Here is a 126,332-nt window from a genome sequence, read left to right on the forward strand (position 1 = left end):
TCAACCCCCTTAGTCAATACATATTAGAATCACCTTTGTCAGTGATTACAGCTGTGAGTCTTTCTGGGTAAGTCTCTAAGAGCTTTCCACACCTGGATTATGCAACATTTACCTATGTATTATATTCTAAATTCTTCAGTCTCTGTCAAATTGGTATTCCCATAGATTTTCAAGTGTTTTAGGTTATTTTCCTGCTGAAAGAAATTAATCTCCCAGTGTCTGGTGGAAAGCAGACTGAACCAGGTTTTCCTCTAGGATTTGGCATCTGCTTAGCTCCATTCAGTTTCTTTTTTTTATGATGAAAAACTCCCAAGTCCTTTAATAATGATTAATATTGATTACAAGCATACCCATGATGCAGCCACCACTGTGCTTCAAAATATGGAGAGTAGTACTCAGTGTTGTTGCAAACAGGATGCATGTTTTGAAATATTTGTTCTGTACAGGCTTCCTTTTCACGCTTGTCAGTTAGGTTAGTGTTGTAGAGTAACTACAATGTTGTTGATCCATCCTCAGTTTTCTCCTTTCACAGCCATTAAACTCTTAACTGTTTAAGTCACCAATGGCCTCATGGTAAAATCCCTGAGGGGTTTCCTTCCTCTCCGGCAACTGAGTTAGGAAGGACGCCTGTATCTTTGTAGTGACTTGGTGTATTGATTCACCATCCAAAGTGTCATTAATAACTTCACCATGTTCAAAGGGATATTCAGTCTGCTTTTTTTAACATATCAATAATTTTTTACCTATCTATCAGTAGGTGCCTGTAACGGCTCTCTTCTATCTCCTCCTCTGACGAAGAGGTAGAACAAGGATCGGACCAAAATGCAGCGTGATGATGATTCATGATATATTTTAATGAAGGAAAACCTATACATACAGAAACTACAAAACTAACGAAGTGAAATAATGAAAACCGAAACGGCCTATCTGGTGAAATACAAAAACACTAAACAGGAACAATCACCCACAAACACACAGTGAAACCCAGGCTACCTAAATATGGTTCCCAATCAGAGACAACGAGAATCACCTGACTCTGATTGAGAACCTCAGGCAGCCATAGACTATGCTAGACACCCCTACTCAGCCACAATCCCAATACCTACTAAAACCCCCAATACCACAACACAACACAAAATAACCCCATGTCACACCCTGGCCTGACCAAATAATATATAAACACAAAATACTAAGACCAGGGCGTGACAGTGCCCTTCTTTGCAAGTTATTGGAAAAACTCCTTGGTCTTTGTGGTTGAATCCGTGTTTGAAATTCACTGCTCGACATAGGGACCTTACAGATAATTGTATGTGTGGAATACAGAGATGAGGTTGTCATTAAAAAAGCATGTTAAACACTATTATTGCACACAGAATGAGTCCATTCAACGTGTGACTTGTTAAGCAAATGTTTACCCCTGAAATTATTTAGGCTTACCATAACAGCGGGGTTGAATACTTATTGAGTCAAGTCATTCCAGCTTTTGATTTTTTATTTATAAAATAATTCAAAAAACATAATTCCACTTTGACATTTATTGTGTGTTGACCAGTGACAAAAATTAAGCTATAACACAACAAAATGTGGAAAGTCAAGGTGTGAATACTTTCGGAACATCTGGTGGTTATTGAAAACAATCCTTGTGGAATCTGAACTGATTTGTGATTGGTGGATGTGATGTTGGTGCACTGCACATATTGATGTGGTTGTCCTCTCCCAGGTCTCTCTCATGGAATACCTGACTGCTGTGGTGTGTCTTGGCTTTCCACTGCTAACCATCAATGGACCAAGAGGGGTAAGGAAATGTGCTCAAATGTTTCTTGCATTGTGGAGACATTTAGATATGATGCTTCGACTTGTCTTACACAGATCAACATAATTTTGACACATGTCTCTGGATCTTAGATGTGTATTGACTGTTTTTGTATTGTTGACTGGCAGGATGTGGACGACCCCTTGCTGGACATGAAGACACCAGTGCTGTTCGTGGTTGGTCAGAATGCTCTGCAGTGTGGCACAGAGGCCATGGAGGAGTTCCGAGAGAAACTCCGAGCCGACAACAGCATGGTGGTCGTGGGGGGAGCCGACGACAACCTCAGGTGGGTTTACTCTAGGACTGGGAATTGCCATACGATATTATCACGATACTTAGGTACCCATACGATATATCATTCAATTGTATATGAATCACGATTCTTTGTTTTGCAATTCCATGTTCCAAACATTTTGCTCACTATATGTATTTTTAAGACTGAAAGGTAGCAGCAGTTGAAAGCGTACAGTCACTGAATGTTTTCTTGTGAAGACAAAAGGCCTGAAGTTTTCACTGCTCGCTGTAATTTTCTGCAGGGCTATTAAATTGAAGAATTTGAGTGCATCAGAGTTTGTTTCTCATACATAATTAAATGTTTTTCTTCCTCAGAATCAACTCCACAAAGATGAAATCAGAGGGACTGACACAGACCATGGTGGATCGCTGCATTCAGGTTGGTCCATGTCGCTCTTGTCCTGTAAAGAAGCCATAGTGTTTTTATTCAAACAAATTTAGGTTAAGATTCTATGAAAACGTCAAAGGATTTTAAGGATTTAACCCTAGCCATCAAACTCCTCACATGGAGTTCCATTGAAATGCTTTTCATGCAGATATATGTCTGTCTCTCCTGTGTAGGATGAGATAGCAGACTTCCTGTCGGGGGTGCTGACGCGGGCGGAGAGCCACGGCCATGGCTCAGGAGAGCTGAGGGACCTTGACACGGAGAAGAAGAAGAAGCCTAGACGCGAGCTACCCTTTGACCTGGAAAGGGGCCGCCCCTCTTCCCCTGCCCTCAGAGTACCAATATCCCCCTCAGGCTCCGAGGTATGTCCTGCATCAGCTCAGGCACGCTCCGGGAGAATAATATATACATTGCTGATCATTTGACTGGCTTTCTTTTTATGGTTGTGTTCTCAGGACCTGTCCAGTGTGTGCAGTAGTCCCACCTCCAGCCCCAAGCCAAAGACGTCGGGACTGTCCCCAGCACAGAAGTCCAGTCTGATCACTGCCACACAACTCCTCAAGACCCATATGCAGCGGTCTGGGACTGTACTCACACACAAGCAGGCACAAGGTTTGTGTGCCAACTAGCATGTACGAAAACAGACGCAGACACACACCACAGCTTTCACATTTGACACATTTGTTTGTGTGCGCTTGTTTTAATGGGTCATTTAACTCTCTTGCCAATGGGTTTTTCAATAGCTCTATGGGCTTGGGAAGATGTGAATGCGATATTGAATGGTGAAAATGGTTTACTTGGACACATCTTGTTAGGGCAGTAACGACATCAGAAGGGCACAATGGAACGTGACTATCTTTTCATCCCTTCTCTACTCTCTTTCGACTATCCTTCTACTTTTCTTTTCAATTAATTTCAGCCCAGTTTGCTGCTTTTATGAAACAAAACATGCTTGTGAGGAAAAATCTTCCTCCTGGCACTCCCTCCTGTGTCTTTGGTGAGTATGTCTTTCTCCTTTCTTTTCTCTTCCTTCCTTTCTGTCTGCCATCTCCCTTTTACTGCCAGATCATTGATGTACATTGTTAACAGGGTCATATAACAATTTTAAGTGAGCATTATACATACACTGAACAAAATATAAACGCAACCATTTCAAAGATTTTACTGAGTTACAGTCCATATAAGGAAATCGGTCAATTGAAATAAATTAATTCCCTAATCTATGGATTTCACATGACTGGGAATACAGATATGCTTTTGGTCACAGATGCCTTGAATAAAAAAAGTGTAAACCTAATGTAGCGTGACACATCTCTTTCGCATAGAGTTGATCAGGCTTTTGATTGTGGAATGTTGTCCCACTCCTCTTTAATGCCTGTGCGAAGTTGCTGGATATTGGCGGGAACAGGAATACGCTGTCATACACATCGATACAGAGCATCCCAAACATGCTCAATGGGTGACATGTCTGGTGAGTATGCAGGCCATGGAAGAACTTCGACATTATCAGCTTCCAGGAATTGTGTACAGGTCTTTGTGACATGAGGCAGTGCATTATGCTGAAACATGATGTGATGGCAGTGGGTGAATGGCACGACAATGGACCTCAGGGTCTCATACGGTATCTCTGTGCATTCAAATTGCCATCGTTAAAATGCAATTGTGTTTATCTGTAGCTTATGCTTGCCCATACCATCACCCCACCACCACTATGGGGCATTCTGTTCAACTTTGGCATCAGCAAACCGCTCGCCCACTGCCTGGTACAGTTAACCAGGATTCATCTGTGAAGAGAACGCTTTTCCAGCGTGCCAGTGACCATCGAGGGTGAGCGTTTGCCCACTGAAGTCGGTTATGACACCAAACTGCAGTCAGGTCAAGACTGGTGAGGACGACAAGCACACAGATTAATTTCCCAGAGACGGTTTCTGACAGTTTGTGCAGAAATTCTTTGGTTGTGCAAACCCAGTTTCCACAGCTGTCCAGGTGGCTGGTCTCAGACAAAAGCTGCATGTGGAGATCCTGGCCTGACGTGGTTACACATGGTCTGTGGTTGTGAGGCCAATTGGACATACTACCAAATTACCTAAAATGAGGTGGCTTATTACATTCTTTGGCAAAAGTTCTGGTCTACATTCCTGCAGTCAGCATTCCAATCGCGCACACACTCAAAACATCTGTGGCATTGTGTGGTGTGACGACTGCACATTTTAGAGTGGCCTTTTATTGTCTCCAGCACAAAGTGCCTCTGTGTAACAGTCAGTCATGCTGTTTAATCAGCTTCTTGATATGCCACATCTGTCAGGTGGATGGGTTATCTTGGGAAAGGGGAAATGCTAACCGGGATGTAAAATTTCAGCTCATGAAACACTTTACATGTTGTGTATATATTTTTGTTCAGTATATTCCATTATACTTTGAGAAGTGAATTTGTGATCAGGATTGGAATGGTCTGGTCTGTTTATCCCAGTCAGTGATGTGCTGTGTCTGTGTTTCAGTTCCTGTATCCAGTGAGCAGACCGAGGGCCTGGAGAGAGACGAGCTGCGGGCCCATCTGAAGAGGAGGCAGACTCCCAGCCCCACTCCCACCAAAGCCTCCAAGAGAGCCAAGATTAAGGTGACCATTCTGCATGGAGAGACAGCAGGGGGTGCTGTCAGTTCTACAGCACAGGAAGGTAACTTGCTCAGATTTAACTATGAGCAGTTTTCTGAACCTCTAAGTGAATGATCCAGTAAAGAGAGATTGGAAGTTGTTGCCAAATGAATTGTAATATGTGTGGGGCTTTTATCTGAATGTTTATCAAATATTTTCTTATTTCCACTATTTCTAAAGTCATTAGAAACCATTTTCAATGTTATAGTGTGGTGTTGTCTGATCAGATTTGGCTTATTTTCTTAATTGTCTGTTCTAATGCAGGGGGTCCTTCTGGGATGCCCCTAGCTGTGACTGTGGGACAGACTGTGTCTGGAGCCAAGGAACTCTCTGGACTCCTCACATCCCAGCGGTAGGCCTGACACGCACACGGACACACAATGATCTCCAATTCCCCAGACCATCTCCTATTGGGCAGCTCTGTGTGCAGCAAACGGATTGAGTTTTGGACTCTGGTTGGAAGTTGTTGAATAGGAAAAAAACTATGGGGTGGGTAGCTACCACAGCTCTGGTTATGTGTGTTACTGCAGGTCTGGTAGTCTGACAGAGGTGTCTAGTGCCCTGAGCTCGGGGTCCAGCTCTTTCCACAACCTGCAGAGTTGCATGGTGTCAGGGTCCTCCTCACCAGTCCAGGCGCAAGCTCCTGCTTCTGCCCAAGGTATCTCCTACCTGCCTGCATGACTGTCCTAACTCGGCACAGCAGCGGATCTCAAAGATGACAGTCTAGACTCTAGACACTGAACTACAACCAAAAATGTTGTACAGTATATTTTCACTGATTTGTTAGTTGTGCAGAGGAACAGCAAATCCATCACACATTTAAAAGGGGGAGAGTTCTGTTTTATGTCCTGATTTTGAGCACTTCATGAGAACAACCGATCTGAGCAAACAATGTTATTGATTACTTAGTGTTACTTCTGCATGATCTATGGAAGCTTAACCGTTGGACTTTTCTACCAGAGGTTGTTTTGTCGATTGGACGAATAGGGGTGGATCTCAACTGTCGTCAGTAGTTGTGTTGTTGAGCCTTCGGTATTGACTGTGTGTAAATGTGAGCAGTGCTGATTCATTCTCGCTGTGTTTGTGTGCAGCACCTTCCGCCAGCAGCCTCCTCCAAGGCCTAAGTTTCAGTCTTCAGGAGATCGTGACCAAATCCCCTAGCCTGCCCACCACCACAGCTAGCATGGGCAGCATTCAGGTACACCCTGGACTTTCCTCATGAACCTGCAAAAAGTATACTCAGTAATGTGAGTTTGTCTGTGTGCTAACTCATTGTCTGACTGACTCCACCTCTCCTATCCCCCTCAGGCCTCTGGTGGGAAGCCCCAGGGTCAGGTCCTTAGCTCCATAGGTACTGGCAGCAGCACTCTGCTCCGGGCAGTGCCTGTGGTCTCCACTGGAGGGCTGTCCAAGACCACTGCCATCCACCAGCTACTCACCAATGGCGGGCTGGCCAAGCTGGCGAGCAGCCTCCCTAGCCTGGCACACATCTCCACCCAGAGTGCCGGTACGTCCCGAACTGCCAAACCACGGCGGCCACGCTGAATGCCCAGGGTTCTCCTTAACCCCCTGATTTTCGGAAAAGCTAGAATAGCAGGACGGGCCCTATCGCCAGGTCACCTTGGCCACACTACAGATAGCTGACTGAGATAGTGGACAGCATGATCAATAATGTGTATGCAGATAGTCATCCATGAGGATCCTAGGTGTGGTCAGTATCAGGAAAACCAGACTTGCAGCCATGTAACATCAAAGTGTACAGATTTGTATCTTAAGGGATGATGTGTTTTTGTACGAATGTTCATGTTTGGAAGAGCCATAAGGAAAACATCAATGAATACATGATCCAGGTGTATGTGACATTGGAATTAGCAGTTTGATGAAGTCATGTTTAATACATATTGTTTATGTATTAGTCTACACATTTCAAATGTAAATGCTTACATGAGAATCTTTGAATATGTTCATGTTTGCCCGTAGTTTCCTTGATACATGGAACTCATTGATACAAAATTGTTGTCACGATAATTGTGAATCAAGAGGGCCAAAAACAAATGGACATTCACGCATTTTGGCGTTTTGAATATCGCCTAAATGTCACATGACAACTGACAATGTCAATGGCCCTGTTCAGACTGCATTTGTTCACCAGATCTGTCCACTGGGTAGATGCCTCTTTATGTTTGTTTCATTTTGATTGCTTGGTCTTCATGTTACATTTTGTAAATCCATTAATTAAATCACCTGCAACAAGCAAGCAGCAGCCATGATTCCAGATGCACGCAAGGACCCACGGACTCACTGGACTTTGTAGAGAGGAAAGAGTATGAGGAGAAGTAGCAATAATATTCACATCCGGCATACCACCTGTTTCTATCATTGCAATAAAGACTGGAAAATAACCCATGTTTTCATTCCTCTTTTTTTGATCGAGAAATGGGTGTTGCTGTTGCGATATCCAAGTTGTCCACTCCTTTCCCAGGATTGCTGTTGTCTTTGATAGCTCCTTTTTTTTGTAATTCTGTACAAAGTTCAAACTTGGATTAATAATTATTTACGCTAAGAGTAAAACGGTACTCATCTCTCTCTAGTCTAAATCTCCTGACATGGACTATTCTTACCATTTAGAAAAGCAAGCCAGACATGACAATACAGGCAAAATGCTAAATAAGCCCTTGGGCACTGAGTTGTATTTTAAGAACTATTTAATTTGAAAAATTCCCTCATTGGATTAACACACACTGCTGGATTTGCTATTCAGGAATTTCAGTTGGAATGTTGTCCGCTTTGCTATGTCTGAGGGAAAATGCTGTCTGAACTAGGCTTGACACCCAGTTCTAGTATACATATCTGAGTAGATGTGTAACCCATACCATCACTTTGTTGGCAGCAGGGCTCAGAGCCCCCACCATTATAACTGTGATGCTGCGAGGACAGCCCAGCAGAATGACTACGCTGGGCCAGGCTGAGAGGCCACTGATGCTGTCCAAACCACCTGATATGAAGGTGGGTCTCCTCACAAGCAGCAATATGTTAACGTCTCCAACACATGTTCTAAAATGAAGATTTGTTTTCAAATCCAAATACTCTATTGCAGTGATGAACCCAAAGATCGCACGCATCATGCCAGATCTGATACTCATCCTGGAGGAGTGACTGGACTGGCTATGATCCGACTCCATAGAAAAGGAGTGTAGCCATGTACCCCCTGCCCTTATGTCTATTCTCTCCCCAATGCAACAGATGAACACTTGGCGAATGGTTCCTTCCCCATGGTGTGAATTGACTTGTGTAGTGGACCAGTCTCCACGCTGCAGGAAATGTCATCAGCCCAACATATATGTATGGTCACACTAATTTCAGTTAAGAGTTGAAGATGGTATAAAATATTGAAGGTATTTTATTTTTGTCACAAGGTCTCAGTTGACACTTTTTTGTAAGGCAATGGATAATGTAACAGCCATATGATAGTTGTATATGTGTAGAGGGGAAAATATTGTAATTGTTACCTGTTATGTTATTTTCTTGACCATTGGATCTTTAAATTAAGCCTGTCTTTTGAGATCATTACAACTGTTTTTTTCTATATGCTTTGTTCTGTAACTTTGAATTATGCTAGGTGGAATTTTACAGCTAATATTGTTTCATGTTTAATTAAAGCCTTTTGGCCTGGCAAGATGTTTCAAAAGCCGAACCATGGAATTGATTTCTCAGTTCATGTTCAGAAAAAATATTTTCTATGTAGCGTGACAATGATCATGTTTAAGTAGGTGGACTACTCTTGGGTTGAAAATGTGAATTTACAGATCTACATTTGTAAACCATTTTACTTTTAAATGGAACAAAAGTGCGGTTCTCTCTGGGAGTCCTTACCTTTCAGTAATATAATCAAGAGAAAGAAATCCATTGTCTTCACTGAACTTTAATTGTCAAAATGTGTTGGTCTAAATGATATGTTATATCCAAAGTTCTGCGGCTGGCGGATTGTAATGATAATGCTTGGCACCATCGTTTGGGGATTTTCATGTGAGTTTGAATAGCTCAATTGGATATTAGTGAAGAATTGAACATATATCTCCAAACCGTATTCCTATTCAGAATACAATGATTGAACCGTCTCCTGCGCACTGAATGAATTTAATTTGCATTAAATGATGTGAGTGCATAATCATTCTCACAGGCAGCTGCATTAATATAGACCTACTCATTTAGCAGACATCCTCTGCATCCTCTGTTTCTGCATTACACACATGGGTAACAGTCCGACAAGATAGAGGACAGTGTGTTTTAGGTTTTAGCTCTTATATAAGCCAGGCTTTGTCTATTATAAGCAGACGATACATATACCCGTCAGGAAGATAGTGAGAGACCTCTGTCAACTAACTGCCCCACAGTTCATGTCCATTCCTTCAGCGATCCATGATGAGAAATATCATATTCACACTCTAGTATGGGACGACTTCTGTAACACAACATGAGTGATCTACAGAGCATTCAGAAAGTATTCCGACCCCTTGACTTTTTCCACATTTTGTTACATTACAGCCTTATTCTAAAATGGATTCTGTTGTTTTTTCCCCCCCATCAATCTACACACAATACCCCATAATGATAAAGCAAAAACAGGTTAAGAAATGTCTGCAAATGTATCCAAAAAAAGCACCAAAAAAACTGAATTAACACATTTACACAAGTATTCAGATCCTTTACTCTGTACTTTTTTGAAGCACCTTTGGCAGCAATTACAGCCTCAAGTCGTCTTGGGTATGATGCTACAAGCTTGGAACACCTGCATTTGGGGAGTTTCTCCCATTCTTCTCTGCAGATCCTCTCAAGATCTGACAGGTTGGATGGGGAGTGTTGCTGCACAGCTATTTTCAGGTCTCTCCAGAGCTGTTCAATCAGGTTCAAGTCCAGGCTCTGAATGGGCCACTCAAGGACATTCAGAGACTTGTTCCGAAGACACTCCTGTGTTGTCTTGGCTGTTTGCTTCGGGTCGTTGTCCTGTTGGAAGGTGAACTTTCATCCCAATCAGAGGTCCTGAGCGTTCTGGAGTAGGTTTTCATCAAGGATCTCTCTGTACTTTGTTCCATTCATCTTGCCCTCGATTCTGAATAGTCTCCAAGTCCCTGCCGCTGAAAAACATCCCCACAGCATGATGCTTCATCGTAAGGATGGTGCCAGGTTTCCTCCAGACGTGACGCTTGGCATTCAGGCCAAAGACTTCAATGTTAGTTTCATCCGACCACAGAATCTTGTTTCTCATGGTCTGAGTCCTTTAGCTGCCTTTTGGCAAACTCCAAGTGGGCTGTCATGTGCCTTTTACTGAGGAGTGGCTTCCGTCTGGCCACTCTACCATAAAGGCCTGATTGGTGGAGTGCTGCAGAGATGGTTGTCCTTCTGGAAGGTACTCCCATCTCCACAGAGGAACTCTGGAGCTCTGTCACACCTCCCTGACCAAGGCCCTTCTCACCCGATTGCTCAGTTTGGCTGGGCAGCTAGCTCTAGGAAGAGTCTTGGTGGTTCCAAACTTCTTCCATTTAAGAACGATGGAGGCCAGTGTCTTCTTGGGGACCTTCAATGCTGCAGGCATTTTTTGGTGCCCTTCCCCAGATCTGTGCCTTGACACAATCCTATCTTAGATCTCCACAGACAATTCCTTTGACCTCATGCCTTGGTTTTTACTCTGACATGCACTGTAAACTGTGGGACCTTCTATAGACAGGTGTGTGCCTTTCCAAATCATGTTCAATCAATTGAATTTACCACAGGTGGACTCCAATCAAGTTGTAGAAACATCTCAAGAATGATCAATGGAAATTTCGATTTTTTTCAACTCGAAATCTCAATTTCGAGTCTCATAGCAAAGGGTCTGAATACTTACATAAATATGGTATTTCTGTTTTTTTTTTTTATACATTTGCAAAAAATTCTGAAAACCTGTTTTCATTTGTCATTATGTGGTATTGTGTGTAGATTGATGTAGAGTCATCCATTTTAGAATAAGGCTGTAATGTAACAAAATGTTGAAAAAGTCAAGGTGTCTGAATACTTTCGGAATGCACTGTATATTGCCTCAAACACACTGAAATGGCAGATTTTGTTTCACACAACTCAGAAGTCACCTTTCAGTGTAAATGAAAGCTTTTCCTGTCTGTTCTAAATTATTTGAAATGTCAAAAACAGCCAAATTTGCTCTCCTTGGTTGCTTTGCAGTTTAAAAAAATTTAATCAGACTGCAATTTCATCATGATCTTTGTGTCAAAAGGACACTTTTATTTAGTCAACACAGCTCCATCCTGTTCACTCCCCAAGCAATGGGCTGAGACACATGACAAATCACATGCTTACTCAGCTTATCTCAACTCATCTCTACTTTCAGTGTAAAAATCAGTACACTAAAAGCTACCTAATCTATGTGTTTTTGCAAAGTTTGAGTAATGTAGTAGGCCTATGATTACACAAAGAATGAGGGTTGGGAAAGCTTTCCCTGGAACTTGACATTGAAGCTGACCTTTTAGCAGTGATGCCACTTAATCAACAAGATACAGTGGGCAGCTGAGCCAGCATTAGACCAATAATGCTGGGGAGTTGGGTGGGTAGTTAGTTAGGAAATGATCCGTCTGCAGCATTGTGTTTCATTAATCCTCTATTGAATATTTGGTGAAAGGTTTTTATAATATATGTGATAGAAATGAAAATAATCTAATAATCGGATTAAGTTACTATTTTTGAGTAATCCATTGCTGTACCTTATTTGTCATGCCCTCCTTTTGGGTTTCTTCACAATCACATACACATTAAAATAGTTTCATCATTCTTCATGTTTATTTTTAGATAACAAAATGAGTGATCAGGTTTTTCTCTGCAGGTAAAATATTTCCATAACTGTAGTGTAAAATATGATAATTTTATGTGTTGGCAACAGGTGGAGCTTAACTCAATAAAAACCATTGCCTATATTTAAAACGATACAGTACGAATTATAACTCCCTTTTTTATTTAACATTGTATTTATTTTTCTCCAATTGTAGTTGGATATCTAATGAAGTGATGATAATGTTCAATAGGCTGTGATAATGGTCACTGTCGCTTACAGAAGATCTACCTTGTGTCTGTTTTAAGGGAACCCTCTCTGACAATGTCACCCAGGAATAAAAGTGTATGTGTGTGTGCGTGCACGTGTGTTTTGACTATAAGAGCAGAGAGAGGGGCCTGATGATACACAAAATGTCACTTTGGTGATTTGTAGCTTTGGAATGATGATAGATTTGAGATTTTACTGACTCTCACATCACATTAAAAAAAACATACACATTGACCTGGAGGTATCATAAGAATGATGCTCTTAATTTTCCAGAATATTGTCCATGCACGCATATTTCGAGATCTTTTGCTGTGTTGAAATTAAATGTTTTGGTAAAATGTTATATATTTTTTCAAAAATTGTAAAAATTGAAAGGTTTTCCAGAAGGTGTACAAAAAAAAATTAAGTTTAAGGGTTATCATTTTATATAGGCTAATATAAAGTATTTTCCTATAGCTGTGGCCCCTCTCCAGACCGAGGTAAAGACAGTTTCACGTTGGATATTCGACGGATATTGGCGCTTTCTAACCTCAATAGCTTTTAAACCACTTGAGCCACAGACTCCAAATAAGTGTCATGATGTTGGAAAAATTGCGCACAACATTGCACAGGTCTTATTTTCACAATTTGGACATTAATTCGCTTTCAAAAGCTAATAAACCTGTGTAAATGTGAGAAGCATTTTGTATTCCAAGTTGAATGAGTTAGGGAGCGTAGAAAAAGTACAAACTATTTTTACAAAGTTCAGAATGTCCACTCAGTGGGCCTACACATTGCACACCCTTTAGTTTGTCCATTTTCATCTCACATGGTTTTACATGAATTTTTCAAATGTAACATTTCAATAGCTCCTTGGTCATGTGACCTCGTGACTTCAAACAAGGTTCAGAATATCCACTCAGTGGGTCTACACATTGCACACCATTTAGTTTGTCAATTTTTTATCTCACATGGTTTTACATGAATTTTTCAAAATTAAGAATTTCAATAGCTCCTTGTGGCCTACTGACCTCAAACAAGGTTCAGAATGTCCACTGACTATGCCTTCATATTGCACACTCTGATGCTTGTCTACTTTCATCTCATGCTATTAGACTTAAATCTGTAAGCTTTGCAGGCCTTCATTTCACATTAATTTCACAAAATTAAGTCAACAAATGTTACATCCTCGCAATAACTATCTTTCACATGGACACTGAAAAGATCCGCAATTGGCTGTATGTGGTATGGATCAAGGACAGGAGAGGTGTTCGAACAGAGGTGCTTAAAGGAAGGTGCACAGGTAGGCTTCATGAAAAACAATGTTTCATATGCTCTTTTTAATCACAGTAATAGGCAGTGATTTGTCAGTCACGGTGAGCTTGATAACGTGAAATAATTATTTTCATAGCATCACTTTCTTATACTATACATTGAGACAAATCCTTCTATGTTGAGTATTAGAATGCAGTTTACATTACCTGATAATGACTTGATATTTGAGTGCATTCACAACAAGCCACCTGCACATAACTTACAAAATGCAATAGTGCATTTGAGGGTTCGTTTTTCTGATGAAAATAGTTATTTGATGCATGGCCTACTATTTCTACCTGGGAAAATAAATTCCTACGTCTTTTGTGAGTAAAATCCTTTTTCCAAAATTGATTTAGGTACATTTTTGTGAAGAGGTATGAGGGTTGTGATATGGGTCATTTAATAGTAAAATAATTTAAGGGATCAATACATTTCTATATTGCTTCCCCAGTATCTGCATGAACCATCAGGCCAAGTGTTTTTGGTTGACCCTGCTGGACAGAAAGAGAAGGAGGAATCAGAACAAGCTGCATTCAAATGCAGGACTTAGTTATTCCATTGTACTGGATCTAATACATATTAGCATTTTACATACATTCATTAAGTGTAATAGTTTTTCATGACATACTGTGAAAAACTCTCTTGGCTGCTAGCTCTGTCACTTTCAGACATACGCAGAGCAGACAAGAACCACAGGGGTTCTCTGTGAAGAGAGAGTAATCCAAAAGGCACAGACACACCCCTTGACATTCAATTGGCACCGTTGACCTGTATGTATTCTCCCCTGATTGGCTCTGTGGTGCACAGTCTGGCAGTCTGACAAAAGTGCCAGAGGTATGAGGAGAGACATCCTCCTTTGTATTTATGGGAACAAATATTTCCTAACACTTTGGATCCTATTCTTGGACAGTTAGAAGACACAATGCATCAATGCAACAATAAAAATGTATTACTAATTACTGTCCATGAGTAACCTCAACCTTGTGGGTCTATGGGTGTTTGGGCCAATAAAGTGCCAACTCAATTCTACCACCGACTAGTCTCTCATGCCCCTATGAACAGGGACACAGGGCAATAGTTTTTAATCTAAACCAGACCTTTTTTACTGGAGTACACTAACCCCTAATTGGGGCTCTTTTCTTGACACATAGTAGCAGTTTACCAGGTAACAAGTCAAGAAGAACAAACAGTAGATTGTCGTAAGGGTGTATTACATCCTGTGCTGGCCCCATTGTCATATCCATTCTGGATTCTGAGTGGTAAAATCATAGCTGGAAAATGCCTTTATGTATGTGTATTCATTTTCCGCCAAGACAGAACTGCCAAAGGGGGTGGAGTTGCAATCTACTGTAGAGACAGCCTGCAGAGTTCTGTCATGCTATCCAGGTCTGTGCCCAAACAGTTCGAGCTTCTACTTTTAAAAATCCACCTTTCCAGAAATAAATCTCTCACTATTGCCGCTTGTTACAGACCCCCCCTCAGCCCCCAGCTGCGCACTGGACACCAAATGTGAATTAATTGCCCGTCATTTATCTTCAGTTAGTAATGTTAGGTGACCTAAACTGGGATATGCTTAACACCCCGGCTGTCCTACAATCTAAGCTAGATGCCCTCAATCTCACCCAAATTATCATGGAACCTACCAGGTACAACCCCAAATCCATAAACTCGGGCCCCCTCATAGATATCATCCTGACCAACCTGTCCTCTAAATACACATCTGCTGTCTTCAACCAGGATCTCAGCGATCACTGCCTCGTTACCTGCGTCAGTAATGGGTCCGCGGTCAAACGACCACCCCTCATCACAGTCAAACGCTCACTAAAACACTTCAGTGAGCAGGCCTTTCTAATCGACCTGGCCCGGGTATCCTGGAAAGATATTGACCTCATTCCGTCAGTAGAGGATGCCTGGTTATTCTTTAAAAGTGCTTTCCTCAACATCTTAAATAAGCATGCCCCATTCAAAAAATGTAGAACCAGGAACAGATATAGCCCTTGGTTCACTCCAGACCTGACTGCCCTTGACCAGCATAAAAACATCCTGTGGCGTACTGCATTAGCATCGAATAGCCCCCGTGATATAGTGGGGCAAAAAAAGTATTTAGTCAGCCACCAATTGTGCAAGTTCTCCCACTTAAAAAGATGAGAGATGCCTGTAATTTTCATCATAGGCACACTTCAACTATGACAGACAAATTTAGAAAAAAATCCAGAAAATCACATTGTAGGATTTTTAATGAATTTATTTGCAAATTATGGTGGAAAATAGGTATTTGGTCAATAACAAAAGTTTATCTCAATTCTTTGTTATATACCCTTTGTTGGCAATGACAGAGGTCAAACGTTTTCTGTAAGTGTTCACAAGGTTTTCACACACTATTGATGGTATTTTGGCCCATTCCTCCATGCATATCTCCTCTAGAGCAGTGATGTTTTGGGGCTGTTGCTGGGCAACACGGACTTTCAACTTCCTCCAAAGACTTTGCGGGGCGGCAGGGTAGCCTAGTGGTTAGAGCGTTGGACTAGTAACCGGAAGGTTGCAAGTTCAAACCCCCGAGCTGACAAAGGTACAAATCTGTCATTCTGCCCCTGAACAGGCAGTTAACCCACTGTTCCTAGGCCGTCATTGTAAATAAGAATTTGTTCTTAACTGACTTGCCTAGTAAAATAAAGGTAAAAAAAAAAATGAGGTTGAGATCTGGAGACTGGCTAGGCCACTCCAGGACCTTGAAATGCTTCTTACGAAGCCACTCCTTCATTGCCCGGGTGGTGTGTTTGGGAATCATTGTCATGCTGGAAGACCCAGCCACGTTTCATCTTCAATGCCCTTGCTGATGGCAGGAGGTTTTCACTCAAAATCTCACGATACATGGCCCCATTCATTCTTTCCTTTACACGGATCAGTCATCCTGGTCCCTTTGCAGAAAAACAGTCCCAAATGATGCATGATGTTTCCACCCCCATGCTTCACAGTAGGTATGGTGTTCTTTGGATGCAACTCAGCATTCTTTGTCCTCCAAACACGACGAGTTGAGTTTTTACCAAAAAGTTATATGTTGGTTTCCTCTGACCATATGACATTCTCCCAATCTTCTTCTGGATCATCCAAATGCTCTCTAGCAAACTTCAGACTGGCCTGGACATGTACTGGCTTAAGCAGGGGGACACGTCTGGCACTGCAGGATTTGAGTCCCTGGCGGCGTAGTGTGTTACTGCTTTGTTACTTTGGTCCCAGCTCTCTGCAGGTCATTCACTAGGTCCCCCCGTGTGGTTCTGGGATTCTTGTGATCATTGTGACCCCACAGGGTGAGATCTTGCGTGGAGCCCCAGATCGAGGGATATTATCAGTGGTCTTGTATGTCTTCCATTTCCTAATAATTACTCCCACAGTTGATTTCTTCAAACCAAGCTGCTTACCTATTGCAGATTCAGTCTTCCCAGCCTGGTGCAGGTCTACAATTTTGTTTCTGGTGTCCTTTGACAGCTCTTTGGTCTTGGCCATAGTGGAGTTTGGAGTGTGACTGTTTGAGGTTGTGGACAGGTGTCTTATATACTGATAACAAGTTCCAACAGGTGCCATTAATACAGGTAACGAGTGGAGGACAGAAAAGCCTCTTAAAGAAGAGGTCTGTGAGAGCCAGAAATCTTGCTTGTTTGTAGGTGACCAAATACTTATTTTCCACCATAATTTGCAAATTAATTAATTAAAAATCCTACAATGTGATTTTCTAGATTTTTTTTCTCATTTTGTCTGTCATAGTTGAAGTGTACCTATGATGAAAATTACAGGCCTCTCTCATCTTTTTAAGTGGGAGAACTTGCACAATTGTTGGCTGACTAAATACTTTTTTGCCCCACTGTATGGAACTTTTCAGAGAATGTAGGAACCAATATACACAGGCAGTAAGGAAAGCAAAGGCTAGCTTTTTCAACCATAAATTTACATCCTGTAGCACAAACTCCAAAAGGTTCTGGGACACTGTAAAGTCCATGGAGAATAACAGCACCTCCTCCCAGCTGCCCACTGCACTGAGGCTAGGAAACACTGTCACCACCGATAAATCTATGATTATTGAGAATTTCAATAAGTATTTTTCTAAGGCTGGGCTTCCTTTCCACCTGGCTACCCAAACCCCGGTTAACAGCTCTGCACCCCCCACAGCAACTGGCCCAAGCTTCCCCATTTCTCCTTCACCCAAATCCAGATAACTGATGTTATGAAAGAGCTGCAAAATCTGGACCCCTACAAATCAGCTGGGTTAGATAATCTGGACCCTCTCTTTCTAAAATTATCCGCCCCAATTGTTGCAACCCCTATTAATAGCATGTTCAACCTCTCTTTCGTATCGTCTGAGATCCCCAAAGATTGGTAAGCTGCCGCGGTCATCCCCCTCTTCAAAGGGGGAGACACGCTAGACCCAAACTGTTACAGACCTATATCTATCCTACCCTGCCTTTCTAAGGTCTGCAAAAGCCAAGTTAACAAACAGATCACCGACCATTTAGAATCCCACCGTACCTTCTCCGCTATGCAATCTGGTTTCCAAGCTGGTCATGAGTGCACCTCAGCCACGCTCAAGGTCCTAAACGATATCATAATCGCCATCGACAGAAGACAATATCCATCGACCTGGCCAAGGCTTTCGACACTGTCAATCACCACATTTTTATCGGCAGACTCAACAGCCTTGGTTTCTCAAATGACTGCCTCGCCTGGTTCACCAACTACTTCTCAGACAGAGTTCAGTGTGTCAAATCGGAGGGCCTGTTGTACGGACCTCTGACAGTCTCTATGGTGGTGCCATAGGTTTCAATTCTCGGGCCGACTCTTTTCTCTGTATACATCAATGATGTCGCTCTTGCGGCTGGTGAATCTCTGATCCACCTCTATGCAAACGACACCATTCGGTATACTTCTGGCCCTTCTTTGGACACTGTGTTAACTAACCTCCAGGTGAGCTTCAATGCCATACTACAACTCTCCTTCCGTGGCCTCCAACTGCTCTTAAATGCAAGTAAAACTAAATGCATGCTCTTCAACCGATCGCTGCCCGCATCTGCCCACCCGCCTAAAATCACTACTCTGAACGGATCTGACTTAGAATATGTGGACAACTACAAATACCTCGGTGTCTGGTTAGACTGAAAACTCTCCTTCCAGACTCATATTAAGCATCTCCAATCCAAAATGAAATCTAGAATTGTCTTCCTATTTCGCAACAAAGCATCCTTCACTCATGCTGCCAAACATACCCTGGTAAAACTGACTATTCTACTGATCCTTGACTTCGGCGATGTCATTTACAAAATAGCCTCCAACACTTTACACAGCAAATTGGATGCAGTCTATCACAGTGTCATCCGTTTCGTCACCAAAGCCCCATATACTACCCACCACTGCGACCTGTATGCTCCCGTTGGATGGCCCTCGCTTCATATTCGTCGCCAAACCCACTGGCTCCAGGTCATCTGTAAGTCCTTGCTAGGTAAAGCCCTGCCTTATCTCAGCTCACTGGTCACCATAGCAGCACCCACCCGTAGCACGCGCACCAGCAGGTATATTTCACTGGTCACCCCCTAAGCCAATTCCTCCTTTGGCCACCTTTCCTTCCAGTTCTCTGCTGCCAATAACTGGAACGAATTGCAAAAATCACTGAAGCTGGAGACTCATATCTCCCTCACTATCTTTAAGCATCAGCCATCAGAGCAGCTTACAGATCATTGCACCTGCACGTAACCCATCTGTAAATAGCCCATCCAACAACCTCATCCCCATATTGTTATTTATTTAATTTATATATATATTTTTTTTTGCTCCTTTGCACCACAGTATCTCTACTTGCACATTCATCTTCTGCACATCTCACTCCAGTGTTTATTTGCGAAATAGTAATTATTTCGCCACTACGGCCTATTTATTGCCTTACCTCCCTAATCTTACTTAATTTGCACACACTGTATATAGACTTTTGTATTGTGTTATTGACTGTACGTTTGTTTATTCCATGTGTAACTCTGTGTTGTTGTTTGTGTCACACTGCTTTGCTTTTTATTGGCCAGGTCGCAGCTGTAAATGAGAACTTGTTCTCAACTGGCTTACCTGGTTGAATAAAGGTGAAATAAAAAAATAAAAAATACTGTATGTGGGAATGTCTTATGTCCGTTCTACATGTAGTGTTTGTACATGGAATATTCCTCAACTGCATATTTCATAAATTGCTATTGCAAACAGAAGTATTATGTTCAACAACTGACATTTTCAGAAATTATTTTGACACAAACACTTTGGTGCTTACAATTAATTCTCTATTGTCATAGATTTGGTGGGCACTGTCATCTGTGATCTTTGTGATATGACTTTCTTTAAGCAAGTACTGATGAAACTGTCACTTCATGTTTTTTTTCTTAAAGTCTACAAACGCTCTACAGTCGTGGCCAGAAGTTTTGAGAATGACACAAATATTAATTTCCACAAAGTTTGCTGCTTCAGTGTCTTTAGATATTTTTGTCAGATGTTACTATGGAATACTGAAGTATAATTACAAGCATTTCATACGTGTCAAAGGTTTTTATTGAAAATTACATGAAGTTGATGCAAAGAGTCAATATTTGCAGTGTTGACTCTTCTTTTTCAAGACCTCTGCAATCTGCTCTGGCATGCTGTCAAATACCTTCTGGGCCACATCCTGACTGATGGCAGCCAATTCTTGCATAATCAATGCTTGGAGTTTGTTAGAATTTGTGAGGTTTTGTTTGTCCACCCGCCTCTTGAGGATTGACCACAAATTCTTAATGGGATTAAGGTCTGGGGAGTTTCCTGGCCATGGACCCAAAATATTGATGTTTTGTTCCCCGAGCCACTTAGTTATCACGTTTGCCTTATGGCAAGGTGCTCCATCATGCTGGAAAAGGCATTGTTCGTCACCAAACTGTTCCTGGATGGTTGGGAGAAGTTGCTCTCGGAGGATGTGTTGGTACCATTCTTTATTCATGGCTGTGTTCTTAGGCAAAATTGTGAGTGCGCCCATTCCCTTGGCTGAGAAGCAACCCCACACATTAATATTCTCAGGATGCTTTACTGTTGGCATGACACAGGACTGATGGTAGCACTCACCTTGTCTTCTCCAGACAAGATTTTTTCCGGATGACCCAAACAATCGGAAAGGGGATTCATCAGAGAAAATGACAGTAACCCGGTCCTCAGCAGTCCAATCCCTGTTCCTTTTGCAGAATATCAGTCTGTCCCTGATGTTTTTCCTGGAGAGAAGTGGCTTCTTTGCTGCCGTTTTTGACACCAGGACATCCTCCAAAAGTCTTCGCCTCACTGTGCTTGCAGATGCATTCACACCTGCCTGCTGCCATTTCTGAGCAAGCTCTGTACTGGTGGTGCCCGATCCCGCAGCTGAATCAACTTTAGGAGACGGTCCTGGCGCTTGCTGGACTTTCTTGGGCACCCTGAAGCCTTCTTCACAACAATTGAACCACTCTCCTTGAAGTTCTTGATGATCCGATAAATGGTTGATTTAGGTTCAATCTTACTGGCAGCAATAACCTTGCCTGTGAAGCCCCTTTTGTGCAACGCAATGATTAACTTTATTTAACATGTTTATAATGTAAGACAATTTATGATATAACACAATGGATGGCTAATTTGTCATTCGTCATACTGCATTGATATTTGATATTATTTATAACGTGTTACGCTTTGTTTTGTTTTAGATTGAATGTTTTGCATGCCAACGGTGGTTCCATGTGCTGTGCCAAGGAATGAAGACAAATGAGTTCAACAGAGTGAAGAACACAAACTGGAAGTGTGGTCTTTGTGGGTGAAAATGTATGCTATACCCCATCCACACTGAAGAGACTCTGAAATGTACATCAACCAGGGTTAATGTATGCTATACCCCATCCACACTGAAGAGACTCTGAAATGTACATCAACCAGGGATAAAGAGAAAGTTAACACTGTGAAATGTTTCATACTTCATTGAATTTAAGTTTCTGACATGTTGGAAAGATTAAAGGTCTACAATTGGTTTAATTTGTCAATATTACATTTTTATTAATTGATTTACTGGCCACCGTTACTGTGGTTACATGTTCAGTATATATATTGACCAGCAAACCCACTGCAGCCTACCTCACTAGCTCCCTCTCCATCCCTGCTTTGGACAATTAATAGCATGACTCTCATACTTTGCCCTTTTCCTTTATGGTTGATATTAATGACAGGGAAAATAAGTACTTAAAACTACCAATTATTGTCGATAAATATTTTAAAAAAGGATAAACACAACACTGGACTGAACCCCCTAATGGTCAAACTAATAATAATGTACTACAATATAGAAGATACATGACTAGGTTATGCAATATGGGTGTATAACCACTGCATGCTTCGTAGGTGTGTAATTGACATGCCCAAGGAGCTATTGCAAATTTGAAACTATGTACAATGTACTTTACACTGCCTGATTTTACAGTACACAAACAAGAGTGTGCAATATAGAAGGGTAATCAGTGGACATTAGGTCACATGACCAAGGAGCAATTGAAATTAAAAATGTTGAAAAATTCATGTAAAACCATGTGAGATGAAAATAGACCAACGTGTGCAATGTGTAGGCCTACTGAGTGGACATTCTGAACCTTGTTTGAAGTCACTAGGTCACATGACCAAGGAACTATTGAAATTCAAAATGTTGATAAATTCATGTAAAACCATGTGAGATGAAAATAGACCAACGTGTGCAATGTGTAGGCCTACTGAGTGGACATTCTGAACCTTGTTTGAAGTCACTAGGTCACATGACCAAGGAAATGTGTCATGTAAAACCATGTGAGATGAAAATAGACCAACGTGTGCAATGTGTAGGCCTACTGAGTGGACATTCTGAACCTTGTTTGAAGTCACTAGGTCACATGACCAAGGAACTATTGAAATTCAAAATGTTGATAAATTCATGTAAAACCATGTGAGATGAAATTTGACAAACTTAAGGGTGTGCAATGTGTAGGCCCACTGAGTGGATATTCTGAACCTTGTTTGAAGTCACTAGGTCACATGACCAAGCAGCTATTGAAATTCTACATTTTAAAAATTATTTTTAAATATTGTGAGATGAAAATGGACAAACTAAAGGGTGTGCAATGTGTAGGCCCACTGAGTGGACATTCTGAACCTTGTTTGAAGTCACTAAGTCACATGACCAAGGAGCTATTGAAATTCTACATTTTGAAAAATAATTTTAAAATCTTGTGAGATGAAAATGGACAAACTAAAGAGTGTGCAATGTGTGTCTATGCCATCGGGTACAACCAGTTTTGAAAGTGTTAGGAGTAATAGTTAAAGAGCTATTGAAATTTGAACATTTTGATTTGTCACTATGTTGACAGTCCCTAACTGCTGTTGGTGGACGTAAGGGAACTACAGGCGAATATCCGTCGAATATCCAACCTGAAACTGTCTTTACCTCGGTCCTCTCCAGACATACCAACGCGATGATGTGCCACGATCACCGAAGTTTGCTGGCAAATGCACTAGCCCGGAGCACGACTAGGGGAGCGAATCACTGCCCCAGAATCAAGACATTGTGGAGAGGCTGAGCTCTGATTTTAAACCCGCCCTCCGGAGAGATCTCATTTCCCCCAAAACCTCCCATTTTCTCTCTCTCTCTCTTTCTGTCCCTCTCGTTCCTCTTGTTCTTTACCTCTTATTTCTCGTCTTTTGCTGTACCGCTCACTCACGAATCATGGATCTCACAACGAGATGTTTGTTTCTTCTATCCTGCCTTTGCATGATATCGGCGATCGATTTAGAAGCAATAGAAACAAGCTACTATGTGGAGCCCACTGCCACCTCAGATGTGATCGACTATAAGGATCCCTGTAAAGCTGGTAAGCTTTTGGAATGTTTTTTTATCTAACATTTGTGTGGACCTAAAACATGCCACGAAATGCTTTTATGTGTTTGGAAGTGAGGGAAATTCATTTTGGAGATGACAGCGGGGAATCGAGTTTTAAAATGGATTTTTAATGATTCTTTATTTTTTACATATTGTCATAGTTTTGCTGATTTACACATGATTGAGAATAGTAACATACTGTTGGCATAACTCATGGTGGAAATATGGCACTCGTGGAAATAAACCGAGGACATCAATGTAATTTCTCAGGGTACATTTTTCAAAGCATGGAAAAAAAAGTTTGGAATTTTTACTGGAAGAACATAATGGAAAATGCTATTTGTTTTAAAGTTTCGCCATATCTTTATCTATAGTTAAGAGTATATTTAATGTATAATCTGTCTGTGTAGTTGTCAAAAATATGGCATTTTTAGAATAGCCTATTTAATCAAATGTATAGCCAAACTTGGAAGATTCATTTTGATAGCACTAAATCTTCACCCATTGAACTGTCGGTTGAAATGTTTCAAATCCTTGCCGATGTTACATTTACTTAAACTATACAGGCCTTGGTCGTGAAGAAAAACACTGCATTCTACTATGTTATTATGAGGCTCTTGTGTTCCCCAACTGGTTTTGTCATTGCGCAAAATGACGTGCATTTACTTCACCGGCTGTTCACGCGACCACTGAAAACAAGCGGCTGGAGATTGGGGTGTTGTATGCTACATATGGGGTGTATTCATTACGCCGTTTCTGTTGGAAAACATTTCACCGTTTACTCCACGCGAGAAACGTTTTGCCACGAATCAGAGAATTTCTATTGGACAAATTCAGGTAGGTCCCTCCCGTTTTCGTTCTGTTTGGCTCATAGTGAATACACCCCTGATCTATTTCATCCTCATGTATGAATGATCTCCACTTCTGACCCCATCTAAAAACCATTAGACCCATATTGTATGTGTTCTTCTAATTATATGTTGGCTGTTATCTGCAAGTTTCCTTGGACATTGCTCTCATCATCATGGGTCTTCTCCCATATCCAAGGTTGAAGGGGGTCTTTATTCATAATCCAGACAATAAGTGCAGCCTAATTAAACTAAATCAATACATTTGGATTCTGTTGAAGTATCGGATTGCACCATCCCCTGTCTAGCTGATGTCTCCAAATATAAAGTCAACATTCAAAACAGAATAGGCCTACATTTTGTATAGAAGAAGATATCCCAGTTGTCACTGCAATAAACACTGTGCTGTGAGTTCACTGTATCTCCTAGTGTCTTTGGGGAATTCTGAGAGATATTTTCCTCATCTGGGGAATACATTTGATACAGATAGAGACATGGCTCCTCTTAGAAATGACCCCTCTGGAAGTTCACCCTGGTACTTAAATGTTTTGGTGCTTGTATATGTCTCATTCTCGCTTGACAGCATCATGCAGGGGATGTGGACTATTCCATGGTAAACAGTGATGGCACAAACAGCACAAACCGTCATTATTTTACCAAACTTTGCATCTGCCCTGTTCTTCAGGTAAATGTGTTTTTGTAAAATGTTCAGCGGAAATTGTTAAAAGTAGTCCTCGTGCATAGAGTTGTATGGTTTGATTAACTTTTCAATCAGTGGTTTTTGTTTTACATACATTTTAAAGAGTCTCAGCATCATGCTGTTAGAGTGGAATTGACCATGTGTAAAGTCGCACTCTTATTCAGGTCCTTGTCAATTTAGTCCTCTGTCACTTCCTCTTCCTCTCTCATCAGTCCAGTGGCCTGGATTATTTGTCCTATTTTTGTAATGAGAAGAAGCTGGGTTGAGCATGACATAGAAGACCATATACCAGCCACTCTAAATTGCTCGAGAGGCAAATTATAATTCAAGTGTCAGATTATAATTCAAGTGGCATGTTGCAGTACAGAATGCATCACACTCACACTGCTCATATTTCATGTGGCTTGTTTATACTCCTCTTTTACATAGTAAGGAGTGATATGTTTTTTTTTTTTTTTGGGGGGGGTTCAAGAGGTTGCTTCCTCTCCTCTAATCTCAACTCCCTACATAGATCTGTTTAGAGGAGCAACCCTTATGTAAATCATCAGTATCCGTCATCTCAGTGGTCAGGACAAATTGTTATATGTCACTTGTAAATAGTAGGATAACTGACGCATGACTAGGGTTGCAAAATTCTGGCGACTTTCAATAAATTCCCTGGTTTTCCCAAAATCCCGGTTGGAGGTAACCCGGAATCAGGAGGGAATAAGCAGGAAAGCAGGAAATCCAGAATCTTACAACCAGGATTTTTGGGAAGCCAGGGAATTTATTGAAAGCCCTACACATGACTCCAGGTAAGGAGCCCCCCAAAAGCAGGGTCAATCGATCAGTACACGTGCTCCAAAGTGGTATTCCTAAATGTAAAAAATGATGTCTTCAAATAAGGATTATATGTTTTGGCTGGAATTGAGGATGCAACATGAACAAAGATGTAATTTGCAGTGTTTGCTATGGATCAAGGTCCATGGTGTCCATTTGTAGCTTGCCGCTTATCCCGTTGGCCTAACATGATGTCTTTCATTTGTCTAGAGAGCAAATGACCAAAACAAGCCAGCTCTGTTGTGTATTTAGGCAGGGACTCTAAGTCACGAGCTGTAGCAATCAAATGTCAAGAAATTATTACTTATTTTAGTAATGACGATATACCATTCCCATCATCATTATGAACAGTGTTATTATGTTCAGTGTTACCCCTGGGCATTGTTTAGGACAGGTGGTGGAGAGACAGTTGCAAGAATAACTCCCACCCACATCAAGCCTCTGAGCCCCTCTCCCCTCCTCAATCCCAGCTCTCCCAGCTCTTTCCACCTGCTCCTTCAGCATGCTCTACATTTGTTAAATAATCCAAGGGATGGCTGATGTTGACCCGGATCCAACTTTTGTACTCTTTTTCCCAAAGATATGCTGCACCTATGATTCAGCCCTATTTCATCTCACTCAAACATCTTCACTCAATGACTCGCTCACTGACTCACTCACTCTCTCACTCACTAGTTTACTTGTTCATAATGCTAGAGCGCAAAAGGTGACAACCACTGTCAGCAATCAAAACTGCTGTTGTGTTCCTTCACTCACTTGGCCTCGTGCCTGTATAGATTTCTACTCTTATTTCCCCTTAAGGACACCATTGCATTGAGTCAATTTGATAGCTGTCTGCTGCTCAAGGTTAGCTTTAGATCAATACAATGGACAGAGTGTGCTTTCCAGCTGACAAGATTAAACAATAAATTAAACAAATTATTTAACTTTAGGTTCACTTGAGCAAAATATAACTGCTAATATTCATTAAAAATGTATATGGGGAAAAGCCATTTAAAGCTGATAGTTAAATGATGGAAAATGCCAAGTTCACAGAGCTCCAACCTTGGTAGCATCCCTGAAACTAATTTAAGACTGTAAGAACCCATTGAGATTAGATCCACTCACTTTCTATATGAAAAATGGATGAGAGCAAGTCACGCTCAATGTCTTCTCTATTTAAATAATGATAGATCTTCAAGAGAGCAGAAACTGAGTTGACATTTGATTATGGATTATAAATGGGGTAGATGACTTAATCTACCAAGGAGCGTCTTGCAAGGGTTGAGTCTCCTGAATTTTAAATCGTATCCTAATTTGTATTCTGACATCAGTCTGCGGGATTGCCCTGTGTTTGAGCTCCTCTACTCTAAGCATTACCAAGAGACATCTGCTGTGTAGCCTATAGGGAGGGAGAGGAGGAGACCAGTCTCAAGCAACCCCCTGCCCTCACTTATGCAAGTGGTTTTCCGTCTCGCCCAGCCCCTCTCCTCTCCCCTCTGACTAGCTCTGGCAGTTCCCACAGACTGTAGGTCATTCACACCATGCCAGGGCAGAGCTGCTGGAAGGTGGAGGGCAGGCTGGGCAGACTGGCCACACCAGCGTAAGGTGAGTGCAGCCCATTCAGAGGGGCTTGGCAGCTTATCCCGGGGCTGTTTACTGGCCCTGAGAATTGCATGTGTGCATATAACCCAAGCCTTTAATCATTCCCGCCTTAACTTGTGCATTTGGCTATGAGCTAGTCTCTGACTTGATAATAAACACAGGATTATGGGGTGATGAGGGATGGTTCGAAGGCAGGCAGCCGTCTGATGCCTTTTATCATCTGACAAGTTTAGTTTGATAATTCCCTGATTTTATTTCAGGTGTCCTCAGTTGTTGAGAGTATGACCCAGAGGGAGCTTGTTGCTTGAGGCCCTGTTCTCTTGCCAGACATGGAGAGCTCACATGTCTGGGTTCAAATCCTGGATCTTTATATAACTCACAATGCAAAATGTGATCCTAGCATGTATAGGCATTCAAGAAACAGATAGTGAAGTGTGAATGGTTATTCTCAAACAGATGTAGTTACTAGTGCGATTGACAGTAAGAACCAGATGTTTGTCTTTGAAGGCGCCTCTGTGAGGGGTGATTCTATTAGTCAGCAAAAAAGCAGTAGGAATGTCAGTATTGTTGTAGAAATGTTTTACTCATAGTATGGCTTGATAATGGTTGTTAAATGGTTTGCTGATTTACTTCTAAACTTTACATCTCTATTTCATTATTTAGTTCATATTGCCCCTAGAAAGCCCATTATCATTACAAGGCAAATAGTTATCTAAAGGGTAAGCAGCCATGTATGGAAGATGAAATGTATACAAACCAGCCCACCCCACACACAATGTAGTTTACATCAGCAGGTTTGCTCCTGTAGTTTTCAGGTGATTAGGGTGCCATAATGTGTGTGCATTTGTGGGGAGTGGGACAATTTTGTTTGTTGTCAGCGCTAAGAAATAACAAATGCCGTAGGAGTGCTCATTTAAATGACTCAAAGCACGCCCAATTAAGCAACAATAATGATGCTAAACAAGCAAAATGGGGGCTTCTTTACAATTCATTCCCATTTGTCATTCAGTTTGACTATTCATTTGATCTTCATTACTGTTCATCTGGATATATTATTGTTTTCCCAACCTGTAGTTTCTTAGAAGTCTCTCTTGATTTTGAACATTATTTGTTATTCATGGAATATTTTAAGAGGGTTTGAAGTCTATTTGTGACTCCAATGCATCTGTAAGCATATCTCAGCTTGACTAATGAATTCAAGTCATATCTTAAGCAACTCTAATCTAATCTCAGATCTGTACCTTATGTAGCTAGCTATGTAGCTAGCTATGTAGCTAGCTATGTAGCTAGCTATGTAGCTAGCTATGTAGCTAGCTATGTAGCTAGCTATGTAGCTAGCTATGTAGCTAGCTATGTAGCTAGCGCTCTTGACAAGCAATGCATTGCCAAGATGTGCATTGCCACGATAACAGATGTAATGTGTTGCAATGGTTACATGATCATGGAACTCTATAATTATGATTATATTATTTAACAATGTTATGGACATACAGTTTGGAAGTTATTGGAGAACACTGTCAGTCCAACATTAAGCTTACATTTTAGACATGGATAAATATTGGGAAATTAGATCTAGCTAATGGGCCTGATGGAGTGTGAAATATGTAAATTGAGACAGGCGTTTAAACGTGTGGCTCTCCAGCTGAAGCTGTCTTCATGGTGTCAATAATAGGACTCAGTGGGGTGGCAGTAACTCTGGCCTGATCTCTGCTGTGGTGCCTGATGAGACTTCTAGGCTTTTATTGGAGTGTTATCCCCCCTTGAATTTGGGGCTTTAGCTTGAGGCTTCTCCGGAACCTCTCTCCTAATTACACCTTAGTTATCTCTGAAATGAGTATACAAGTTGAGTTTGTACTCCTGCCTTGGGCTGAAATTGCAGTGTGAGGAAATGTCAAGATAAGCATTTGTTTAAGATTAACAGCTGGAGTTGTTTTTACAGGAAAGGGGCATAATATTTACAATACTCCCACCCATAATTCCACCAACCAGCTCTTACTGGAGTTATAAGCTTTTCATAGATTGTAAGATGCTGTTGCCTCACTATTCATGATGCTTTCTTCGTTTTTTTTTCTCTCAGACATTTTAAAGATACAGCAACAGGAGGCACAACGAGGATACTGTATCTCTCTGTTGTCTCACTTTAGCCAGTATGTGTGGCGTCAGATAGGGTTTGCAGGCACAGAAAGAAACCTGAAAAGTGATACCTGTACTGACATCAGATGGTAATCTCAATACAGTATTGGCTTCCATTGAAATTCAAATGCAAAGTTTGTTAAAGAACACATTCACTGTGAAAGGCGTCGCCATGTCATTGTAATGCATTTCAAGTACACGTCAGCTGTTTTTTTTTTCCCTCCTCCACCTCATCTCAGGGTCTTCGATTGGGAAAATGCCATTTTTCTTCAGGGAAACTGAGTCCTACAGATGTCTTAGCCTCACGTTGCCTGCACTGTGGGCCCTACTGATCCAACTTTCCTTTGTGTGACAGTGGTGTTAATTTTTAGATGATGTAGCAGATGTGGTGCCCTGGAAGTCACACAGGGACAATTGCCGGTAAAGAGTGTCAGTCAGTCATGGTGTGTGTCTGACACTAAGGAGGCCATGTCCTGGGAATTCCCTGAATCAAGTGGTGTTTAATTTGATAGAGATCTTGTGCGTAATCTTACAGGACACAGATTGATGGGGGTGGTCTGAGATTAAAGGGATTATGATGGTTAAGATTATCTAAAGAGACATTCCTTCCAGCTATGGGGGAGGGGGCAGCCTGGTTAGACTAGACATAACATAGTAAACTTAAATCTGAGACACTGAAATTAGTGTAACATGTTCAATTTAGTATGGTTACATAAGTATGGTTACATGGTTACATAAGACAGAAGGTTACTTAATGGTGCACTATGCAGACATCGCTCTGCCATTTCCTGTTTGCTAAGATTCTAATACTTTGCCTAATTTCAGTTTGTGACAAAACAGAGAATCATTGTACGATCTTAACCAGTGTGAAATATATTTTCAATTACCAAAAATATTGTATTTTCAGCTTTTTGATGCGGGTGTTAAAAATCGAAAATAAAAGAAGCAAAAATGAAACTTAAGAATGGGAATCATAGAATTGGCACACAGAACAGATCTACTGCTTCTTAGACTTGCTTTCAATGAGATTGACAGATCTATAACTCATACTTCTTTGTGAGTTACATATTGCAGCTTTAAATCAAAAAAGAAAGGAGGGTGGTTGGTTGGGGTGGATGGGTCAACATATATAACGTGAACGTCTAGCAACCCAAACGTTGTGTGTTCGAATATCATCACGGACAACTTTTGCATACTCCTTGGAATGTTAGCTAACCCTAACCTTAACCCTTTAACCTGACTCTTAACCCTAACCTTAACCCTTTAACCTGACTCTTAACCCTAACCTTAACCCTTTAACCTGACTCTTAACCCTAACCGTTAGCCACAACAAATTGGAATTCGTAACATATCATACATATTGCAAATTCGTAACATATCATACATATTGCAAATTCGTAACATGTCATACATATTGCAAATTCGTAACATGTCATACATATTGCAAATTCGTAACATGTCATACATATTGCAAATTCGTAACATGTCATACATATTGCAAATTCGTAACATATCATACATATTGCAAATTCGTAACATGTCATACATATTGCAAATTCGTAACATGTCATACATATTGCAAATTCGTAACATGTCATACATATTGCAAATTCGTAACATGTCATACATATTGCAAATTCGTAACATGTCATACATATTGCAAATTCGTAACATGTCATACATATTGCAAATTCGTAACATGTCATACATATTGCAAATTCGTAACATGTCATACATATTGCAAATTCGTAACATGTCATACATATTGCAAATTCGTAACATGTCATACATATTGCAAATTCGTAACATGTCATACATATTGCAAATTCGTAACATGTCATACATATTGCAAATTCGTAACATGTCATACATATTGCAAATTCGTAACATGTCATACATATTGCAAATTTGTAACATGTCATACATATTGCAAATTCGTAACATGTCATACATATTGCAAATTCGTAACATGTCATACATATTGCAAATTCGTAACATGTCATGTGAATTGTAATACGTAACATGTCATACATATTGCAAATTCGTAACATGTCATGTGAATTGTAATACGTAACATATCATACATATTGCAAATTCGTAACATATCATGTGAATTGTAATACGTAACATATCATACAAAATGGATAATCGACATCCACAAATTAATACATACCATACAAATTGTAACATGTATATCATACTAAATGGAGGGAGACAGATTAGCATTTACTATGTTAAATCTACCCCTGAGTCCAGGTTGCAGCGGAGGGTCTAAGTGTAACACACACACAAAGTGCAATCAATCAAATGTTTCATCAAAGGCCGTTTTTATCTTCACATTATGTCCACATGAAAACCATATTTTTCCCAGCCACCGAGCGTGTCGCGCTGATGAAAAATGCCTGTTGTGTGTTTTCCTATCATAGATGTTTATGTTAGGACACTGAAAACCATATAATCTATCAACTGGAATGAAACTATTTATCAGAGCGGAAATGATCAAATTGTTCATCTTTTAAATTCCTGTTGATATTAATACCATGCCCGCAGCTGTTGTCATTTAGTTAATGAATGTTGCTGGAAAGGGAGAGAGAGTGGCAGCAGTGCTATGCTCTATAATGATCTGTTCCCATCTGCCACTCTCTCTCTCTGGGTTTGAATCTACACTACTAGTCTTTCTCTGCTTAGTCTGTTTTGACAGGGGTGCACATACAGTGGGGTTTCTCAGTTTAAAAAACAACTGCGCAGTGCAATGGCTGCCATCCTGTCCTCTGCCCGGTGCCCCATATTGAAGATTCCAGAGATTCAGTCTGTGTCCGTGGATAATTCAAGCCAGGAGACAATGGGATTAATTCTCAATCCCTGCGAGATTTTCCTTAACCTGCAGCTTCTCCACGACGACTGGGAAGCCTGGGGAAATGAGGCCTAATGACGCAGGGGCTGTGCATTTGCTCATTTCAATCTTCGCTGTTATCAGGGAACAATTATAGGCTGGATTAAGAGCTTGTCCCCAGAATGTTTTGTGGATGAGTGGGTGTCCACCATGGATGAAGAATACATTAGCCCTCTGTGTAGGGCAGTGGGGTGGGGGTAGGGGGACAATCCTGCACCTTGTTGTGTGGATAGTTCTAGCATTACGCCAGAAAATCACTGCTAATAACTAACTGAGTGCAGTATTACTGTAGCATTAAGAATTAGGTAAAGCAGGGTAACTCTTCAAATTGCAGCTGCATTTTCATCTTCCACTTTGTTAAAGGGAAGAGTACTTTGCAAATGATTTTGGACATACCTATCTTAGTGCTCACTGTCCTCTCTGTGACATCAGCCCCAAATTTATGTTGGTTTTGTCCAAGTGCTTGTCTGTTCTCTCATCCTTTAATGCTGTCAGTCAGTTTTAGGAATCAAAAGTAAGAAGTAAGACAGTTTGTATCCATTGCATACTGTATGGACAGCTGGTAGCTAGCAATGATCAGATATACTCTTGGCACAGAGTTTCTGTATTAGTGCTGATTAGGAATAGTCTGTTTAGTGTTTTGGTCACACACAGCAATTTAGCGTTTTTCTGAGTGCAAATTCAAGGATCCCTTTGACTTCTGGTATTTCAAACCTGCCCGCAGAGCTTTGAGCATGCCCTATCTTGCAGGCAGAGATCTACATATTTTCTTATTGCTGTCATTAGCCTGTAATCCTGCCTAGCCCCACCGCTCTACAACATGCCCTCTCTGACCCTCTCTGTTGCTTGTGGGAGACTGGCTGCATCTCAGCCAGCTACATACTGTTTCAATAATTCTCCTCTGAGGGACACAAGCCAAAACCCTTTTTTCTTTCTCTTCCTTTCTCTTTGAGATAGTGGTGTGTGTGATTATCTGACTATTATCAAGGGCTGGGCCAATGATAGCTCAGTTATAAAAGAGCTTTGTCTTAGATGCTTTTGTAGTGTTCTAATACAACTATACACTCTGAACATATGCTTTCACTTTGATTCCTAGACCACAGTTTGTCAGTTCCTAGTTGTCCATCTTTCTCTATTGCACTTGATTTTCAACAACTCTGGGTAATTCTTGGGGTAACCTACTTTCACGCTCAAATTGTGAACACACAGTAGTCGGTACCATATTCACTCCAGCCACAGCAGATGACTCCATTAGGTCTGACTTGATCTATCTCTTGCTACTCTGCCTCCTATCCCCAAGGAGTAGAACCCTCACACACAGTGAAAACATGTTTGCAAAGGATAATCTTTCTCCCTCCTCCTCACATTCTCCTCCCCACAGGGTTATGAGGTGGGCAGTGAGGCTTTGTGCCCTCCTCACATTCTCCCCCCCACAGGGTTATGAGGTGGGCAGTGAGGCTTTGTGCCCTCCTCACATTCTCCCCCACAGGGTTATGAGGTGGGCAGTGAGGCTTTGTGCCCTCCTCACATTCTCCCCCACAGGGTTATGAGGTGGGCAGTGAGGCTTTGTGCCCTCCTCACATTCTCCCCCACAGGGTTATGAGGTGGGCAGTGAGGCTTTGTGCCCTCCTCACATTCTCCTCCTCACAGGGTTATGAGGTGGGCAGTGAGGCTTTGTGCCCTCCTCACATTCTCCTCACAGGGTTATGAGGTGGGCAGTGAGGCTTTGTGCCCTCCTCACATTCTCCTCCTCACAGGGTTATGAGGTGGGCAGTGAGGCTTTGTGCCCTCCTCACATTCTCCTCCCCACAGGGTTGTGAGGTGGGCAGTGAGGCTTTATGCCCTCCTCACATTCTCCTCCCCACAGGGTTGTGAGGTGGGCAGTGAGGCTTTATGCCCTCCTCACATTCTCCCCCCCACAGGGTTATGAGGTGGGCAGTGAGGCTTTGTGCCCTCCTCACATTCTCCCCCCCACAGGGTTATGAGGTGGGCAGTGAGGCTTTGTGCCCTCCTCACATTCTCCTCCCCACAGGGTTATGAGGTGGGCAGTGAGGCTTTGTGCCCTCCTCACATTCTCCTCCCCACAGGGTTATGAGGTGGGCAGTGAGGCTTTGTGCCCTCCTCACATTCTCCTCCCCACAGGGTTATGAGGTGGGCAGTGAGGCTTTATGCCCTCCTCACATTCTCCTCCTCACAGGGTTATGAGGTGGGCAGTGAGGCTTTGTGCCCTCCTCACATTCTCCTCCCCACAGGGTTATGAGGTGGGCAGTGTGGCTTTGTGCCCTCCTCACATTCTCCTCCCCACAGGGTTATGAGGTGGGCAGTGAGGCTTTATGCCCTCCTCACATTCTCCCCCCCACAGGGTTATGAGGTGGGCAGTGAGGCTTTGTGCCCTCCTCACATTCTCCCCCCCACAGGGTTATGAGGTGGGCAGTGTGGCTTTGTGCCCTCCTCACATTCTCCTCCCCACAGGGTTATGAGGTGGGCAGTGAGGCTTTATGCCCTCCTCCTCCCCTCTTCCTCCTGCTCTCATCTTCCTGTTCAGACATGGATTACCCTGCCACCCCTTCTCTCTTCCGCCTTCCTTCCCTCCCTTCCTCCACCCCTTCACTCCACTCCTTCACAAAGAACAGGCTGTAAATCCAGCAAACGTGCTGGTGTTGAAAGCTTGTAAAACAGAGTGGCGTGTCTCTGTGGAGAGGACTCCTACCCGAACTGCTACAGAAATAGGGCATTTTAGAAAGGAATCCCATAAAGCATATTCCTCATAAAGGGTGACTTTGGTTATTTGTCCTTCTCCTTGGCCTCCATTTAAAAACCTATTACTTGTTCAAGGTGCCCCATATACCGTATCGAGGCAGCAACTCGCAGTATTAGGTCTGCTTGAGGACTAATTAACGGTACAAGAATATCAGGACATGACATTTTCCCTCAGTTCTCTTAGCGGCAACTGGATTGACCCAGCACATCTGGGGTATGCTGCTCTAAAAGCTTTTGAATGTAGCTCTTATTAATTGATTTCATATGTCCTTGAATGTCATACAGATATGTTCCCTCCCCTGATAATATGATTTATTTAGCTTGGAGCTTATAGAGCTCTGAGATTCAGACCACACTCTTCTCCTGTTATTCAAACATTCACATAACTGCTGTTTCACAACTCTGTGTTCTGTTTGAGAGCGAGGGAGAGGGGGCTAAAGAAAGGGGAGGGATTGTGTGTGGTTGTGCGCATGTGTATCAATGTCTAGCTTTTTCTCCCTTGGTTTGAATGGCTGTCTATGTGATCCACGTGGTTTGTCTGACTGCAGAGCAGGAAAACCTTGAGGCTAATGGACGGTGCAAAACGATGTCCAATATTGTGAAAACACCTTAAATATGTCTGACATACTTTCTCTCTCTGTGTCTGTTTCAGCTGCCTTTTGGGGAGACATTGCTCTGGATGAGGAGGACATGCGCATGTTTAAGGTGGACCGGGTTATAAACATGGTCCAGCGGACCGTCCAGACCTTCAATCAGACAACCACAGGTGAGCAAGAGCTGTGAGGCTGACCCAGTCATGGTCATTGAGACTATAGACTTCGGCCTAGTGCCATAGGCTTAAAGCTTGCATTTTCTTATAAATGTGCCTGCCATCAGTTCTAAAAGCCTGACTCCATTTGTGCATGTGCTATTATATAGTGCTGACTAAAATTTGTCTCATAGGAAAACTCCACCAGTATTTGTTTCATTAGTCCATTGTTGATATAGTCTCAAAATGTTTTGCTTGTCAGCAATCAAGTTGTCAAGATATGTACCAGAACTTTCAAAATAGTTTCAAAGTATGATGCATTCTGTATCACATGATGCTGCGTTTTGCATTATTCTGTATTTAGAAAGTTACATATTTTGACAACTTGATTGCTGACATGAAAAACATGTAGGTACTAAATCAACAATGGACTAATGAACCAAATACCAAATGATAGTTTTGGGGTGGAATTTTGATTTAGTGACACAATACAAACAATTCCAAGAAAAAAGCTTTAATACAGTGAAATAGTTTCCACATTTTCCCACCTCAAGGCCAATTATAAAAGGAGGCTTTGCAACTCTCTCCCAGTGCATCTGCCAGGAAGATGTGTACTATGCATGAACCACTCAGCACCACGTGATGGCTCGGCTCCAACACTTGGTTGGCCATGACACCTGTTTATAAACTAACAGCATGTTTATCACCAGCACTCTCAAAGTGTTTATGAAGGCGCTATAGAAAATGCTCAACAGGAGTTATAAAGCACGCTTCATTGTCGTTGTTATCTCTTTACCATTTAGGAACAGCTGAAAGTGGTAGTCTCAAATGTTTAAGTTTCTCATGGTTTGTATTTGATGGTCTGTGAACTGTCAATTCACATAACAGGTCACTTTCTGACTCCATAATATCTGTTACGGCCCATTCTAGATTCCACAAAAAGGTGGTTGTTTTTTTTACCATGTTCTCACCGGAGTTGAACTTTTTGATTATGATTATATTGTACAAACTTCATCTTTGGCTGGGTTTTGTGAATGACAGGGTCTTCTGCAAATGAGACCAGTCGAAACATAGTGGTGCCAAACCGGCAAGGATCACACCGCAGGAAAAGGGCGGCAACCTCCAGGCCTGAGAGGGTGTGGCCAGAAGGTGTCATTCCCTATGTCATCAGTGGGAACTTCAGTGGTAAGTCCCACATCATCACTGATGTTTACTTGCCCTATGGTTCTCATATGAGCCCTATAATATAGTTCCCTACTAAAAGGTGGCAGCTGGTGTCTGTTCAGCATACTTGCATTCACAGTACCTACATTAAAATGAATATCTTGGCAGCAATTCTACATAAAACATTTTATTAACTTGACTTGGGATGAATTTGGCAGTGGATCTAGAACTACGAGCAAGCTGTCAGCATTGGTACAGTGTTTTATCCTCCTTTTTACATGCGTCTTATGTTCGTCAGCCTCACTGATCTCCCTTCTTCCCTTCACATTCAGGCAGCCAGCGGGCGATATTCCGCCAGGCCATGCGTCACTGGGAGAAGCACACCTGTGTGACCTTTATGGAGAGGACAACAGAGGAGAGCTACATTGTGTTCACCTACCGGCCATGTGGGTGAGTCCACGGAGGTCTAGGCTTGCATCCCTCAGGAAGGAAGTCTAACTGGTCAGCCTGCTCACACTCACTCCTTTATCCACACAGCCATAATGAATTATCGCTTAAGTACTTTTCCTTACCTCTCCTCCATCGGCCTTTAGTGCTTGCTCATCCCCTCTGTCCGCAGTCTGTCTGCATGAATTGTGGTAATTGCAGCCCCCTGCAAGTACTGGGAAAGATGGCCATTCAGGCCCGAGGAATGCTTGCTGTGCCTCAGTCCTGATTCATCTTTCACTGAGCACATGTTTTTTTTTTTATGGCATCCAAGGGAGACCTCCTCAGCTTTATCATAAGCTTTATCATAACACGCCAGCTTTTATTCTGCGTGATATAGTTGGCCCTTTTCCCAGCTATGCATGTTTTTAAGTTCAAATGAGTTTACACAAAAACTGTAGCAGTGTTGGTTACATTCTGACTCTGTGCACACACAGTACATCAGTTAGCAAGAGGAGCATATTAAAGTGCGGATATGGAACATAAACTGCCCTTTTTCCACCCAGCTGTTGTTAGCCATTTTTTTCCTGGTAACTGGCCTCCAGAGTAACAGGGATGACATTATCCACGCAGGCGGCTGCGGTTAGCAGTGGGAATGCCTGAGCTCTGGGCTGGCCTGCTGCATATTCAGCAGGCTCCATCTGTCCTGTGCAAAGTTCAAGACCCATCTCAGGAGAGCCTGGCTGGGTTCATAGTAATTAGAGAGAGGCTGGTTGGCCCACAGGGGCGCGGTGTGTGCCCATGGACCGGGCTCCCACACTGAGCCTTTCATGTCAGGGAGGGAGAGAAAGAGCCCTGCAGTCTGCAGCCAGCCTTTACGGTCACACACTGTAACCCTCCATCTACAGTGAAACACGCATCAATGAATGTCACCACTGTATTCGACCCGGGCACTACCGGGAGACCCATGAGGCGGTGCGCAATTGGTCCAGCATCGTCCGGGTAGAGGAGGGTTTGGCCGGCTGGGATGTCTTTGTCCCATCACACTCTAGGGACTCCTTGTGACTGGCCGGGCGCATGCACGCTGACTTCGGTTGCCGGCTGAATGGTGTTTCCTCCGACACGATGCTGGACTTCCGTGTTAAGCGAGCAGTGTGTCAAGAAGCAGTGTGGTTGGGTTGGTTGGTTTGGTTGGGTCATGTTTCGGAGGATGCATGGCTCTCAACCTTCGACTCTCCAGAGTCCACACGGGAGTTGCATCGATGGGACAAGACTGTAACTACCAATTCGATATCATGAAATTGGGGAGAAAAAGTGGTAAGAAGTACAAAAAATTAGAGATGCCTGTTGAACCACAAACTGTTGCCGTCAGACCCTGCGTCTCTACAAACAGGGATTCCTTCCCTTGGCTTATTCGTTATTTGTTCACTGCCTCTGGTTTACACTTGCATGTTTGTGGAAGTAAAGCTCTATATCCGGTGTAACACGAAGTTCACAAAGTTCTTGTTACATGATTGATCTGTAGACATAAATGTAGCACTTAGATAGTACCATGGTAAGCAAGATGGCCCCTCTTGCGCTAACACTGTCATCTTTGTGTCTTTTATGTAGCCAGTTACCACAGTCTTGGGCACTAGCTTGCTACCCTGCCTGTTGACCTGTCCCTGATCTGTGTTCTGTGTGTTGGAACCTGCAGGTGCTGTTCCTATGTGGGCCGCAGGGGTGGCGGTCCACAGGCCATCTCCATTGGAAAGAACTGTGACAAGTTTGGAATAGTGGTTCATGAGCTTGGCCATGTGATTGGTTTCTGGCACGAGCACACCCGGCCCGACAGAGACGAACATGTCAGCATCATCAGGGACAACATCCAGCCAGGTAAGACAACTGTGTATGGAACAGCCCACTCATCTAACAGGGAGAGATGTCATATGAGATTAGCTTATTTTATGGTTCGATGATGAGACCATCACATGATTCTGTGATGAACATAGTTTTCCCTTTCTAGGTGATAGCCACTCACGTTTGCCATTCAGTTTGCTGGTACAGTATTTGAGGTAGGGGTAGGTTTCAGCTTCTGTTTTCTTGCTTCTATTCACAGGACAGGAGTATAACTTCTTGAAGATGGAGCCAGGGGAGGTGGACTCTATGGGAGAAGTGTATGACTTTGACAGCATCATGCACTATGCCAGGAATACATTCTCAAGGTAGGAACTGGGCTAAGTTCCACTTCATACACAGCAGAACAGACATAGAAACCAGTTGCAATCTAGGTCAGAGAGCAGATTCCCAGACTATGTAACTTTTGCTCTCTTAATGTTTCTCTCCATATCTGTTCTATGTTACTGCTGGAAGTTTGATCTCTTCATAGTTGGGGCTGTGGCGGTCAGGACATTTTGTAAGCCGGTTATTGTCATGCAAATGCACGCCTTTGGAACATCCACATTTTTTAAAGTCTAAATAAATCCCTTTATTATACACCATCATTATATATTTTAAGCAGGTCTAGAGAAACTATTTCAGAAGAACCAAATATTAGTCTGCCTATTGTATGTTATCTGGCTATGCTCCATGCCATTGGCTGTAGGCTTGTTCATTTAGCAGACAGGATATGCTTAAGTCCTGTGCCATTTTTTAAATTTTATATTATACGATTTTAGAAAGGATATTTCTACCATTCTGGAGCGTGTGCGCATATGAAGTGGCTATGTTGAGCTTAAAAGTTCGAATTTGAAATAGGTCCTATACGCTAGATTTAGAGTTGCACTAAAAGTATGTGGACACCCCTTCAATTAATGGATTTGGCTATTACATCCGTTGCTGACAAGTGTATAAAATCGAGCACACAGTCATGCAATCTTGGTAAACAAACATTGGCAGTAGAATGGCCTGTACTGAAGAGCTCAGTGACTTTCAACGTGGTACCGTCATAGGATGCCACCTTTCCAACAAGTCAGTTCGTCAAAGTTCTGCCTTGCTAGAGCTGCCCCGGTCAACCGTAAGTGCTGTTATTGTGAAGTGGAAACGTCTAGGAGCAACAATGGCTCAGCCGCGAAGTGGTAGGCCACACAATATCACAGAACGGGAATTCCGAGTGCTGAAGCGCGTAGCTGTCCTCGGTTGGAACACTCACTACCGAGTTCCAATCTGCCTCTAGAAGCAATGACATCACAAGAACTGTCCATTTCCATGGCCGAGCAGCCACACTCAAACCCAAGTTCACCATGCGCAATGCCAAGCAGTCCAACGGATGAATCTGGTTTTGGCGAGTGCCAGTAGTACACTACCTGTCCAAATACATACTGTAAAGTGTAAAGTTTGGTGGAGGAGGAATAATGGTCTGGGGCTGTTTTTTGTGGTTCGGACTAGGCCCGTTAGTTCCATTGAAGGGAAATCTTAACGCTGCAGCATACAGTGACATTCTAGATGATTTTGTGCTTCCAACTTTGTTGCAACAGTTTGGGGAAGGCCCTTTCAGCATGACAATGCCACCGTGCACAAAGCGAGGTCCATACAGAATGTCACGGTTCCTTCCGTAACTGTCATTAAGCACACCTGGTCCCCATTCCCATTGATAAGTAATCGTATAAGTGTGCCCTTTGTTCACCATTGTCCTGTCGATTTATTTTTACAATGACCGTAGGTCATGTGAGTATCTGTGTTGTTTTGGCTTTCCTGCCACTTGTATTGTGCAGATGATTACGGGTCTCGCCCCGTGTGGCATCACAAGTTGGGCAATAAGGCTCGGCTCACACTTGGCGTTCCAATTCATCCCAAAGGGGTTCGATGGGGTTGAGGTCAGGGCTCTACAGGCCAATGAAGTTCTTCCATACGGATCTCGACAAACCATTTCTGTCACATTGGTATAAAGGGATCGGGAGACAGGCGCAGGAATGTGTAATAGAGGTTTTTATTGAGGTATTGAACAGTACCATGTGAGATCATTTGTGTACCTCTGAAGGTACAGGTAACTGCCACAATAAAGGAAACACGAACATAAAGTGTCTTAATAGGGTGTTGGGCCACCACGAGCCAGAACAGCTTGAACAGCTTGTCATAGATTCTACAAGTGTCTGGAACTTTATTGGAGGGATGTGACAGCATTCTTCCATGAGAAATTCCATAATTTGGTGTTTTGTTTATGGTGGTGGAAAACGCTGTCTCAGGTGCCACTCCAGAATCTCCCGTAAGTGTTCAATTGGGTTAAACCTGGTGACTGAGACGGCCATGGCGTATGGTTTACATGTTTTCATACTCATCAAACCGTTCAGTGACCACTCCTTCCCTGTGGATGGGGGTATTGTCATCCTTTGCGGGCATAGCCATGGTAGACAAAATATTTGGCCAAAATAACGGCTTGCCCAGCATTTCTATACATGACCCTAAGCATGATGTGATGTTATTTGCTTAATTAACTCAGGAAGCACACCTGTGTGGAAGCACCTGCTTTCAATATACTTTGTAGCCCTCAATTACTGAAGTGTTTCCATTATTTTGATAGTTACCTGTACCCCAAGAAAGAATACTGTACCCTAACCATACCCTTTTTTTTGAAAGTGTACTATTAAATTATTGATCTTCTGAAATTCTTAGCTTGGGAGACAGAATCTGAAGAGTTTTAAGTACAGGGAAGCAGGACAAATGTCAATAAACAACACTTGATGGACTTCATGAATGTGTCAGTGCCTTGGCTTTAAGGAAGAACAGCTGCAGAATATATGACTTCTTGAGTGTCTTGACTTTCTCTCTTTCTTCCACAAGTTTATTTTGCCTTGGATCTTTTAACTCTCAACGGTCACCGCTTACATTTTAGCATGCAGTGAGATTCAGATAGGATTTTATTGCTGGTCCTTGTAATGGGATTTCAGAGGATAAAATAGTGTAATCTGGAGTAACATGTCAATAGAGTTGAAAGAGCGGAGTTACAGAGCTTTCCATTTCAATCATGGTACTGTTTCTGATTTACTACGTTTTCCTAGACAGCGCCAACTTTTCGATATTGTATAGCCTCATGTCCACCTTACCCAGTCACTCTGTACTCTGAGTAGAGCCTGCCTACCAACCCCCATGTAATACAATGCCTATCTGTTCTTCATAATGGGGTTGAGCATATATCATATTCATTTCTTCCAGGTAGCTTTTCAGATAGCTAAGTCTCTCAGTGAGGATGCTGTCCTGTGGCAGCTACAGTGCCTTGCGAAAGTATTCGGCCCCCTTGAACTTTGCGACCTTTTGCCACATTTCAGGCTTCAAACATAAAGATATAAAACTGTATTTTTTTGTGAAGAATCAACAACAAGTGGGACACAATCATGAAGTGGAACGACATTTATTGGATATTTCAAACTTTTTTAACAAATCAAAAACTGAAAAATTGGGTGTGCAAAATTATTCAGCCCCTTTACTTTCACTGCAGCAAACTCTCTCCAGAAGTTCAGTGAGGATCTCTGAATGATCCAATGTTGACCTAAATGACTAATGATGATAAATACAATCCACCTGTGTGTAATCAAGTCTCCATATAAATGCACCTGCACTGTGATAGTCTCAGAGGTCCGTTAAAAGCGCAGAGAGCATCATGAAGAACAAGGAACACACCAGGCAGGTCAAAGATACTGTTGTGAAGAAGCCGGATTTGGATACAAAAAGATTTCCCAAGCTTTAAACATCCCAAGGAGCACTGTGCAAGCGATAATATTGAAATGGAAGGAGTATCAGACCACTGCAAATCTACCAAGACCTGGCCGTCCCTCTAAACTTTCAGCTCATACAAGGAGAAGACTGATCAGAGATGCAGCCAAGAGGCCCATGATCACTCTGGATGAACTGCAGAGATCTACAGCTGAGGTGGGAGACTCTGTCCATAGGACAACAATCAGTTGTATATTGCACAAATCTGGCCTTTATGGAAGAGTGGCAAGAAGAAAGCCATTTGTTAAAGATATCCATAAAAAGTGTTGGTTAAAGTTTGCCACAAGCCACCTGGGAGACACACCAAACATGTGGAAGAAGGTGCTCTGGTCAGATGAAACCAAAATTGAACTTTTTGGCAACAATGCAAAACGTTATGTTTGGCGTAAAAGCAACACAGCTCATCACCCTGAACACACCATCCCCACTGTCAAACATGGTGGTGGCAGCATCGTGGTTTGGGCCTGCTTTTCTTCAGCAGGGACAGGGAAGATGGTTAAAATTGATGGGAAGATGGATGGAGCCAAATACAGGACCATTCTGGAAGAAAACCTGATGGAGTCTGCAAAAGACCTGAGACTGGGACGGAGATTTGTCTTCCAACAAGACAATGATCCAAAACATAAAGCAAAATCTACAATGGAATGGTTCAAAAATAAACATATCTAGGTGTTAGAATGGCCAAGTCAAAGTCCAGACCTGAATCCAATCGAGAATCTGTGGAAAGAACTGAAAACTGCTGTTCACAAATGCTCTCCATCCAACCTCACTGAGCTCGAGCTGTTTTGCAAGGAGGAATGGGAAAAAATGTCAGTCTCTCGATGTGCAAAACTGATAGAGACATACCCCAAGCGACTTACAGCTGTAATCGCAGCAAAAGGTGGCGCTACAAAGTATTAACTTAAGGGGGCTGAATAATTTTGCACGCCCAATTTTTCAGTTTTTGATTTGTTAAAAAAGTTTGAAATATCCAATAAATGTCGTTCCACTTCATGATTGTGTCCCACTTGTTGTTGATTCTTCACAAAAAAATACAGTTTTATATCTTTATGTTTGAAGCCTAAAATGTGGCAAAAGGTCGCAAAATTCATTGGGGCCAAATACTTTCGCAAGGCACTGTATGTATTAGAGGGGGGCATTTATGGATAAGGTTGGATTATGTCTACCTTTTGATGAGCTAGCTTTTACCCACAGCCACAGGTTGTTCCAATTATCCCTCCCCTGGTTGGCTCCTGCTGCTGGAGTGTAGCAGCAGCCCAGTAAACCTCCACATCCATCCCCAGTTTCAGGTTTAGGTAGAGCAGCTAGCACCAGTGGTCCTGCTGCATCAGTCTGCGTGTCACTTTCATACATCCTGTGAAGTTCCTTGTAAAAGCTCTCCTCTCATAGCGTGAACTGCCTCATTATGCCACAAATGGCCACTTTTGAAGAGGCTTTGATCGTCGTTAGCAACATGATCCCACATACCAGGCAGTTATATGGTTTTATTCCTGAGGTGTCTGCTGGCTAGCTTCATGGCTCCCAGGTGTTAGTGGGATTTAGGTCAAACACTTATGATCAGATGAACATGTTTAGGTATGGAGACATATGCGCCCTAATTTCCCCGACATTGACCTGACAAGCCAAATCTCAGAGTACAGAATCAAACTGATCCTGTTTCCAGGTGCGTTCTGACTGCAGGCTATAGATTTTTGCAATAAAATAGTTGATTTAATTGATCTATTGTGGCATTTGTAATCAAGGCGTCAAAGACGATTTGTGCAGTCTTTATGGCCACATAGATGGAATATGTTAAGAAAGCTTTTGTCTCATTATCTTACTTTTTCCTCTTATGATTTTTTTTCTGTAGAATGTATGTAAGGATTTAAGAAAAAAATACAGCAAGAAAACTGCTGTCCACTCCATCCAAACTCTCCTAGTGCTGTTGTAGTACATGCTGCTGCCATTTGACAAAAAAGTCTTCTTGGCCTTGAAGTAGGCTTGAAAAAGAGAGCAGTGAACGTGTCATAATCTTAATGATACTCCACCGTGCCAGTTTGTCCGTGGGTGCTAGCTGACCTCTTTCTTCCAGATTCCCTGTCTGACGTATCTGGAAATCTCTCCAGATGCTGTCCTTTCAGCCCCAGACCAAGACGGTGGTGTTATAGTGGCTGTTTGAGGTTTGGACCAGCCCACCCTCTGACTACTGCATGCTAATTTGGGTTGTGTCCACCCATTCTCTTTTTTTAGGCTGCAGTTCAGCACTGTTTCCATTGGATCAAAGCATGGCCAAACAAGTCCACTTGGGACTGAGTTGGAGACTGAGGTGTCATTGTAATTATATACTGAAAAATAAATATGAACACAACATTTAAAGTGTTGGTCCCATGTTTTCATGAGCTGAAATGAAATATAACGCACAAGAAGATAATTTCTCTCAAATTCTGTGTACACATTTGTACATCCCTATTAGTGAGCATTTCTCCTTTTCCAAGAGAATCCCTTCACCTGACATGTGGCATATCATGAAGATGTTTAAACAGCATAATCACTACACAGGTGCACCTTGTGCTGGGGACAATAAAAGTCCACTCTAAAATGTGCAGTTTTGTCACACAACACAATGCCACAGATGTCTCAAGTTTTGAGGGAGTGTGCAATTGGCATGTTGACTGCAGGAATGTCCACCAGAGCTGTTGCCAGAGAATTTAATGTTTATTTCTTTACCATAAGGCGCATCCATCATTGTTTTAGAGAATATGGAAGTACGTCCACCTGGCCTCACAACTGCAGACCACATGTAACCACGCCAGCCCAGGACTGCCACATCCGGCTTCTTCACCTGCGGGATTGTCTAAGAGCAGCCACCCAGACAGCTGATGAAACCACACACTGTCAGAAATCATCTCAGGGAAGCTCATCTGTGTGCTCGCTGTCCTCACCAGGGACTTAAACATGACTGCAGTTTGGCATCGTAACCGACGATGGAGAAGTGTGCTCTTCACGGATGACTCCCGGTTTCAATTGTACCAGGCAGACGACGGCGTCGTTTGGGCGAGCGGTTTGCTAACTCCAATGTTGTGAACAGAGTGCCCCGAGGTGGTGGGGTTATGGTATGAGCAGGCATTGCAATAGGTGCGTGTTGGTGGCAGGGAAGTCAGGCGCAGGAAAACAAACTTGGTATAAACGGAGTCGTTTAATAAGTGCTCATAAAACTCCAAAACCCAAAATATACAGAAAATAATGTACACTGCTCAAAAAAATAAAGGGAACACTAAAATAACACATCCTAGATCTGAATTATTGAAATATTCTTATTAAATAGTTTTTTCTTTACATAGTTGAATGTGCTGACAACAAAATCACACAAAATTATCAATGGAAATCAAATTTATCAACCCATGGAGGTCTGGATTTGGAGTCACACAAAATTAAAGTGGAAAACCACACTACAGGCTGATCCAACTTTGATGTAATGTCCTTAAAACAAGTCAAAATGAGGCTCAGTAGTGTGTGTGTGGCCTCCACGTGCCTGTATGACCTCCCTACAACGCCTGGGCATGCTCCTGATGAGGTTGCGGATGGTCTCCTGAGGGATCTCCTCCCAGACCTGGGCTAAAGCATCCGCCAACTCCTGGACAGTCTGTGGTGCAACGTGGATGGAGCGAAACATGATGTCCCAGATGTGCTCAATTGGATTCAAGTCTGGGGAACGGGCGGGCCAGTCCATAGCATCAATGCCTTCCTCTTGCAGGAACTGCTGACACACTCCAGCCACATGAGGTCTAGCATTGTCTTTCATTAGGAGGAACCCAGGGCCAACCGCACCAGCATATGGTCTCACAAGGGGTCTGAGGATCTCATCTCGGTACCTAATGGCATTCAGACTACCTCTGGCGAGCACATGGAGGGCTGTGCGGCCCCCCCCAAAGAAATGCCACCCCACACCATGACTGACCCATCGCCAAACCGGTCATGCTGGAGGATGTTGCAGGCAGCAGAACGTTCTCCACGGTGTCTCCAGACTGTCATGTCTGTCACATGTGCTCAGTGTGAACCTGCTTTCATCTGTGAAGAGCACAGGGCGCCAGTGGCGAATTTGCCAATCTTGGTGTTCTCTGGCAAATGCCAAACGTCCTGCACGGTGTTGGGCTGTAAGCACAACCCCCACCTGTGGACGTAGGGCCCTCATACCACCCTCATGGAGTCTGTTTCTGACAGTTTGAGCAGACACATGTACATTTGTGGCCCGCTGGAGGTCATTTTGCAGGGGTCTGGCAGTGCTCCTCCTGCTCCTCCTTGCACAAAGGCGGAGGTAGCGGTCCTGCTGCTGGGTTGTTGCCCTCCTACGGTCTCCTCCACGTCTCCTGATGTACTGGCCTGTCTCCTGGTAGCGCCTCCATGCTCTGGACACTACGCTGACAGACACAGCAAACCTTCTTGCCACAGCTCGCATTGATGTGCCATCCTGGATGAGCTGCACTACCTGAGCCACTTGTGTGGGTTGTAGACTCCGTCTCATGCTACCACTAGAGTGAAAGCACCGCCAGCATTCAAAAGTGACCAAAACATCAGCCAGGAAGCATAGGAACTGAGAAGTGGTCTGTGGTTATCACCTGCAGAACCACTCCTTTATTGGGGGAGGGGTCTTGCTAATTGCCTATAATTTCCACCTGTTGTCTATTCCATTTGCACAACAGCATGTGAAATTTATTGTCAATCAGTGTTGCTTCCTAAGTGGACAGTTGGATTTCACAGAAGTGTGATTGACTTGGAGTTACATTGTGTTTAAGTGTTCCCTTTATTTTTTTGAGCAGTGTAAGAGGGTTAAATACAATAAAACAATCTCCAACAAGGACATGAGGGTTAAATACACAACATGTAATTGATGGGATTGGAACCAGGTGTGAAGGAAGACAGACAAAACCAATGGAAAATGAAAAATGGATCAGTGATGGCTAGAAGGTCGGTGACGTCGACCGCCGAATACCGCCCAAACAAGGAGAGGGACCGACTTCGGCAGAAGTCGTGACAGGCATAAGCTACGGACAATGAACACAATTGCATTTGCTCAAGTTTCCGCTTGATAATGCACAGCCCCATGTTGCAAGGATCTGTACACAATTCCTAGAAGCTGAAAATGTCCCAGTTCTTCCATGGCCTGCATACTCACCAGACATGTCACCCATTTGAGCATGTTTGGGATGCTCTGGATCGACATGTACGAGAGCGTGTTTCAGTTCCAGCCTATATCCAGCAACTTCACACAGCCATTGAAGAGTGGAACAACATTCCAAAGGCCACAATCAACAGCCTGATCAACTCTATGCAAAGGAGATGTCACACTGCATCACGTGGTCACACCAGACACTGACTGATTTTCTGATCCACGCCCTTACCTGTTTTTTAAGGTATCTGTGACCAACAGATGAATATCTGTATTCTCAGTCATGTGAAATCCATAGATTAGGGCCTACTGAATTTCTTTCAATTGACACATTTTCTTATATGAACTGTAATTCAGTAAAATCTTTGAAATTGTTGCATGTTGCGTTTTTAGATTTTTGTTCAGTGTAGTTTTTATAGTTTGAGATGGATGAAGAAGTGATTGATAGAAAGGATATGGGAGTGTATGTTATTAAAAGTTTAGGGTCACTTGGGGTCCTTGTTTTTGAATGAAAAGCATTTTTTTTTTCATTTTTAAAATAACATCAAATTGATCAGAAATACAGTGTAGACATAGTTAATGTTGTAAATGACTATTGTAGCTGGAAACGGCATCATTTTTTAAATGGAATATCTACATAGTTGTACAGAGGCCCATTATCAGCAACCATCACTCCTGTGTTCCAAGATGCATCTGTTGGTCACAGATACATATCTGTATTCCCAGTCATGTGTAATCCATAGATTAGGGCCTGATGAATTTATTTAAATGGACTGATTTTCTTGTATGAACTGTAACTCAGTCAAATCTTTGAATTTGTTGCATTTTATATTTTTGTTCAGTGTATAATGCATACAAACCCAGCATAAAGGTTTCATATAATCTTTGTCAGGCAGTGGGCAGTCTATAGGAGATTGCGTGACAATGGAGGAGTATCCTGGCACTGAGTTTAACATACCAGTTACATGAGGTTCCCTCCCACAGCCGTGTGTGTGCGTGTGTGATTGGAATTTTGGTACCGTCTGTGCAATTCGACCTAAATTTTCCCAAACAATATGTGAAACTGTTTAGCGGTACAGACAGCGGTACCAGTGATTGTTATTCAAATGTAATGCCCCTTTCCCAATTGCAGGAAGAGATTTGATAGGCCCCAGCTCCCCAATGTGACTGTAACGTGAGTCTGGGCACACGCAAAGCGAGTGAAAGCTGGAGGAGAGGGAGGCCAGACCAGACCAGACCGTAATCATTACTACACAGCTCTCTGATATGAGAACCAGCTGTTGGCTGTCCTTTTGTTCTTATTTTTCTGCCCTCTTTTTCACTGAGCCTGGACCTATCCGCCTCCTCTTGCAGCCTCGCTGTCTGGACCTCGTCCCAAATAAACTGCCATGCGCTCGTGGCAACCAAATTTTGGGAAGCCGGGAGGCTGAGATTGGATACAAACACTGCCAGGCCACTGCACAGAATGGGCTGTCTGGCCCTTTATTTTCTAACTGTACAGACAGAATGAAGTAGGTTTATGATTGTTGATGCTCCCTGCTTTGTTGTCATTTCACCACTCTGAGCATTCCTATTTTCCCTGAATATAGCCGTATACTATTATTTTACTGTTTAGAGATACATTTTTTTCATTGTGGATTGTATCGAGAGTGTTTTTCAGAGATCCTTATTAGGAGACAAGGTGCTCCTGTTAGCTTTTCTCAAGTCACTGAGGTTTGTGATCCGGTTTACACTTCCCCTGCATGCTGATTGGCTGATGTACCTGTCCCAATGTCTCCCTTTGTTTCCCCATTATTAGCCTGTGTGTTTGCACAGCGTTTTTACTGTAAATCACCGTGGGAAACCAGGGCCTTTGCTGAGATTGTTGTTGGGAAGATTTCATGGGCAGCCCTCATGTTTTGAAGTGTCCTCCTGGGGACAAGTAAGGCAGCTCCCCATGCTTTTTGTCTGGGGCATGTTACCCGACCCTGGGCTTTATCCGCCCCCCTACGCTGGGGACATTTTTAAGGCCTGGTGCATGGAGCAGAGCCAACTCAAATAAAGACCTTCCAGTGTGCCCTTTGTCTACTCTGACAGCGGCTGCAGTGGCGTTGTTCACCGGCAGGCAGGCAGACAGACAGGCAGGCAGTGCTTCAACTGTTAGCTCAGGCTGTTCTGTTTGCACATGCCTGGCATTGATGGGCACGTCACCATGGGAACGGCCAGGGAGAAGGCCTTTTACTCGCCATTGCAGAGAGAGAAAAGGAGATGATAAACTAGCAAAGTGTCAAGTGAGAAAGTGGTGTGAAAACGTCTGTTTTTTCGGCATCAACTGTTCCTTTTCAAGGCAAACGCAAGCCACCATTGTAATCGTTCTTGTTTCTTTTGACTTTTAATCCTTATGCTAAATGTTGTTGTCCATACAACAAACCAATCCATTTTGAGACTTTCCCATAGAGATGTCAGAGGAGGGCTTTTGTTTGCAGTGTTGGACTTTTTGTTCTGTACAGCCTGTACAGATGGAAGTAGTACAGCACACATGATGAGGTCAGTGTGAGTTCAGTTCTGACACTCAGACCTGTCTGAACTACCTACGTCCTCTGATGAGGACATTCCTACAGCCTTAGAGGGGACAACTAACCAGGAACAGTCCATTACTTAGTTATTATATAATAATATTAGAAGTTAAGCACTTAGTTATTTTAGCTTTTTTTTGTATTTTACCCCCTTTTTCTCCCAATTTCAATTATGATCGTGTCTCATCACTGCAACTCCCCAATGGACTCGGGAGAGGTGAAGGTCGAGTCATGCGCCCTCTGAAACATGACCCGCCAAACCACGCTCATTAACACCCAGCTGCTTAACCCAGAAGCCAGCTGCACCAATGTGTCGGAGGAAACAATGTTCAACTGAAGACTGAAGTCAGCCTGCAGCCGCCCGGCCAGCCACAAGGAGTCGCTAGAGTGCGATGAACCAAGAAACCAAACCATAGTGAGGACACTGAGAACCAATCAGTGGGCAGCACGACTTGGCATCAGACTCTGTCCACTCTTAACTGGCAGAATGTTCCAGTGTGTATTTGGTGGTGTCTCGGCACCATATGCTCATATGTTCGTTCGTACATGTGTGAATTCAAAGGCTTATACATATCTTTATTATTATTTGAGTTGTTATTTCCACATCTTCACCTTTTTAAATGCATCCCTTTCTGGTCCAGAGAGAGTGAAACAGGGATTATATGGCCTACATACCCCTTGTCTGCCCCCATACAGTAGATCTCACTCCTTGGCTCAGGCCCTACTGTCAGGCCGCCAGACTCACACAGGCAAAGCTGTGGCCTGATGCTTCCATAAGTTTCAGCGTCCTCAGTAGATCCCTGAATAATGCCTACTGTCAGTGTTAATGGCAGCAGTTTAGCTGCTGGTCGATGGATCTTTAGGCTTCACCAGAGTCCTCTGAGTGAACATATTTTCTGTGTGTGCAGTGGTGGAAAAAGTACCCAATTGTCATTCTTGACTAAATGTAAAGATACCTTTTTAATAGAAAATGACCCAAGTGAAAGTCACCCAGTAAAATGCTACTTGAGTAAAAGTCTAAAAGTAGGGCCTCCCGAGTGGCCCAGTGGTCTAAGGCACTGCATCTCAGTGCCACTAGAGATTCTGGGTTCGAGTCCAGGCTCTGTCGCAGCCGGCCGAGACCGGGAGACCCATGGGGCGTCGTCCGGGTTGGGGAAGGGTTTGGCCGGCAGGAATGTCCTTGTCCCATCGCGCACTAAAGACTCTTGTGGCGGGCCGGAAGCAGTGCACGCTGACAGTCGCCAGGTGTATGGTGTTTCCTCTGACACATTGGTGTGGCTGGCTTCTGGGTTAAATGGGCATTGGGTCAAGAAGCAGTGTGGCTTGGTTGGGTTGTGTTTCGGAGGACGCATGGCTCTCGACCTTCGCCTCTCCCGAGTCCGTACGGTATTTGCAGCAATGAGACAAGACTGTAACTACCAATTGGATACCACGAAATTTGGGTGAAAATACAAAAAAATACTAATAAAAAAGCTAAAATAAAGTAAAAGTATAAATAATTTCACATTCCTTATATTAAGCAAACCAGAAAGCACACTTTTCTTGTTTTTTCATTTAAGGATAGCGAGTACTTTTGGGTGTCAGGGAAAATGTAGGGAGTAAAAAGTACATTATTCTTATTTAGGAATGTAGGAATATAGTAAGTAAATTACAGATACCCCAAAAAACTGCTTAAGTAGAACTTCAAAGTATTTATACTTAAGTACTTTACACCAATGTGTGTGCGCGCCAGTGTGTATGTGTGAGTGCCTTCTTGGTTTTGTTGTGTTTTGATCTAACCGCAGTCTCTTCTCCTGAAATGCAGAGGAATCTTCTTGGACACAATCCTGCCACGCTATGATGTCAATGGAGTGAGACCGCCGATTGGCCAGAGGACAAGGCTAAGCAAAGGGGATATCACACAGGCACGCAAACTCTACAAGTGTTCCAGTAAGAACAGCACAATATTTGTAAACAATATTTTGAATGAGTTCAACATACATGTTGGTGTAGAGTTGATACATACCATATGGTAGATATTAAACAATAGGCTTATGAAGTTGAGATAATATTGCATAATGGACATAATATAGTGCTTGCTGTTGCTTTAGCTTACTGCTGGGAGTGAGATTGTATTTTTTTCGTGTCTCATCACAGAGTGAATACTGAAAACACTTTGTTTTCTGAGGTCTTTTACTGTACATTGGATGGAAAAAGTTGAGCATTTAGCATTGATGTGGCGTGGTTCCCTGGCAGTGGAGGCTGCTGATGGGAGGACAGCTCATAATAATGGCTGGAATGGAGTTCATGGAATGGCATGAAAACATGGTTTTCATGGGTTTGATACCATTCCATTATACTCCATTCCAGCCATTATTATGAGCCGTTCTTCCCTCAGCAGCCTCCACTGTTCCCTGGCTATGGTTGCTGTGACTTCCCCGGGCCAGGAGAAGGAGTGTAAACAGTGCCCTGGGACAGGAAGTTTGTCATCACTCTTTCCCAGATAGACCCAGAAGAACAGCTGGTTTCAAGAGGACAATGACTAGAATGATGGCTAGGAATCAACACTCTGTTCTTAGGATCCAGAGATCACAACATTTACAATGTAAACTGAATACATACAGTTGAAGTCGGAAGTTTATAGACACTTTAGCCAAATATTTTTAAACTCAGTTTTTCACAATTCCTGACATTTAATACTAGTAAAAATTCCCTTTCTTAGGTCAGTTAGGATCACCACTTTATTTTAAGAACGTGAAATGTCAGAATAATAGTGGAGAATGATTTATTTCAGCTTTTATTTATTTATTTCATCACATTGCCAGTGGGTCAGAAGTTTACATACACTCAATTAGTATTTGGTAGCATTGCCTTTAAATTGTTTAACTTGGGTCAAACATTTTGGGTAGCCTTCCACAAGCTTCCCACAATAAGTTGGGTGAATTTTGGCCCATTTCTCCTGGCAGAGCTGGTGTAACTGAATCAGATTTGTAGGCCTCCTTGCTCACACAAGCTTTTTCAGTTCTGCCCACAAATCTTCTATATGATTGTGGTCAGGGCTTTGTGATGGCCACTCCAATACCTTGACTTTGTTGTCCTTAAGCCATTTTGCCACCACTTTGGAAGTATGCTTGGGGTCATTATCTATTTGGAAGACCCATTTGCGACCAAGCTTTAACTTCCTGGCTGTCTTGAGATGTTGCTTCAATATATCCATATAATTGTCCGCCTCATGCCATCTATTTTGTGAAGTGCACCAGTCCCTCCTGCAGAAAAGCACCCCCACGACATGATGCTGCCACCCCCGTGCTTCCCAGTTGGGATGGTGTTCTTCGGCTTGCAAGCATCCCCCTTTTTCCTCGAAACATAACGATGGTCATTATGGCCAAACAGTTATATTTTTGTTTCATCAGACCAGAGGATATTTCTCCAAAAAGTACGATCTTTGTCCTCATGTGCAGTTGCAAACCGTAGTCTGGCTTTTTTTATGGCGGTTTTGGAGCAGTGGCTTCTTCCTGGCTGAACGGCCTTTCAAGTTATGTCGATATAGGACTCGTTTTACTGTGGATATCTATACCTTTACCTGTTTCCTCCAGCATCTTCACAAGGTCCTTTGCTGTTGTTCTGGGATTGATTTGCACTTTTCGCACCAAAGTATGTTCAACTCTCCTTCCTGAGCGTTATGACGGCTGCATGGTCCCATGGTGTTTATACTTGCATACTATTGTTTTTACAAATTAACATGGTACCTTCAGGCATTTGGAAATTGCTCCCAGGGATGAACCAGACTTGTGGAGGTCTACACATTTTGTGCTGATTTCTTTTGATTTTCCCATGATGTCAAGCAGAGGCACTGAAAGTTGAAAGTAGGCCTTGAAATACATCCACATGTACACCTCCAATTGACTCAAATTATGTCAATTCGCCTATCAGAAGCTTCTAAAGCCATGACATAATTTTCTGCCATTTTCCAAGCTGTTTAGAGGCACAGTTGACTTAGTGTATGTAATCTTCTGATCCACTGGAATTGTGATACAGTGAATTATAAGTGAAATAATCTGTATGTAAACAATTGTTGGAAAAATGACTTGTGTCATGCACAAAGTAGATGTCTCAACCGACTTGCAAAACTATAGTTTGTTAACAAGAAATTTGTGGAGTGGTTGAAAAACAAGTGTTAATGACCCCAACCTAAGTTTATTTAAACTTCCGACTTCAACTGTACATGTAGGTGTTGGAAACTAAAACAAACCCTCCTGGCGCTTTACTAGTAGTTCCGTTGGTCTTTAGAAATCCTTTTTTGAAGGCTGAACGGACAAAAACATTCACAAGTTTGAAATAGTCATTAAAAAAATAAAGATGATGCCAGTGTGTTAATTGTGGCTCAGAGAGGGACAACGGGGTTTGTCAGAACCACATTAAAGCTAAGTGAATAAACAGCATACTGCTGACCAGAACTGGACCGCTGAATGTGGTTTTATTTGGGGCAATCATCCGTCTTGACCATAAATGGTTCAGAGGGGTGGGGCTGGTTGAATGGGTGTGTTATGTGTCTTTCCCAGTGATTAACTCCGTCTCAGTGGAACAGGAGAGAGTAGATGATGTGGCGCACAGCGCAGCACAGGGGATGCAGCTAGGAGGGAGTCTCTGTCTGTTTTCCTGGTGCGGTGGATCCTCATTCATACAGCATTCCTGGGAGCATTTGTCATATCCCAGTGTGCTTGTTAATGGTTTAGTATCAGCATACCTTATTAGACAGATCTCTCGCCTCCTCTTTATATGCTCACACAGGTTTGGAGGGAGTCAATGAACGGTAACTGTTGGGGGAGATATTTTTCTTTCTCCCACTGAAAGAAAAATAATCTAGGTTAGATTACTCGTTGGTTATTACTGCATTGTCGGAACTAGAAGCACAAGCATTTCGCTACACTAACATTAACATCTGCTAACCATGTGTATGTGACCAATAAAATGTGATTTGATTTGAAGCAGAGGAAGGTGAAGTGAGCAGGGAAGTAATATCTGAGGTTTGTGTCCTAGAGACAGTACTTATATGCTTTCATGCTTTTTCCTCTCCTCTGTTGATCAGTGAGTAGAAAGCTTCCAAGGTCTGTTCAGTTCCCCTAGAGCCAGTTTTTCACAAACATTTTATAGTCCTGTACCCCTTCAAACATTCAACCTCCAGCTGCGTACCCCCTCTCGCACCACGTTCAGCGCGCTCTCGAATGTTGTTTTTAGCCATCATTGTAAGCCTTCCACACACACATTATACGATACATTTGTTAAACATAAGAAAGAGTGTGAGTTTTTGTCACAACCTGGCTTGTGGGAAGTGACAAAGAGCTCTTATAGGACCAGGACACAAACAATAATATAATAATCAATAATTTTGCTCTTTATTTAACCATCTTACATATAAAACCTTATTTGTTCATTGAAAATTGTGAGTAACTCACCACAGGTTAATGAGAAGGGTGTGCTTGAAAGGACGCTCATAACTCTGCAATGTTGGGTTGTATTGGGAGAGAGTCTGTCTTAAATCATTTCCCACACACAGTCTGTGCCTGTATTTAGTTTTCATGCTAGTGAGGGCCGAGAATCCACTCTCACATAGACACGTAGTTGCAAAGGGCATCAGTGTCTTAACAGCACGATTTGCCAAGGCAGGATACTCTGAGCGCAGCCCAATCCATAAATCTGACAATAACTTCTGATTAAATTAAATTTTCACAGAAGCACTGTTGCAATTTCGATGAAGCTCTTTTGTTCAGATCTCGGTAAGTGGACTGGAGGGAGGACATGAAAAGGATAAAAAATCCAGTTTGTGTCGTCCGTTTCGGGAAAGTACCTGCGTAATTGCGCACCCAACTTATTCAGGTGCGTCGCTACAGTTGAAGTCGGAGGTTGACATACACTTAGGTTGGAGTCAATTAAACTTGTTTTTCAACCACTCCACAAATTTCTTGTTAACAAACTATAGTTTTGGCAAGTCGGTTAGAACATCTACTTTGTGCATGAAACAAGTCATTTTTCCAACAATTGTTTACAGACAGATTATTTAACATACACTAAGTTGACTGTGCCTTCTAAACAGCTTGGAAAATTCCAGAAAATGATGTCATGGCTTTAGAAGCTTCTGATAGGCTAATTGGCATAATTTGAGTCAATTGGAGGTGTACCTGTGGATGTATTTCAAGGCCTACCTTCAGATTCAGTGCCTCTTTGCTTGACATCATGGGAAAATCCAAAGAAATCAGCCAAGACCTTAGAAAAAACATTGTAGACCTCCACAAGTTTGGTTCATCCTTGGGAGCAATTTCCAAACGCCTGAAGGTACCATGTTCATCTGTACCAACAATAGTACGCAAGTATAAACACAATGGGACCACGCAGCCGCCATAACGCTCTGGAAGATGACACGTTCTGTCTCCTAGAGTTGAACGTACTTTCGTGTGAAAAGTGCAGATCAATCCCAGAACAACAGCAAAGGACCTTGTGAAGCTGCTGGAGGAAACCGGTATAAAAGTATATATCCACAGTAAAATGAGTCCTATATCGACATAACCTGAAAGGCCGCTCAGCCAGGAAGAAGCCACTGCTCCAAAACTGCCATTAAAAAAAGCCAGATTACGGTTTGCAACTGCACATGCGGACAAAGATGGTACTTTTTTGGAGAAATGTCCTCTGGTCTGATGAAAAAAAAAATAGAACTGTTTGGCCATAATGACCATCGTTATGTTTGGAGGAAAAAGGGGGAGGCTTGCAACCCGAAGAACACCATCCCAACCGTGAAGCACGAGGGTGGCAGCATCATGTTGTGGGGGTGCTTTTCTGCAGGAGGGACTGGTGCACTTCACAAAATAAATGGCATCATGAGGAGGAAAATGTATGTGGATATATTGAAGCAACATCTCAAGTCAGGAAGTTAAAGCTTGGTCGCAAATGGGTCTTCCAAATAGATAATGACCCCAAGCATACTTCCAAAGCTGTGGCAAAATGGCTTAAGGACAACCAAGTCCAGGTATTGGAGTGTTCATCACAAAGCCCCGCACCCCACCATAACCCTGTCTGTACATTATGTACTGATTCTATTCTTCCGCGCACAGAAATCTGCTCCTTTTAATCTCTGTCCCCAACGCACTAGACGACCAGTTTTAATAGCCTTTAGCCGTACCATCATCCTACTCCTCCTCTGTTCCTCAGGTGATGTGGAGGTTAACCCAGGCCCTGCATGTCCCCAGGCATTCTCATTTGTTGACTTCTGTAACCGAAAAAGCCTTGTTTTCATGCATGTTAACATCAGAAGCCTCCTCCCTAAGTTTGTTTTACTCACTGCTTTAGCACACTCCTCCAACCCTGATATCCTTGCCGTGTCTGAATCCTGGCTTCGGAATGCCACCAAAAATTCAGAGATTTCCATACCTAACTACAACATTGTCCGTCAAGATTGAACTGCCAAAGGGGGAGGAGTTGCAATCTACTCCAGAGATGGCCCGCAAAGTTCTGTCATACTTTCCAGGTCTATGCCCAAACAGTTTGAGCTTCTAATTTTCAAAATGAATTGCTCCAGAAATAAGTCTCTCACTGATATAGACCCCTCTCAGCTCCCAGCTGTGCTCTGGACACCATACCATCTTCAAAGGGGGTGACACTCTAGGCCCAAACTGTTATAGACCTATATCCATCCTGCCCTGCCTTTCTAAATTCTTCGACTTTAAACAGATCACTGACCATTTTGAATCCCACCGGACCTTCTCCGCTGTGCAATCCGGTTTTCGAGCCCGTCACGGGTGTACCTCGGCCATGCTCAAGGTACTAAACAATATCATAACCGCCATCGATAAGACAGTACTGTGCAGCCATCTTCATCGACCTGGCCAAGGCTTTCCACTCTGTCAATCACCGTATTCTTATCGCCAGACTCAACAGCCTTAGCTTCTCAACTGCCTCGCCTGGTTTACCAACTTCTCAGAGTTCAGTGTGTCAAATCAGAGGGCCTGTTGTCCGGACCTCTGGCAGTCTCTGTGAGGGTTGCATAGGGTTCAATTCTCGGGCCGACTCTTTTCTCTGTATATATCAACAATGTCGCTCTTGCTGTGGGTGATTCCCTGATCCACCTCTACTCATACGATACCATTCTGTATACATATGGCCCTTCTTTGGACACTGTGTTAACTAACCTCCAAACGAGCTTCAATGCTCTTAAACGCTAGTAAACCAAATGCATGATTTTCAACCATTCGCTGCCCGCACCCGCCCGCCCGACTAGCATCACTACTCTGGACGGTTCTGACTTTGAATATGTGGACAACTACAAATAACTAGGTGTCTGCCTAGACTGTAAACTCTCCTTCCAGACTCATATTAAACATCTCCAATCCAAAAGAAAATCTAGAATCGGCTTCCTATTTCGCAACAAAACCTCCTTCACTCACGCAGCCAAACATACCCTCGTAAAACTGACTACCCTACCGATTATCGACTTCGACGATGTCATTTACAAAATAGCTTCCAATACTCTACTCATTAAACTGGAAGGCAGTATATCACAGTGCCACCCGTTTTGTCACCAAAGCCCCTTATACCACCCACCACTGCGACCTGTATGCTCTAGTCGGCTGGCCCTCGCTACATATTCGTCGCCAGACCCACTGGCTCCAGGTCATCTTTAAGTTTATGCTAGGTAAAGCTCCACCTTATCTCAGCTCACTGGTCATGATAACAACACCTACCCGTAGCGCGCGCTCCAGCATGTATATCTCACTGATCATCTCCAAAGCCAACACCTCGTTTGGCCGCCTTTCCTTCCAGGTCACTGCTGCCAATGACTGGAAAGAATTGCAAAAATCGCTGAAGCTGGAGACTTATATTCCCCTCATTAACTTTATAGATCATCTATCTGAGCGGCTAACTGATCGCTGCAGCTGTACATAGCCCATCTGTAAATAGCCCACCCAATCTACATACCTCATCCCCGTATTGTTTTTATTTACTTTTCTGCTCTGTTGCACACCAGTATTTCTACTTGCACATCATCATCTGCTCATCTATCACTCCAGTGTTCATTTGCTAAATTGTAATTACTTCGCTACTATGGCCTATTTATTGTCTTACCACCTCACGCCATTTGCACACAATGTGTATATAGACTTTTAAAAATTGTGTTATTGACTGTACGCTTGTTTATTCCATGTGGAACTCTGTGTTGCTGTATGTGTCGCACTGCTTTGCTTTATCTTGGCCAGGTCACAGTTTTAAATGAGAACTTGTTCTCAACTAGCATACCTGGTTAAATAAAGGTGAAAAAATAACTCAATCCTATCGAAAATTTGTGGGCAGACCTGAAAAAGTATGTGCTAACAAGGAGGCCTACAAATCTGACTCAGTTTAACCAGCTCTGTCAGAAGGAATGGGCTGAAATTCACCCAACATATTGTGGGAAGCTTGTGGAAGGCTACCCAAAACGTTTGACGTTGACAAGTTTTAAACAATTTAAAGGCAATGCTACCAAATACTAAGTGTATGTAAACTTCTGACCCACTGGAAATGTGATGGAAAAAAATTTAAGCTGAAATAAATTATTCTTTCTGCTATTATTCTGACATTTCACCTTCTTAAAATAAAGTGGTGATCCTAATTTTTACTAGGATTAAATGTCAGGGATTGTGAAACACTTTAGCCAAATACATTTAAACTCAGTTTATGTAAACTTCCGACTTCAACTGTATATCACATTTGACATTGTCTGTAAGCTTGAGTTCATTTGCACACAAAACAATCATACAATGATGGCAAGACCTGCGTGTTGTCCTTGTTAATGCAGGAAGAGAAGAGCTCCAACTTCTTAATCATAGCATAAATTTTGTCCCTCACATCGAATATAGTTGCGGAGAGTCCCTGTAATCCTAGATTCAGTTCATTCAGGCGAGAAAAAACATCACCCAGATAGGCCAGTTGTGTGAGAAACTCGTCATCATGCAAGCGGTCAAACAACTGAAAATTATGGTCAGTAAAGAAAACTTTAAGCTTGTCTAACAATTCATAAAAACGTGCCGATACTTTGCCCCTTGATGACCAGCGCACTTCTGTATGTTGTAAAAGCATTACATGGTCGCTGCCCATATCATTGCATGGTGCAGAAAATATACGAGAGTTCAGGGGCCTTGCTTTAACAAAGTTAACCATTTTCACTGTCGTGTCCAAAAAGTATTTCAAGCTGTCAGGCATTCCCTTGTCATCAAGAGCCTCTCGGTGGATACTGCAGTGTACCCAAGTGGTGTCGGGAGCAACTGCTTGCACACGCGTTACCACTTGTGTCTCCCTGTCATGGATTTTGCAGATACCAACACATCTTGACCACCAAAGTCCATTTGATGTCACAAATCTGTTCAGTACTTTAAAAATATCCTCTCCTGTTGTCCTGGTTTCCAGTGATTTGCAGGAGAGGATGTCTTCCTTAATTGACCCCCCATAAACATAATGGACATATACCAGGAGGTATGCCTGGCCCGCCACGTCTGTTGACCCATCCTGCTGTAAGGCATATAATTCACTGGCTTGTATGTGAAGCAGTAATTGTTTCAAAACATCTCCTGTCATGTCACTGATGCGTCATGAAACAGTGTTGTTTGATGAAGGCATTGTCTGTATAGTTTCTTTGACCTTTTCCCAGTCCTATCTGCAACAGCAGGAAGAATCAAGTCTTCCACAATAGTATGGGGCTTGCCTGTCCTAGCCACTCGGTAGCACACCATATAAGACACTTCTAGCCCCTTCTTATTAATGTTATCTGTTGCTTTTATACATGTCATCTTATTTTTCAAATGGGCATGTTTTCTTTCTAAATGTCTGCACAAGACTGAAGGTTTCATCAAGTTGTTAGATAGTACTTTTGCACATATAACACATTGGCTGAGGAAAGGCACTACTCCCAATATAAGTGAACCCCAAATCAATGTTGTTCTCATCATATTTGCACCTCTTCGATGGTCCAACGTCCCTGTCTGTTGTTCGGTGCTTTCCCGGGTAAAGGGGCAGTAGCTCTTCGGCTGCATCAGAGCCACAACTGTCAGTGTCCATGCTATCTGGGCTAACAACAAATGTAGAATTACTGATGCTAGCATTAGATGTTCTCGTGGAAGCAGAACAACTTGTGTCATTGACAGCTGCAGGTGTAGTATGTGTCTCTATGGACACGGGCCTTACTAAATGGACTGTTTGAAAATGTGAAGAAATTACATTTTTAATATTTTATTGTATTTTTAAATGTGAATCACATTTTTAGTTGGCATAACCCCAATGGCATTGTGCGTACCCCAGTATGGGAATACTTGCCCTAGAGCACTGTCCCCCTAAGCCATGCGTGCTGGTTGGAATTAACCACTGTAGCACAGTTGGTTTAGCCAGTTGTCCATGGGGAGGCTTGACTACCAGAATGTACATTATGTATTACGTCTCCCAGAGGGTTGGGTTATTTATAGTAAGCCAGGTTTATTTTGAGACGATGTACAGAGGATGTGTCTCATACTGTTTTCTGCTATCGCTTCTCATCATCTGGAAGAGGTTGAATATCATCACGATCAGCAGATGTGCCTCTGAACATGAAAGAGTTGGCCTCCTCTTAAGATTCAGGATTATACAGTGCCTAAACAAAGTATTCATACCCCTTATTCCACATTTTGTTTTGTTACAGCCTGAATTCAAAATGGAGTAAAAATAATAATAATTCTCACCCTTCTACACACATTACCCCATAATGACAAAGTTAAAACATGTTTTTAGGAGGTTTTAGCAAATGTATTGAAAATTAAATACAGAAATATATAATTTGTATAAGTATTCACACAAAGGTGAATCTGCCTCCCAGTGTCTGCTGGAAAGCAGACTGAACCAGGTTTTCCTCTAGGATTTTGCCTGTGCTTGTAGCTGTATTCCATTTCCTTTTATTATGAAACACTCCCTATTCCTTGTCGATGACAAGCATACCCATAACATGATGTAGCCACCACCATGCTTGAAAATATGAAGTGTGGTAATCAGTTATGTGTTGTGTTGGATTTGCCCCAAACACAACGTTTTGTATTTGGGACAGAAAGTTAATTTCTAGGCCACATGTTTTGCAGTTTTACTTTAGTGTCTTATTGTAAACAGGATGCATGTTTTGGAATATTTTTATTCTGTACAGGCTTCTTTCTTTTCAATATGTCATCTAGGTTAATATTATGGTAGCTACAATGTTGATCCATCCTCACTTTCCTCCTTTCACAGCGATTAAACTCTGTAACTGTTTTAAAGTCACCAAACAAGAAACCACTCACCCAGAGGCGGCGCTCCCAGTGGCCGGAGACTTTAATGCAGGGAAACTTAAATCAGTTCTACCAAATTTCCATCAATATGTTAAATGTGCAACCAGAGGGAAATAAATTCAAAATCACTTGTACTCCACACACAGAGATGCGTACAAAGCTCTCCCTCGCCCTCCATTTGGTAAATCCGACCACAACTCCATCCTTCTGGTCCCTGCTTACAAGCAAAAATTAAAGCAGGAAGCACCGGTGACTCGGTCTATAAAAAAGTGGTCAGATGAAGCAGATGCTAAACTACAGGACTGTTTTGCTATCACACACTGGAACATGTTCCAGGATTCTTCCAATGGCATTGAGGAGTACACCACATCAGTCACTGGCTTTATCAATAAGTGCATTGAGGATGTCGTCCCCACAGTGACTGTATGTACATACCCCTCGTCTTATGTGACAGGGCTGGCAAACTATTACAGACTACAAAGGGAAGCACAGCTGCGAGCCACCCAGTGACACGAGCCTACCAGACGAGCTAAATCACTTCTATACTCACTTCGAGGCAAGAAACACCGAGGCATGCATGAGAGCATCAGCTGTTCCCGGACGACTGTGTGATCACACTCTCCATAGCCGACGTGAGTAAGACCTTTTAAAACAGGTCAACGTACACAAGGCTGCAGGGCCAGACAGATTACCAGGACGTGTGCTCCGGGCATAATGCTGACCAACCGGCAGGTGCCTTCACTGACATTTTCAACATGGCCCTGATTGAGTCTGTAATACCAACATGTTTCAAGCAGACCACAATAGTCCCTGTGCCCAAGAACACAAAGGCAACCTGCCTAAATGACACAGACCCAGAGCACTCACGTCTGTAGCCATAAAGTGCTTTGAAAGGTTGGTAATGGCTCACATCAACACTATTATCCCAGAAACCCTAGACCCACTCCAATTTGCATAACACACAAACAGATCCACAGATGATGCAATCTCTATTACACTCCACACTGCCATTTCCCACCTGGACAAAGGGAACACCTATGTGAGAATGCTGTTCATTGACTACAGCTCAGCGTTCAACACCATAGTACCCTCAAAGCTCATCACTAAGCTAAGGGGCGGCAGGGTAGCCTTGTGGTTAGAGTGTTGGACTAGTAACCGGAAGGCTGCAAGTTCAAACCCCCGAGCTGACAAGGTACAAATCTGTTGTTCGGCAAGTCAGTTAAGAACAAATTGTTATTTTTAATGACGGCCTGTTAACAGGCAGTTAACCCACTGTTCCTAGGCCGTCATTGAAAATAAGAATTTGTTCTTAACTGACTTGCCTGGTTAAATAAAGGTTAAATAAAAATAAAAATAAAAGGATCCTGGGACTAAACCACTCCCCTCTGCAACTGTATCCTGAACTTCCTGACCCGCCGCCCCCAGGTGGTGAAGGTAGGTAGCAACACATCTGCCACGCTGATCCTCAACACTGGAGCTCCCCAGGGATGCGAGCTCAGTCCCCTCCTGTACTCCCTGTTCACCCACGACTGCATGGCCAGGCATAACTCCAACACCATTAAGTTTGCAGACGACACAACAGTGGCCTGATCACCGACAAAGACGAGACCACCTATAGGGAGGGGATCAGAGACCTGGCTGGGTGGTGCCAGAATACCAACCTATCCCTCAACGTAAGGAGACTAAGGAGATGATTGTGGACTACAGGAAAAGGAGCACCGAGCACACCCCCCAAAGCCTATTCCCCCTCAGGAAACTAAAAATATTTGGCATGGGTCCTGAGATCCTCAAAAGGTTCTACAGCTGCAACATCAAGTGCATCCTGACTGGCTGCATCACTGCCTGGTACAGCAATTGCTTGGCCTCTGACCACAAGGCACTACAGAGGGTAGTGCGCACGGCCCAGTACATCACTGGGGCTAAGCTGCCTGCCATCCAGGACCTCTACACTAGGCGGTGTCAGAGGAAGGCCCTAAAAATTGTCAAATACCCCAGCCACCCCAGTCATAGACTGTTCTCTCTACTACCGCATGGCAAGCGATACTGGAGTGCCAAGTCTAGGACAAAAAGGCTTCTCAACTATTTTTACCGCTAAGCCATAAGACTCCTGAACAGGTAATCAAATGGCTACCCGGACTATTTGCATTGTGTCCCCCTAACCCCTCTTTTACTTTGCTGCTACTCTCTGTTTATCATATATGCATAGTCACTAACTATACATTCATGTACATACTACCTCAATTACTACCGCACGTTGGCTAAGCGGGCTATATGCATTGTGTGTATGCACTGTACCTGTTGTATTCGGCGCACGTGACAAATAAACTTTGATTTGATTTCACCATTGGCCTCATGGTGAAATCCCTGAGCGGTTTCCTTACTCTCGGGCAATTGAGTTGAGAAGGACGGCTGTATCTTTGTAGTGACTGGTGTGTATTGATACATCATCCAAAGTGTAGTTAATAACTTCACCTTGCTCAAAGGGATATTCAATATTTACCCATCTACAAATAAGTGTTCTTGTTTGCGAGGCATTGGAAAACCTCCCTGTTGTTTTTGGTTGAGCCTGTGTTTTAAATTCACTGCTTGACTGAGGGACATTACAATTATCTGGGGTACAGAGATGAGGTAGTCATTAAAAAAGCATGTTAAACACTATAATTGCACTCAGGGTGAGTTCATGCAACTTAATATGTGACTTGTTATGCACATTTACCCCTGAACTTATTTAAGCTTGCCATAACAGCAGGGTGGAATACTTATTGATAAGACATTTCAGCTTTTCATTTTTAATGAATTTGTAAGACATGAGTGACCCCAAGAATATAATTCCACTTTGACATGATGTGGTATTGTGTGTATGCCAGTGACACAACATCTCAATTTAATACATTTTAAATTCAGGCTGTAACACAACAACATGTGGAAAAAGTCCAGGGTTGTGAATACTTTCTGAAGACACTCTAATTGCTGCATCAAGCTGCTGTCTTCTGGAGCATCCTTTTAGTGGGACTCGGCTACTTCATTGCTGTTTCTCTATGCTACTGCTGGAGTCCATATGTCTTAGCCCATATCATTACAGAAACTAATTGCTATGTCCTCCACTGGTTGACGTGGTCCTCATGTTAATGTCTCTTTCTCTCTTGCGCACTCTCTTTCTCTCTCTTGCGCACTCTCTCTCTCTTGCGGACTCTTTCTCTCACGCACTCTCTCTTTCTCTCTGTCTCTCTCTGTCTGTCTGTTTCTCTGTCCATCTGTCTCGCGCTCTCTCTCTCTCTGTCCTTCTGTCTCTCTCTCTCTGTCCTTCTGTCTCTCTCTCTCTCTGTCCTTCTGTCTCTCTCTCTCTCTGTCCTTCTGTCTCTCTCTCTCTCTGTCCTTCTGTCTCTCTCTCTCTCTGTCCTTCTGTCTCTCTCTCTCTCTGTCCGTCTGTCTCTCTCTCTCTCTGTCCGTCTGTCTCTCTCTCTCTGTCCGTCTGTCTCTCTCTCTCTGTCCGTCTGTCTCTCTCTCTCTGTCCGTCTGTCTCTCTCTCTCTCTCTGTCCGTCTGTCTCTCTCTCTCTCTCTGTCCGTCTGTCTCTCTGTCCTTCTGTCTGTCCGTCTGTCTGTGTGGATAGGATGTGGAGACAGTCTGCAGGAAAGCAGTGGGAACTTCTCTTCTCCTGGCTTCCCCAACGGATACTCAGCCTACATGCACTGCATCTGGAGAATATCGGTCACGCCAGGGGAAAAGGTGGGAGGCATGATGAGGCCTTGGAAAACTGACTGACATAGAAACTTGGATCAGTCTTACGAGAAGTGCTTTGTTTATCACGACTTAGTAGTGATACCTCTGTTTTCCTTAGGATAATGTAATCTTAGATGATGATCTATATGATCCCTTTGAGTCAGCACTGGAGTTTTGTTCTTCTCATGTTGAAACTGTTTAGACTCGGGGGGGAAAAAAATGTATATAAATGCTGATGCTCCAGATACTCAACTAGTCTAAAGGCCAGTTTTTTTTTTATTGCTTCTTTAATCAGAACAACAGTTTTCAGCTGTGCTAACATAATTGCAAAAGGGTTTTCTAATGATCAATTAGCCTTTTTAAATGATGATAAACTTGTATTAGCTAACACAACGTGTTGTTGAAACACAGGTGTGATGGTTGCTGATAATGGGCCTCTGTACGCCTATGTAGACGTTCCATTAAAACCAGCCGTATCCAGCTACAATAGCCATTTTCAATATTAATTCAATATTATTTCCAATGTCTAGACTGTATTTCTGATCAATTTGATGTTATTTTAATGGACAAAAAAGTAGCTTTTCTTTCAAAAACAAGGACTTAAGTGACCCCAAACTTTTTAACGGTAGTGTGTGTATATGTATGTGTGTGTATTATATGTATTATAATCTCCACAATCACCCGACCTCAACCCAATTGAGATGGTTTGGGATGAGTTGGACCGCAGAGTGAAGGAAAAGCAGCCAACAAGTGCTCAGCATATGTGGGAACTCCTTCAAGACTGTTGGAAAAGCATTCCAGGTGATGCTAGTTGAGGGAATGCCAAGAGTGTTCAAAGCTGTCTTCAAGGCAAAGGGTGGCTGCTTTGAAGAATCTAAAATCAAAAATATACTTAGACAAATCAAACACTTTTTTGGTTACTACATTATTCCATATGTGTTATTTCATTGTTTTGATGTCTTCACTATTATTCTACAATGTAGAAAATAGTAAAAATAAAGACAAACCCTTGAATGACTAGGTGTGTCCAAACTTTTGAATGGTACTGTATTTATGTTTTATTGTCACATACGCTGGATAGATGCAGGAAAATAAGTTGTTTTACAGGTTCAGCTGTAGTAGTACCACGCCCCTGGAGCAAATTAGGGTTAAGTGTCTTGCTCAAGGGCACGTAGGAAGATTATTTTCACCTTGTCGGCTCAGTTATTCGAACCAGCAACCTTTCGATTACTGGCCTAACACTAACTGCTAGGCTACCTGCCGCACTGTACCAGGTCTGTAACCATGCTCTCTTGGTTTTTAAGATCATCCTGAACTTCACCTCCATGGATCTGTACAGGAGTCACCTGTGCTGGTACGACCATGTCGAGATCAGAGATGGATACTCCAGGAAAGCCCCTCTGAAAGGTCAGGATTTATTAGAAGAAAGATATAGTTCCATACGTGCATTACACTACGGTACAGTGATGCTGACAATAAACTTAATATAATAAGTTTGTCTGGACAAAAAAGTAGTTCTGGAGTCTGATAAGGTGGTCTGGTGTGTGTGTGTGTGTTCCAGGTCGTTTCTGTGGGGATAAGCTGCCTGAACCAATCATCTCCACTGACAGCCGGTTGTGGATCGAGTTCCGCAGTAGCAGTAACTGGGTGGGGAAGGGCTTCTCCGCTGTGTATGAAGGTAAGGCCAGAGCCGGAGCCCAATCCCCAGCAGACCCATAACAACACAGCTCAGCTGACTGACTGGGCACCTGGGTCACAGACTGAACAACGTGCCTGAAAACAGCTCAGTGATTCTGTCAAATCCCCACATCTGGCTGCCTCCATGCTAATGGGTAGAGCACGTTATTAATCAGATTTTGGTCCGAGGTGATTTTCAGCTCAACATTATATCCAGACTGTAGAGCATGATGTATTTAATATAGGAATCATTTTTAATAATCAACATTGTGATGAAACAAAACACAATACCCCTTGAGAGAAATGTGGTAATGATGATGAGGATGATAGATAACGATGACATCACTGCATGTTCTCTGACATTCAGCCATCTGTGGAGGGGAGGTGAAGAAGGATAATGGACAGATCCAGTCTCCTAACTACCCAGACGACTATCGTCCCAACAAGGTGTGCATATGGAAGATCAGTGTTTCTCAGGGCTACCACGTCGGCCTGACCTTCCAGTCCTTTGAGGTAAGAAATACGAGCCTTTGTTATTTTCATACCCTCCACATCCAGTAGCACATTTTTACACAGTGCTACACAGACTGTGAATCATAGCATGACATTGGGGTTCTCCATTTTATTCATGGGACTGATTGTTAAAATTTTATTTATGTGGCATGATGTTATTTTCATCTGATCGTCAAACAAATAACAACAAAAAGTAGGCCACCTGCACACTTTCATCCACTGCAAAATAATTACACCACTGTGCACCCGCGATTGATGAAGGGAATCTGTTGCAAAATACCCCAATTGTTATTAGGCCCACTCTTGTAGCCTGAATTAATTGATGCGTCTTGCTGACAAATTGACATTTTTTGTTTAAAAAAAGTCGGGACACCTGAAAAGGGGCTGAACTATGGCTGTGTCTGTCCCAAGCTCATCGGCAAGGTAAACTTTTGAGGGCCCAGTTAGAACAATGTTGCAAGTTTGCTAGCGATAGCTCAAGACAGAGGCAGAGTGAAGAAATGAATGTGATTGAAAGAACTTGAACCAACTGAAACCAGTTTAAACCATGACAGAGAGATGGGGGTGTTCGTTTAATTTGGAATAAGCTTTTATTTGTATATTTACCACTGTAGCAGTACACAATTGCGTTGTAAACAAATAGGAGATTGGTTAAATTAGCCCCCCCCAAAGTTAGACTTTTGTTACATTTAGCAGCACTCATCTCTCATTCAGGGGGGCCCCCTAACTCCCCCAACCCGCTTTCTAATTTGCATACTGCCGCTACATCCATATCCTCTGCAACCTTTGATTATGAAAATGACTTGAAGTTCTACTAACCCGGTCCCTTTGTCTCCTATTTTCCTTAGATTGAGAGGCATGACAGCTGTGCCTATGACTACCTGGAGGTGAGGGATGGGAACTCAGACAACAGCCCATTGCTGGGACGCTTCTGTGGCTACGACAAGCCAGATGACATCAAGACCAGTTCCAACCAGCTGTGGATGAAGTTTGTGTCTGATGGCTCTGTCAACAAGGCTGGTTTCGCAGCCAACTTTTTCAAAGGTCAGATCTCAAGGGTTTGGACTATAGAAAAGAACATGATGGCATATACCCTCGTTGTAGAAATTACCAGCGTGATTTCCATAGTAATACATTTCTCAGCAGCATGTCAAATTGAGTAATTTGAGAGTAATTCCGTCATGATTGATTTAGTTAAATGATGTTTATTTCAGGATAGTTAAATTGCAGCATTCATCATTTGTGACTTGTAGGCTGTTGAGATGCGAGGCCATGTAAAGGTAACATGTTGTTGTTGTAGAGATGGACGAGTGCTCCAAGCCCGACAATGGTCGCTGTGAGCAACGCTGTGTCAACACACTGGGCAGCTACAAGTGTGCCTGTGACCCGGGCTACGAGCTGGCTGCCGACAAGCGCAGCTGTGAGGGTGAGTACAGCAGAATGCTGCCCAGAGCCTGCTCAATAATGTCTCCTCTACTGCAGGTCACATAGTAATGCAGTTCACTGCTGTTATTTAATCACTACCACCCAAATACACCAAGTCCAGTTGCCCCACATAGTAGCTAGAAAACATACCGCCAGAGATTTGTCATTGGATTGTCATTTGGATTTCTGCCACCAAATGGGGTTGTAATTTGATGCACTCAACCGACCAAAATTCAATCCAACATCACAGGTAATCAGAGCCCAACGCAAGTGTTAAAAACATCCTAATTAGATGATCACCTGTAAATTAGAACCAGACAGAAGTGCTGATGCAGTGGTTTATAGCTTTACCTTTTCATTGCTCTTTTTACCAAACCTGACCACTGTCTGCCTCTAGAGGAGGAGGCCTGCTATTACATGTTCCTCAAACATTGAATAATTATCGAGCTTAACCCTTTTGGATTACATACATTTTTGCATGTTTAAGTTTTTGGTGAAAATAAAGTAGGGTGTCTGTTAAAACATTATCCTCAATGGTTTATTAATACCCAGCTTAACCTTTTTGGATGACATGCATTGTGTTTTTAAGCTTTTTGGGGATAAAACCCTACCACACTTTTCATTAATACGACAGAACATGATATTGCGTAACTGTCAAGCCTGTCGGAGACCATCAGCAGTAGGTTGCTTGTGAAAACAGCAGGTCAGCCAATTGTGTTGACCTTTATTGACCGATATGGGTAATAAAAATGATTCTGCTACTACAGATAGATGTTTTGCACAAATTGTCAGTGATACACATTTTTATATACACCATTATATCGTTATAACCATATGAAGTTTAAGCACATCTTAACCATTGTCCTGGTCTTCTCTCCTCTCCTCTGTCTGTCTGTGTAGCTGCCTGTGGAGGTTTCATCACCAAGCTGAACGGCTCCATCACCAGTCCAGGCTGGCCTAGAGAGTACCCCCCCAATAAGAACTGTATCTGGCAGCTGGTGGCACCCACACAGTACCGAATCACCCTGCTTTTTGACGTCTTTGAGACTGAGGGCAATGACGTGAGTACCGGGGTTGTTATGACTGAGCACGGGTTGGGTTTGTTCTATCCCCATGGGCCTTAGTGGTGTCATCATGAAGCTGTCCTCCTGTCTGTCATAGAGTACAGACTGTTTGTAATATATTCCTGTCCATCATATTTGTTCAAGTTTGAATTACATTCCCTTCATGTTTCATGTTGTAATGACCTGCTGTTTCTCTGTCTAGGTGTGTAAATATGACTATGTGGAGGTGCGCAGTGGGCTTTCTGCAGACTCAAGGCTACATGGGAAGTTCTGTGGAGCAGAGAAACCAGAGGCCATCACCTCTCAGTACAACAACATGCGCATTGAGTTTAAGTCAGACAACACCGTCTCCAAGAAGGGATTCAAAGCTCAGTACTTCTCAGGTGAGCCTTTGACACTGTGTGTGTGTCTTTCCCTCCAGGAGTCTGTTTCTGTGTGTACAGTGCCTTGCAAAAGTATTCACCCCTCTTGGCATTTTTCCTATTTTGTTGCCTTACAACCTGGAATTAAAATGGATTTTTTGGGGTTTGTATCATTTGATTTACACAACATGCCTACCACTTTGAAGATGCAAAATATTTTTTATTGTAAAACACAAGAAATAACCAAATCAGAACATGAGTGTGCATAACTATTCACCCCCCCAAAGTCAATACTTTGTAGAGCCACCTTTTGCAGCAATTACAGCTGCACGTCTCTTGGGGTGTGTCTCTATAAGCTTGGCACATCTAGCCACTGGGATTTTTTCCCATTCTTCAAGGCAAAACTGCTCCAGCTCCTTCAAGTTAGATGAGTTCCACTGGTGTACAGCAATCTTTAAGTCATACCACAGATTCTCAGTTGGATTGAGGTTCTGGGCTTTGACTAGGCCATTCCAAGACATTTAAATGTTTCCCCTTAAACCACTCAAGTGTTGCTTAAGCAGTATGCTTAGGGTTCTGCTGGAAGGTGAACCTCCACCCCAGTCTCAAATCTCTGGAAGACTGAAACAGGTTTCCCTCAAGAATTTCCCTGTATTTAGCGCCATCCATCATTCCTTCAATTCTAACCAGTTTCCCAGTCCCTGCCGATGAAAAACATCCTCGGAGTGATGAGAGGTGTTGGGTTTGCACCATACATAGCATTTACCTTCATGGCCAAAAAGTTCAATTTTAGTCTCATCTGACCAGAGTACCTTCTTCCATATGTTTGGGGAGTCTCCCACATGCCTTTTGGCGATCACCAAACGTGTTTTTCTTATTTTTTTCATTAAGCAATGGCTTTTTTTGGCCACTCCTCCATAAAGCCCAGCTCTGTGGAGTGTACGGCTTAGTGGTCCTATGGACAGACACTCCAATCTCCGCTGTGGAGCTTTGCAGCTCATTCAAGGTTACCTTTGGTCCCTTTGTTGCCTCTCTGATTAATGCCCTCCTTGCCTGGTCTGTGAGTTTTGGTGGGCAGCCGTCTCTTGGCAGGTTTGTTGTGGTGCCATATTCTTTCAATTTTTTAATAATGAATTTAATGGTACTCTGTGGGATGTTCAAAGTTTCTGATATTTTTTATAACCCAACCCTGATCTGTACTTCTCCACAACTTTGTCCCTGACCTGTTTGGAGAGCTCCTTGGTCTTCATAGTGCTGCTTGATTGGTGGTGCCCCTTGCTTTGTGGTGTTGCAGACTCAGGGGCCTTTCAGAACATTTGTGTATATATACTGAGATTGTGACACTTAGATTGCACACAGGTGGACTTTATTTAATTAATGTGACTGCACCAGATCTTATTTAGGGGCTTCATAGCAAAATGGGGGGGAATTCATACGCACATACCCCTTTTCTGTTTTTGTATTTTTTGAAACAAAATGTATAACAACATTGTATATGTCCATTACCTGAAATCCAAATAAAAATCTATTTAATTTACATGCAACAAATAGGAAAAACGCCAAGGGGGATGAATACTTTTGCAAGGCACTGTATGAGTGAAGATTCATCAATTTGACACCACAAGTGTGCTTGAGTGCTTATGGCAGTGTGGTAGTGTGGGAGAAACGTTCATCAAGGTAGTGTCCTTTATGTCCCCAGACAAAGACGAGTGCTCGAAGGAGAATGGAGGCTGCCAGCATGAGTGTGTCAACACCTTCGGGAGCTACAGCTGTCAGTGCCGCAGTGGCTTCATGCTGCACGAGAACAAACATGACTGCAAAGAAGGTACCAATCGGCCACCTGCACACTGAAACTGAGACCCACTGGCACATTGATTCTGGGTTCATTTATTTTATGCGGGTTGGAGCTCTAGAGGTTAGATTTAGGGGGATGACTTCCTATTGCAATGAGTGGGGGTGAGCGAGGAAACACTACCATGTGCCAAGAACAACAGCCCCTGAGTGGGGTTTGGACATTATCTTGTGTGGAGCAGTGATGATACAGGAGGATGCTAACTTTGTGGATGTGTTTTTGCAGCCGGCTGTGATCACGTTGTGAACAGTGTGACTGGCACCATCACAAGCCCCAATTGGCCAGATAAATACCCCAGCAAGAAGGCATGCACTTGGGCGCTCTCCACCACCGCAGGCCATCGCATCAAAATCGTATGTGTCCCCCTCCAACTCTCTAACATACAGATTGCATGTGTGTGGCTCTTGGTATGCTTGTGTTTGCGGGAAGGGGGGTTTGAATGTACTGTGGAAATCATTAAGGACTTTATATAGTACTGTACTGAGCATCACAGCCTCTGTTGACAATCCCCTAAGCATGAATGGCTCCCCCTTCTGTCACATTCATACCATTTGTCTTCATCCATGGCATGCTGTGCATATCTCAGCTTTTTGAATATAGTTAACTGGGCTCAGCCAATGAAAAGTGATTGCATGTGTCTTCGTTCCAATTGATTTCTAAAGGTTATTCCGCCAATAGGGAACCATTGTATTTCATACTCTAGCTCGTGTAAAACATACCTGCAATCCTCTTTCCCTATTTGATCTCATTCTCTCCCCTCATGCTTTGTCTCAGGCCTTCAATGAGATCGACATGGAGGCCCATCTGGAGTGCGCCTACGACCACATCGAAATCTACGACGGGCGTGACGGCAAAGCCCCCAGTCTGGGTCGCTTCTGTGGCACTAAGGAGCCTCCTCCCATCATGTCCAGCGCCAACAAGATGTTCATCCGCTTCTTCTCTGATAACTCTGTCCAGAAGAAGGGCTTCGAGGCCTCCCACACAGCAGGTATATTACCGCCAACACAACTTAAACTCACAACTTAGAGCCCACTGTATGGCTAGATTTATTGCACTGGCTTCTCCTCAAAGGTTATTGGTTAGTTCCTTCTGAGTGATATCTATGGATGTTTTTTTGTTATTATCTCCAGAGTGTGGAGGTCGTCTTAAGGCTGAGGTCAAGACCAAAGACCTGTACTCCCATGCTCAGTTTGGGGACAATAACTACCCCGGTGCGTCTGACTGCCAGTGGGTGATCGCTGCTGAGAAAGGCTACGGCGTGGAGCTCATCTTCCAGACCTTTGAGATTGAGGAGGAGGCTGACTGTGGCTACGACTACATGGAGCTCTTTGATGGTGTCGATACCAAGTCCCCAAGGCTGGGACGCTACTGTGGCTCTGGGGTAAACTCACTGATAGTCTCATCTATTGAAGGACTTTTTCTGCCCAACAGTATTTGTAGCACCAGCGATGTACTATCATAATATCGGTATTCTCTCTTTCAGGTCTAGCTTTGTTGAACCAGCTGTGTAAAAACAATACTTTCGGAGATTGTGTAAAATTAGCTCTGCAGTTGAAAAATAACCTTTCACACTGTGTCTGTGTTTGAGTGTTAAAGTTTTGAAGATTACTACTCCGCTCTCCGGCTTTAATCACTTTGTTAAAGTTGATGTGTTCCACCGGGTTGGAGTATATTGCTTCAGTAGCAGCTGAGCTTGATAAGAGCGGACCCTGGCTGGCTTGTGAAAGGCTATCATGGTCTCCAGCATTGAGCTGTAACCGAACCAATCAGCTGACGCTGAGGCTACAGTAGGTTTTGGGGGGCCACTGGGGAGTTGAAGCGTTAAATCCGTAGGTCAAGGAACAGCTTGATTTAATTTAACACACATCAGTAATAAGCCTGTGTCTCTACTCTACTGATGCCTGGTCCTGTAAATCAGTGCTAGCAGGAGCTGGAGGACATATAATGCTCACAGTACCAAGTGGGCCACTTCCTCCATCAAGCCCTTTTTTTTAGACATATTGGACTAAACTGGAACCAGACTGTAAAGTAAGGTGGAAAGCTCATTATGATTTTTATTGGAGAATAAGGGGTAGTTGTTCACTCCAACAGCCCTCCCCTCCCTTACCCTACAGCCCCCTCAGTCTGGATCTATGAGATATTATTTGGTTTTAATTGAAGTGCAGTCGGAGTGCCAGAAGGCGACAGCGGTTAACTTCATCTGCGTTTTCTCCTCTGTTCCCCCAGCCTCCTGAGGAGATCTACTCTGCTGGCGACTCCGTTGTAATCAAGTTCCGCTCTGATGACACCATCAACAAGAAGGGCTTCCACGTGCGCTACACCAGCACCAAGTTTCAGGACACACTGCACTCGCGCAAGTGACCAGCGGGGGCCGGAAAGGGCCGGGTGGGGAAGAGGGGCAAGTGGAGGGGCCCCCAGGGGAGGCGACAGCCTGACACTCGGAAACCTTCGGCCACCAAGATCATTCAGAAACGACAGAACAGCCGCAAGACCACCAACCGCACCTCAACTCCAAGGGGCTCCAGCTTCCTACAGACTGGGAGGAGTAAAGCCATTCTGCAGTAGACCTTGTTTTTACCTTTTTTTTAATGGTTATGATTGGGGCGGGTGGGTGGATATCCGTTTAGGTGGATTCAGGGGGAGAATTTTTTTGGTTCTTCTTTTATTTTCTATGCCTCCTAATGAGAGCGAAATGAACAACAGTGGATTCTCAGGACCTGTAGGAAGGCAGGCATCAGCCAGACAGATCCCTGCTTTTGTCAGGCCAGCCCCCCCCCCCCACACCAGGAGGGAAGGAGGTGAGGAGAGAAAAGGAGGGGGAGGAGACCGGAGGAAGTTCCAGAGGGATTCACCAACCTCAACCTTCCAGCCAAACTCCTCCAGAATACTAGAGCTCCTCTCCTCCTCACATTCCCACCCATATTGTTCAAGGATTCCAGTCAATAAGAGGATTAGAGGGATGCCCTTGACTTGAGGTTTTAATACTGTATGTCTGAGAATTGCATGTAACTACAAGAAGAGAGAAGGAAACTGTAGGGTGACAACACCAGCATTTGTAATTGGTATTGTTCTGGCAACCAGTGCAAGATTCTCGCTTCTTGGTAATTCTTACCATTAACAAGGAAATTAAAGAAGCAGTTATCTTATTAAAGGACTAATACATGAAATGTGGCCTATGTCTTCTGGTTGGTAATTGCTTGCCCATTGAGGGGCTATTGCTGTATCTCTATGTGTAATGTGTATGATTATTCAAAGGGACATGACATGCTTTCCTCAACTCAAATCATCAGTAAGCACTTTACAGTGAATTGTTCAAAAATCATGAACTAACGATTTTTTTGTAAAATGCAATGCAAGTTCACTTATTTTTTATGCATTTTATCACTTTTATTCCCTGATTTTATTTTCATTGCACCATTTGGTTTCTCAGGCGTGCTTGAGAGCTGTTTGTACCCTGTAACATGGGGTAATAAAGATATGGGTTCTGTTTCAGTGTTCATGTACAGTTTTAATGTGCAGCATTTTCTCTCCCTAGACTAAAACTCTCCATAAATAGTGCAATCTCCAGTGGCAGGCCAGAGCCCTTTATTGTGACAGAAGGGTCTGGTGCAGGCGAGTCTGAGTAGTCATTGTCATAGCAACACCTTCACAATATATTCATCTGTTTATGGTGGGGCTCTGCTGAATTCCATGTATTATGATGTGTTGGTATTGTGCAGCGAGAATGATGTTGAATACATGTCAATTACTGTTTTCCCACTCTCTTTTCGGGTTCTTTTTCATTTGACTGAAAATGCCAGCTGTCACTTAATGTCTTTGCCTCTATAGCCAATCGATGCAGATGTTCAGCATGGTTGGTTTTGTAAGAACCAATGGATGTGCTTGTGCTAGCAAAGTAAATGGTGTGCGTGTGTGTGTGCGTGTGTGTGTGTGTGTGTGTGTGTGTGTGTGTGTGTGTATGCTCCTGTGTCCTTTAAGCTGTGTTTTTACCCTATTCTGTTTAGGTGAGAGCCCTGGGCACTGTAGAGGCAGAGAATGCTTCCACAAGACTGATTATTTTCTAATAGCCTGAAGCACATAGGTCTGAGACTGCCAAGCTCCATAAACCAATGAAGGCCAAGAATGTTCAGGTATTCAATCACACAACACCCCCCCACACACAAAAAAAGCAAAAACATTTAATCTTCCTAAATGATCTCCTATGTTTAGTTTGAGTTTGACTAATGTTGACCTGTGAACATATCCAATAACCTCTGACAATGGTTCAGCCACCGTTTTGCTCTGTACAATACTGCCTTATTATTCATGTCGCATGAGTGAAGATGGTATCAAGCAATCGTCCTCGGGGTGGCACCAAACAGTGAATTCACACTAGCTGTGCTCACTGGAAACCAAATCTGTACATCTAAGAGTAAAACATAGCATAGGTGGTCTTTGTGCATTTTAAAATGTGATCATTTGAATAGTATTTCTTCATTTGTTTTTTCTTGGCAGGTAGGACATGGTTTTGTACAATAATTAAAAAATGAAATATTCTGTAGCTAAACTGCAAATTGATTTGGAATAATTTATTTAACTAGATATTATGTGCTCTGCCATGGTTGATGCACAGTAATTGCAAATGATGAAATCCCAATAGTGTTGTCCCTGTATACAGTGTTGGCAGAATCTCCAAGCACAGACATCCAATATATATACTAATTCCATATTTGAACATAAGCTGGCAGACTGCTGCTGTCTGATTTTAGTCATCAGACAATAAGGCTTGTGTCAATAACAGTTCTGTGTTCCCCTAATGGCTGAAATGGAAAATTCATTACACTCATTGCAATTCATTATTAATCCTGAGATATTTGTCATGAATTATTAACTGTCACTAGAGGAGACATGTCAAGCTCTCCTCCTAGCTCTCACATTGGCTGAGTGTCACACTAAGCTGATTATGACATCTCTCTTAGTATCCCTGCTCTCCTGAAACATTGTGTTACCAAGCTAAATCAGAGTCAAGGGGGTGGGGGGTGGGGGAGACAAGGACGCACACCACTAAACCCACTCGATTGTTCAGCTGTAGAGAGAAGTACTTGCAATCAAATACTACCAAAATAACATCTCTGTTGGATGTTTGCCCTTCAAGAACATCTATAAATGCTTAGAGTTAGTGGGTAGTGCTGTTGAAATGTGTGATTTAAGACAGATGGCTCATACAAAGGGTATATGCAAACATTAGCCTATATCATTTCAATTATCAGTCTTTTAAAATTAACTTTGAAATGCAGTGAAAGAAAATAACCACTTTCAAGAACATTCTTCTAAAGATATCTGCTTTATTTAATATTAACAGCAATACACACACATAACAAGACTAGTTACAGTTACATCAAGTAACTCCCTTTAAAACCATTATTGTGTCACATAAATGAACCAATGTGTTTGACCTTGTCTGCAGGGCAGGAGAAAGCCTTTGCGTTGGTGTATAAAACAGTGCTCTCTACTAGCCTGAAAGCAGTAGAGGGAGCCAAGTGAGTTATAGTAAGTACCATCAAGTGCTTTGCAAAGAGCATTGAGTGCCTTCACCTGAGAGGCTCACAAGTGATCATGTTATTATTATTATCTTAGGGTTGGGTCATTCAAACAGCCATTGTGTGAGCAGTTGGTAGAGGTTTGTGTATTGTAGGTAGGTGGACAGAAAAAGGGTAAAGGGAAGCATACAAGCCTACTATTGATATAAAAGCACATGGGAAAAATACATTTTTTTAACACCCTTCAAGGAAAGAGCATGTTTTAAGATGTACTGTGCCATAGAAGAGAGAAACCTTCACCACAGAACGTAACTCACATTTGTCTATGTTTACAATTTTCCCATTTACAATCTGCAGTGCAGGAAGATAGGGTACCTCTTACCTCAGAGAGAAATGTACAGTGCATACCTCGGAGAGAAATGTACAGTACATACATCGGAGAGAAATGTACAGTACATACCTCGGAGAGAAATGTACAGTACATACATCAGAGAAATGTACAGTGCATACCTCAGAGAAATGTACAGTGCATACCTCAGAGAGAAATGTACAGTACATACATCGGAGAGAAATGTACAGTACATACCTCGGAGAGAAATGTACAGTACATACCTCAGAGAAATGTACAGTGCATACCTCTGAGAGAAATGTACAGTGCATACCTCAGAGAGAAATGTACAGTGCATTTGAACCATAATGACAGGTTAGCATTTCTTGTTGTTGCATTTTGTTCAGGTAGGTGTGGCTTCTCCTTAATGTCCTTGTCTGCTGTTGAAGTTGAATTACTCCTGGCTGTGGCATTGTTCGTGGAATTGCAATTTCCTTTCCTCCAAGGTGCTCCTCAAATCACTGCTCTATGTGCACAATATGTTGCAGCACTTAAAGAGTGTGTTAGTAGTCTCAAGATTCAAGGAATCACTTTCCAAATGTGTTAGCAGCATAGATACTTATACATTAAGCTACATCTCACGCTACATCTGAAATGCACATATATAAAACGGACAAGAGTCAGAGTACAGTAGGGATTCATATTTATCCCGATAGTCCCATACAGCAAAAATCGGAAATGCATTTAAAGCGTTTAAAACCAAGATATGGTCCCTACTCCAGGGTTCTCCCCAAATAAGGTCGCTGTGCCACCTCATCACTTGGCTGCATGCGCCAATATGTACAGATTTCAGAGAAAATGAAACATATATTCAGCAATAATATGATCTTTGATCGCCAGTGCATTTCAGCAGTAGGATATCTCGAGACAGAGCGCACTCCGAGTACAGGGTTGTCGAATCATTCTAACTTTGTAATGGCAGTCAAAAGCCATAATTGCTAAAATGCCAGATAACCTCCAACGAATGACGGATCAACTAGATTTTTCCAAATATATGAGATGATTATGGGATACAGATAGCAGATCAGCTCATAAATAATGGGGAGATAAAGAGTGGAAATAGTTTAAATATCAAGGTAGGCGATCTTAACAGGGACCAACTCTTTCAAAAACATGAATATCTACTCGCATACCGTTTTTTTGATCACACAATCTCTACCAAAGCTCTCATTATGGGCAAATACCAGACTGCGCAGAGAAGATGGAGAAATGTTATAGAGGTATTTTGCCATGCATAGGTGAGACGTGCCTTGATCATTATTTTATTTTTTATGTAACTTTTTATTTAACTAGGCAAGTCAGTTTAAGAACAAATTCTTATTTACAATTACGGCCAAACCCAGACGACGCGGGGTCGATTGTACGCCGCCCAATGGGACTACCAATCATGGCTGGTTGTAATACAGCCTGGATTCGAATCAAGGACTGTAGTGACGCATCTGGCACCGAGATGCAGCGCCTTAGACAGCTGCGCCATTCGGGGGCCCAAATAATGCAACATATGGATTACAGAACAAAGTTAGGAATTTTCATGCGATACAGGAGTCAGGATTTGGCGTTTCGGTGGTATTGCGACTGGATATGAAAATAGCCAAGGCTCTAGAATAGCCTCTGAATTGTGTCTGGTGACAGAGCTGCCTAGTGAATTGTGCATAGGCCTGTCAAATTCGTGCCTGTCTGAAGATTCACAATGACAGGTTTAAGAGCAGCCCAGCGAGGCTCTTGTTAATTTCTAGGCTATAGCCTACTGTAAGGTTTTCCTGATGGTTATTACCTGCATTCGGCTCACTTGTGCAGTCCGGCAGTGTTAATTATGCGTTCGCTTTGCATTTATGGCGAATTTGTTTGAAGTAAATATGCTAGGCTAAAAGGTTTCCATGCGACAACCTGTTTGTATTTTGTGGAATTGCATATTGTACCAACTTTGGGGGAATTTAAAAAAAATAATTCCCCATTACCCATGTTAATTCCTGGAGTAGGCCTACAGCTGCAGTACCTTTCATCCATGTTTTTACATCCTTCTAAATGTACATTTATCTGCCTTGTGGTGAATAACCTTATGACTCCTAACATTCTCTTTTGAACAATCATATAAGTGAAGAGAAATTGTATGTCATTTCAACCAAAAGGTCTGTGTTGACATTGAATCAATGTGGATAATTGATTGGATTTGCAAAAAGTCATCAATGTCAGGGAATGTTGTCATTTTTTCACCCAACATTTAACCTAAACCCAATGAGAAAGTGATTTTTGTTGTTGTTGAATCCACATTGAATTCCAGCCTGGTCTGATAGACTAGACATAACATAGTAAACTCAAATTAGTATGATACAGTAGTTATTTTTGGCATGGATTCGTATGGTTGCGAATGTCCAGCAACCCAAAGCTTGTGTGTTCGAATTTCATGAAGAACAACTTTAGTATTTTAGCTAATTAGCAACTTTGCATCTACATAATATGTTACCTAACCTTAACCATTTAACCTAACTCTTAACCCTAACCTTAACCCCTAGCCAGCATAGCTAATTTTAGCCACCTAGCTAACGCTAGCCACAACAAAATTCGTAACACCATACATTTTTATATATATATTTTTTGACATATTGTACGAATTGCAATTCATAATATATCATATTAAAACAAATTATCATTTGTAACATATCATACAAAATGGATGATGGAGATCCACAAATTAGTACATACCATAAGAAACGTAACATATCATACTAATTGCAGTGTCCTGGATTTACGTGTACTATGTGACATCTACCCCTAAGTCCAGGTTGTGAATTCATGTTAGTTGACAATTCAACCAAATGTAAATCAAAACTAGACATTGAACTGAGGTATGTACCCAGTGGGATGTGATATGAGTGATATCACTGGAATAAGGGAGTGCATGACACATTCTGGCTTGCATTTGTTTATGGTACAATACCTGTCTTTTTGGACTTCAAAGTGTGGTTTCAAACTGCCAGAGATGAGGTCAGTGCTAACAACAGGAGGTCAGAGAACAGTCAGTGATTTTACTGTCAGGAACAGAATAACGTGGACAATAGAACAATGTGGACTCAACCAGTATTTCGTTACCATTGTGTCATCTCCTTTCAGCAGTAGGCTGCATCCACAGAAACCAAAGCATGTCCTGCAGACTACCTATTCTCAACAGACTATGTTCTGTTCTTTTGGGAAAACATTATTAAACTTTAAATCATCCACACAAAGAAATATCTACTTCCACAAGATGCTTTTACGTACATCTGAAACCTTCCACCTGCATGTATAGAACAATACTACACTGACGTTTAGACCGAGCCTTTTGGTTCTGCTTACAGAGGTAACAGTGACAGTAGTAGTTGAGTTATGTTTGTGGGGTCACATGGTAACTGCTGTGTGCCAGGTGACTGGTCCTAGTTGCCCTCCTGCCCAGCACAAGGCAGCGCCAAAGGCTGTGGTGCCCAGTACTGCCAGGCTGGCCTTCAGCACGGCACCAGGAGGCCTGTTGAAGTTGGCAGGGCCCATGGTGGCCAACATGGCTGCAGTCACAGTCAGGGTAAACAAGATGGACACTGCTGTGTTAATGGCCACAATCTGGCCAAACTTAGCAAAAGGCACGATGACACAGAAAAAGAGAGGGACTGTGGAGATCACGGTGGTGACAGCACTGGACACAATGGCAACTCCCACGTGGTTTACTGCATCTAGGGACCTTCTCTGCCTTTTAGCTGACAGGCTCTGAGAATGAAAAACAGATTGATAGAATGAGTCGTTTCTCTTTATGCATTATTTCCCTCAGGCTTATTTCATTAAATATGATGACTTTTAAAGGCCCTGTGGAGTCAAAAATGTGACTTTTCTGTGTTTATATAATTCCAAACTATGAGGTTGGAATAATAGTATGAAAATTATGATAATGCCCCTTTAGTGTAAGAGCAGTTTGAAAAGACAGCCTGTGTTGGAGGGATGGAGATTTTTGGCCTGCCTGGTGATGTAAATTAGTCAAGAGACCAATAAGAAACACTTCCAAACCTCTGACAATAACAGCACATTTTCAGTTTTCCCCTCCCTACTCAGACCACTCCCAGATAGTCCTAGCAAAATTCTTGCTTGAGAAATTGCTCTTTGCTCTTTGCTTAGAAGCTATTGTTGTTTGTTTTCAATGAAAATTGTAATAAAATAATCACAGTGAGGTACTAAATTATTATCCAGAAATGATTTGATATTGAGATAAAAACGGCTGCAATGGACGTTTTAGGTAAACTGAATATTGTCGAGGCAAATCCTTAATTTACATAGTTTTACTCTCTTACAGTAGAATATATAAAGGAGTGAATTCAATACCTCTATGCAAGTTATAGATGATTATCAGATTATGTGTTGTATGTACCATAGTGTGTCCTGATGTGGCTGGTATGGTCTCCCCAGCTAGCAGGTAGCCCTCCACCAGGTGCAGGCAGTAGTCCACTGAGGAGCCCACAAGGATGGACAGAGAGATGGCCTCCACGGCCCCCAACTCCCAGCCCAGCCAGTACATGATGGCCACCACCAGACAGATGACCCCTGTATTTGGTCAGGAGCTCAATGTTGCACACTGACAGACAGATGACCCCTAACCCTCCCAAGGCTAAAACCACAGAAAATACAATATGTACGGTACAACAGTTAATGACTTTCTCTTACATTATTCCCAATAACACTTCATATCAATACTGCATCATATCTTATTATTGGAGACTTTTCTCTGCAGTCTATGCATAATGGGCCTATCTGATGACAAAGGTTTGATCAGCAGTATCTTACCCAGGATGGTGAGCAGTATTGGCAGTAGCAGAAGCGGATGGGCAGTGAAAACAGACACAGCTGCCACACAGATGGCCAGGGACAGGAGCAGACTGCAGAGGGCGCTCTCAACACCTACAGAAAACCCACAGAGGAAGTAGTCAGTCAGCACAGGAAGGTTACATTCCCAGAAGGACTGAAATAATCTTTTAGATACATAAAAATGAAACATTTATTGATTGTGCCTTAGGTATGGAACAACTGTGTCCTCCGGCCTCTCCACTTGCCTATGATTTCCATAAAGATCTGCTTCCAGTGCTCACAGGTCTGGAAACCTCTCCGTAGAGCAGAGGACTCTGGGAGAGTCGAGAGCTGCTCTTGTAGGAAGGTCTCCCATTGGAGGAAGTCTGAGTGTGTCTGGAAAGAGGATTTCCCCTTGTAGGTGGTCTTGGGAACAGACAGATGAAAAAGACATGGGCTCAGTTTCTGACACAGATCTGGACTGGGCTACAACATTAACATTAACATTACATTAGAGGTGGTAGTATACACCACAGACAACCGTTGTACTCACAGACTCAAAGGCCATGGAGAGCCAGCTTACTCTGCCACCATGCGTCCCCACGACCCCATGGGACAGCTGGCCTGGCAGAAGGTTGGGCTCAGGGAGGGAGTGGCAGTCTGGGTTGAGTAAGGGCAGGATAGAAGAAAGCTTGTTGCCTAAGGGGGAGAGAGAGAGGGAGTACAAGAGAGTGAATACATGAAACTCATAACAAACATGGTTTATGTGTGCGGTTATATTTGTTAGACTGTGTCTGTGCAGTTGGTACCTGACGGTAGACACTGGGCTCCTCCCGGCTTCACAAGCTGTTTATTAGCACTGATAGCTTTACAGATTTGGCAGAGGTGTCCAATCTCTTGGAAGATATCGAAGTTTGGATCCAATATCACACTGCCCTTTGGAGATAATTTTAGAACAAATCAATACCACTAAAACAGTATTGATTATTGAATTACACCTTATATCGTTATTGTCATGCACTTGGCCCCTCACCATGTCCCCAATGACGTGGTTGTCTGTTCGTTGGGTGCGGTTGACTCCAAGTATTCCAAAAACCACAAACACCATCGCACCAGTGTCAACCAGAGGACGGACTGCTGGCTGGCCACAGCCACCTCCACTACAGGGGTTAAAACCAGAAGTCTTGGACCTTTTGGTTGAGGTGGAATCTTTGAAATAAGGTACAAATGAGGAAAAAAGTAACTCCCTCACATTCATAGGCAAACATTCATTAAACCAATGCAGAGCATTTATGCAGTTCCCTGATGTCTTCTACCTCCAGGTGTTCTCCCTCTTACCTGTGGGTAGTGGAATGTAGAAAGAGCCCTTTGTGGGTCCGTCAGGCCCGGAGCTGATCACACAGCCAGGTGGTTCTGCACACACTCGGCTGGGATGAGGACTCAGCTTGTGCTGGGCAAAGTACAACCTCCTGGGAGGCACAAGGAGCTCTGTCAACAACTTGCCCACAAAAAGCTTGACTGATTGATTAATTCACTATTCAGCCATCATCTGTCCCTCATCATTCCTCTTACCTGCTGTGCTGCTGCTCAGCTGATGCCACATAGAAGCTGAACTCTGACCTCCAGCCGTGGCGTGGATCACATGACTGGGAAGTGATCATCCAGCGAGGGTGGGGGTGGTACACACGGGACACACACACAGTCATGTGGGTGCTGAAGTTGCTGTGAGGTCCACTGTATGCCTGTTTAGAGACACCAGAAGCTATACTAAGTATATGATGGAGTTGGTTATCAGAGGTGAGATATTAGATCATAACCCAGAAATAGTGTGTTTATATTTGTGGGTCTCCTAACCTGAAAGGATGGAACTTCTCCATGCCCGGCACTGAGGCTTTTCCAGGGCGATGGCACGCTGGTATTCAGAGAGAAGCGGTACAGAGTGATCGAAGCACCCACATCCAGCTTAGAGACATACACTGTCAACAGAGGCCCTGCCATGAAAGGATACAGTGAGTGGCAGCAGTAGAGAAATAGAGGCACACATTAAAACATTGCCAGAACATTGCCACGGATATATTCATGTGGATCCTCTTTGGATATATAATACCATTTTATCCAGTACCTGTTGTGATGGAGGATATGCTTGGTGTGATTGGGCTTTGTAGAGTTGAGTTTGAAGGGCTCTGTGTATGTTGCTGAGCGTGAAACCCAGGCATGGAGGGGGTTGTATGGGTAGGGCTGTGCAGAAGATGTGGCTTCTCCATGAACAGACCTGCAGGAAATATGACACTTCCATTCAACACTTCAAATCAAAGCCAAATGCTCAGCTGACCTTAATATCCTGATACATGCAATGGCCTGGGAGTGTAGTGAATGTGGGCACTGAACTCGAGCATGCAAATATCCGTAGGAAGAAAAATGTCATTGAGTCAGTTCTTATCAGGAGTCGACTGTAAATTAATATCCCAGTTTAAAATGAATTGTACCATGTCATATGAAGACATTTACAGCCAGACAGTTGCAGGACCTGGGTTTAAAGTTAATTTGGGTTTAAAGTAGTGGAATCGGTTTACTTTACACCCATCTGGGTTCCATCACACAGATTGATGGTGTCGTCTCACCAGAGCACATGTGGCAAGAGATGCCCTGGGCACTGAGGTTGTTCCTCAGTCCCAGTAGAGTCTGGAGGTTGGTGTCTGGGCGAAATAGTAACGGGGCATGAGTAGCCGGTCGCAGGAGGCAGCAGCACCCAGCAGACAGCAGCAGGACCAGGATGTAGATGCCTATGGGCAGCAAGACAAAGACTGGCCTGTGAGAGAGCCAGGTCAGATGGGGTAGATCACTGAGGGGAGAGGCATTAGATTAAATTGCTTTTCTGTGAGGAAGAGCAAGGGATAGGCAATACAAAACACTTAAGTTGAAAAAGGCATATGGGCATCATGAGATGTGATTTTCCCAGCCCCTGCAGACAGACAGAGCCCTTACCTAGAATGACTTTGCGCTTCTCCACGGCTGGCTCTGCCACCCAGTGCCTCAGAGCCCACTGAAGGTTAGCGCTGACCACGCCTGCAGTCCCCCGCCCTGGGGGTGAGAGCGAGGTCTCCACTGACAGGGACAAAATGGCTGCATCTACATCAGTGTCACAGGAGCCTAGATGGGACAGGATGAGACAGAGAGGGGGGATGAATAGTGTCAGGACTCTAGTACCTTTCATTCTCCTGCCATTCATTTATGCAGCTCTGTCCAGATCAGTATCTCACCTGGCTCCATCTCCACCGACAGGAGGGCCACATCTTCATCCTCATCTGACAAAGGACTGTGACTAACTGACAGTCCTGTAAGTGCTTTCCACCTTTAAAATAAAGTGCATCAGAGAGATGCAGCTTTAGATCCTCACTTTGTTCATAGTAGGAAAACAGAATGAAAAGGCAAGCAGCACAAGAGTAGGAACTCTGTTCTCTAGCAAAAAAAGGAGGAAAGATGGAATCACACCACTTGAGACAGGTGTTCTCCTGGGGGTCAACACACTGGGTCCAGATACACAGGGCAGCGGGCATGAGGATGGACACCCAGAGCCAGCAGCAGCTGACAATGAGGGCCATGAACAGGCCAAAGTCATGCACTGCTGGAATCTGTTTGTAAGGGTAAAAGACCTCAATATCACAATACATTTACATTGTACTTTTCATATTGATACATACTGTTTACAGACAGTTTGACCTCAGAGCTATCCATTCCCTTTGGAAGGATTATGCGATATGGCCTGACAATATTTCTGAGTACCTGTGAGAAGGTGTTAGCAGCGTAGGCAGCTGCGGTGGTGAAGGAGGTGAGAAAGGTGGCTCGGCCAGCAGTTTTCACCGTGTACATCATCCTCTGCACCGGGTGGACCAAGTGGGAAGCCTGTCTGAAGGTACTGATGAACACAAACACATCATCCACACCTGGAGAACAGTAAGAGGGGAAACAGAATAAAGAGTGGCATGTTACCTGTAACAAAGATGTTGTTTCTCAACCAGTTTGACCATGAGAGAAATTCTAGAGTATATTTTAATATTGTCACTAACCAATGCCAATGATCACAAAGGCTGCAACTCCATTGAGGATGCCAAGGTACCTCACCCCAAAGACCACATGGTAGAGGAAGAGAGCCACCTGGCAGCTCAGACCAATGCTAGTGAGCCCAAAGAATGTCAGGAACACTGTAGAGACGCACCAAATAGACTGGGTGGGAGACCTCATGCTCATGTGGTATCAAAATTCTAAGAATAAGATACTTATGCTAGCTTTTATCAGATACTATGTATGACAGCAAATTAAGTATAGGAAATGTTAGAATAACATGCATGTAATATCCAATGCAGGTGAGAGAGTGCATGGGAAATTACCTGAGAAGGAGGTGAGGACATAGACCAGTAGAGTGATGCAGCCCCCACTGATCAGCGCCAGCAACATGTCTCTGTGGAAGGTCTGTCTCACCTCGTTATCAAACAGCTCTGTGCCCCCATACAGCACCTTCACCTGGCTGGCATCACACAAACCCAGAGACGTTCGTAGTCAGAAAGAGGGAATGGAAGAATAATGTGTGGGTGTCATGAAAGGAGGTACTCTTTTGATGTGCTTAATTTCAATTGGTCTGGAAAGCGGAGACAATATTTACAAAGTCAAGTCTTGGGGGAAATTAAGAACAACATCAGTTAATCTCAATATCGATGGCTCTTTTGTTTTTTAGAGTTTATAAGCCATAGCCCACCTGGTGGACTGCTGAGCCAGGATGTCAGCGTACTGAACCACAAAGTTCCTGAAGCGCTGCCTCTGCTCCTCGGGCCGGTCCTGGAGGGAGTAGTATGAGGGCAACGGAGCTCCGAATTGGATCTCACTGCGCAGAAGAGAGGAGGAGAGCCGGTCAGGGGCCAGACTCTCATCCACATACCAGTAGAACTGTGGGTGTGTAATCGCTAGACTCAGAGCACCTGGGAACAGAAACACAAGTGAAGATCAAAGTGGTAGTCACTGCCAGATCCCTCTGATGTTTCAAATGACCTCCCAAAATAAAATGAAGGACAAGCTCCCTACTTAATCATGCAGAGCAGTGACTATACCAGTGGAGGCTCCTCAGAGGAGGAAAGGGAGGACCATCCTCTGTGATAATAAAAATCGTGAAACATAAAAAACATTTGTGTTTTTAGATAAAACTATACTAAATATAATCACATCACCAAATAATGTATTAAAACACACTATTTTGCAATGAAGGTCTACAGTAGCCTCACCAGCACTCTCTGGGGTAGCACCATATTGTAGCTGGAGGACAGCTCAATTCCGTCCTCCTCTGGGTAGATTGACTTCAATACAAAACCTAGGAGGCTCATGGTTCTCACCCCCTTCAATAAACTTACACAGTAATTATGAAAACGTCCTTCAACCTATCAGGGCTCTATAAGAGCTCTTGCAGCATGATCTGACATGTTGTCCACCCAATCAAAGGATCAGAGAATGAATCTAGTGCTGAAAGCAAAAGGTACAGCTAGCTAACACTGCAGAAGATAAAATCTAATACAATTTTATTTGTTACATAATACAACCTAATGCTTGCGTACAAGCCCTTAACCAACAATGCAGTTCAATAAATGAAGTAAAAAATAAAATAAAAAGTTATACAATAAAATAACAATAACGAGGCTATATAAAGGGGGTACCGCTACTGAGGTAATGTGCGTGTAGGTAAAGGTAAAGTGACTATGCATAGATAATATGCAGTGAGTAGCAGCAGCGTAAAAAAAGGAGGGGGGGGGGTAAATAGTATGTAAATAGTCCGGGTGGCCATTTGATTAATTGTTCAGCAGTCTTATGGCTTAGGGATAGAAGCTGCTAAGGAGCCTTTTGGGCCTAGACTTGGAGCTTCGGTAGCGCTTGCCGTGCGGTAGCAGAGAGAACAGTCTATGACATGGGTGACTGAAGACTGAATTTTTGTGGTTAGTAGTTAACTCAAAGAGAGAGAAAGACAATAGTTGAACAGTTTGAACAAATACATTTCTTCCCAAAATGGAGAAGCAAGAGAGAGAGAAAGTGCCATTTTTCAATTTCGGTTTCACTTACTTAGCTAGCTAATGCAGCTAATGTAATTTAGTTTTGCCTACTGTTATTTAGTTTTGCCTACCCTGCTCAGACAGAGGGATGCTATGTTAGCTAGCTGGCTATGACTATCCCAACACAACACTGGAAGTCCTCCAAGTCAAGGTAAGCTTTTGGTTTGACTAATTTACTGCCACTGCGGCCTGCCGGTGTAACTGCTTACTGACTGTACACTGTAACGTTACTGCATGATTGTAGCGGGTTAACTAACATGTTAGTTCTATTAGCTATGCTGGCTATGATGTTGCTTTATCTAATATGGAGATAACGATGTAGACTGTGTGTAGCGGTTATGATATGGTTTGGCTTGGAAAGGTGTTTTTGCCTGGTCACACACAGCTTATGTGTTGTGCATTGAAGTCCACAAGCAAAGGGACAAGGGGAGAGGAGGAAAGCGCATAGATGCATGAATACAACATGGCTGCTATGAAAGTTAACTATGTTTACACATGATCAGGGGTGTATTTATTCTGCCGAAAAACATTTCCTAAATGGAAGCAAGCGGAACAAAACGGGGATAAACAGACCTGAATTTGTCCAATAGAAACTGTTGGACTAATGATTGCACCCTACTGTATATCAGCTCGACCTGTGTGCATCTACATTGTAAACTTTCATTCATAGGCTAGGTTGTAGCAACCTCATGATGGATATAGGGAAAAGTAGAGTATCATGTAGTAGATTAAACCTATCACAGTTACATTGAACTGGGTGAATGGAATATGAATGACAGTCATCCAATATGCTGTAATAGAAATAAGGCCATACCCATGAAGAAAAAACAAATGTCTTTGCGGATCTTAAACAGCACTGATCGCCACTGGACTGTACCCACAGTAATGCCAAGTTTTATGAAGCTCAGACTCACCATGGATGTCAGCCAGGTCAGGTCCCATGCCATCATAGTAGATCCTGCCTCCCCGTTCACTGGGGAAGAGGTAGGAGAGGAGGGAGCTTGGAGGGGAGCAGTAGGAGGGGCCCAGGGGCAGGTCTCTCAGGACCTCCAGAGGCTTCCAACAGAACTGGTGGAACTGGGGGTGCTGCATGAGCAGGTGCTCTATGTGGTGGATGGTGCGGAGACGCTCTGGGGTGAAGATGTTGTTGTCGTCCCCACCCTGAGCTACAAACACCAGCTCCATCCTCCACAGGGCTTGGCTCTGCAGGTATGAGTAGTTGGGAGCAAACCTGCGCATCCTAGTGTGAGATCTCTCACTGTCTCTGTCGCCCTCTTCCCCTTTGGACTCATGACTCTCAGGTTTTCCTAAGTTAGTTGTATTTTTATCCTCCTCTCTTATCTTTGCTTTACCAGCCCTTGCCTCTATATGCCTCTCAGTCTCTTGCTGACTCAGGGCAACTCCTCTCTGTTGCATAACTACTCTTTTGAACGTGTGGTTTTTCAGAGATTTCGAATTCAGCCCTCCGTGTGATGTCCAGTTGGATGCTTCATCTCCCTGCCTACCCAGTCTGTCTAACAGCAGCTCCTGTAGAGCAGTGAAGTCATAGTGGTTCACGTCACGCCTGCGTCTGTCCCAGGACCCCAACTGAGTCTTTATGGCAATGGTGAGTGCATCAAACCGCTCAGCGGAGAAGTGGCTGTGAACCTCAAAGGCACTGTAGGAAAGGTCTATGTCCAATGGGGGGCAGTATAGGAACATGTAGGCAGAGAGGGCACAGGGAAGAAAGACTCCAACTCCCAGGACCACCCCACTCACCCAGGGCTGTGTGTAGACCCAGCCCACCGCCCCCCACACTATGCTGCCTCCAGTGGTGCTGCTCCCCCCATTAATCTGTGTATCTGACTCCCCATCTTCCTCGTCCTGCTCCTCTTCCTCCTCAGCATCCCAGCTGCTCTGGAATAACAACGGCTCGTCTTCTAAGTCCATGGCAGCACCTGTCAAACACACAGAGTACTTCATCATCACTCACTTCCCTAATGTAAATCCTCTTCTGTCCTTGGACATGAAAACATAGACCTAAACTATAGGTGATTTCCAGAGCAAACATAACAGTGGTTTCAGGATATTCTGCAGTACACAGCCAACAAGGACACAACAATTAAATATGTCCCTCAACAGCCAAGACACACAGGGTTCCTATTCAGCTCACAGAAAAGTAAAGGGGAGAATTTAGGAAGAAGATGGACCTTGTCTCAAGGGCCCAAAGCAGTATATGGTCTGCTAAGCCCACCGTTTAAGATGCTGAATTGTGGCTGGGGGCTTAGAGAGAGTACTGGCTGCAATTTGATTCCTCTCACTCCTTCCTTCAGTGTGTGCGAAAACCATCTCCCCTTGAGTGCTCGGTGGTGTCCTTGTCCATATCAGCAGTCGACTTGGGTTCGGCTGATCTGCAGCAAATTAAATCATCTCACTTGTCTAATTACTGACAGGGGAGAGAGGTGTGGAATGTAAGATAGAGGTGTGGAATATGTTAGGTGTTTTATGCCTGGTGATAGACAGCTTCTGCCTGATCGTGTCAGTCTATTGTTCCTTCCTCTTCTCACTCTGCTGCAAACACAAGATAATGCAGTGACTTGGTATTCAAGTGGAAATAGTCGTGTTAAAGGAAAATTGGCAAGTCATCTACTATCTTTAAAATAGAACTCAAGGGTCATCTAGGTGGGGCAAGGGAGGCCAAAAGAGCGGGAGCATCTGTCTTCAGCCTGGGTCTTGAATATTTTCATTTCCGATAAGGTAAGTGTGTTTGGATCGACTGTTCATTTGGTGGTTAAGTAAACCTATGGCCATTGATCAAGAACCAAGAAAGGCATTAAGATAATTTGTGTAATTAGCCTACTACGGCTGATAACAGCTATCTATTCAGATTTGCAGCTGCAATTGCACATAGCCACAAATACACTATATTCAAGGAGATCACCATGACAATGGGCTCCTGAGTGGTGCAGCTGTCTAAGGCACTGCATCTCAGTGCAAGAGGCATCACTACAGTTCCTGGTTTGAATCCAGGCTGTATCACATCTGGCCGTGTTTGGGAGTCCCATAGGGTGGCGCACAATTGGCCCACCATCATCCGGGTTTGGCCGGGGTAGGCCATCATTGTAAATAATAATTTGTTCTTAACTGACCTGCCTAGTTAAATAAAGGTAAAAGAAAAATAATAATTAAAGAAAAATATAAAATAAAACATTTTTTAAATAAATAGAGCCCACCCAATGCCATGCCATTGTTCAAGACACAGTTGGACACCAATGTTCGCGTTCACTGAGAGAACAGAGCAGTTGAACTTCTGTCTGCACTGGGAAAACATCTGGGTCTGCAACCCCTTCAGAGGACAAATTTATTAGACACAAGATCAGTCCGTTGGGAGGGGAGAAGAAGAGGGTAAAGAAGAGAGAGAAAGGGGGGAAGGGAGGGGAATGGAGGACCTTAGGCTGCAACAGTCACCCATCAACAAATGATGATCTCCTGTGTGATAAAAGGCAGCTTTGTGCTGTTTGATATTCAAGGCAGTCTAAATCCGCTAGCTCTGTACATTTCCATAACTGCCTTGTTTGTCTCCACATCCCTGGAATTTCTGATCAGTTGTCGTGAGACACCATGCTGGCCCCTCATACTTACACCACTCATCAAAGACTGTTATGCTATTAAAGCAACGTTGTGCATTTCATGTTAATGGTCGTTTGCTGGGTGAGTGCACCGTTACACAGACATAGTGCAAAGTAGACTCTCCCTGGCTCCCTCCACCAACAGGCAGATTACTGCCATGCCTCCTACAGTAATCTGTCTCTGACAGGCTCCTGGGACACATCATTTTCCCCTGTTAATGAATTCAGCTGCGCCGCTTTGCCAACCATACGATATCTAATGTACATTAATTATGAGAGAAGCCTCAACTGCAGGGTAACGCTCCCAGTGCTGAACCGAGAATGAGGAATGTGTTGACAAGCTGAGAGAATCGTTCAACTTTTCTATTTATTCTCAGTGCTTGAGAGCGGAGGGAGTCAATTTAGACTGTGCAGGTGGGGAATAAAAATAGAAGGGAACTTGGTGAAGACTGGCTTTATGGACAACAAAAGCATTCTCCCATCTGTTTCAATCAGCATGATTCAGGAACTCTTTATCCTTCTAGTCTTACTCACTCCTTGGTCTGACATTTAGTTTCAGCCCCATATTGTAGAGCTGCTGTCTAGTAGAATTTATAGGTTCTTTTCAACTACAGATTTTCCACAGAAAAAATAAATGTATTTGATGAGGTCGAGAATTCTTTACATTATTGACAATGCTGTGATATACCAATTGCCCTGATACAACTAATCAAAAAGAAATGTGTTCTGTCCTTGTCTATTAATGTGATGTATATGTCAGGTCTTATGTTTGTGTGAACCCCAGGAAGAGTAGCTGCTGCTTTAGCAACAAGTAATGGGGATCCTAATAAAATACAAAAATACCAACTCATATCCCTATGTGAATAAACTTTCTAAATAACTCAAGATTTAACTGTTCCACAGACCAAATGCTAGCTTTTTGAGTTGACTTTGGAGTGTGAAGCACCAAAGACCAGGGTTGCATGTCAGTTGGTGACTATTGCAGTTGTGTAGCAGTGTGCTGTTTTGTTGGTACTGTGCAAACTGTGTTAGTCTCATGTGGACCTGATGTGATACTATAAACACTCCCAGCATGCCATCCAACTAACTAACTAACAGGCGTATAAAGCTTTTCTTTCTTACTTTCTGTCTGTGTGTGTGTGTGTCTGTGTGTGTGTGTGTGTGTGTGTGTGTGTGTGTGTGTGTGTGTGTGTGTGTGTGTGTGTGTGTGTGTGTGTGTGTGTGTGTACAAGCATATCGAAAGGTGGGGGTAAGGGGGGTACATAACCTTCCTTACTGACAACAGCTAAAAATAGTACACCCCCCTCTGCTTTCCTTCCTCCCCTCCCTCCCTCTTGTTTCATCCTCCCTCCATCTCATCCAATATGGATTTCACACTGTTTCTCCTGCCCCACAGATTCAGCATGGTGTAATTTCACAGAGCATGCAACACCATTTAATACAGGGACATTCATCTCAGCCCAGCACTCCAAAAAACAGACATTGCTTATGTATGAGCACTGAGCATCACTACAGGAGAATCACTGAGGGCGATGCCTCTATTCTTCACATATCCCCAGGATATAAAGGTTCAGCACGGTGCAAGTGTTAAGACCTCACGCTCTCGTGCTCCTTTTGCACCTAATGATAGTAATTTGTTTGATATTTGCATACATGGATGACCCCCTCAACAAATACAAGTACTGTAAACCTGAAGTTGAAAGCTCACTATTGCTGCTACACTTGCGTGAGAGATGGTGGGTGATTGCAAAAGACAGAATGATGGCCTGGAGATCTACAGGGCAATTTCCTTCAATCTAAGAATTCAAATGCAATACCATGTGAAGTTTGACAACAGACGAAACCAATGCAATCTTTGCCTGGTCCTGGGTTTCTTCAGAGGTCTCTGAAACTTCTCTATCCACCTGAGAGCTCAATTTACTGCAGCTGTGCTCCTCAGAAGCTGCAGGCAGAGTTGACCTTTTGCTGCCACCTATTGACTATGTTATTTGGCTTAGTAAATGAGAGAATGACAGGATAATGCCATGCTCAGTTGTTGTTGTGGTGTGTAGTTGATTATTTAAGCATCTGTAATATCCAAACAAAATATACATTTAGTGTATGGCAGAGCTGGGGAACCTTACCTGAGCTTGATGAGTAGAGGTATGAACTGATGGGATGTGCAGCCCTATGGGGTCCTCTTCTGAGGATGCAAACCTATGCTGAACAATTTCATTTCAAACTTGTTCTCCAGATGCTCTCTTAATTTTCTCTGTTGATCCGTTTTATTTTCATAGTACTCTAGCTGCACGAGGGAGAGCGACTGCACCTCAGCACAGCCTCTCCTACACAAGATTTATGAGATCTTTAATTTGCTTAATAAGTCTTGTCTATCATTTTTTTGTTTTCTCCCTTTCTGCCTTTCTCTTTCTCTCTTCCCTCCCTCCTCTGTGCCTGGTTGTCCAGGCGACGGAGTCAGTGAGAGTATCAGTTCTTTCACTCTCCCAGCAGCTCCTCTCTCTCAATGCTTTGTTCAAGCTCCTCTCTTGACTGACTCACCAATGGGGAGAGGAGGGGAGGAGAGCACAGCCCTGAGCATCAAGGAGACTGTCTGACAGGGATAAATCTCATCGAAGCCGAACAGGTAAAGCAGAAAATGGACTGACTCTGATTCAAGCTCTATTTGTCAGGAAACACGTGCCTAAAATGATGGTTTTGCCGGAAGACTGCAGCAGAGTCCCCCTCTAGTTTGAAGAGGATTTTGTTGGTATAGTCTGGCCGGGGCTCTGTGAGGAGGAAAGGGGTAGGAGGGGGGTAGTAGAGGAGGTAGACCAGAGTAACTGGATACAGTGGAAGACGAGGTGTAGGCCATATAATTTCCACCCCAGGAATCTGAGCCCTTTAAACATCTCTTATTGTTTTGCTCCCCAATTCCCTGCTGCATTCACATCTAATGAATTTTGTTAAATGCAACTCAAAATGTTTTAATATTTTTTATTGAACCTTTATTTAACTAGGCAAGTCAGTTAAGAACAAATTCTTATTTACAATGACAGCCTGCCCCGGCCAAACTCTCCCCTAACCCGGAAGATGCTGGCCAATTGTGCGCCGCCCTATGGGACTCCCAGTTGTGATACAGCCCGGGATTGAACCAGGGTCTGTAGTGATGCCTCTAGCAGTGCCTTAGACCGCTGCGCCACTCGGAGCTTATTCAACATGAAATTCCATTTGCGATTGAGGTTATTTAGTAGGCTGCTATGATTGAATAATATGGTCAGATAGGGCTGCTTGCTGTCACATCACTTTTCTTTGTTACGATACAGTGATGGTTTTACATATTCTCTCCACTGTTTACTCAGCTGATTGTGCCCATTTGTCCATGTACCGATACACTACACTGGGCGTAGACCTACACTACCGTTCAAAAGTTTGGGGTCACTTAGCTTTCCTTTCAAAAACAAGGACATTTCTAACTTTTTGTTCATTAAAATAATATCAAATTGATCAGAAATACAGCGTCGACAATGTTAATGTTGGAAATGACTATTGTAGCTGGAAATGGCAGATTTCTTATGGAATATATACATAGGCGTACAGAGGCCCATTATCAGCAACCATCACTCCTGTGTTCTATTGGCATGTTGTGTTAGCTAATCCAAGTTTATAATTGATCATTAGAAAACCCTTTTACAATTATGTTAGCACAGCTGAGAACAGTTGTGCTGATTAAAGGAGGACAGTTTTGTTGATTCTTTAGACTAGTTGAGTATCTGGAGCATCAGCATTTGTGGGTTCGATTACAGGCTCAAAATGGCCAGAAACAAAGAACTTTCTTCTGAAACTCATCAGTCTATTCTTGTTCTGAGCAATGAAGGCTATTCCATACAAGAAATTGCCAAGAATCTGAAGATTTCGTACAACGCTGTGTACTACTCCTAGAGCATTGCAAACAGTCTCTAACCAGAATAGAAAGAGGAGTGGGAGGCCCCGGTGCACAACTGAGCAAGAGGACAGGTACATTAGAGTAGATAGTAAATAGAGTAGAGTAAATAGTATGCGCAAAACACCAGTCTCAACATCAACAGTGAAGAGGCGACTCCGGATGCTGGCCTTCTAGGCAGAGTTGCAAAGAAAAAGCCATATCTCAGACTGGCCAATAGAAAGAAAATATTAAGATGGGCAAAATAACAGACAATGGACAGAGGAACTCTGCCTAGAAGGCCAGCATCGCGGAGTCGCCTCTTCACTGTTGACGTTGAGACTGGTGTTTTGCGGGTGCTATTTAATGAAGCTGCCGGTATTCCAATATTCTTTTTATCAGTCACTTCTTCATCCATCTCAAACTTTAACTACACTGAATAAAAATATAAATACAACATGCAACAATTTTACTGAATTATAATTCAAATAAGGAAATAGGTCAATTGAATTATATTCATTAGGCCCTAATCTATGGATTTTACATGACTGGGAAAACAGATATGCATCTGTTGGTCACAGATACCATACAAAGTAGGGGCGTGGATCAGAAAACCAGTCAGTATCTGGTGTGATCACCACCACCGGCAATCGAAGGGGATCATTTGCCAGCTGAAGCCGCTTACGACACCAAACTCTTCAGGTCAAGACCATGGTGTGGACAACGAGCATGTAGATGAGTTACCCGGGGACTGTTTGACAGTTTGTGCAGAAATTCTTGGTTGGTTGTGCAAGCACTCAGTTTCATACCCCCAGTATCATTAGCTGTCTGGGTTGCTGGTCTCAGACGATCCCGCAAGTGAAGAAGCCGGATGTGGTGGCGTGGTTACTCATGGTCTGTGGTTGTGAGGATGGTTGGACATACTGCAAAAATTCTCTAAAATTACATTCGAGGCAGCTTATGGTAGAGAAATATACATTCAATTCCCTGGCAACAGCACTGGTGGATGTTCCTGCAAACTTGAGACATCAGTGGCATTGTGTTGTTTGACAAAACTGCACATTTTAGAGTGGCCTTTTATTGTCCTCAGCATAAGGTGAAACTGTAATGATCATGCAGGTTTAATCATCTTCTTAATATGCCATACCTGTCAGGTGGATGGACTATCGTGGCAAAGGAGAAATACTCATTAACAGGGACGTAAACACATTTGTGCACAGCATTTAAGACAAAAGCTTTTTGTGTGTATGGAACATTTCTGGGATCTTATATTTCAGCTCATAAAACATGGGACCAACACTTTACATGTTGCATTTATATTTTTGTTCTGCGTGATATCCAAGCCTCACCTGTGTGTTTATACACACGCATGCACCTGCACCAGAAGACAGCCAATCCATCATTGCTAAACTGCAGTATTTTAGATAAGGCTGACATTCAGAGTCCTGCTGGTTTTCTCAATTACAAAGGATGTTATTGCACGTGATAGGCAGGGAAAATGAGGTTGCAGACAAGGCCAGGCGTGTAAGTGCAAGTCAATCGGTCTCTGCAACATGCAGGCCAATTTGTCATTGTCTTTTTCAAGGATCCAATCTTACCTCAGAATAATCCTACATATCTAGTGATTTCAGCTCACCTGCTTAGTATGAATAGAGGACAATGGCAATAGATACCAGACTGCTGTGAGTCATAGCCATCTGCAGGACTGAATGGTACATTTCTGCAGATCTTATCATGACTTTACAGATCATATCAATTATAAAAGGACATCCTGCAAAGCAATCTCAGAGGCCAGACTGTTGTTGTTAAGAGTTTAATGAGTCCCTCCCATCTGAACAGATATTATTCTATCAATTTACATGTATCACAAATATTGGCAGTCAAGCACTTCCAGGCAGTTTGTAAAGATGTAAGATATACATTTAAATAATAGAAAACACAGTCTCATTCAGATAGAAAAACTTAGACATATACACACACACACACACACACACACACACACACACACACACACACACACACACACACACACACACACTGTCCTTTCAGAAAGACAGACTAGACACCGTGCTCTCCTTGATCACATAGAAGTCAGTGTTTCTGCTAGATGGTGCTTGGTACCTGTTCCTTTAAGGCTAGTCTTTCTGAATAATGCTCATCATCCTTTGTGAACATTTCCATGACATACAAAAACCGATGCACACTTACACTATAAATTATTTGAGAAATTTTAGAATCTAATTCTAAATGTAAGATACACTAACGTCACGCAATTGGTACTAAATCACAAATAAAAGGCTGCAGGGCATACTTCCCTTGGGGATCTACATCAACAAAATGAGGATATAATTACAGCTGCATGCACAAGTTCAAATCAGAAACAATGTTGGTCTCTTACACCTCCAACATCCCTGTCATCTGGGTGGAAGCAGGCCTAGGGATAGTCTTCAGAAGAGGTGGCACCCCAGCAACAGGCCCCCTCTCTCTCTCTCTCTGAGGCACACTGCATACATGGGTTAAATTTAAAGGGGGGGGGGGGTGTAACTGGGGTACAATATTTCAATGCATTCTGAGATTTTGAAAATTATTTTAACTTTCCTTTGGCCAAGTAGATTTCTACAATGAATTGCTATACCCCTGGCCCTCAAATCATTGCTGGACTCCACCTACTATTCTGCATCTCCTGACAAGCTAGCTATACAATATCTATATATACACACACCTATTCAACTCTTTGTGGGTGCTATTCATAAATGTGGTTTCAGTTATCCAACAACATGCGAATTAAGAGTCTGACCAGAAACTTCATATGGAGAAAAGGAACACTGTATTCTATGTTGTGAACGTACAACTTTGTTATAGGACTAAATATGCACAAACAGTGCAACCGTACACCTGGAACGATACATAAATGCGACATGTAAAGAACATACGTCTGCTCTAGGGTACAACTACTGTATTCAGTTGCACTGTAGACCAGGTCAAACCAAACCTCTGCAGCATCCCCGAAGACCAGGATCATATTTCAACATTACATTGCAGACAATGCCCACTGTTCAACCTCGGGTTGGGTTGTCACCCTCTGTTCAACTTTACAGAACGTTGCTTAAAACAAGGGGAAACCTGATACTGACTGATTATACTTACTCTACATATGTTCAGAAACTGCTACATGCATATCAAGCAGTCATGGTTTGAGATCACCCTTTCACAAATAGATACCTAATCAATGGAAACAAATGCAGCAGCACAACCATGTCATGATCAGATGCAAGAAAGACTCAGGAAAACATAATACTCCACATGATAAACAACACATTGACAACCCAAAGACCAGACATTTAGACAGACGATTGTTGCAACAAAACCAAAATTGTTTTTGATCATGGTTCTCTTTCACATTAAAAGACATCTCATCACAATGGACCAGCTCTGCCTGAGTGTGTTGGTCTCATCACTATATTCACAGTGAGACACAATAGTCCAAATCCTGGACAGACAAAAAGGACAGCTGGATGTTTAATGGACAGTGTGAGCTCAGTGGTATTGCCATACATTACCATCACACACACACACACACACACACACACACACACACACACGGGAACGGTCAGTTGCATTGGGCTACCACAGGTGTGTCTCCCGGATCTCTGAGATGATGTTGCTGGCTTTTTGGAGAGCCTGAAGTGAAGAGAGAGAGAAGGATACTGGTGTTAAAAAGGGGGAAACAGAAAGTACAACACAAAGTGCATGAGAGTAATTAGGGGTACTAGTAGCACTTGTACAGTACCTCCAGCATCTGGGCCACCTCTGACCTCTGTTGTGCTGTGTCTTGGGACTCGATGAGCAGCCCCTGCAGCAGGTTCTGTTTGTACAGCTGGCCCACCAGCTCACTCTGCAGACGCTCCTTCACAAAGTTCACCAGGAAGTGCATCACAGTCTTGGGAACACTACAGACACATGTCACAAGACACACAGTTAGCTAGGCCAGAGAAGGCTCAACTCACCACTAACTGGATACCCAAATAATAACACCCCTAGATGCCCTGGAGCGCCGGTCTCTGACCTGTCCTGAATGCTCTTGCGGACAATGAGGAAGTAGCATTTGATGAGGCGTTGAATGACCTCACAGTCTCTTTGCTCGCGGGCACTCAACTTTCGGGACACCGGCACCGCCTGGAAAACAGAGCAGGGGTCAGATGTTACAATCTGTCACAGATCGAATCAGATACAGTGCTGCTCTACAAGGTAGCGCTGGGTCAGTTCTGACTGCTGATTCCACTACTCACTGTGTCCAGGAGGTTGATGGCCTGGCCCTTAACAGGGCTGCTGAAACCTGCCACTGGTGCCTTCTCCTCAGCCACCTTCTCATTCATCCAGCATTTATCTCCATCCTGCAGGCCCTAAAAGAGGTGAAATGGGGGGGTCAATTCAATTTAGTTGTTCAGGTATCGGTGTTAAAGTCACAACTGGCTTATTGGAATTCCCCAAAAGGTGTGATGTCCATACTGGTACGAGAAGACCGCATCAGATTCTAGAACCCTCTGGTCAACACTAGGCTCATCTATATGCATGAAAGCAGAGCATGTGCTTTGAGTTGAGGCAGAATTACCTGTTGACTGTTGACAGATGCTGAGACCTGAGCAGCATCGGTGAAGTCTGGGTGCTTTGTGTTGATGTAAGCAAGCTCAATTTGAACCAAGTTGTGGACCTGAAACAGTTTGGTGCTCAGAATCATTCACGAACATAGACAGACCGCCAGTAAGCAATAGCACTAAATTGTAGAATAATTACAGGATTTTTGTACAAAACAAATTAACTGAAAATGTCAAATCACAAAAACAAATTTGTCTTACCATGTCATTAGTAATGGGCAAGCGCTTCCTGAGTAAACTAGTCACCACCTCCACAATGGAGTCGTGCAGCTTGGGAAACCGAAGGAGCTCCTGACAAACACACAGCATGTCAGGACGCATACAGAGACACTTCTATTACAATTTGATTTGGGCTTGCTTTGTAATATGTGTTGTGCAGTGTCTAGCGTACCTGCGTGCTGTAGGAGGAGCAATGCTGGATGATCCTCTGCAGCTCCTCGTGGACCAGCTCCACACAGCGCAGACTGGGCTCCTCCAGACGCTTGATCTGCCTCTTCACCAGCAGCTCAAAGGAAATCTCAGGTACAAAGAGGGCCGGCCGCGGACCCTGCAGCACAGCACGACACACACCTCTATTAACATAACTCATGTGATTCACACAGACAATACGATTGGAGCTGATGGTTATTACCGTAGCATTGCGGATTGCAGTGAGGATGTCGAGCTCCGTCAAGCCCCCCAGGGGGTCAATAGACTGAAGAGTGCGGCCAAAGGTCTCATGGAATATGTAGCAGATCCGAGCCCCCCCGCAGCTTACCAGAGAGGAGGACAGAGGAAGCAGTATCAGTGGCTGTGTCCGAGGGTTGTCAACATCAGATGCAGTCAGCCAGAATGAGTTAATACTTGCTTCACATGCTTGAGGAAATCAATAAATCAGTGAGCGGTACAAGAGCTATTGAAATGAACCCACAAAATATGAAATGCCAATACATGAACACCTACAAAATTACAAGGAGGCCAAGAAATACAATAAACGCCTGCTTAAGTGAAATGCATTCAGCAGAACAATAACCTAGTTTTCTGTCACAAAATGTCCGCTGTGCAGATTCTAGGTGGTTGCTAAATATTTGGTGGTCAATGAGGAGTTGCTCCAATACAATATAAAATACTAAAAGATGATTGGTGCCTGGATAAAGGAGCCTAAAGCAGTTGAACTACTCACAGTTCAGATGTCTGGATGTGCGTGGCGGTGCCCTCGATGGTGTTGCAGTAGTCGCTGGCGAACTTGGTGACGATCTGTAGCAGGGTGGAGCTGTGGTCCTCTACAGGCTGGCCATAGCTGCTGAGCCGGGCCTGGTACTGGGCACTCAACACCGTCACACGCCTCTTCAGCTCCGGCAAGCAGTCCCTGATGTGGTGCATGAGCAGGCGGCTCAGGGTGCGAGCCAGGTAGCGGGAGCCGCAGCGGGAGGCCAGAGACGGGTAGTGGCGCTGGAGGAAGGCCTGCTCGTCCCGTGCCGTGTCCTCTATGCTCTTCTGCGTGTTGATGTCATGCTGGCTCCTAGCAGGGGGAGACATGGAGGATGACAGCTGGAGTTCCAGAATACTCCACAGTGCATCTGATCATGCAGAACGTCACCTGCTCCAGCATAGCAGGAAATTATACACGCATATAGGATTCAACACTTTTGAAATGGACGTTACTGTAGCCGTACAGATTCCTTTAGCACTCTGGAGGAATGTGCTAAGCTGAGGTCCCTACTGACTTCAGACAGCCTTCCAAGGCGGTTGCTATGATTGCTAGTGTGAGCTGTCGGTTGAACTAGATTGTCTCTGCTCAGTGAAATTACTTCAGAAAATGACTTACCATTTCAGCCTTTGAGGGGCAGATTTTTTTTTTTTTTTTTTTGCAATTCTGTACCCTTGGCGAAAAACCACTCAGATAACTCATACATCAGCCCTGTGCTGGAGCCCCATGAGTAAGACATGGCACACATTATCTCAGCAGGATGTGTGAGAACAATTTCAAAGTAGGGAGAGACAATCATTCAGAAATTAGAGCTTTGTTTGAAAAATGCAAACGAATTGATCTGGTGAATAGCAGGGCCATTGGAACATTCGTTGTTTATAGCACAAAGGTCTCTGAGGGTACTTGAGTTAATTTAACGACCATAATGATTCAGATCCTTTATACTCAATCAGATTTGATACATTGGCCTAATATTTGTATAGCATCTTTCACTGCTATGGGACTTCATCTTTTTAAGCACCGAGGTGACATCACCCAGTAAGAATTAGGTAAATCTGTTAGATAAGTTGTAGGCATATGGACAAACCTGTTGACCACTCCCACAATTCCGAGCCGCACTGGAATGACCCGGCCCAGCAAGACCTCCAGAGCATCTGTCCCTGCGTCCATCAGGTCCAGCTTACTGACCACCAGCAGTGTTCTGCGGCCTGCAAGACACATGGACACAGCTGGGTAAAGACACACCCCTTTTGTCCATGGCTCTTTCCACACACACACACTTGAATGGCACAGTTCATTATCTAATCTAAAATATTGTGTATATAGCAATCACTGATGTTCAAAAGTTGAGGTCAAACCTAAAAAGTAACATTGACCATGTTTACTGATGTTTAACACATCTGTATCAATGAGCAAACAGGGTACCTGCAAGTTCCATGAAGTTGAATTTAAGACTTAAGACCTTTTTAATACCACTTGGAATGCAAATTAATACAAATTTGAAATATGCTTGTGCCACACAGACGCTAATAATAGGGCTAACTCTTTCACCAAAGGCTATATACTACATGGCTCATATTATCAAGCAGGTGTGCTATTCTAGCAATGAGCATTCTCCTGTAGTCTAACAGATGTAGTAGCATAGTGGCTAGGCTATAGATGGCTGAAGAATGGGGTTGCCCATCTGCATTTGTTTAGGCTACCCCAATGACCTAATCATCAGCTAGATCGCAACTCTAAGTGTTTAGAATTTTGGCTTCAATACCACTACCAGCTTAGTATAATGATACTCAACACCATAATGATACCACTGTGAAAAAAATGCCTTAAATGTAAATATACAGAACCGTTACTATATAAAACAAGTGGTCCACTCTCCATCTGGAGAGCTAGGGTAATGGGTGAGCAGTTTGATCCAGCACTGCTCAAAACACACCTGAGTCAGCTTAACAAGGTCCTGTTGAGCTGTTGATTTATCAAATCGGGTGTGTTAGAGTGGGATTGGAACAAGTCTACACACCCAGTAGCTCTCCTGGAGGTGTTATGCTAGAAAAGACTACAACACCAAAACAATTTTTTTAAATCCCTCTTTCAGTGAATCGGGTATCACATGGCTATACTTGGGAGCAAGGTAGCTCAGCAAGAGAGCTCTAGAACTGACAGTGCCAAGTAAGACGTGAAAGAAGTTAACTATTTCATCTAACATGTTCAGGGAATGCATAATGAATATATTGATGTGCTACATGACAAAATAACCAGATATATTTTTGGATCTCTCGAGATTAATTTGCCTGCATGTTTTTTGTGCATATTGCCCTAGGCTATGCTACATGTTTTACAACCGGAGGAAGTAGGAACTCAAACATTAGCTAGATTTCTAACTAAATACACTGCTCAAAAAAATACAGGGAACACTTAAACAACAATGTAACTCCAAGTCAATCACACTTCTGTGAAATCAAACTGTCCACTTAGGAAGCAACACTGATTGACAATAAATTTCACATGCTGTTGTGCAAATGGAATAGACAACAGGTGGAAATTATAGGCAATTAGCAAGACACCCCCAATAAAGGAGTGGTTCTGCAGGTGGTGACCACAGACCACTTCTCAGTTCCTATGCTTCCTGGCTGATGTTTTGGTCACTTTTGAATGCTGGCGGTGCTTTCACTCTAGTGGTAGCATGAGACGGAGTCTACAACCCACACAAGTGGCTCAGGTAGTGCAGCTCATCCAAGATGGCACATCAATGCGAGCTGTGGCAAGAAGGTTTGCTGTGTCTGTCAGCGTAGTGTCCAGAGTATGGAGGCGCTACCAGGAGACAGGCCAGTACATCGGGAGACGTGGAGGAGGCCGTAGGAGGGCAACAACCCAGCAGCAGGACCGCTACCTCCCCCTTTGTGCAAGGAGGAGCAGGAGGAGCACTGCCAGAGCCCTGCAAAATGACCTCCAGCAGGCCACAAATGTGCATGTGTCTGCTCAAATGGTCAGAAACAGACTCCATGAGGGTGGTATGAGGGCCCGACGTCCACAGATTGGGGGTTGTGCTTACAGCCCAACACCGTGCAGGACATTTGGCATTTGCCAGAGAACACCAAGATTGGCAAATTCGCCACTGGTGCCCTGTGCTCTTCACAGATGAAAGCAGGTTCACACTGAGCACGTGACAGAGTCTGGAGATGCCATGGAGAACGTTCTGCTGCCTTCAACATCCTCCAGCATGACCGGTTTGGCGGTGGGTCAGTCATGGTGTGGGGTGGCATTTCTTTGGGGGGCCGCACAGCCATTCATGTGCTCGCCAGAGGTAGCCTGACTGCTGCCATTAGGTACAGAGATGAGATCCTCAGACCCCTTGTGAGACCATATGCTGGTGCGGTTGGCCCTGGGTTCCTCCTAATGCAGGACAATGCTAGACCTCATGTGGCTGGATTGTGTCAGCAGTTCCTGCAAGAGGAAGGCATTGATGCTATGGACTGGCCCGCCCGTTCCCCAGACCTGAATCCAATTGAGCACATCTGGGACATCATGTCTCGCTCCATCCACCAACGCCACGTTGCACCACAGACTGTCCAGGAGTTGGCGGATGCTTTAGTCCAGGTCTGGGAGGAGATCCCTCAGGAGACCATCCGCCACCTCATCAGGAGCATGCCCAGGCATTGTAGGCAGGTCATACAGGCACGTGGAGGCCACACACACTACTGAGCCTCATTTTGACTTGTTTTAAGGACAATACATCAAAGTTGGATCAGCCTGCAGTGTGGTTTTCCACTTTAATTTTGAGTGTGACTCCAAATCCAACCTCCATGGGTTGATCAATTTGATTTCCATTGATAATGTGTGTGATTTTGTTGTCAGCACATTCAACTATGTAAAGCAAAAAGTATTTAATAAGAATATTTCATTCATTCAGATCTAGGATGTGTTATTTTAGTGTTCCCTTTTTTGAGCAGTATATATTGTTGCTAGATATATCCATTCAATGGATTGATCTAACGGTACATTTTATGTCCCACAAAAACATTACATTGTGTGCCTATAGGCTACTTAGGGTATTAACCACAAAAGGCGCTCTCCACTCCGTATCATCTCAATTACATAGCCTACTCAGTTTGTAAAGTGGTTATTTCCTCTATAGTGACAGTTGAGAAATAATTGTTCTACTCACATTAAGCTGCCACTCTGCTCTTGTTCAACAGTAAAAACTGTCTTTCCCAGTTACATTTAGAAATGTTTCTCAACTGTCAGTAAGTAACGTTATGCTTGCACTTATCAGAATGCATCTTTCCCTTCACTGTGCGCAAAAGGTGGGAGAAGGAGTGAGAACAAGCAGCGAAACAGGGACAGGGCAAATACTTTCATAGCGGGACGCAGGTTAATGCACATTCCTGTTGAATAAATAATGGTTTTAGAACCAAAACTTCTGCAGGAACGTTGTGCAGCCTAATCACTGACATTACAGACATAAGCCAAATTGCATAGGTAAGAGGAGGGCAATGTCGGTGTCTGTAATTTCTGGTTTATTGTCCCAGCTCTAGCTAGTGTTGTCTATCAAACTGTATAGGCTACCATGCGCTTTCATCTCCCGCTCTCCTCTAGCAATGGCCTGACTCCCATTGGCACGATGTTCACACAAGGAAGCGACCATGTGGTTGGAAAGCTCAGGAAAGTGCCTTGACTATTATTTGATGTTCTATTTTTTCTCTTTCTTGCCACGTTGGCAACAATTAAGCAGAGACACAATATTATATTGTCGTCCACGTTTAAGACCTTTGAAAACGGAACTAAGGCATTTAAATCAGATAAAAATTCATTTAAGACTTAAACACCCTGAAAAATATATACAGTGCACTCGGAAAGTATTCAGATCCCTTGACTTTTTCCACATTTTGTTACATTACAGCCTTATTCTAAAATGTATTAAATTATTTTTTCCCCCTCTCAATCTACACACAATACCCCATAATCACAAGGTAAAAACAGGTTTAGACATTTTTGCTAATTTATTACAAATTTAAAAAACTGATATCACATTTACATAAGTATTCAGACCCTTTACTTTGTTAAAGCACCTTTGGCAAAGAATACAGCCTCCCGTATTCTTGGGCGGCAGGGTAGCCTAGTGGTCAGAGCGTTGGACTAGTAACCGGAAGGTTGCAAGTTCAAACCCCCGAGCTGACAAGGTACAAATCTGTCATTCTGCCCCTGAACAGACAGTTGAAAATAAGAATTTGTTCTTAACTGACTTGCCTAGTTAAATAAAAGGTAAAAGAAAGAAAGAAAATTACACTACAAGCTTGGCACAGAATGCAGATTCTGCATTTAGGGAGTTTCTCCCATTCTTCTCTGCAGATTCTTTCAAACGCGGACATTTTGAATGGGGAGCATCGCTGCACAGCTATTTTCAGGTCTCTCCAGAGATTTTCGATGAGGTTCAAGTCCAGGCTCTGAATGGGCCACTAAAGGACATTCAGAAACGTGTCCCGAAGCCACTGCACTGGTTCACATCAGACCTGACTGCCCTTGACCAGCACAAAAACATCCTGTGGCAGACTGCACTAGCATCGAATAGTCCCCGCGAAAAGCAACTTTTCAGGAAAGTCAGGAAAGCAAAGGATAGCTTTTTCAAAAAGAAAATTTACATCCTGTAGCTCTAACTCCAAAAAGTTTTGGGACACTAAAGTCCATGCACTGAGGCTAGGTAACACTGTCATCCCACTCTTCAAAGGGGGTGACACTCTAGACCCAAACTGTTATAGACCTATATCCATCCTGCCCTGCCTTTCTAAAGTCTTCGAAAGCCAAGTTAATAAACAGATCACTGACCCACCGTACCTTCTCCGCTGTGCAATCCGGTTTCCGAGCTGGTCACGGGTGCACCTCAGCCACGCTCAAGGTACTAAACGATATCATAACCGCCATCGATAAAAGACAGTACTGTGCAGCCGTCTTCATCGACCTGGCCAAGGCTTGCGACTCTGTCAATCACCGTATTCGGCAGACTCAACAGCCTTGGTTTCTCAAATGACTGCCTCATCTGGTTCACCAACTACTTCCCAGACAGAACTCAGTGTGTCAAATCGGAGGGCCTGTTGTCCGGACCTCTGGCAGTCTCTATGGGGGGTACCACAGGTTTCAATTCTTGGGCCTACTCTTTTCTCTGTATATATCAACGATGTCGTTTTTGCTGCGGGCAATTCCCTAATCCACCTCTATGCAGACGACACCATTATGTATATGGTTCTGGCTCAGAATGTGGACAACTTCAAATACCTAGGTGTCTGGCTAGACCATAAACTCTCCTTCCAGACTCATATTAAACATATCCAATCCAAAATAAAATCTAGAATCGGCTTCCTATTTCGCAACAAAGCCTCCTTTACTCACGCCGCCAAACATAAGTCTATGCTGGTTAGAGCGCCGCCTTATCTCAGCTCACTGGTCACGATAACAACACCTACCCATAGCACGCGCTCCAGCAGGTATACCTCACTGGTCATCCCCAAAGCCAACACCTACTTTGGCCTCCTTTTCTTCCAGTTCTCTGCTGCCAATGCCTGGAACGAATTGCAAAAATCACTGAAGCTGGAGACTTATATATATATATATATCCCCTGACTAACTTTAAACATCAGCTATCTGAGCAGCTAACCGATCGCATCTGTAAATAGCCCATCCAATCTACCTACCTCATCCCCATATTGTTTTTATTTACTTTTATGCTCTTTTGCACACCAGTATTTCTACTTGCACATCATCATCCGCACATCTATCACTCCAGTGTTAATTTGCTAAATTGTAATTACTTCGCTACTATGGCTTATTTATTGGCTTACCTCCTCCCGTTATTGACTGTATGTTTGTACAGTGGGGCAAAAAGTATTTAGTCAGCCACCAATTGTGCAAGTTCTCCCCCTTAAAAAGATGACTGAGGCTGTAATTTTCATCATAGGTACACTTCAACTATGACTGACAAAATGAGAAAAAAAATCCAGAAAATCACATTGTAGGATTTTTTATGAATTTATTTGCAAATTATGGTGGAAAATAAGTATTGTCAAAGTAGAAGTGTACCTATGATGAAAATTACAGGCCTCTCATCTTTTTAAGTGGGAGAACTTGCACAATTGGTGGCTGACTAAATACTTTTTTTGCCCCACTGTAAATTCCATATGTAACTCTGTGTTGTCGTTTGTGTCGCACTGCTTTGCTTTATCTTGGCCAGGTCGCAGTTGTAAATGAGAACTTGTTCAAATAGCCTAACTGGTTAAATAATGGTGAAATAAAAATGTTTTAAATTGTCTTGTCTGTGTGTTTAGGGTTGTTATCCTGTTGGAAGATGAACCGTTGCCCAGTTGAGTTCCTGAGCGCTCTGACGCAGGTTTTCATCAAGGATCTCTCTGTATTTTGCTCCGTTCATCTTTCCCGCGATTCTGACTAGTCTCCCAGTCCCTGCCGCTGAAAAACATCCCCACAGCATGATGATGCCACCACCGCCCCCCGCACCTCTCTGATTCAGAGGTGTTGGGTTAAATGCGGTAGACACATTTCAGTTCAGTTGGACAACTGACTAGGTATCCCCTTTCCCATACTTCACTGTAGGGATGGTGCCAGTTTACCTCTAGACATGATGCTCCACATTCAGGCCAAAGAGAATCTTTGTTTCATCAGACCAGAGAATCTTGTTCCTCATGGTCAGAGAGTCCTTTAGGTGCCCTTTGGCAAACTCCAAGTGGGCTGTCATCTGCCTTTTACTGAGGAGTGGCTTTCGCCTGCCACTCTACCATAAAGGCCTGATTGGTAAAGTGCTGCAGAGATGGTTGTCCTTCAGGAAGGTTCACCAATCCCCACAGAGGAACTCTAGAGCTCTGTCAGACTGACCATCAGGTTATTGGTCACCTCCCTGACCAAGGCCCTTCGCCCCCGATTGATCAGTTTGGCCAAGCAGCCAGCTCTAGGAAGAGTCTTGGTGGTTCCAAACTTCTTCCATTTAAGAATGATGTAGGCCACTATGTTCTTGGGGACCTTCAATGCTGAAGAATTGTGTTGGTACCCATCCCCAGATTTGTGCAACGACACAATCCTGTCTCGGAGCTCTAAGGACAATTCCTTCTACCTCATGGCTTGGTTTTTGCTCTGACCTGCACTGTCAACTGTGGGAACTTATATAGACAGGTGTGTGCCATTCCAAATCATGTCCAATCAAATGAATTTACCACAGGTGAACTCCAATCAAGTTGTAGAAACATCTCAAGGATGATCAATGGAAACAGGATTCACCTGAGCTCAATTTAGAGGTTCATAGCAAAAGCTATGAATACTTATGTAAATAAGGTGTCTGTTTTTATTTTTAATACATTTGCTAAAATATCTAAAAAACAGTTTTTGCTTTGTCATTATTGTGTGTAGATTGATGAGGTATTATTTTGTTTTAATCGATTTTATAATAAAGCTGTAACATAACAAAATGTGGAAAAAGTCAAGATGTCTGAAAACTTTCCGAATTCACTGTATACACTGAAAAGACATGCAGTGAAAAATGAAGGAGCACTATGCCTCACCATCCGGGTCGACCTCGCGGGCCAGTTTGAGGGCATCAGAGGTGGCCAAGTCGGAGTTGGCAGGAGACACTGAGAGGATAAGGGAGTTGGGGTTGGAGATGAAGGATAGGATCATCTCTTGGACTTGAGCTTCTATGTCCTCTGGCTGATCTCCAACCGGAACCTAGTACAACAAGAAATAACTACATTACTGCAATTAAATATACACATTTGTTTTCAATGAGTAATGTCATTAATTTTACCATGAGGAACACCCTAGTTGTGCATTTTCAAGTTAGTGGGATTAACACACTGGTTGGGCTTACCTTGGTTATTCCTGGCAAATCAACCAGTGTGAGATTGAGGACATGAGGAGAGAAAATCTTCAAATAGATGGGCTCAGGGCTGATTCCCTAAAGACCACAAGAGAGGAAATGGGGATGGAGCGAGAAGCAGACAAAAGTAAATCAACGCATAAACTGGAGATAAGACAAATCTATCTACAATGTATACATACCTTGTTGCCTCCTGAGCTACGCTCAGTCTCTTCTTCAATCTCCTTGCGAATCTCCAAGAATTCTGTGAAAATCTATAATGCAAACAGAGATGGGATACTGAAATATTGACTTCACCAAAACCCCTGGTGGCATGACGTTAGGAGATACAGTACCAAGTTTCTCGGACAATGTAATGCCCTACTGCAAATATGAAACACTCAATGTGCAGTGCAAAACAGCTGCGAAGATAGTGCCACATACCTGGTTCTTGCTATGAAGGAACGTGCCCCATTCATCAGCCTTGATCCCTTGACAAAATATAAAAAGATTGAGTGTAAAATAATGTGTAAACGGAAATGAAATACGTGTATCACATAAAAACAGACTGATGGGGTTTATAAATATTTGGAAACAAAATATGACAGAGACAGAGTTTGTAAGTTGATGTGATGATTAGACAGAGGAAATGAAAAGACGATGAGGATGACAAGATGATATTAAGATGAATGACAACGCAACAGGTCCATGCAGATAAACTATGGAAGTAAAGACCTGGGTAGCTGTTTGCATTTTGTTTTACCCCATTTCCTGAGAAAGGTGAAGAAGGGATTGTAAATATGTTAGAAAAGAGCAAACATCCCAAAGACCACTTAGGCTTTATCCAATGAGTGAAATTACATGAATGCGAGATATTGAAATTCATTGAATAAATGTCAACTGCACTGGCATTGATTTGTTTCAGTGTGTCCAGTGTACGGTTTATCTTCGAGAAGCAACATGGAGACAGCTTTTAAAGTGACAATCACATCTTGTTTCTGTGTCAAGTGCATACCATTTTCTTGCAGTCTCCTCTCTGCCAATGGAGGCACATTCACCAGCTGCAACACTAGGGGTCGCCGTGTGACTATGCCTGATCCCCGAGGCAGAAAATCCCTTCCAACCAGGCTCTCCAACACAGAACTCTTGCCGCTGCTCTGTCATGGGAAAAGAGGAGATCAATTTTAGAAAGACTTTAACACTAAGCATGAAGGATTCATTGCTATTACCTATACTTCCTCCATCTCCCTGAAAAGACTGCTGGACATTGATATGTTAATTTCAACAATGACACAATTCCCCAATGGAACAACCATTGATTCTTGCATTTTGATTCTGTACTGACCTGCGAGCCAACCACCACTATCTGAGGCAGCTGGATGATCTCTGCCCCCACTGTCAGGAAGACTTCCTGGAGCCGATTGATGATGGGAATTAGAGTCTCCATTTCTTAGGACCAGACACTACAGTTGGCAAAATAAAGTGAAAGAAGCAATGGTGAGATTATAAACATATAGTACACAAGACTCTCCTTAATCTCCTACAAAAGGCAAAAACAAGAGACCTCTTGCAGATGGATAAGAATGTGTAACGTTAGCAAGCAACAAACAAACTACACAATAGCTTAACAGTAGTATTTGTTGTTGTGATTCATTAGCTCTCGTGATGATAACCAACATTACATAAGAAAGGCCCGCGGGTGGTCATGTGAAAAGGAATGGATTCAGGCCCTACTGTTCAGGCCCTACTGAGAGACAAAACTGTAATTGTTTGATTTGGTGTTGATCGCTGATTAGTGGCCAAAGTCCAAGATATGCTATATTCAAAGCTACCCAGACCTATCTAGCTAACCAGTTAACCTAGCTTGCTTATGACCCGTATCATGCAATAAATGTAGGACTAATTTCGCAAACAACCAGACATTTAGCATTGTCAAGTCTTTCGGTATACAACATTTGGCTATTTTTTTTACATTTTACATTGTTTTGAAGGGGAACAAACGGAGATGCTGCTGAACTTCCTAGTTAAGCAGATTCAGGCCAAGGTGCTCTGATGAGGAAGCAGGGAAAGGGTAAGTGGCTAACGCTTTAGTCGTTTCCTTACCAGAGAAGATGTTCCTCTCAATCCAACAATACCGTGCTCACTTCATCCTGCAAAGACAGCTAGCTACAGTAACGGAAGTTCTGTACTATCCACAATTTAGCGTTATCTGTATTTTTAGCGACTTCAAACCGGGTTGTATTCAAGGCTGTCAATGAATTATTTTTATTTTTTTGAAAGAGGTGATTGGTCATTCAACGTTTTTCCCGTATATTATACGGTTAGCTGATTGGTTTAAATACAGTCTGTCATAATTTTGACAACGCCCTCTACACGCAACTCCCTCCTCTTTTTCCAAGTGACATCACACATGTTTCTTTATGCTCTAACATTTAAAAGCACCATATTCAATGAGTGTGGGCCACTCTGCCCTTGGGGCATCTGCTTCGAGGTAACCAATGGAATAATACATACATACATAAATAAATTATATATATGCATGTACACTTAACGTCAGCCCCTTGTGACTGGAACCCAAATGCGTGTTCACGAGAGTCAGCAGGGCAAAATACTTGCGCAAATTTGCTTCGTGGAAAGTCCAATCCAGGTCTGCTACAGATCAGATAATCACAGCACCCTGCCCCGACCGACTCGTGAACAAGCTGCATTCCGTCTGATAAAAAACAGCAGAGGGTTGTATGTCTAGACATTACCAGTTTTAATCAAAGTAGTTAGTTAATGAGAATTATTCAAGAGAACAACAGTATTCTCTCTGCATCTGTCTGACGCCAGAGTAAAAGGTAAACGATTTGATTTTCCCTAAAAGCTAGCCAACGTTAGCTAACTAATATGTCAGGTCATGTGGAAATTGAATAGTTAGCTAACATTTGGCTTACCACGATTAGTATCTTCTGTAAATCATGCTTCATGGTCAAAGCCCGTCACACATCGGATCCCAAGCATCCTGCATTGACTTCTTGATGCCTCACTGATAACATCAAAGATTTTTTCTAACTAACCCAAGATGGTCCACAGCCTGTCATTTCCAATGGAAGCAAATGGATCATAGTGGGTGGACTAGCAAGGTGGCAGCGCCAAGCACGAGCTAGCGAGATCCTATTGGCGGTTCTAACATGTATTTCAGTTAAGGAACGCCTACTTTACGAATCGCGGGTGTGCAATAACTAAATTCGCCCGTGCACTCCGAAATAAAACCATTTTTAGAAACTTTGGTAAAGTCTACAAAACGTAGTCCGCTATGTTAATAACATATTCTAGTTTTGGGAACCGAAAACTCTATTGAGATCAAATGTTTCATTAATGAGAAAATTAGCAGTTTGTCTGACAAAATGCATCTCCTTCCATCTTCTGCCATTGCTGGCCACTGGACTTCCCCTCATCACCATATTTGGTAGTGAGTGGAAACGCCAACCAGATACTTCAAATCTATACATCTGATGAAACATCTGGCACATTGTTCATCTGTGGTAACAGTGTCCTAGTCCTAACTGATGCACTGAAATGTCTTACCTATTCTCTCATCAGCAAATATGGCGTCTCGGAAGAAGATTCTACTTAAGGTGATAATTCTTGGAGACTCAGGGTGAGTAGAATACTTGCAGTGTGAAACCTGTTCATTCCAAATTGTCCTTACCATAGATCACATTCTTCATGTACATTGGGTTCCACTCATTTTTGGGTAAAGGTGCCTAAAGATTATTTTATCTAATTTTATCCCTGCCTATGTTTGTTTATCACTCTCCTCACTGACAGAGTTGGGAAGACCTCTCTCATGAACCAATATGTGAATAAGAAGTTCAGCAATCAGTATAAGGCCACAATCGGTGCTGACTTTCTTACCAAAGAGGTGATGGTGGATGACAGGCTTGTGACAATGCAGGTAATAGACTTCTCTATCCTTGACCCTGCACATCTTCCATAACCTCTCCTCGGTAGTGTCACAATACCATAAGTCTAAACCTGATAGAAATGTATTCAACTAAACATTTTAGTCAAGCCTTTCTCTATGTAACATGGTCCCTTTGGATATGTATTGAAGTGCATGTAGTGGTGAGTTCAGTTATGAATGTCATCCATTCTACTAGATCTGGGACACTGCAGGGCAGGAGAGATTCCAGTCATTGGGCGTTGCTTTCTATCGAGGTGCAGACTGTTGTGTCCTTGTGTATGATGTTACTGCGCCAAACACCTTCAAGACTCTTGACAGCTGGCGAGACGAGTTCCTGATTCAAGCCAGCCCCCGTGACCCAGAGAACTTCCCATTTGTTGTGCTCGGCAACAAGATTGACTTGGAGAACAGGCAGGTCTGTACATATGCCCAAATATGAAGTTGTGCCATCAAATCAAATGTTATGTCACATGTGCCAAATACAACCAGTATAGATTTTACCATGAAATGCTTAAGGGCCCTTTACCCAAAATGTGGAGTTAAAAAGAAAAATGTGCAAAAAATAAATATTAACAATAAAATATGAATAACCAGACTATATACATGTGTAGCCCCAATGTTTGCGTGAAATGTAATTTGTTCATATGAATATTATATTACTGACCAGGTGACGACCAAGCGAGCCCAGGCGTGGTGTACGAGTAAGGGCAGTATCCCATATTTCGAGACAAGTGCGAAGGAGGCCATCAATGTTGATCAAGCCTTTCAAACTATTTGCCGAAATGCTCTCAAACAGGTAGGTTGATTGCTGATTGAATTTGGATAATGTTAAACTCATGACGTAGTTTTCACACTTTAAGAACAATTTATTGATGCAGATACAAGAATGTATTCACTTCGGAACTTTTGAAGGCATTAACCTGCCATGTTTTCCTGTCCTCATTGTTAGGAGTCAGAAGTGGAGACTTATGACTTCCCAGATCAGATCAAACTGAGGGATGACAGACCAGCCTCCTCTAGTGATGGCTGCAGCTGCTGAGGAAGGGAGGAAACATGACAGATATACACATTGATGTTTGATTGAAGGGGGATTACAATAATGTACATTCATACCATTTTATGTCTTCACATATGCAAGATCTCAGACGAAAAATGCTAAACCCCCCCCTCCCTGTTTTTCTCTTTGAAGTTCATGTGGCAGGAACTGAAACATCAGTTACACCAATATCTGTATTTTCACCAAGACAACTGGCTTTGTATTTGTCAAACGTTTTGTTTTTGATACTCATCAGTTTTGCAATAATGTATGTTATGTCTGGGAGACATCCGATGCATTCTCCCTTATCAACGTGCCTTGCATTTCCTTGTGGTCTCTGTGCTAGCTCACTATGTTTGTCATAGCAGTCACAACTATAATGGTTCCTCTTTAAAGAACTTGGTGTCACATTTATCTGCACTACTATTGCATTTCCTCTTCAAGGTGAAGACCTAAGTACAGCATATTTGCATGAACAATGAAGAAGTGGTAGACAGTTTTAAGCTGCTGATCAGAAATTATGTAAATTGTACAAATGGGACTCAAGTTCGACTGTGTGTGTTTGTGGGGAGAGAGGAAACAAAGCTATCACTAGAAAATCCAATATGATCAGCAGTGTGTGCTTTCTAATATGGATAATGCAGTCGGAGGCAAATTCCTATTATCAAGTCTTGTTCCAAACTGGACATCTTGTTAGATTGGAGTTGAAATAGCTTTTCCCAGTTTAAGGTGTTACATTTGCAGGCCAAAGCACATCCTATCATAGATAAGGCTGCAGCTCTCACACAATCTGACCTCTTATTTTTTGCTTTGTATAATATAAATACAACTATATGAACGTCCTCATCAATTTTATAATAATTGTATAAATTGTTACGGTTGCTGTAAGTAGAAGTTGAACATATATCTTAATATAAATGGTTAAATAATTTCCTGACAGTTGAATAAAAAGGTACAATTATGACTAAATACTATTTGAGGTAGATTGTGCTTTATTCCGTTTTTAAAAAATTATGCTAGGCCTAGACCAAGTGAGTACTTGAAATTGAGGGCAAACAGTCAATTTTTTTATGCTTGTATAAACAATATATACAAATCATACAATGACTGCACTGAACAACATTAATTAGAACTAACCTTACAGAGTGTGTTTTCTGTAAACTATCATTCATTTACAACACATTGCTTATAAATAAGAACTTCCATAATTACTCAGTGATCATTTTAGACCAACAGTCAAAAGGTATTGGCTCTCGTTTCAGTCTGATTTGATCATGTGAAAATATCCTATTAATTGTACAGGAATGTCTGGAGAAAATAAAGAAAAGTATCATTAAGACAGGCTGTGTGATCTAAAAGCTTTGCAGCTACACTATAGTCAACCTTTCATGTTATCCCTGTACAACCCACTGCACCTCTGTGAATCGCCAGAATACCGTCAAGTCAGGCAGGTTTTCAATCCATGTACGATGTGTCCATGCCCTCGCTGTCTGGGTGAAGCAGTCGCCCGGCCAGGCGCTCAATGTCATCCAGACTGAGTTGCCGAAGTGAACGTTCATAATCCTTTTGGAAGAGAAAGCAGTGTAAATCGCTAGCCTGAGACTGATAAAATCATTCATACAGTACAAAAGTAGTACCTGCAGTCTAAAGGTGAGAACATTCAGTGAATTCTGTACTTCAGCAAAAGTATGTGGAGGGATATTCTTAAACACTTAGTCATTATTGATGTAGTGTAGAAACTGAAGGGATTCAATGGGTGTGCATGCAAAGCAGCTTATACTCCCAAATCAGAATAATGTACATGACCTGAATGTGTTTTGTTGGCGAGTATGATAAGATCTATGGATATGTACCAACAGCTGCCTACTCTTGTTAATGGAAATAATGTACCTTGATTAACTGTTCATGGACTTTAGCTGCATCTGCAGGGCTGAAGTGTTTCGCTAGTACAGTGGACAGAGTCTGCCACACCCCGCTGACCGCACTGCTACTGCTAGCCATCCCACTCCTCTCCCCTGCTGGACGAACCACCAAGTTTAACTTGGCCTCTGGCCCAATGGAATAATCGCTCAATCTGTGTTCATCTGTAACGAAAATGGACAAAGATGTGTATGGCTTTGTGATAGATGTACAGGTATGAATGTTATAAAGAATATTCAAGAATGCAGCAGGGCAATGTGTAACTTCATAGATTCGGTGATGTGACATCCTCATACACAGCTGGGGTACTTCGACAATGCCAGGCTGTGTATGATTAGCTACAGTAGTTGGCCTTAGTGTAGGTACCTGCAAGGGCTTTCCCCTTGTAAAGCAATCGCTGCTGATTTGCAGGTATATTCAGACGTTCAGACACTAGTTCTTTCACCATGGAGACTTTTTCATCTTCTGTGACCTGAAATTGTGACAGATTAAACAACTGACATTTAATATTCGACAGTATTGATGTAATAGCGACAGCACAATCACATTGATATCGCTGAACTATTCCTCTTGACAAGCTGACCATATCTACAGCAGGCACATTATCTTCCCTGGCCTAGGTCTGGTCGACTGAGAGGACTAACGCCCTGAACCGCAGAGCTTTATCTTCAAGCTACGAACATGAGCCAACTCTGCTTTTGTTGCCAACTTCATTTCCTGTAGCTAAATCATGAAGTTACAGACCTGCTGTGAACACCCTCTGCATCAAGATACTCAATAGCTAGATATAACAAATAGACCTTTCCTTTAAAATGCTAGCCCGTGATGCTGGAAAACAGCAGTAGCAGCTAGCTGACATAGCTAACTAGGTTAGCTAGCTACTGGCTCCAGTCTGCCTTTTGCTCATAAATGCTTACCTGTAAATTGCACTCCTTTCCTTTAAGTGGTTTTATAGTTAAAATCATTGTATTGACTGTGCAATTGAAAACAATTCAATGTTATGATAACAGGTTTGTTGTTTCTCCAAACAGCCCAAGCCTTATCAGCAATCATGTTCTAGTTACTTCCCCACTGCTTTTAATACTCAATATGCGCGTGCTGCCCCCTGCTGTGTGGAATATGGATTGACCAGTCAGGTCAGTCGATGCGGTAATCCGCATCCCCGCTAAATATGGCCTGGATAAAGGTAGCTGAACGATCTCAAATTCGTGGATGCAGTTATAGTTGCAAGAATTGTGCATGATGAATAGTTTTAAACGTTTTTATCATGCTGTTTTGATATGGAGTGCATATTACACAAATTAACATATTATTTGTTTATAACATTAGGTAACAACATTAGAAATGTTTGAACTTGCTCATCAAATTCTTCAGAAAAATTCCATAGAGAGGAAGTCCCACAATTGCTTATTGTAATATGATGACATGACTTCCACGATTTTACCTACAAGTGCTAATTTCTGTGGTCACCTGTCTGTTTTAGAAACTTTTGGAGAACAACCCTTAATATTAAGCTGTCATGAGAGAGTATACCTAATTACACTGGCCGTTTTAGAGCAGTTTAACCACGGGCACATAGTAATCCGCCCAAACAAGTCAATGGGAAAAGATCTCTAATGACAGAGTTCTGCTACTCTAAGAGAATAATAGCTACTCCCAGCTTGTATTTGGTTATTCTGGGGGGGGCGTTTACATGTGTTTCGGGGAGAGGGGCCCACGCCCAGAGAGGGGAATGACCCGCGGCCAGGGACACCAGGGGATGCCACTAAATCCAGCCAGCTGGAGGTGGGAGAGAGCCGAAAGGGCAGAGCCGTAGGAAGTAGGAGTGCTGAGGGTGCTGCAGAACCCCCCTGAAAATGTTTTTTTTTTTAATGAAAAAGAAGGCCCCCCCCTGAAAAATGTATTTGAAAAAAAATTAAAAAGAAGCCCCACCGTTGAAGACAATAATCGCAGTACTCTCACCCCCAAACTACTTCCTGCGGCTATGTGTAAGGGGCTGGTGCCAACCCAGAGAGGGGTCCAACCCTCGCCCGCAGCCTAAGGGGGTGCAAATACATCCAGCCAGCTCCCTGCCCCAGGGAGATGGGGGGAGAGGGCTGGAACGACCCAGTGTGGGGGACCTATGCCACTCGGTCAGCGCTCACCTATGTATTTATATGTACATATTCTTATTGAATCCCTTTAGATTTGTGTGTATTAGGTAGTTGTTATGGAATTGTTAGATTACTTGTTAAATATTACTGCACTGTCGGAACTAGAAGCACAAGCATTTTGCTACACTCACAAAAACATCTGCTAATCATGTGTATGTGACCAATAAAATTGTATTTTATTTATCACGGCCAGTTGTAATACAGTCTGGATTAGATATCAGATAAAGGGAATCAGAGTGAACAAATAAAACAAAAATGTGATACCTATTTAATTTACTTAATAAATAAAGTTATGTAACATCCAATGTCCCTGTGTGAAAAGTAATTGCCCCCTTACACTTGGTAACTGCTTGTGCCACCTTTAGCTGCAATGACTGCAATCAAATGCTTTCTGTAGTTGTTGATCAGTCTCTCACATCGCTGTGGAGGAATTTTGTCCTACTCTTCCATGCAGAACAGCTTTAACTCAGCAACATTTGTGGGTTTTAGCGCATAAACTGGTCATTCTGAGGTAGACTGGCTTGTGTGTTCTGGATCATGGCCTTGCTGCATGACCCAGCTGTGCTTCAGCTTAAGCTCATGGACGGATGGCCTGACATTCTCCTTTAGAATTCTCTGATACAGAGCAGAATTCATGGTTCCTTCGATGACGGCAAGTCGTCTAGGTCCTGAGGCAGCAATGCATCCATAAACCATGACACTACCACTTGACCGTTGGTATGAGGTTCTTACTGTGGAATGCAGTGTTTTGTTTTTGCAGACATTACGGGACCCATGTGTTTTTGGGAATACACTCACATTCATTTATAAGACTTCTTTAACACTGTATTACAGCTGGTGGTACATGGGCACAACGACCAGGAGATGGCACCATGTGAGGAGTTGGTTCCCACCCCTCCCCCCAAAAGTACATTTGTCGAAAGGGGCCGTAAGATTGTCAACAGGGCTTACCCCAAGCGGTGAGGGTTGGCAACAACATCTGATCATCAATACGGAGGCCCCTAAGGGCTGTGTGCTTAGTCCCCTTCTGTACTTCCTATTCACTCACGACTGTATAGCCGCACACGACTCCAACACCATTATCAAGTTTGCGGACATGACAGTGGTAGGACTGATCACCGGTGACAATGAGGCAGCCTATAGGGAGGAGGTCAGAGACCTGGCAGTGTGGTGCCAGGACAACAACCTCTCCTTCAACGTCAGCAAGACATAGGAGCTGATCATGAACTACAGGAAACGGAGGTTGCGAGCATGCTTCCATCCACATCGATGGGGCTGTATGGGAGCGGGTTCGAGTTTTTCAATTTCCTCGGTGTCGACATCACAAAGGAATTACATGGTCCACACACCCACACAGTTGTGAAGAGGACACAACAGTGCCTCTACCCCCTCAGGAGGCTGGGCCCTCAGAGCCTCAAAAAGTTATACAGCTACACCATTGAGATCCTTTTGATTGGCTGCATCACCGCTTGGTACGGCAACTGCAAGGCACCTGACAGGAAGGCACTACAGAGGGTGGTGAGTATGGCCCAGTACATCACTGGGGCCGAACACCCTGCCATCCAGGACCTCAATATCAGGCAGTGTCAGAGGAAGTCCCCAAAATTGTCAAAGACTCCAGCCACCCAAGCCATAAACTATTCTCTCTGCTACCGCATGGCAAACGGTACCAGTGCAAGTCTGGAACCAACAGGATCCTGAACAGATTCTACCCCCAAGCCATAAGACTGCTAAACAAGACTGTTAAATAGCTAATCAAATGGCTACCCGGACTACCTGCATTGACACTTTTTTGCACTAACTCTATGCACACACACTGGACTCTACCCACACAATCACACATACTTACACTGACACACCAAAACAAAGCCTAACATAAGGACAACTCAGAGAATGGTATTATTTTCTTCTGAAATTTTATTCATATCATGTTTCTTTGGACCTGTCGAAAATAAATAATTGATTTATTGTGAAGGTGTAGGCTACATTACATGGATTTATTCGACTTTTTAAAATGTCTTGTAGGCTATGTGTGGAAGCCAGGAGATGCCTAATGTGTTTATGTTAATTAACAGTGAATTACCGTGAGACCGACAGTTATTTGCTTGACAATCACCAGCTGATGAAATTTCGTGACCGCCACAGCCCTAGGTACTGTATATATATTTATTTCTATCTTTAACTCTGCATTGTTGGAAAAGTAAGTAAGCATTTCACTGTTACTCTAAACCTGTTGTTTACAAAGCACCTGACAAATAACATTTTATTTGATTTGTAAAATAGGTCGTTAAACTTCACAGTAAGGAGCAGAGCATTCGATTTGCTTTCTGGTGGGCAAGGAGACACCCAGCTCTGTTAAAGCCATTGCCAACTGCTTGGCGTTTTCAAGGGATTGTTAAATACGTTTGAACTATCTGGTTGTGATATGCTGTAGTCCACCTTTTAAAGAGCATAGTCAGAACTTAACATTTCCGATTATTCCATGTGAAACAATTGCGTATCTTTAGCTCTATCATCAGAGTTATACCGCAAGTAATTAACTGCCTGCTAATGATTAGAAAACATAATTTAAACATATCATTTCAGGTACGTGAGGGTAGCCTCATGATAGCTCTCAATATTGGCCTCCATTAATTGGATATTTAAGTGATATAAAATAAAAGTGAACTATAACTGACAAGAATGGGTGGTTTAGGTTAATTTCCCATCCTTTGTGGGCCCTACCTATCCAGCCTGGTCTGATAGACTAGATTTAACATAGTAAAAGTAAATCCGGGATCCCCAAAATAGTATATGTTACGATTGGTATGGTTACTTTAGACAGATGGTTACTGAGGCAAAAATGAAAGTACAGTGTTTGGTCGGGCGAGCGAGTAACGTGAATGTCTAGGAACGTCTTGCCAGGCCAAATCTCATCACGGACAACTTTAGTATTTTAGCCAATTAGCAACTTTTCAACTACTTACTACTTTTTAGCTACTTTGCAACTACTTAGCATGTTAGCTAACCCTTCCCCTAACCCTAACCCTAACTTTAACCCTTTTAGCTAACCCATCCTCTAACCCTTTAACCTAACTCCTATACTTAACCCTAACCCCTAGCATAGCAAGAATTCATAACATATCATATGTTTTGCAAATTCATAATATATAGTCTGTTTAGCAAATTCGTAACATATAGTACATTTTGCAAATTCGTAACATATTTTACGAAATGGGTGATGGACATCCACAAATTAATACTTACCATACAATACATTACATGTCATACTAAATGGAGTGTCTCAGATTTATCTACAGAATAATACAAAACGTTCTCAGACCAGGCAGCAGCGTAAAGCAGCAGAACCATGCATTTGCTGATGTAGGCTACTGTTAGCTAATGTTTACTTTGCAAGCTACCAGTAGAAACTTTGTTCAGTTGGATAAACATAGTGTTAAGTAAACATAATGTACTTTTTCTCCAATGTAGGCCTACCTAGTGAAGTTAGCAAACATTATCCCCTTTTCAACATTTTTAACAGTGTTTAATCATGGTTGCTTTGTGATTTATAATTTTGTGCAATGTGCAATTAAAGTTGTATAGCTGAATGCATGCATAGTCTATCAATTTTACATATTTTGTTGCATGCTATGCCAATTATTTATTCAACTGCATCCTCAGTGGGAATGGAGTTTCTTAGCTGTCTTTTCAATCAAAGATAATTTAATTTGAATGTTCTAAGACGTTTTCAACGCGTGTATAGTGAGATATCAGGTGACCACACCGTTTGTACACCAATACATTTGCTTAGGACGGCATTATAGTAAAACTAGTCGTCAAGGTGAGACGATTTAAACCTTTTGGCTTTCCATAAATCTGAGAGCAAAGCTTATTGGTGACAGGCTTCATGAATCATCCACCTGAGTCTTTCCGTAGCGACAAACCATTCATTCTTCACTGACAGTATTGCGAGGCATACCTGTGCTGCACCTGTCCATGCTTTTACACCGAGCGAAAACAGAGAAGTCCTCTCACACAAATTAAAATATCAGTCAGAGACAGATGTGACACAACTGTTTAAAAGTAAAAGCATTTCAGTTTTAAACAGTCAGGCATTTCAATTCTCTGAACTTTCTTGCTGATGTTCTTCTGCTTAGACAGGTAGGCTACTGTAAGTGATTTTACTTTGTGATTTATAATTTTGTGCAATGTGCTATTAAAGTTGCATAACTGAATGCATGCATAATCTAACAAATTGCCATATTAATCTAACAATCAAAGATAATTTAACTGGCGATGCTGGGCAGACTTCAGAATGCAATACGTAACAATGTAATTAGAATGTTCAGAATGCACACAATGTAATTAACACACACACACACACACACACACACACACACACACACACACACACACACACACACACACACACACACACACGTTTCCCTTGCCAGAGGGAAACACTCATTGATGAGCTAGAGCTGGAGTTGGATG

At 42.9% G+C, this 126,332-nt stretch overlaps 6 protein-coding genes across 20 annotated transcripts in view; 3 read left to right on the forward strand and 3 right to left on the reverse strand.

Moving 5' to 3' along the window:
• Positions 1 to 8,853, forward strand: part of LOC112262928 (KAT8 regulatory NSL complex subunit 3) — a 15,516-nt gene extending 6,663 nt beyond the window's left edge. For 2 of the 7 annotated variants that reach the window (XM_024438796.2, XM_024438797.2), the window contains exons 10-22: positions 1,721 to 1,795; positions 1,942 to 2,099; positions 2,423 to 2,486; positions 2,669 to 2,857; positions 2,951 to 3,107; positions 3,415 to 3,492; positions 4,994 to 5,170; positions 5,413 to 5,500; positions 5,679 to 5,806; positions 6,240 to 6,346; positions 6,457 to 6,655; positions 8,039 to 8,154; positions 8,246 to 8,852. In XM_024438796.2, the coding sequence (XP_024294564.1) occupies positions 1,721 to 1,795; positions 1,942 to 2,099; positions 2,423 to 2,486; positions 2,669 to 2,857; positions 2,951 to 3,107; positions 3,415 to 3,492; positions 4,994 to 5,170; positions 5,413 to 5,500; positions 5,679 to 5,806; positions 6,240 to 6,346; positions 6,457 to 6,655; positions 8,039 to 8,154; positions 8,246 to 8,248 (1,539 nt within the window). In that variant the 3' untranslated portion in view covers positions 8,249 to 8,852. Of the gene's footprint in view, positions 1 to 1,720; positions 1,796 to 1,941; positions 2,100 to 2,422; positions 2,487 to 2,668; positions 2,858 to 2,950; positions 3,108 to 3,414; positions 3,493 to 4,993; positions 5,171 to 5,412; positions 5,501 to 5,678; positions 5,807 to 6,239; positions 6,347 to 6,456; positions 6,656 to 8,038; positions 8,155 to 8,245 lie in introns of those variants that run through there. The other 5 variants (XM_024438798.2, XM_024438801.2, XM_024438799.2 and 2 more) reach the window with 5 other exon arrangements.
• Positions 8,854 to 23,170: 14,317 nt separating this feature from the next.
• On the forward strand, positions 23,171 to 77,288 carry bmp1a (bone morphogenetic protein 1a). Its single transcript, XM_024438804.2, has 20 exons — positions 23,171 to 23,430; positions 35,828 to 35,941; positions 36,965 to 37,108; positions 37,420 to 37,537; positions 39,210 to 39,388; positions 39,612 to 39,717; positions 52,707 to 52,831; positions 66,799 to 66,914; positions 68,213 to 68,315; positions 68,470 to 68,586; positions 68,953 to 69,098; positions 69,947 to 70,142; positions 70,399 to 70,524; positions 71,424 to 71,584; positions 71,790 to 71,970; positions 73,649 to 73,774; positions 74,027 to 74,154; positions 74,576 to 74,789; positions 74,932 to 75,182; positions 76,028 to 77,288. Exons 1-20 carry the CDS (start codon positions 23,286 to 23,288, stop codon positions 76,160 to 76,162), a joined length of 2,931 nt encoding a protein of 976 aa, XP_024294572.1. The 5' UTR covers positions 23,171 to 23,285; the 3' UTR covers positions 76,163 to 77,288.
• Positions 77,289 to 79,111: 1,823 nt separating this feature from the next.
• Positions 79,112 to 96,695, reverse strand: LOC112262930 (protein dispatched homolog 3-like). The gene is made up of 21 exons (XM_024438805.2): positions 96,329 to 96,695; positions 91,512 to 92,534; positions 89,262 to 89,481; positions 88,897 to 89,033; positions 88,576 to 88,710; positions 88,292 to 88,452; positions 88,001 to 88,140; positions 87,769 to 87,860; positions 87,494 to 87,658; positions 87,130 to 87,291; positions 86,631 to 86,780; positions 86,363 to 86,499; positions 86,081 to 86,250; positions 85,847 to 85,977; positions 85,542 to 85,717; positions 85,318 to 85,444; positions 85,062 to 85,207; positions 84,775 to 84,934; positions 84,509 to 84,622; positions 84,096 to 84,268; positions 79,112 to 83,443 (listed from the first exon to the last, which is right to left on the reverse strand). Exons 2-21 carry the CDS (start codon positions 92,524 to 92,526, stop codon positions 83,084 to 83,086), a joined length of 4,071 nt encoding a protein of 1,356 aa, XP_024294573.1. The 5' UTR covers positions 92,527 to 92,534; positions 96,329 to 96,695; the 3' UTR covers positions 79,112 to 83,083.
• Positions 96,696 to 99,900: 3,205 nt separating this feature from the next.
• Positions 99,901 to 115,888, reverse strand: si:dkey-32e23.4 (dynamin-1-like protein). 5 transcript variants are annotated; one of them, XM_024438809.2, is made up of 18 exons: positions 114,902 to 115,088; positions 114,144 to 114,261; positions 113,814 to 113,955; positions 113,534 to 113,569; positions 113,243 to 113,289; positions 113,002 to 113,073; positions 112,811 to 112,897; positions 112,506 to 112,668; positions 105,035 to 105,155; positions 103,921 to 104,259; positions 103,390 to 103,510; positions 103,150 to 103,305; positions 102,960 to 103,049; positions 102,716 to 102,814; positions 102,393 to 102,506; positions 102,170 to 102,279; positions 101,894 to 102,053; positions 99,901 to 101,784 (listed from the first exon to the last, which is right to left on the reverse strand). In XM_024438809.2, the coding sequence occupies exons 2-18, from the start codon at positions 114,243 to 114,245 to the stop codon at positions 101,728 to 101,730; spliced, it is 2,016 nt and encodes a 671-aa protein (XP_024294577.1). In that variant the 5' UTR covers positions 114,246 to 114,261; positions 114,902 to 115,088; the 3' UTR covers positions 99,901 to 101,727. The 5 variants fall into 5 exon arrangements, with proteins under 5 accessions (XP_024294577.1, XP_024294575.1, XP_024294574.1 ...); XM_024438807.2 differs by lacking the exon at positions 114,902 to 115,088 and adding an exon at positions 115,735 to 115,888 and having other exon boundaries at positions 103,150 to 103,510; XM_024438806.2 differs by having other exon boundaries at positions 103,150 to 103,510; positions 114,902 to 115,090.
• Positions 114,694 to 118,757, forward strand: rab7b (RAB7b, member RAS oncogene family). Of its 2 annotated transcripts, none has more exons than XM_024438812.2 (6): positions 114,694 to 114,869; positions 116,384 to 116,441; positions 116,612 to 116,738; positions 116,944 to 117,162; positions 117,415 to 117,543; positions 117,697 to 118,757. In XM_024438812.2, exons 1-6 carry the CDS (start codon positions 114,851 to 114,853, stop codon positions 117,784 to 117,786), a joined length of 642 nt encoding a protein of 213 aa, XP_024294580.1. In that variant the 5' UTR covers positions 114,694 to 114,850; the 3' UTR covers positions 117,787 to 118,757. The 2 variants fall into 2 exon arrangements, with proteins under 2 accessions (XP_024294580.1, XP_024294581.1); XM_024438813.2 differs by lacking the exon at positions 114,694 to 114,869 and adding an exon at positions 115,401 to 115,638.
• ubl4a (ubiquitin like 4A) lies at positions 117,593 to 120,797 on the reverse strand. 4 transcript variants are annotated; one of them, XM_042331582.1, is made up of 5 exons: positions 120,621 to 120,797; positions 120,070 to 120,175; positions 119,674 to 119,867; positions 119,220 to 119,346; positions 117,593 to 117,779 (listed from the first exon to the last, which is right to left on the reverse strand). In XM_042331582.1, exons 1-4 carry the CDS (start codon positions 120,666 to 120,668, stop codon positions 119,239 to 119,241), a joined length of 456 nt encoding a protein of 151 aa, XP_042187516.1. In that variant the 5' UTR covers positions 120,669 to 120,797; the 3' UTR covers positions 117,593 to 117,779; positions 119,220 to 119,238. The 4 variants fall into 4 exon arrangements, with proteins under 4 accessions (XP_042187516.1, XP_024294584.1, XP_042187515.1 ...); XM_024438816.2 differs by having other exon boundaries at positions 117,593 to 117,782; XM_042331581.1 differs by having other exon boundaries at positions 119,199 to 119,346.
• Between the last annotated feature and the right edge of the window lie 5,535 nt (positions 120,798 to 126,332).

Source organism: Oncorhynchus tshawytscha, linkage group LG12 (assembly GCF_018296145.1).
Source record: "Oncorhynchus tshawytscha isolate Ot180627B linkage group LG12, Otsh_v2.0, whole genome shotgun sequence".
Lineage (NCBI taxonomy): Eukaryota > Metazoa > Chordata > Actinopteri > Salmoniformes > Salmonidae > Oncorhynchus > Oncorhynchus tshawytscha.

What these genes read in the sequence shown, in the direction of transcription:
- bmp1a (XM_024438804.2), top strand. Translation starts at nt 23,286, where the DNA reads ATGGATCTCACAACGAGATGTTTGTTTCTTCTATCCTGCCTTTGCATG. An exon ending in CAAACTCTACAAGTGTTCCA is followed by an intron (nt 52,832 to 66,798) that starts GTAAGAACAGCA and finishes CTGTGTGGATAG; the next exon opens with GATGTGGAGACAGTCTGCAG. An exon ending in GACGCTACTGTGGCTCTGGG is followed by an intron (nt 75,183 to 76,027) that starts GTAAACTCACTG and finishes CTGTTCCCCCAG; the next exon opens with CCTCCTGAGGAGATCTACTC.
- LOC112262930 (XM_024438805.2), bottom strand. Translation starts at nt 92,526, where the DNA reads ATGGACTTAGAAGACGAGCCGTTGTTATTCCAGAGCAGCTGGGATGCT. An exon ending in GCTGAGCAGCAGCACAGCAG is followed by an intron (nt 85,978 to 86,080) that starts GTAAGAGGAATG and finishes TGTGCCTCCCAG; the next exon opens with GAGGTTGTACTTTGCCCAGC. An exon ending in CTACATTCCACTACCCACAG is followed by an intron (nt 85,718 to 85,846) that starts GTAAGAGGGAGA and finishes CTTATTTCAAAG; the next exon opens with ATTCCACCTCAACCAAAAGG.
- si:dkey-32e23.4 (XM_024438807.2), bottom strand. Translation starts at nt 114,245, where the DNA reads ATGGAGACTCTAATTCCCATCATCAATCGGCTCCAGGAAGTCTTCCTG. An exon ending in CCGCGAGGTCGACCCGGATG is followed by an intron (nt 105,156 to 112,505) that starts GTGAGGCATAGT and finishes TGTGTCTTGCAG; the next exon opens with GCCGCAGAACACTGCTGGTG. An exon ending in CCATCAACCTCCTGGACACA is followed by an intron (nt 102,280 to 102,392) that starts GTGAGTAGTGGA and finishes TCTGTTTTCCAG; the next exon opens with GCGGTGCCGGTGTCCCGAAA.
- rab7b (XM_024438812.2), top strand. An exon ending in ACAGGCTTGTGACAATGCAG is followed by an intron (nt 116,739 to 116,943) that starts GTAATAGACTTC and finishes CCATTCTACTAG; the next exon opens with ATCTGGGACACTGCAGGGCA. An exon ending in TTGACTTGGAGAACAGGCAG is followed by an intron (nt 117,163 to 117,414) that starts GTCTGTACATAT and finishes ATTACTGACCAG; the next exon opens with GTGACGACCAAGCGAGCCCA.
- ubl4a (XM_042331582.1), bottom strand. Translation starts at nt 120,668, where the DNA reads ATGATTTTAACTATAAAACCACTTAAAGGAAAGGAGTGCAATTTACAG. An exon ending in CAAGGGGAAAGCCCTTGCAG is followed by an intron (nt 119,868 to 120,069) that starts GTACCTACACTA and finishes TTTTCGTTACAG; the next exon opens with ATGAACACAGATTGAGCGAT. An exon ending in TCCATGAACAGTTAATCAAG is followed by an intron (nt 119,347 to 119,673) that starts GTACATTATTTC and finishes CTCTTCCAAAAG; the next exon opens with GATTATGAACGTTCACTTCG.